This window comes from Amborella trichopoda, chromosome 3, assembly GCF_054954075.1.
Source record: "Amborella trichopoda isolate Santa Cruz 75 chromosome 3, AtrichopodaSantaCruz75HAP2 v2.0, whole genome shotgun sequence".
Taxonomy (NCBI): Eukaryota; Viridiplantae; Streptophyta; class Magnoliopsida; order Amborellales; family Amborellaceae; genus Amborella; species Amborella trichopoda.
In genome coordinates, this window is record NC_142338.1 from 35,663,314 (window position 1) to 35,807,492 (window position 144,179).

The window sequence follows — 144,179 nt, forward strand, 5'->3', positions numbered from 1 at the left end:
ATAAAATAAAAGACTTGATCTGCGTAGTCTTAGAATCAATAGTTGTCGACCATGACTTGAAGAATTGGTGGATCGACTCAAGCTCCATTTGACATATCTCGAGGACTAATGATGGATTCATGGAGTTGAAGGAGATCGCAAGCAGTAACCAGCGGATTTAAATATGGAATGACACCTACTGCAATGTACTTGGTATTGATACTTTTAAGCTATGTTTACCAGGAGAACTGAATCTCCTATTGACTGATACTTTGTATGCGCCCAATATAAGGCGCAACTTGATTTATGTTCCTAGGCTAGACAACAAGGGTTATAAAATAAGGTTAAGGTCTGGTCGGGTCACCATTGGGAAGCATTCTAGAGCATTGGTGTGTGTTACTAAAGTTGACAATTTGTACCGATTGAATAGTAATGAAAATTCAACTCTTTCTATTTATTTTAATACCTCTTTTGATGCTTTTGTATGGGTAGATGATTCATATTTATGGCACTTAAGATTATGACATCTAAATAAAGATAAAACTATTTAGTATTATTCAAAAAGGCTTGCTCTACAATTTAGGAGAAATTGTATTTAAAACATGCGAGCCATATATTTCTGGTAAATTAACTACGAAACATTTCTTTAAAGGGAAAAGGCCAAGTGAACTACTTAGTATTATTCACTCTGATATATGTGGCCCATTAAATATAAAAACACAAAGGTATGAAATATTTCATAACATTTATCAATGATTATTCACATTATGGATACGTATCCCTAATTAGTAGAAAGTCAGATGCATTAGAAACATTTAAAGAATATAAAGCTCAAGTAGAAAATTAGCTAGGTAGACATATTAAAATTATTTAAATAGATAAGGGAGTTGAATATTTCTTCACATTATTTATTGAATTTTGTAAGGAGCATGGTATAATTAACCAAACAACCAGGTCATATACACCATAACAAAATAGTGTAGCTGAAAGAAGAAATAGAACTCTAATGGACATGTTTAAGTCTATAATGAGCCATTCAAATTTAACACCTTATTTTTTGGGTGATGCTCTCAACATTGTAATGTATATATTATTAATCGTGTTCTAAGTAAATCTATAGAGTTGACCCCATATGAATTATAGACAGGTAGGAAACTTGACCTTACTATATTGAAAGTTTGATGTTCTTGGGCACATGTGCTTATACCACTACAAAATAGAGATAAACTATAAAGTAAAACTATAAAATATTCTCTTATAGGTTACTCAAAAAATTCCAAGGGCTATAGATTCTATAACCATGATATTAGATCATTATTAGAGATTCGTGATGCTCATTTCCTAGAAGATATAGATGAATAACATACTTTAAGTAAGCTTATTAACTTATATGAAATTGATTATGATAAGGGTCTCGAAGACCCTATTTCTCAAACTTCCTCAACATTTGGTGAGAATAATTCAAATGAACCTAATATACCAGATAGGCCTAAAAGAATTAGAGCCCCACCTACGACTTTAAAAGAATTTTATGTGTTTATGAATGAAGATAATTATTCTTCAATGAACAAGGATTCAATAGATAAACCTCAAAGTTATAATGAAACTATTAGCTCATATGACTCAGCTGAGTGGACTTAAGCCATGGATGATGAACTTCATTATATTAAAAGAAGGCAAGTTTAGGAGTTGGTTGAACCTCCCTAAAGATAGAAAAACCATTGGTTATAAATGGGTCCTAAAGAAAAAGCTTAATGTAAATGAATCTATTTATAAATATAAAGCTAGATTGGTAACTAGAGGATTTACCCAAAGGGAGGGTATATATTATGTAGAGACTTATTCTCCGGTAGTAAAATTTTCATATATTAGGATCAGCCTAGCATTAGTTGCATGTTATGATTTAGAATTATTTCAGATGAATGTTAAAACAACTTTCTTGAATAGAAAATTAAAAAAAAACATATATATGAAACAACCACAAGGATATGTAATGAAAGGCCAAGAAGATAAAGTATACAAACTTAAGAAATATTTATATAGTTTAAAACAGTCTTCTAAATAGTGGTATTTTACTTTTCATAATACAATCACTGAAATTGGTTATGTAGCCAATAGGTTAGACCATTGTGTATATGTCTGGAATAGTGTGAGCAATTTTGTTGTATTATCACTATATGCAGATGACATTTTGATAGCCGGTAACAGTGTTTTAAAAAACGTCGAGTCGAACCGGACGACTCGAAAATTGCAAAAAATGGATCGTATCGGCTAAAAAATCGGAAATCGTCCGATTCTAGAGAGAACAGGACGATTCTGTACAGTGACTCGCCGATTCACTGTATGGAATCGGCAAGTCCCGTAGGGAATTTTTTTTTTTTTTTTTCTGTAATCCGTGATAGATTTTTTTGTAATACTTGATCGATTTTTTTGTAATCCATGATCGAATGGTTTTTGTTTTTTTGTAATTCATGATCGAATTTTTTGTTTTTTTGTAACCCATGATAGAATTTTTTGTAATCCATGATCGAATTTTTTCTAATTCATGATCGAAATGTTTGTTTTTTTTTCTTGTAATCCATGATCGAATTTTTTGTTTTTTTTTTTTTTTTTGTAACCCATGATAGAATTTTTTGTAATCCATGATAGAATGTTTTATAATACATGATCGAAATGTTTGATTTTTTTTTTTTATAGAGTTTTTTGTAATCCATGATTGAATTTTTTGTAATCCATGATCGGATTGTTTTTTTCTCTTTTTGTAATCCACGATTGAATTTTTTGTTTTTTTTTGTAATCCATGATCGAATTTTATGTAATCCATGATCGAATTTTATGTAATCCATGATCGAATTTTATGTAATCCATGATCGAATTTTATGTAATCCATGATCGAATTTTATGTAATCCATGATCGAATTTTTTGTAATCCATGATTGAATTTTTTGAAAATTTGTGATTTTTTTTTTTTAATCCATGATCGGATTTTTTTTTGTAATCCATGATAGAATTTTTGGAAAATTTGTGATTTTTTTTTTTTTATCCATGATCAAATTTTTTTTTCTAATCCATGATAGAATTTTTTGAAAATTTGTGATTTTTTTTTTTAATCCATGATCGATTTTTTTGAAAATTTGTTATTTTTTTTTTAATCCATATTATTCAAAGAGAAAATGAGAGAGATGATGATTCTGAGGCCACCCTATCCCAGCCATTATTATTCACATATCGAGTCCCAACATCAACAGTGTAGGGATGAGCACGACAGTGCAAGTGAGCATGAAGGATGGACAATCTTCGGGATTTTAGATTGGTAACACAACAAAACACTAACACTCAGGGATTTGAGAATAGTCAGACGCCTGCTAATATCGATGATTTGTTTTTAGATCGAATCAATGAATTGTTAAACGAATTCAATCAATGGCACCAGCGTGACCAAGAAGAACAATAACGTCGTCTATCATTTTATTTTTAGATCATATGTTACTAATTTTATGCTTTATTGTAGTCCATGTATGTTGATATACTTATTCCATGATAATTATATGTTTATCCTTTTGTGTGATGTAAATTAAATGCTGAATGGCGGTTCAGGCAGGGAAAGAACATATCAATATTCGCATATTCATTCAAAAACATGAAAATTCTTAATGGAGTACCCTCATTTCTTATTGAATTCCTAAAAAAAAATATTTATAATGAATTTTAATAATTTTTTCGGATTTTTTTTAAGCTTTATTCTGACCGATTCACCCGATTCCCGATCCGGATCGCCGATTCGCCGATCCGGATCAATTTTTTGGAAGCCCGATCCGGGTCACCGATCCGTTTTTTAAACCATTGGCCGGTAATGATATTGGTATGATTAACCATACCAAATCGTGGCTAAGTTCCCATTTTGAGATGAAATATATGGGAGAAGCCGCATATGTACTAGGCATTAAGATATCAAGAGATAGAAGTTCAAAACTTCTATGTTTATCTCAAGAAAATTATTTTAGAAGTATTTTAAAGAGATTTAAGATGAAAAATTACAAGCCCATTGATACACTCGTTGTAAAGGCTTGAAATTATCAAAGAAAATGTACCCATTAAATGATAATGACATAGCTGAAATGGAAAGAATTCCATATACTCAAGCTGTAGGATGTATAAATCATGTCATGTTATGTATAATAACTGATTTGAGTCATGCATATAGTCTTGTGAGTAGATTTAAGAGTAATCTTGGGATGACTCATTGGCAAGCCATATGAAAGATACTCATATATATTTAGAAAACTAAAAATTACAAGTTGTGCTTCCAAGTTGATAATTTAGACGTTACTGGGTACTCTGATGTAGAGCTTGCAAGAGACCAAGATGATAGAAAATCAGCCTCAGGTTTTATATTCCTCATTGGAGGTGGATGTGTTTCTTGGTCTAACAAGAAACAAGGTTGTATAGCTCGGTATACTATGGAAGCCGAGTATACTGCTAGTAGAATTGCTACAACGCATGCCGTCAGGATTAAATGCTTCATAAATGATTTGAAGCTGGATATAGCTAACAGATTTGTTATATTTTTTTGTGGTAATCAAGCTATTATCTCATCAATTAGAAATAGAGCCTATAGTTCTAAGGGTAAACACATTAAAATTGATTATCATTACACTTTATGATATTATTGGAAAGAATAAAATAACAGTAAGTTATTTTTCATCTATATATATGATTGCAGACCCTTTAAGAAAGGGATTAAGTGCATAAATATTATCAAAGCATTTGATTTGATGGGATTTAGGAATATTTAAGTCAGGAACTCCCAAATGAGATATTTTTCTTTGATGTCTTGGTCATAAGAGGAAAATCCGCATTAACGTGAAAAACCCAATGACATGACTTTGAATATTTTTTGTGTCATGAGATGCATAACCCTACTAGCGTGAAAAACTTCATAACAAGTATATGCTCATAAATTTTAAACTCACAAAGTGGTAGAGACTTTATAATATTCAATGTATCTAGCCCTCATAGCCAAATGGGAGATGTTGGTACGTCTGGGTTGCCATGGGGCCTCAAATGTGCCATATTTCTCTCTCTTTATCTTAATAATATATTTTAATATTTATTACCAAAAAGGCTTCTTAGAGAGAGAATATGCCTTTATCCAATGGGTAGAAGATAACTACCCACTCCCCAAGAAAAGAAGGCCACCTTCTTAAAGATTCCAAGAAGAAAACCGAACGTTGAAGATCGACCTCCTCCCATCCCTTTATAACTAGGATTTCATGGCTATGAAGAGTATACAGAGAAAGCTTGAGTTTTGAATTATTCTCGTAAAACCATGATCTCTGCGATTCACAATTTTACGACATTGCTTTTGATTCCTGGAATTTTGCGGGTTCATCTCTTCTCCTCAAAAGTTCAGCATCTCTCACACCTCTCTCAACCACATTCTCTCACGCCTCTTAATTAGTATCTCTATATATCATGTAATCTCCACCTTGTCTACAAAAATATATTTACTTAACTTTTAATTGATTGTATTTCTCTGTAATTTTGGCTTTCCTTGTTACTATCTCTACACACATCTCTCTTCCCCCTCTCTCACTTTCCTTTCTTAAACATGTCAATTTCCTAAAAAGGGGTTTTCTACCTCCCTCCCTAAAAATGGAGAATGAAGATGGAAGCCAATCTATCTCATTGATTTTGTTTCCATATCTCTCTTTCTCTCAATTTCCTCTTTATGTGTTCTCTCTCTCAATCAATATCCTCTCCTAGTCTTTCTATCTTCCCTCAAAATATGTCTCTCTCTCCCCTATAGATGGGGAATGTGACCTATTAATAAATTAAATATCTTATAATCTCTAGGGTGTTAGGATCCCTTCTTATTCTGGCCTACATAATAAGTCGACCATCTTATAATCTTTAAAGTATTAGGGTATTTTCTTATTCTTATGACATGTGCGTACCCTATACATTATTCTGACCTATATAATAAATCAACTATCTTATAATCTCTAAAGCATTAGGGTTCTTTCTTATTCTTGTAGCATGTGTTAATCCCTATACATTCTTAATATAAATATAAGTTCTCCACCAGTTCCTTTCGAAAATAGTGGTCAATTCCATAGAGAAGCAGCAATATTTGTTTGGAATTCCATTGCTTTAATCACGATCTATATGGTTCTCAACAAAAACAAAGATAAAGTCCCTAAGTAAGAAAAAAAAGAAAGAAATAATACTGAGAAACAATAAATAATACATACTAACTTTTAAATATTTAAGAATAAATACATAAGAAATTTTAGATATCTAAGAATAAACCCATATAGCCCTTCAGATAGTGGGTATGTGTGTCTCATGCATTATCTCTCATGGGGACATACCTAAACACAAACACTCGCATGCAAGAATAAAGGCATTCAGACATACACGTCCATGCAAGCTGCCCTGGCGGGATCAAACGTATCTCGAGCTGCTTTTTCCTTTATTGCAGGTATCAATCTCAATTGCAAACTACTGCTTTTACTCAATCCATTGTAAATGGGAAAATCCCTTTATAAGATAACCTATCCCAACCTAGGTTTTTTTTTTCTTGGCTAACGGTGCGTATTATACACGTGCATGATCCTACCCATAGACACCAATGCTATCAGTCGAGGGCATCGTGGACATTATACATACAAATATATGTATGCATACATGCATAAACATGTGCAATATGCATACATGCTCATATTGCATTGATACATGCATCCATATGTGTGTGTAGCATGTATAAACCATGGCCACCATTCCGAAAAGTATTTCTATTTGAAGATTCGCTCCTATAAGTACGCTTTAGTGTCCTGGTGCGTGCTATTGATGACTCTAAATCATGGGAAAATGGTTTCTCAACAAGGACCCTTGTCTAGCAAATGATGCTTATTGGCTAGCACATCTATTGATATATTGGGTTGAATCGATAAACAAGACAAACGGTTTGAAAGCCTCAAAGACTGGGAATGAAGTCAATATCATAATTAGCGAGTCTCCGTTTAAGGAGATTTTTTGAAATCCGTTTAGATTTCCGAATTTTTCAAAAAATATTTAAAAAAATCACATTTTTTCAATGGAGCCGATATTTTTTTTTAAAAAAAAAACAACTACCTTGTAGCTTTATTTCTTCATTAATGTCTTATTATTGATTTTTGGTTTTAAGATACGTACATTAATATTGGGAGTAAATTAAAAAATTATTCAACAATGCAAACAATACAAGCAATATATTCCCCAATAAAAATCAAAACAATCTTATATCTCAAAATAATAGGAAGAATTAGAGGAAGAGCAATCCAATGAAAAGAAAAATTTTCCTTCTTTATACCCATGGTGTCCTTGTAAAGAGCAAGAAATATATTCAATAATAGTAAATATTTATATTCTTAGGAATTTAGTGCGATATTCGAATTTTCTTAAGCATTTTGTTATGTTTTTTATTCAAGGAAAATTTTGATTAATTTCATATTTTATTTTTATTTTTTATTTCATTGGTGTATAAAACATAGCATTTTGGATAGACCACTATTTTACATATTTGGGTCTTTGTGTTTTCTTTTAATTAACCCCAATCCTATATTGGGGACATTTTTTATTTTCTTTGAAAGGTAATCCTATACCTTGGATCACAATTCTTGTTATTTTCTAATTATTTCTTGTGTTTAGTATTTGTTGTTGTTTCATTTTATGCTCCCAATAAGATATGTTCGTTGTTGTAACAACAACGTAAGCATTGTTTTTAGATTTATTGACAGTTTCAACAAAAAAATTGCCAAGTATTACTCTAATGACAATAGTAAGGCTATAAAATTATTGTTTAATAGTTTTAATATATCTATATAATAGTTGCAAATCATAATCTTATATCGTGTCATCTTTATGTATCCAATTTTTTCAAAACGCTTTTTGGAACTAAATCCGAATTATTCATGAATCTATAACTTACCGTATTTTTTGGCTATCCATATTTTTAACCCGATTTTTTCCTCCAACTTTTTAAAATAAAACCAATTTATTACTGATATTTTAGTGGACGGATATTTTATTATTTCCCAACTTGCTATCTATCATCAATAGAGAAAGAAACCAATTAGAGTTGAGACAAACTCAAGCTGAGTCATATTTATATAGAACATGAAAGTGTCCTAATCAAATATAAATAAGAAGCTAACTACAGGTTCAACACCCAAGAGCACTCTCGGTGCGATAAATACATGACTGCATTTGTGATTTACTCAACCAAAAATTAGAAAGAAATAAAAGAATGGATTTCTTTCCGTGAAGACTCAAATAAATTATGGAGGGAGGTTACCCAAAAAAGGCACTTTATGTAGTAGTTTGACATGGGTTATATGAATCCAATATTCAAAAAAGCACCTCTGGTTCTACCCGAACACCAAGATTTTTATTGCCCACCATACGAGGTATTTGTGCGCATAGATTCCTAAAAAAATTCCAGGAAAGTGTGAGATCAAAAAAATAGATATGAAAAAATAAAAAAAATAAAATAAAATGGTTGACTTGCACCCACAAATTTTAAAAAAGTGATAAAAAAAAAAAATCTTATTTCTCAAATTAAAATACGGAAACAATCTCTCTCCCCTAAAATCTTATTTTGGGAGATTCTCTTTTGCTCTACCCTTCACGCACAAATTTTAAGAAGGGTAGTATAAAAAAACTGCTCCTATTTTTAAAAAATCCCTCTCTTCTCTTCCTAGAATCTTGTTTTAGGAGATTCTCTTTTTTAAGAAAGGGTGGGATAGAAAAAATTCTCATATTTCTTGAAGCTTTCATGAAAATTTCTCATATCTCTTTAAATATTTCTCTCTCTCTCTCTTTCTTGTGGCTGTTCTCTTTTTCTTATTAAAATAGTGAAACAATCTTGTGCATACTCTCTCTTTGGCATTAAAATATTGAAACAATTTCTCTCTCTCTCTCATTAAGATACAGAAACATTGTGGACTTATGGAAACAACATTGAGATCTCTCTCTTGAGTGTATTCATATTCTCTCTCTCTCAAATTAAGATATTGAAACAATGTGGAGATATATAGAAACAGTGTTAAGATCTCTCTCTTATTCATACTCATGTACTCTCTCTCTCTCACTCTTCCGCTATAATGAAAAATGTGTCCTATAATTTCTAGTAGAATTAGGCCTCTTTTTATTTTTACAATATGTGTCTACCTTTTAACTCTGGCTTAATAATATAGTAGATATATCCAATTTGGAAATCCACAAATTAATGATGTATATCATCATGTTGAAAATAATATACGTGGGATTAGTCGGTCCCATCAAACATGTCATCTGTTCAATTGCACATTCGACTCTCCCTTCATGGTGGTAACAAGCTATAGCCGATCTTAGCCCAAGGCAAGACATGTTCGAGCTTAGGTTGCAGTTTGCATGTGAAGATGAGTTGGTGTTTGATTAGAGCTTAAATTACGTCGACCTTGGCCTGATTATAGGGGCCAAGGGTCATATGTTTAAGTACAGGGATTGTATACATAAAACTATTAATCTTTGCGATAGGAGGTTACTACGAATGCTAGTCATCCAGTGTCAAATCAAACAGGTTAAAGTATGTCGTCAAAGTTAAAATGTTTTCTTTGAACTTTAAGATTGATCAATTATACACTCTCAGCCATTCTATTTCAAATCTAACAGTCAAAAGTCACTGTAACTTCTTTGTACAAAAAATTTTCCTAACCCATAAACAAGGCAAATAAAACTATAAACAAATTAATAATGAAAGCAAAAACAACCCAAAAGTTATTAGTCAATTCATAAATAAGCTAAGCATAAGTCAAACTTCAACGTCACAGATTTTGTTTTGGGATTGTATACCATAAGACTATTTAGCTTTAGTATAAAGAGGTCACAATCATTTTTAGCCATTGAATGTGAAATCCAATATACTGACAGGTGTCACAACATTCGAAAAAATTAATTTTGGACTTTGTGCCCAATTAATAACATACCTTCAATCACCCGATTTCACATCCAACGATCAATAATAACTGCGACCTTCTTGTATATAAAATAAATGGTCTCATTATATAAATTTCCTTTTACTTTTAAGAATTTATAAGTATAAATGTCATATTAACATATCTCATTTATTATTTTTTAGGTTTAAGGTTCTATTTATCTTTTATGGTTGTATAGATTTCAATGGTAGAATGGGAAGTTTATTTTAAGCATTAATGATAGGAATTACTATGGTTGTGTTGGTTAAGATATCTTAAAATTTTAAAAGATAGGGATTCTTACTTTAAAGAAATTTAAATTAGGGAGAATTACGTAAGAGAGAGAGAGAGCAATGTGGGAGATAGAGAGAGAGAGTTTTCCTTTGTAGTTTTTTTTAGTTTTTTTGTAGTTTTCTTAAGTATTATGGTCAACAACGCAGGCATTGCAGCTATCTATTGAAACAATGCTTTTCTTTTTCATCCAAATTTCACAACAGACAGAAGGGGGCCCGAGACACAGGCCTGCAACTGCCAAGAAGTCTTTCCAAGCAGAACCCCCGGGCAGCACAGTACGTGTATATTTTTATTAGTTTTATTTAAATTGAATTTAAAGAGTGTCTCCCTTTTATGCAACTAGGCTATTTGAGAATAAATAAAGTAGTTTGATTTTTTGAAAAGATATTTGGAGTGGACTCCTTGCAAACCAGAAAGAGTGTATATTCTTTCAACCTTTTAATTTATTTTTTATTTTTAATTATTTATTTTTTCCTGCATCAGTTGGTTTCAGAACAAAGAAGATCCAACCATCACAATGCTTTCACAAATCCATTTTATGGAACGTATCAAATTCGAGTGACTAGATCAAGCATCAATTGGTTTCAGAACAAAGAAGATCCAACCATCACAATGCTTTCACAAATCCATTTTATGGAACGTATCAAATTCGAGTGACTAGATCAAGAATTTGAGAAAAAAAAAAAAAAATCAAACAAGATCTGATAAAAGGCCTTGGCAAAATATTGCAAGGACTGCAAAATCAGCTTAGTACATTACAACAAAAGGAAGAAGAATGTTGAAAGATAGATTTCAATGCAAAAGATGTTGACGACAACACAAACATGCAAGAAATTTTGAAAATAATTTATGAGAAAGAAGTCATGCTCCTTGCAGTATGTGAAATCCAACCTTGTGAGCTTGAAAGAGAATTCAGGATTCAGTTTGGTAATTCAAAATTCCTCTACATCACCAACTTTTTATAATGCCTCTAAAACATTTGAGTTTAACAAACTCGAGATCGAGCTTTTTCCAATCTAGTGAAAATAATGCAATATTTTTTTTATTTTTTTATTTTTTATTATTTTATTTTTATTTTACTTTTATTAGATTTTTAAGTCTAGGTTTAGGTTTCTTTTTATCTTTTATTGTTGTTGAGATTTCAGACGTAGAATGAGAAATTTGTTTAAAAATCTAATGATAAGGATGAGCATGATTGGGTTGTTTAGCATACCTTAGAATTTAAAAAGATTCATGGTTTATGGGAACTTCTATTAGGGAGAGATTTGTGTGACATTGAGAAATAGAGAATAAGATTTATGGAAATTTTAAAAGATTCCTGGTTTATGGGTTTATGAGATTTTTTTATAAGTTTTTTTTAAATTGCATTTATAAAAAGTAGTGCATTCCTCTTATAGAATAAGGTTATTTGAAAATAAAGAAAGTGTTATGATCTTGTAAAAATATCTTTGGAATGAATTTGTATGCAGACCCAAAGAAAGTATATTCTCTCAACCATTTATTTTTATTTCTATTTTTTTATAAATTTATTTTTTCCGCACATCACAAGCCAAGCCGAGCAAGCTTGTCAGCTAGCTTAGCTTGTCCACATCACTAAACCAATGAATTGAAGAGTGGTAAACCTTATGGTCATGCTTTACTTAGAACATATGGATCAAATTGTATCCTTATATCAAATGGATTAAATATAATTTTGTGCATAGGTAATGATGTATATAAAAATCTACAGTGTTTGATGTAGAGGTGATTTTCCCTCATTATCCCTCCTTCTAAGAGGATGCGAAGGGATGTGAGGGAAAAGCACCTTTAAATGAAACATCTCAGATTTTACATATATAAAATAAATTTAATGAAAGGTGTTGGATGAGAATTTGCAGCGTATGGGTTTTGGGGATATGTGGAGGAAGTGGATCAATGAGTGTTTGTCATCAGACCACTTTTCTATACTGATGAATGGGAATCCAAAGGGTTTCTTTAATACATCAAAGGATATTAGGCAAGGAGATCCTCTATCTCCTTTCTTATTTACTCTTGCGGGGGAAGCTTTCAGTCTTATGTTAAAAAATGTGGAGGCCAGGTAATGGTTTTTTAGGTTTTCAAGTCTCCTTGGAGGTCCCAATTATTTTTCAATTTTAATATGTTGATGATATAATTATTTTATGTGGTGCGCATTCTGATCAAGTACTACATATCAACAGATTTTTTAGATGTTGTGAATTGGCTCTGGGCTTAAAAGTTAACTTTGGCAAAACTTCAATTATTGGGGTTCGTTGTGATGCATCTTTGGCTAATCAAATGGTTGGGATTATGAATTGTAGAGTGGAATCCTTTTCAATTATATATTTAGGTATGTCAATTTCAGATTCAAGATTACCAAATGAGGTGTTGGACCCAATTGTGAAGAGAGATAATGGGAAGATAGATTTATAGAAGGTAAATAATTTATCTCTGGGTGGAAGAATCACGCTTATTAGATCTTCTCTCTAATCTTCCCATACATCAAATGTCAGCCCTCAGATATTATCAAAAAAATCGAACAATTAATGCAGAACTTTCTATGCGGAACAGTTGGTGAAAAAAAGAAAAATATCATTTAGTGAGCTGGGCGAGGGGTACACTAAAAAGGGAGGGTGGTTTGGGCATTTGAAAGCTAGATTATGAACCATGTCTTAATTGCTAGTGGTGATCTTTAAATCAAGAGGATTATCTCTAGAAGCAGATATTGATTGCCAAATATGGAGGGAGGCCGTTCAATCAGTTTATTGCCAGGGGGAAGAAGTAGGTTGAGACAATCTCATGCTTGGACGTCGATCATCTCTGTGTGATCTTTTATGATGAGACATATTAGATGGTCTGTGGGTACAGGTGAGGATGTCCTTTTCTAGCATAAAAAATGGATCTCTGAGGTGGTGCTGACATTTTCCTGACTTGATTTATTTCAAAGATGCTCAAATCCGATGGCTAAGGTGAGGGAAATAGGTGAGTTGAATGGTGTTTCTGTCTGTTGAAATATTATTTGTCAACATAACTAGGTTCTTGCTTTGGTGTATAACCAACTATCTGAGTTGCTTAAGTTGGTAGCTAATGTGCATATTTCAAATGCGGCAAGAGATGAGGCAATATAGGAACTTGGACCTGATGCTATGTTCTCGAAAAAATCAGCTTATTCCTTGCCTTTTCATGATCACATTAGATGGAATCAACCAGAACTTAAGGACATTTGGAGATGGAGTATACCTCTTAAAGTGCAAGCATTCATATGGGTAATGATTCAGGGTAAGGCTCCTACAATTTGATAATCTAAGAAAGAAGAAGAAGGTTCTAGTCATTGTTTGTCTTTTTTGTAAAAATGGTGAAGAAAATTGTGCACGTATTTTCTTCTTGTGTCCCCTCTCTTATCACACATCGCAATGGGTGATGCAAAAAATTGGGGTGATGATAGTTATGCAGGGCCTTCGTCCAATTTATTGCAGCATCTTAAACCAGCAAGATTTTTAAAAGTAGGGTACGATTTTGGATATTTTCAGATGAGCTATTATATGGGAGCTATGGTTAGAAAGGAGCAGAAGAACGTTTGATGGTTTGTCGGAGAGATTGAAGAGATAAAAAATAAAATTTTGCATACCATCTGGAGTTGGTTCAGTGTGGAAGGCCACAGGATTTCGAAGATTGATATTTTGCTTTATTTGGAAAATCCTATTTCTTTTCACTATCAAAAGATTAGACCAAAATCTAGATGGATGCCACCTATAGAAGGATGTTTGAAGCTTAATTTTGCTGGTTCAAATCCAAGGAATGCGAGAGTGGGTGGAGTATGCAAAGATAGTTTGGGGTCAATTTTATTTTGTTATGGTGAACCGTATGGAGTTGTGTCGGTAAATCATGTTGAATTGGCTGCTCTATTGCAAGGAATCTTGATTTGGAAAGAAAGAGATTTGGGGAATAATTTGATTATTGAAGGAGAATCCCTTCATATTATCAATTGGCATTCTTATGTTTCAGAACCTCCTTGGCAACTTAGATCCATGTGGTTACAAGTGAGGGAATCATTTTCTTCGGTGGTAGTTACTTTTCATCATATATATAGGGAGGCAAATGAGATTGCAGATGGGTTGGCGAAGAAAGGGGTAATCTAAAATCATTAGTAATTTCGTCTGTTTTATTTTGATTGATGTATTATTTCCTTTCCATTATCAATAAAAAGCAAGTGCTCTTGTAAAATAGTATATATATATATATATATATATATATATATATAGGAAAAATCTCCCAACGCCTATAGGCGAAAATGAGCAGTGATTTTGTCTACCCTCATTACCATCTAAATTTCATCGCACGGTTACAGTTGTCTGATAGTGTTTCATATTTCATTTTTTTTTCTACAAATTCAAATTACTAGAAATTTGGAGCGTGCGTACATCTTCGTGAAACGCACTTAATAAAAATATGAAACAAATAATTCGTAAAATATAAATTGACTAAAATAGCCCAAAATTTTACAGGTGTATTTTAATCAATTTATATTATGAATTATTTTTTTCATATTTTTATTAAGTGTGTCTCACAAAGATGTATACATGACCCAAATATCAACTCATTCCAATTAGTAAAATAAAAATAAAAATTGAAATACTACCGGACAACTGTGACCGTGCGATGAAATTTGGATGCTAATGAGGGTAGGCAAAATCACTGTTCCCTTTTGCCTATAGTTTTTTGTAGTATCTTCCATATATATATATATATATATATATATATATATATATATATATATGGGTGCAGTTGGCATATGATGCATCCGTAGCTGTAGAGGTAAGGTGCACCTTCAAATTTTATCATGGTATATAGTTTTGAAGTAAAATGTTCTTAAGATTATCTCAAAATCTATTTTTTTATCTAATTATAAAATTTTAAATTTAAAAAATGGTTAAAATCAATTAGATCTATAAACATATGAAAATCTTGAAAATGGACGGTGTAGATAATATGTTGTAAAATGCACTATTTTTTAGACTTAAATTTTTTTTATTTTTCATAGTCATATATCTCGATGTCGAGATGATCAATCAAAGGGTTTTTCAACATTAAAACTACCTTTTTTGTGATGGATTTTTGAGGGGCATCCATAGTTCTACATTATAAGGTTACATCCTTTATTTATATATATATATATATATATATATATATATATATATATATATATATATATATATATATATATGGGTGCAGTTGGCATACAGGTGCATCCGTAACTGTAGAGGGTAAGGTGCACCTTCAAATTTTATCATGGTATATAATTTTGATGTAAAATGTTCTTAGAATTATCTCAAAATCTATTTTTATATCTAATTATAAAATTTTAAATTTTAAAAATGGTTAAAATCAAGTAGATCTATAAACTTATGAAAATCTTGAAAATGGACGGTGTAGATAATATGTTGCAAAATGCACTATTTTGTAGACTTAAAATTTTTTTATTTTTCATAGTCATACATCTCGATGTTGAGATGATCAATCAAAGGGTTTTTCAACATTAAAACTACCTTTTTTTGATGGATTTGTGAGGGCATCCGTAGTTCTATATTATAAGGTTGCACCCTTTATATATATATATATATATATATATATATATATATATATATATATATATATATATATATATATATATATATATATATATATGACAAACACTACGAACCGCCTATAGGCAAAAATGAACAGTGATTTCGGCTACCCCCATCACCGTCCAAAGTTCATCGTTCGATCATGATTGTTCGGTAGTGTTTCATTTTTTTCATTTTTTTCTATAAATCGGAATGATCTGAAATTTAGAGCGTGAACTCATCAAAAATAGGGGAATCTTTGCAAATTATAAAAAAAAATATATTACATGAAAACAATTGACCAAAATACCCCGAAAAGTTTAAAAGGTATTTTTGCCAATTTATTTACGGATAATTTTTTTTATATTTTTATTAGATGCATCTCAGTAAAATGTACATACCCTCCAAATTTCAAATTATTCCGATTCGTAGAAAAACAATGAAAAATAAAACACTACCAGACAATCGTGACCGCGCGATGAAATTTGGACGATGATGAGGGTAGGAATAATCACTATTTATTTTCGCCTATAGGTGCTGGAAAGACTTTATATATATATATATATATATGGAAAATGTTGAGATTAGCCCACTAGCTCATATGAACATATGTGTTCATATGAGCTAGTGGACTAATCTCAGCATAATGCTGAAAAGGAACGAGGAGTTCCTAGACTGGTTATCAATTATAAACCATTAAATAAAGTATTACAATGATACGATATCTTATTCCTAATAAAAAATATTTACTAGACCTAGTAGCTAATTCTTACATATTCTCCAACTTTGATATGAAGTCAAGATATTGGCAAATTCAAATTAAAGAAGAAGATAAATATAAAACAGCATTCAATGTTCCATTTGGTCAATATGAATGGAATGTTATGCCATTCGGATTAAAAAATGCTCCATCAGAATTCCAGAAAATAATGTACGAAGTTTTTACTGCTTACTATCAATTTATGATTGTTTATATTGATGATGTCCTTATCTTTTCAGAATCTATAGATGAACATGTAAAGCATGTTAATACCTTTATTCATGCAGTACAGTATGCTGGATTAGTTGTATCTGCAAAAAAGATTACTTTATTCAAAACTACTATTAGATTTTTAGGACACAATATCCATCAAGGCACAATTATCCCTATAAATAGATCAATACAATTTGCTGATAAATTTTCAGATCAAATGGTAGACAAAAAAGAACTCCAAAGGTTCTTAGGATGTCTTAATTATGTTATTGATTTTTATCAAGACTTTGCTATTGATGTCAAACATCTACATGATGGATTAAAAAAGAATCCTCCACCTTGGACGAATATTCATACCAAAGCAGTACAATTAATTAAACAGAAAGTCAAAACTCTCTCTTACCTTTCTCTTCCTGACCCTACTGCTTTCAAAATCATTGAATGTGATGCTTCAGAGTTGGGTTTAGGAGGAATCCTAAAACAACAAGTGGATGGTCATGAACAACTTCTCAAGTATACTTCTACGGCCTGGAATTCCACCTAACAAAATTATTCTACGGTCAAAAAGGAATTACTTGCCATTGTACATTGTGTCACCAAATTTCAAAGCGATATTCTCAATCAACATTTTCTCATTCACACTGATTGCAAAGCAGCTAAGGATATTCTGCAAAAAGATGTTCAAAATCTTGTTTCCAAACAAATTTTTGCTCGCTGGCAGGCGATTCTTTCTGCCTCTGATTTTAAGATTGAACACCTTCACGGTTCTACCAATTCCCTACTTGATTTTTTGACCGGTGAATTTTTGCAGGGGGGCCACATTGACGCCAACGACGAAGAAACACCTCTTTCACTTGCACTACAGCTCTTTGCAGCCAATAATAATAATACTTTGTCTAATCTCCCTACTATCATGGGTACTCGTAGCAATGAGAAACGCCCTCTTGAAATAATACCAGCTTTGAGTGAGAATCCACCCTTGGCCACTCTCTCACCTTCTATTTCACCCATTCACCAAATAACCTACCCAGAGGCTAATACATCCATTCCGTCTTTTACTCCTGCTCAATCAAGGTCATTTCAAAGGCCTAGTATTCCTCGCCCTTCATTCATAGAAAGAGCTTTTCTCATGGATATCACAATTGAAGATCACCATACCTATATGGACCCAACCAAACTCGCTCCTTTATACCTCATAAACCATCTCAATCCCACAAATGGAGTCAAAACCCGTGAATCTTATGAGGCTATACTAATGGAAACAGGATCCATTTCTGTAGTCCATTATTATCAGCAGAATACAAGAGTAATTGCATATTCAAAAATGCAAATCAAAAAATTGTTATCTTATGAAGAGTGGGGTTGCAATCCCACTCAAGGAAAAAAACTAAACAATCCCGATTTTTCTTATAAGTATTATAAATACGCTGAATACATAGAAGCATGGCACAAAGTATTTTCATACCAAAACCCCAATAATTCTCATCCATGGTCTCGCTTTGGTATCAGTGCCGCACAGTGAACCAACAGTAGAAACTAAGTTACAGTGTTACTGAAGAAACCTAGCTAAATTTACATCTAAGAAAGTTGGTCTGAGAATTAAGGCAAGAGACGAGAGAAGTCTAGGCAAAGTACCCGTCAAGGCCAAGATGAGCAGTTTAGGGAAATACGCTGGACCCTTGGTCGTCCAGGTTGTCATCATCCGCACCTACAGATAGCAAATTTAATTAGGAATCTTAAAGGTAACACAGTAACCCAACCTCAAACCTTAAGAGTCAAAAATAAGGAAGAGATAGTAATAAATGATGTTGAAAAACATATACAAAATTGGAATATTCCCAAAGTACCTATCAAAGATATTTATCAAAAGGGAACATTCAAATTCAAACTTGGATATGCTATTAAAATAGTAGAAGAAAGTCTATCAGTAACACAACATCAAGAAGACTTTCAACTATTATCCAGAAAAATGATAGAAAAACATAAAGAAAACAATTATAAGTATTTACTCATTGGATTAATACAAATAGTCATAAAACCTTTAACTCGTTTAGCATTAAACAATTCAGTGCTCGTATGCCTAAGAGATACGCGGGCACTATTAGTTTTCGGATTCAATCTTAGGTATGGTTGAATCCAGCCTTGATAGTAGACCCATTTACTTTAACTGCTTTCCAAATTTTTCTGTTTCATTAACCGACCCTAATATATTGGATATAATAACAATAAATCTTAAGACCCATGGATTCAATATGACTCCTGGATTTCAAAATCTAGCTATAATATATCTCATCTATTACAAAGTTATGAATATTCTTTGTTCGAATATTATGCAAACAGATAAGAATGATCAAACTATTTTATTTCAAACCAATATAGAAAAATCTAACACTATTATTCCAAAAACTATTACTTGGTCAGATATTATTCTACCTCAAACATAGTCAATCCAAAATGAAAACCAACCAAAAGAAATACCAAGGAATAATATTCCCAACCAAATAATAGAACATCAGGATGGAAATATTGAAATAAAATTTCAAAATACTAAACCAATAATACAGGATGATTTAGAAATCAATAAGAAAAGGATTAAAAAGCCATTAGTGCCAGCAAGAAAATCTTGTCATTTAACTCCAGAAGTTATCATCCTTCCTCCGCCATCAAAACCTACAGGATCTTCAGACTTACAAATCCAAGGAGTAAAAAGAACAGCTGATCATGTAGTAATACCTACTTATAAATCTGAACCCGACATCGCTGATTTCCAAATACTCACCCTGCAAGTCGAAGAATAAATAAACATAGAAGAATACCTAGCATATAAATTACAAAGAAAATCGAAAAAAGTAGATATTGAATATATAAAACAAGATTATTTAGCCCCAGAAAACCCAGGTATTCGAGAATGGTATCTTAAAATATTTCAACCTAGATTAGTAGAATTATTTCATAAAAAATACAATAAATTCCTGAAAAAAGACAGAGAAACACAAGGATTCTTTATCTGGTTACAAAAAATTTGTGCACAATATAACATTCAAATTCCTCAGTTTAATATTCAAACAATAGAAGAGGAAATTTATATAAGTACAGATAGAACTACTACTTCTAGTACGCATCCACCTGAGAAAAGTATTATCCTAAAAGGTGTAAAAACTCCACCAGTTAAAGGCGAACAACCACAATCCTTATATGAAATCATTGCAACACCTTATAAGGTTTTACCCAAGGACATGGGAAAAAAGCATGAATAAATCCCTCATATTGTTGAACAAAATAATTATACCAACCTATACATGCAATCCTTAGGAAAACAAGTTGAACGAATAGAAAGACTGGTCACTCCTCAACCTAAGAGAGTAACTCCTCCTATTCCTAAAGCTGTTTTGTTTAAACCCCCTCCAGAACTTAATAAACCTAAATTTCATTTAGGCGAGGATAACAAAACACTCATGGATCAATTAATATCTAAATTAGCTCATTAGATATCAAAGGAATCCCCTCTCCAAAACTAAGTATTCCCATCCCAATACCTAGTATTGCTGAACCTCTATCTAATATTCCCGAATCATCGGATAAAGGAAAAGTAAAGATTCCTGAGCATGAGACTCTAATGCTCCAAGAAGAGGAACCAATCATAGATGATACTCAACAAAATAGAGAATTAACCTTTATGGACACGGCCACCAATGATCTAAACAGAATAGCATATGGTAAAACATGGAAACCAATTACAGCTTTACCATATTATAAAAGACCCACACCTGTTGATGTTCAATTGGAAGAAGATGCCATACAACAGGCAGTATCATATTCAGGCAGATCAATTGTCAATTGGGCTATAGATGGTTTATCAGATTTAAAAATATTAGATGTCATGAGACATATGACTATGTTTGCCTCAGCTAATAAAATGGCTGGCAATCCTGATCAAGAGGTTGCCGAAGCAATAGTAAATGGATTTACTGGCTGGTTTAAAGGCTGGTGGGATTTCTATGTTGATGATGAAACAAAAAATAGAATTCTTACCAACACTAGACAATGGATAGCTACAAATGAACAAAATCAAGAAATAATCTATACAGAAAGTGATGCAGTAAACACTTTAATTTATACTATCACTCTACACTTTGTAGGTAGTACAGCTTTATTAGCAGCAAGATCAGAAGATTTGCTGTCAAACCTAAGATGTCCTACCATATCTCATTATAAGTGGTATAAAGACGTATTCTTTTCAAAATTATTAATAAGAGAAGATTGCCAATTGGACCATTGGAAAGAAAAATTTATAGCTGGTCTTCCTTACTTATTTGCATAAAAGGTCAAAAAAAGACTTAAAAAGAAACATAATGGAGTTATCATATATTCTGCATACACACTTGAAGAATTATCAGCAGAAATATGTGCTGAAGGATTAGCATTATGTACTGACCTAAAGCTTAAACGTCAACTTGATAAACAACAAATTACTAAGCGCAAAGAGCTTGGTGATTTTTGTGAACAATTCGGTTATCATATAGATAGAAAAAATAAACCTGAAAAACTATATAAGAAAAAGAAAAAATATAAGAAAGAAAAATATAGAATGGATAAAGTACATAAAAAGTATAAGAAGTATAAACAACAGAACTTGATAAAAAAGTTTTCTCCTAATATTAAAAATAAAAAAAAAATACCAGTATGTTATAAATGTGGAAAACTTGGTCACTATAAACACCAATGTAAATTAAAAAAGAATATAGATGCATTACAAATAGATGAGTCATTAAAATCAAAACTGTATCAATAAAAAACTTGTACCAACAAAATATTTTGATAAAACAACTCAAATCTTAAATATTGCAGTTAGCAGTAGACTTTTTATAAACTATAAATTATCTAATGCTTCTGTTTGTAATAATCACCAGTGTATCTAAACATCATTTGTCATGGTAAAAGGATTAAGCCAAGCAGTTATCCTCGGAGTCCCATTCCTTATATTATTATATCCATTATCCATAGACCATACAAGAATAACATCTATTTATCAAGATGTCCCCATACACTTTGAATTTATTCACAAACCAAAACTCAAAGAAATAAATAGTGTAAAAAGCCAATTACAAAACAAAGAAAAATTTCTCTGTACTTTAAAACAAGAAATTAAATATAAACATGTGGAAGAACAATTACAAAATCCGTTGATATTGCAAAAGATCCAACAACTGCAATAACAAATAGAAACTTTTATCTGCAGTGAACATCCCAATGCCTTTTGGGAAAGGAAAAAATATAGTATCAGTCTCCCATATGAACCTAGATTTGATGAAAGACAAATTCCTATGAAAGCAAGACAATTTCAAATGAATACTACTCCACTAGAAATGTGTAGAAAAGAAATTGCTGAACTTCAAACTAAAAAGCTTATCAGACCAAGCTCATCACCATGGAGTTGTGCAGCTTTCTATGTCAACAAAAATGCTGAAAAGGAACGAAGAATTCCTAGACTGGTTATCAATTATAAACTATTAAATAAAGTATTACAATGGATACGATATCCTATTCCTAATAAAAAAGATTTACTAGACTGAGTAGATAATGCTTGCATATTCTCCAAATTTGATATGAAGTCAGGATATTGGCAAATTCAAATTAAAGAAGAAGATAAATATAAAACAGCATTCAATGTTCCATTTGGTCAATATGAATGGAATGTTATGCCATTCGGATTAAAAAATACTCCATCAGAATTCCAGAAAATAATGAATGAAGTTTTTAATGCTTACTATCAATTTATGATTGTTTATATTGATGATGTCCTTGTCTTTTCAGAATCTATAGATGAACATGTAAAACATGTTAATACCTTTATTCATGCAGTACAGTATGCTGGATTAGTTGTATCTACAAAAAATATTACTTTATTCAAAACTTCTATTAGATTTTTAAGACACAATATCCATCAAGGCACAATTATCCCTATAGATAGATCAATACAATTTGCTGATAAATTTTCAGATCAAATTGTAGACAAAAAAGAACTCCAATGGTTCTTAAGATGTCTTAATTATGTTATTGATTTTTATCAAGACCTTGCTATTGTTGCCAAACCTCTACATGATAGATTAAAAAAGAATCCTCCACCTTGGACAAATATTCATACCAAAGCAGTACAATTAATTAAATAGAAAGTCAAAACTCTCCCTTGCCTTTCTCTTCCTCACCCTACTGCTTTCAAAATCATTGAATGTGATGCTTCAGAGTTGGGTTTAGGAGGAATCCTAAAACAACAAGTGGATGGTCATGAACAACTACTCAAATATACTTCTAAGGCTTGGAATTCCACTCAACAAAACTATTCTACGGTCAAAAAGGAATTACTTACCATTATACATTGTGTCACAAAATTTCAAAGCGATATTCTCAATCAACATTTTCTCATTCGCACTGATTGCAACGCGGCTAAGGATATTTTGCAAAAAGATGTTCAAAATATTGTTTCCAAACAAAATTTTACTCGCTGGCAGGCGATTCTTTCTGCCTTTGATTTTACGATTGAACACCTTCACGGTTCTACTGACCTAATTTTTTGACCCGTGAATTTTTGTAAGGGGGCCACACTGACGTCAACGACGAAGAAACACCTCTTTCACTTGCACTACAACTCTTTGCAACCAATAATAATAATACTTTATCTAATCTCCCTACTATCATGGGCACTCGTAGCAATGAGAAACGCCCTCTTGAAATAATACCAGCTTTAAGTGAGAATCCACCCTTGGCCACTCTCTCACCTTCTATTTCACCCATTCACCAAATAACCTACCCAGAGGCTAATACATCCACTCCGGCTTTTACTCCAGCTCAATCAAGGCCATTTCAAAGGCCTACTATTTCTCGCTCTTCATTCATAGAAAGAGCTTTTCTCACGGATATCACAATTGAAGATCACCATACCTATATGGACCCAACCAAACTCGCTCCTCTATACCTCATAAACCATCTCAATCCCATAAATGGAGTCAAAACCCGTGAATATTATGAGGCTATACTAATAGAAACATGATCCATTTCTGTAGTCCATTATTATCAACAGAATACAAGAGTAATTGCATACTCAAAATTGCAAATCAAAAAATTGTTATCTTATGAAGAGTGAGGTTGCAATCCCACTCAAGGAAAAAAACTAAACAATCCCGATTTTTCTTATAAGTATTATAAATATGCTGAATACATGGAACCATGGCACAAAGTATTTTCATACCAAAAGCCCAATACTTCGCATAGTTGGTACATCCAATTCAGGATGCCTATTTTTGAAAGATTCCCGGGTGGGTTTAAAAATTGGTTTTTTATATGGGGTTCTACCACTGATATTTTATCTCATGCTTTTCAAAAAGCCCAGGAGCAGTTTGCTATATTTAATAAGATTGATATTAATACAGATCCACACTTATACTTTGTCACCTTATACCAACTCCCATGGATCATGAAATGAGAATACTCTATCTTTGCAAATAATACAGCCGACCATACTTATATTCCATGTTTAGGCAAAACCATCTCTGTTAAATAGTGTGACATTTTCAATATGGACCCCACGACAATAGTACCCAAAAAGATACCTCCAGAAAAACCCATATATAATCCAAATCCAACCGAATATAATACTGCCAATACCTCATTTGATTTTCCTACCTATCTCCGAAACATGCTCCAAGCCAATCCCAATGCTACCAAAGAATTTCTCGAACAACAAATGAGAGAAATATTTACAGAAGCTGGACGTAAACCAGTATCATCAGAAGAAACAGTGCAATCCTCTCCAATGCGTGCAAATAAATATTTTTCATTAGAAGAAACAGATCCAGAAGAAGAAGAAGATGATGATCCTGACGAATGCAGCCAAAGACCCTGAAACCATACAAGATACTGTGACCACCAAAGCATACGACATAAAAGCTACTTTAGCCACTCACATAAACCGACAAGAATTCCATGTTGCCACCGACATATGAAGACAAAAAGTGACTGTTTCAGGATGCTGTTTTGTCTTTTTCCTTCGGACACCGATGGAAGAATCTTTTCTTTTTCTCTTTTGGTTTTTGTCTATTCACTTTAAGTCTCTTCTCTCTCCCCTTTATGTCCAATCAAGGTCATTCCTCTCCTTTGCCTTCGTCGCTAAGGTTCCTCCCTTTAGCTATATAAGACAGCTCCCTGCCTTCAAAACCTCAGGTCACCTGGAGTTTTCTACCTCCCTTCTCTCTCTCTTGCCCTGATCATCTCCTACTCTGCTCATTCTCTGTTCATACTCATACTCCGCTCATCTCTCTCTGAGAATCTTTCTCTGAATCACTACTGCTCCATTGCTTTACAGCCGCTATCTTGATCTCACAGTTTGAAACCCTCTCATGCTTTCCAGGTCTTTTCCTATTTTCTCACTACATCAAGATCAGGTTCTATCTTCTCTTTTTCTCTTATACTTTTCTTATACTGTAAGCATGTGTGACTGCAATTTTCATTCATTCCCTTCATACTGTCCTCAGCATTGGAAACTCTTTTCCAGTTACTGTATTTGTAAATTGTAAGTGTGTATTTGAAGTTTCTTTTGTCTGTAACATACAATATTATGCTTTGTATAATGTTATGATGGTTTGCTAAAATAATATGCAGTTCAAATATGTTTTTAGTATTAAAATCGGCAATCACACTCACACACAATGGTTTGTTATTGATATATCTGTTATTCCGTTTATTTGCATATTCCTCTTTTGTTTAAATTACTATCGTATTTTACAATAAATGTTAAAATATAATAACTTACTATTCACATACCTTCTATAGATATTTCACTGTAGGTTTGACAGCAAATCTTCTAATCTTGCTGCTAATAAAGCTGTACTACCTACAAAGTGTAGAGTGATAGTATAAATTAAAGTGTTTACTGCATCACTTTCTGTATAGATTATTTCTTGATTTTGTTCATTTCTAGCTATCCATTGTCTAGTGTTGGTAAGAATTCTATTTTTCGTTTCATCATCAACATAGAAATCCCACCAGCCTCTTAACCAGCCAGTAAATCCATTTACTATTGCTTCGGCAACCTCTTGATCAGGATTGCCAGCCATTTTATTAACTGAGGCAAACATAGTCATATGTCCCATGACATCTAATATTTTTAAATCTAATAAACCATATATAGCCCAATTGACAATTGATCTGCCTGAATATGATACTGCCTGTTGTATGGCATCTTCTTCCAATGGAACATCAACAGGTGTGGGTCTTTTATAATATGGTAAAGTTGTAATTGGTTTCCATGTTTTACCATATGCTATTATGTTTAGATCATTGGTGGCCGTCCATAAAGGCTAATTCTCTATTTTGCTAAGTATCATCTATGATTGGTTCCTCTTCTTGGAGCATTAGAGTCTCATGCTCAGGAATCTTTACTTTTCCTTTATCCAATGATTCGGGAATATTAGATAGAGGTTTAGCAATACTAGGTATTGGGATGGGAATACTTAGTTTTGGAGAGGGGATTCCTTTGATATCTAATTGGGCTAATTTAGATATTAATTGATCCATGAGTGTTTTGTTATCCTCGCCTAAATGAAATTTAGTTTTATTAAGTTCTGAAAGGGTGTTTAAACAAAACAGCTTTAGGAATAGGAGGAGTTACTCTCTTAGGATGAGGAGTGACCAATCTTTCTATTCGTTCAACTTGTTTTCCTAAGGATTGCATGTATAGGTTGGTATAATTATTTTGTTCAACAATATGAGGGATTAATTCATGCTTTTTCCCCATGTCCTTGGGTACAACCTTATAAGGTGTTGTAATGATTTCATATAAGGATTGTGGTGGTTCGCCTTTAACTGGTGGAGTTTTTGCACCATTTAGGATAATACTTTTCTCAAGTGGATGCGTACTATAAGTAGTAGTTCCATCTGTACTTATATAAATTTTCTCTTCTATTGTTTGAATATTAAACTGATGAACGTTTTAGCTAAATTTATAAATTTCATAATAACAGGTCTGTTTTCATTTGGATCTGTAATTTTCTCTATGAGATCTAAAATCAAATTATCTTCTTGTGCTAGAGTATGAAGATTGTGCGTGGGGATAAGACAAGCACAAGTAGATTCTTGCATTGGATGGGATGATTGTTCATCTCTAGAAGAATCTGAAGAATCAGATGACTCTGTCCATATGAAATCATCGTCTTGGATATTTCCGATTAAATATTCATTGGAATCTGTATTTGAGGAAGATGTATCATAATTGATAATAGTATACAGTTTTGATTTTAATGACTCATCTATTTGTAATGCATCTATTTTCTTTTTTAATTTACATTGGTGTTTAAGTGACCAAGTTTTCCACATTTATAACATACTGGTATTTTTTTTTTATTTTTAATATTGAGAGAAAACTTTTTTATCAACTTCTGTTGTTTAGACTTCTTATACTTTTTATGTACTTTATCCGTTCTATGAACATATGTGTTCATATGAGCTAGTGGACTAATCTCAGCATATATATATATATATATATATATATATATATATATATATATATATATATATATATATATCAAAGTTATTCTGTCCATTTTGATATATATATATATCAAAGTTATTCTGTCCATTTTGTTAGTGTACTATTTTCCAATGCTTAGAGCCCCTAAAGTGACTAGAGAAGATAACGATTTTTCTACCTCTCAAGAAATTGAGTGGCTTGGGAATTAGAAGCCTTAAACCATTCAATGGAGGCCTATGAACTAAATGATGGTGGAGCCTTGCAATGGGCTAACCATAGTTATGGAAATTGCATCCGCAAACCAAATATGGGCTAGAAAAAGAAGGAGACTTGGTTAAGACCTTGACTACAAAAATGGAGGCCTCTTCTGTAACCCACTATTCTTCAGCACGGAAGAATGTAGCTAGGAGAGGTATTAAAACATCATTTTGGTCAAGAGCATGGATTAGAAATGGCCCTTTAAAGAACTCGTTTCCTGATCTGAAAGAGAAGTTTCAAAAACCTAATATTATTCTAAAACAACTCATAACTGACAATGTTCGAAGTATGAACACCTGATGGGAAATCAAGCTTAAAAGTAAAAGGGTAGAATATACTATCGACGATCAGGTTTTGGGCCTCATGGACCTCCTTACGTCTTTTTACCATGTTTTACAAAAACTTGATGATATCATTTTTGAGTTGGAGGTTGAATTCTCAATTTAAGTCCCTGTATGAGTTGCAAAATCGAACCGAAACAATTAACCGGACAAAGGCCCGGAAGTGGTTTAACCGGCCAAACTGGTAAATCGGCCGATTCAACCGCTCTAACCGGATAAGTCCCGAACGGTCAAAAAAGTACTAAAAAAAATAAAAAATATACAAAAACAAAATGTACTAAAATATAAAAAGCATATAAAGAATGATTAAAACAAAAAACATTCAAATGAAGTTGAAAATTAGTTAAAAAACAAATTTTGACGAATCTATTTGTGCGTAGAGGTATTTTTAAAAAAAAAAATTAAAAAGATGAAAAATATAAAGGTGAGTATTAATGACCAAAATAATTTTTAATATTTACCATAATGTAAAGAATATTAAAAAATGCATTACAAATCAAATTCCTTAGTTTTTGAAATTTATATACATTTTTTTGAAAATTTTTTTTTAAATACCGGTTAATCGCCAAAACGCCCAAAATCGAAACTGGCCAGTGGATGGTTTCGATCTAACCACTGATTAGCCATGTATAGGTCTTTTCATTTTGTCCCGATGGCTAACAAAGCACAATTGATGCCAATCCCTCACAGAATTGAAGCGTTCAGATGGCCAGCGATAAGAAATAGGGGTGGACCAGGTCATGAAAAGAGGAATAACAATACTCGGTGTTTGTATGTAATATAAGGTGAATAAAGAAACCAATGAGCACTCGTTTATCCACTGCGATGGCATTGTGGAGTTGGCTCTTTGGGTTCTATAATTTCACTTGGTCATTCCATAATCAATCGACCAATCAATTTTTTGACCAAAAATAGGGAAACAGAAAGAAATGAATAGGAGGGTGTTTTTGTGGAAAAATCCATAACTAGTATGCAGTCACCATGTTAGTGGAGTACGCACTGGGTAGAAAAGAATTTAAAGAGGATTTCGTTTTGAACATGAAAGAGGTCGCTTAGACGAGAATGAAGAAATTCTATAAACCCTTGGAACCCACCTCCACAAGGTAGGCCAAGGTGAACCTCTAGGAGTAAAAGCTTTCATTGCAACTGGCCATAAGGCCAAGCTTGGTCTACTTCCCTACTCAAAAGAAATGGGTCTCTTTCTCTCTGATTAAGTCCTAAGAAAAGGGGCCTTCTCTGCTTATCAACAAAGCTTGCCAAAAAAATCCCGACGCGGCAAAAGGGAACTTGTTTTTCCCAATAGCTCCCACGCTTCTTGTTCACGCTAGTTTGGTAAGCATCAAGGAGATTTTTCTTTATAAAGTTGATCCAAAGAAGTTATAAATTCAACTATTTTTTATTAGATCTCTATTCTTACTTTTAATCGACAAAAATACACAAGTCTCACTTAATGGGCTCAAGGCTAGGTGGGCAAAGTAACAAGCTACCACAATATGACGTCTTAAATTTTTTTCTGTACCACGGGTAGGGGACCTCTTTCACGGAACCACCAAAAAAGAAAGAAATATGCAGGTTCATTAGTAAGCCTCTACGCCGCTCCTAAATTTATATGGCATATGAGCCAGGCCCTTAAAATTGTACGAAAAGGGTACTTGGATGGGTACAGAATGTGCAAAGGCCCTCAATAAGGACTCTTGTTTCTCTAGCCAGGCGAAGTTCAATTTAAGACTGAAGCCCGCTGCACCTGAGTGGGGCAGTCCCTCTCTCTCCAAGGCCCACTAGGCCTCCCCACCCCTCCCCTCCCCTTCCCTCTCTCTCTCTCTCTCTCTCTCTCTCTCTCTCTCTCTCTCTCTCTCACTCTCAGTGTGTTATGAGTGGGTGATAATACAACTTGGCTACCTGGTATCGTGGGCGTGGGAGGGGAGACAGATGTCGCGATGGGGTGGAGAATGGAGGTAAATGGGCCCAGTGAGGAGTGAGAATCCAAACAAGGTTAACAGAGTTCACAGGAAAAATTACTCGGATGGGGTCAGGCTTGGATCATTTAACAAACACCCTTGCACTCTGCTTGGCTCAAAACTGCAGCAAAATACTGCTCAAGCTAGGGTCCAGCTCATCTTGCAAGCTTGTTGACACCCCTGAGAGAGAGAGAGATCAAATACGCCTTAAGAGAGAGTGTGATCAAATAGGCCTTAAGAGAGAGAGATACAAATATGCCTTGAGAGAGAGAGAGGTGGGGAGTGGGGTTTTGCACCCGTACTTCCCAAAAATGCCAGGATCAGTATCCACTGGTTGAGAGAGAGAGAGAGAGAGAGAATTACTTTTTGACCAAGGGAGATACCACTTTGAAATGCAAGCATTCATCATGTCCACACCGAACACTTGTCACTCAGGAAGCATAGATGCGGGTGGAGGACACTTATCACTCAGGAAGCGAAGATGCGGGGGCTGCTCAGAGGAGACTCTTTAAAAAGCATAGCGCCACTATTCGTTGCCTTCATAATTCGTCAACTTTTCTTCCTTTTGCCTACCCGTAACTTTTCTTCACTCCTTCCTTTTTCCTCCAATTTTTCTTTTTTTTTCTTTTTCTTTTTTCTCCACCCTCTTTTTTTTTTCTTTTTTTTTTTTTTTTTTTTTTTTTTTTTTTGGTACTTCTTCCTTTTTTTTTTCTCTTTCTTTCCTCCAATTTTTTTTTCCTTTTTCTTTTTTTTTATAAATCCTAGCAAGTGATTGTTTTATCCACCGCCACCTTGACCACCAAAAAGAATAAGTTCATTTGTATCAAATGTGCTGCTCACAATCGTATGCTACCGAGCCGGTTCCACGAAAAAACCGAGAATCGCCTGTCCAGATAGACTCGGACGATTCTCAATAGTAAATCACAAGTCTAACCGAAAAAACCTGAGCATTCTAACAATTTTTGGGTTTACACGTGGCCGCTTCACGGAGCAACATGTGGCACCAAAAAATCCTCCACATTAGGTAACTCACCTCACATGTCTGCCCCCTCACTTTTCTACACGCGCAGTACAATATCTATTATACAGGAATTTATAAAAAACAAAGCGACCCTCATTCTTCGATGTGAGATAATTCCCACAAAAAATCATTAAAACAAGACAATTGAATATATATTATCATAGAAGATAATAAAATCACATTAGGCGACGTGGTGGTGTTTGTTGACAACTCCAATTTTCGGTGGACGTCTTGAGTTCGAACCTTAGCTCGTATCCTCGTTTATTTTTGTTGTCAAAAAAATAAACAAAGGCAAAAAATACTGCTGTAAAAAACTAGAAAAAATAAAAAATAAAAAGATTTTCAAAATAAAGATAAAAAAGTTAATACAACATTTTTTTATTTTTCTTATAAAAAAAATACAAGGTAATATAACAAATATTTCTTGCAAAAAAATAAAACAAAAGGCATAAAAAAATAAAATGTACTTTCGTAGCATCATTTTTTTATTTTTCTTGTAAAAAAAAATAAAAAGTAATACAACAAGCAAAAAAAAAATGTAGTACAACATCTTCTTCTTTTGTCAAAAAAAAACAAAACGATAATCAACAAGTATCATATTTTTCTCGTAAAAAAAAAAGAAAGATAACACAATAAGTATTTCTTGTCAAAAACATAAAAGGTATTTCTTAATACAACCTAAGAATAAATGGTCTAATTATATTTTTTATTTTTATAACATAATGGTCTTTAACATAAATTTAGTAACATTATTTAAATATAGGATTCATACAATGAGGTCATTTGAAATCTCTCTCTTTTGACTAACAATCTCTTCTACTAATTTATTCTAGAAACCTAAAAAATTAAAGAAAATTACTACGCATTTTAATAATTTCTACATTGATAACCAAATCTTTTATTTTATTTATTAATTTTTGTATTATAAATCATGTAGTGTACTATTTTCTTATAGTTGTCAATAATACATTTTAAATTAGATGATATTATAAAATATTTTGGATTTGTCATTATTTATATAATAAAATAATTATAAAATATTGATGGTATATAATATTACAGTTAGTTAGGTTGTAATAATTTGGGTTTTTTAACGGATTAGAGTTTCCGCCAATTCGAGATTTTAGTGACCAATTTTTCATCGATTTAGTCAACTCTTTATATGATTATATACTTAATCTATGATAATTCTATAATTTCTTTTGTGTGATGTAAATTTAATGGTCAACATAAATTCATACAGGGTAAGAACATCTCAATATTCATAAATTGATGAAAACAATGAAAGTTAATAATGTAGTACCCCCATTTCTTATTGGATTCCTAAAAAACATTTATAATGAATTTTAATAATTTTTTTAGATTTTTTAAAAGCTTAATCAGAGCGATTCGGCCCGATTCCCGATTCAGATCGCCGATTCGCTGGTCCGGATCGACTTTTGGGATGTCCGATTCGGGTCACCGATCCGTTTTTTAAACCACTGGTCATAACCATCCCACCAAAAAAGCCCAAAGAAAAAAAAATGAGAGAAACTAGAAAACCTTATCACAAAGAAGTAAGAACAAACCTTCGCCGCTAATGGAAGTCATGGCCTTTTCATTGGGCATTATACAACACCCTAACACCACGTCCTAGAACTATGGAGCTCACTTTTCGGAAGATTAGGAGTTTGGATCCAAACCGAATACATTCACAAGGGCAGGTTGCTGGCAGTCCAAGCTCATTATAAGCACCGAACCATAGATCACAAACAGCCAAAAATGATGAAGCAGACTATATCCACCAACCCAATGGAAACCCTTGCCATATCATTTGAGTTTTGACAGGTATTTGAGCTTGAGAACTGGATCCTAGTAATAGGGAACCATAACTAGTAAAACTATAATTTTGAGTTAAAACCATGAGCTTCCAAGTTCACTGAACTCCAAACCTTAGCTCCCAAACCCTAAGAACAAAAAAAAAAAGTATGAATAATCCAACAGACTATCACTGCTAAATGAATGAAAATTGTAGTATTTCGTCAATAGCTACAGGCTACTGCATTTGCTTCAAAAATTCAAATATTATCCTTCTTTTTCATAAGTACTGCCTATTGAGAAGCCAGCTTGGGCCATTCCTGCGCATCATCTTTCTTAACCTAAAATTCACCTTTTTTCCAGGGTCATGGGTCATGGTATGAGATGGCATCGACTGGACTGAATAAGATCATAATAGAAATGAATACCATCGACAGGACTGAATAAGATCATATTAGAAATGAATACCCCATATCTACTCAAGTAAGAAAGTAGGAAAGTACACTTGAGCAAAACACACTACAAAGATTTCCTGCTTTGTGGTGGGGTAAGTATGGACCCAAACCATGACAATTAGCCTACAAAACAGCCAAACCCATTCATTTTCAATGGTATTTACCTTGAGCACAGAAAGGATGTCGTAAAAATGATCATTAGCAGGGAACCTACTTTCTTGTGAGATCCTAGAGGAAGTTGCCACTCTTGAATAGAGGCCTCTCTCCCAATTATAGAAGAGAAACACCAGACATCCAACTCCAGTGATACATCTCACCATTGCAAACAAAATTGTCAAGGAACCAATTGCAAAAGGAGCAACAGCCAAGAAGATGATTCAATTGAAGATTTTCCCATGTAATAAAAAGGGAGTATTGATATTGGGTGCAGACCGCCACATGAGGTTCATGCAGGGGTTCAGAGGAAGGCATCACTATCAACTAGTTTCTGGTGAACATCCCCAGGATAATCCCAGATTTTCATTAAACATTCCTATTTATCAACAAAACAACCACCCAGAGCTCCCTCCAACCCTCATTTCATCTGGGTTCAAATGCTCTGTGCAGATGTTACACATTCGAATGCAAACAAGTGAAATTCTGTCTCTTTCCATAGAGTGTAAGAGGCAGGAAACATATTGAACACATCGATAACAATGTCTTCAAGCTTGAACCACTTACTCACACTTGGTTCTACATATTATCCTCACAAAACTTAGTATAATGGTGCACCCCATGTGCAAATCAGTGTTATATGAAAACATAATCATAACTTATAAAAGAATATTGCATGAATTACAGGATACATGAAATACAGTATCTCTGATTCTCCCCTTCATGATGTTGGCACATTTTTTTTCTTTAATCAGAAGATGTTGGCTACATTTGAAACAAAGAAAGCCCACAAATATATCACTATAAATTTAATAGCACGAGTAATACTGTTCTCAAGCCTGTAATTATTTCATCCATGCTTACTAGTCATAAGGATCATAGTATCATGCCATGTACATCAACATTTCATGCAAGTAGATTACATGACCACACTTTACGGAAAAATCAAGGAATATCTCACAGACTAAACAAAATACATAAAGCACTGTCTGTAATACTGCCCCTCAAGATGTTGGTTTCATAGATAGCCAACCAAAAAGGAACTCTCACATTCCCTAGATATAGCTGATGAAAAATATTAAACAACTTACCTAGCAGAAGATTCAAACTAGGTTGATCTTTTCACATATCTTTTCTTTGAAAGCAAGGCAATCCATCTTAAGTGTTTCATTCTTGCAAGAAACATGAGATTGGAATAAGTGTGTGGTACTTTCATCATTAACAGTGCAGCTCAGTTAGATATTCAACACACTTTAACTCACACCCATATGCATCAAAAATAAGAGTACCCTCCCCAAAGATAAACCTCATTTGGGCAACCACTGTTACTTTATTATGATAAATGCACCTTGGTTTCAATTTAACTCGAAAGATAAAACCGAAAAAAGGCCTGAATTGCTTCACACATTCCCAAATGATGCACGAGCAGTCCTTTGACTAGTCATGGGCCTATTCACCCAATCAATCCATCCTTTGATGACCCCCTTTTATAATGATCCAAATCCCAAGGTGGCAAGGAGGTCCCATTTTTTTTACAGTCTCTTAGTGATATCCAGTGTTTAATTAAAGATAGGGGTACTGTAGGAACCATTTATGTTTTAATTTGAGCGAATTGACTTATGGGGTATTTTTCTAATATTTTAACTTATGTGGGGGTAGTTTTGATCTTTTTTTATTATAATGTAGCAAAAGGGGGCATGGGTCGTTAGGGTTTGTACTACTTTTAGGGCATGAATAGTAAAAACAAGGTCTGAACAGTAACACCAGGACCTATCTAGGGTTTTGAAGTCTCGTTTTTGTGCAAAGAAAGCCAGGTCAACCCAAATCCAGCCCGTCCTTGGGGTCTCTGATACCTATTGATGCAGGCAAATAACGAAAAGAGGCAAAAGCAATACAATATTTTGGGGGTTTCGTTTTTCTCAAGGAAAGCCATATCCACCCAAATCTGACATGTTTTGATGGTTGATTGAACTATTTTTGCCTTTTTTTTCGATTTTGTTGTATCAAATGGTACCAAAGCCTACATTTTCTTCAACAACAAATCTGGGGATCTACAACGAAGTTCAAGCGTTGCTGATTTTAGTTTTGCCAAATCAAACTAAACTTGTTGGTTTAAGCTAGGTTTGGTTGGTTCTCCGCCCGAGGGTTTGTGATTTTGGTGTACCTATGGCAGCAAAAAGAGGTTGAAGCGGGTTTGGATCCACCTCGTGGTGAGCAGGATCAGTAGATAAAGAGGATCTTCAAGAACTTACAAGGCCACTTACAGGCATTGTCTGTGGCCAAGATGAAGTTGAGTATAAGAACTTCATCTTGTCCGTCCAAGACAATGTTGAGTATAACATTTTCCACGATCGTGCTCCATGGGATGAGTCGAGCGAAGAGGAAAATGATCAGAGGTATAGGCGTCTTTCAAAATCTATATATCTAAAAGTAGATATTCCTGATTTTGAAGGAAAGTTGCAGCTGATGACTTTATAGACTGGTTAAACACAGTAGAGAGCGTCTTTGATAACAAGGATGTGCCAGACCATAAAAAGGTTAAAATCATTGCCATTAAAATAAAGAAAAGTGCTTTGATATGGTGGGAACAACCGAGAGCAAGGCGAGAGAATTGGAAAGCCTAAAATTGTCTCATGGGAGAAGATGAGGAAAAAGATGAGAGTAAGATATCTCCCTGAAAATTATTTACAGTCTTTACCTAAATATATGTACGTGTAGTGCCAAGGAGATAGGTTGGAAGATGAATACACAGATGAGTTTCACCATTTGACTACCCACAGTGATTTGATTGAGTAGGAGCACTCCATTGCTAGGTATGTGAATGGATTACGCCAATCAATTCAAGATGTGGTAGTTTTGCAGTGATACTGGACCCTTGATGAGGTTTATACCCTTCTAAGAAGGTTGAAACCTTAGCAGAAACGATCCTCAAACAGGTGGGGAACAAGTACGAGCGATGGGGCAAATAGGGCAACAGCCCGTGGTGCTGATTTTGGAAGAAAACCAGCATGATGGGTGATAGTTCGACATCTCTCACTGCTGGAACAACCAGCCAGCAAGGTGCCTTGGACCAAAAAGGAGTTGTTTTGGGACTCGCGCGACCTAAAAGGGGTGCTGGCAATTTCAAGTGCTACAAGTGTTCAGGTATCGGGCAGTAGTTCCCAAGTCGCAAGTTTGTTAACCTTTCTTTAGAGTTTTCCGATGAGGACAAGCAGCACTCTTTTGAAGGTGATCCCATCTACGATGAACCGGTTAATGAACAGAGCCTGTACGTGACCTACAGTGATTATGGGGCGGCATAGGTGACCCAACCGCAAAATGATTATACCTCAAGTTGTGGAGGAAAATGACTGGTTACACATAAACATATTTCATACACATTGTATTGCATATAGTAAAATGTGTAATCTAATCATCAATGGAAAGAGCTGTGAAAATATAGTTTGTTAAGAGATGGTTGACAAACTTAAGCTCAAGATAGAAAACATACGAAGATGACACATAGGGAGATGTAGTGGCTATGACGCCTGCCATTTGTTGTTGGGGAGATCATGCCAAGATGACAGACATACTACTCATGATGGTTTCAGAAACACTTTTTCCTTTGTGAAGGATGGTAAAGTGATTATGGGACACTCTGAGATAGAAGGAGCTTCAAAATCTGCAGAGGAGGGCAACACTAAGTTTTTATCTTTGGTGGAGTTCGTAAGGGATTTAGGTGAGTTAGGTCTGCTGTATATGGTGCCAGTTGAAGAAAAAGCCCATTAATTCGATAGCTCCTAAGCTAGAGCCATTGATGGTGGAGTTCAATGATGTCATACCGTATGATCGTCTTGAGGAATTACCTCCTATGCAAGACATCCAACATCACAGCAACCTCATCCTTGGTTCTAGCCTCCCAAATAAAATGGCCTCAAAGTTGTTACATGAGGGCTTTATCAAGGAGAGTATGGGCCCATACGCAGTGCCAGTATTGTTGACGCCCAAGAAAGATGCTTCATGGCGTATGTGTATAGACAGCGTGGCGATTAATAAAATTACCATGAATACCGCTTTTCGATACCACCCATGGATGATACGTTGGACATATTAGTGGGGAGCTACGATTTCTCTAAAATAGACTTGAAAAGTGGTTAACATCAAATAAGAATCAGGCTGAGTGATGAATGGAAGAGAGTGTTTAAGATGCAAGAAAGGGATTGTATAAGTGGATGGTTATGTCATTCTAGTGATCAAATGCACTTTGCACCTTTATGAGGGTCATGAATCAAGTCTTTAAGCTATATATAGGAAAGATTGTGGTGGTATATTTTGATGATATCCTCATATACAGCACTAGTGAAGGATAGCATATGGACTATCTAAGGCTCGTGTTGGATGTTGTGGGGGGAGAACCTGTATGCAAATATAAAGAAGTGTTAGTTCATGACCAGCAACTTGATTTTCTCAGATTTCATGGTTTTCGCTGAGGGAATCAAGGTGGATGAGAGAAAGGTGGCAACAATAAGAGAATGCCCACCCCTACATCAGTCCATGTCGTGTGCATTTTCCATGGGTTGGCCACTTTTTATCAATGGTTAATTAGAGGATTCAGCACCATCATAGCTCCATTAACTAAACGTATGATGACGTGTTCTTTCAAATGGACTACTGAAGTAGAAAAAAGCTTTTAGAGGATTAAGAAAGCTATGACTAAGGCACCTGTGTTAGCATTACCAGACTTTGAAAAAGATGTTTGAGCTAAAGTGTCATGCCTTGCATATTGGTCTTGTGGTTGTTCGGAGCTAGGAATGCAAACCAATAGCATATTTCATCAAGAAGCTAGATCGATACACACCTACGATACTCAACATAGGTTGTGGGATTTTATGTGATGGTTCAGGCTTGAAGACATTGATGTCATTATCTTTTTCACCGGGAGTTTCTTTTATTTTTAGATCATGAGGTGCTAAAGTATATTAATGGGCAACATAAGCTGAATGGTAGGTAGTTGGCATATTTGCAAGAGTTTACCTTTGTGATTCGTCATCGCAGATGCCTTGAGTCGGAGAGCATCATTTTTTACCACTATGGCAGCTATGGTGACAGACTTTGAGTGTTTGTTTTACTTGCATGCTGATGATGATGATTTTGGAGGATTTTGGTACAGTACCATGGCAAAAGTGGCAGGAGAATATGGTACAGAATGGGTTTCTCTTCTAAGGGAATCAATTATGCATTCGTGCTAGATCTCTTAAAGAGGTCCTCATTTCAAAGCTACGTTTTCTTTTCATTTTTTTATGAGGGGGGAGGGGAACACTGTGGGTGAAACAAAACCATTGCACTAGTGACTCTTAAGTATTATTAGCCCAAACTTAGACAAGATGTGGTAGGCACATTGAGAGGTAGAGAGTCTATCAAGTTGTAAGGGTTTAGGGTTAGAACACAAGTTTATATTTTCCACTTACCCGTTCCCAGTGCATCAATGGAAGATGTTAGAATGGACCATAGTTACCAGGATCTCCCACTTTGGTAGGCGATCCCTTCTAAGATCTCGATTTTGTCACTCACGGAATGGATCTCTCAGGGATCTCGATTTTAAATTTTGGAATCCGAAGCCCACTCATAGGAAACCCAATTCCTGCTTTAGGGATCTCGATCCCAACCTTAAAAACCAAGACCACAATCAAATTGATGATTTTCTTTGTTTATAACCAACTAGCAATACAACTATTGCTTGCTTGCTATCAACAATAAGATCCTTGCTTTAAAGAGTACACATAATCCTAAATTATCATACAATTTAAGGTTGTTAACAAGATCCCCAAAAAGTTGGAATCAAGATCCCCAAACGTCGGGATTAAGATCCCCAAAAGGTTGGAATCTCAATCCTTAACATTTGGGAATCTCAATTCCTAACATGTGCATTGTACGGACAACGTTCCCAACCATAGGGGTCTTCTACCATTTCACAATCCCTCGCCCCCGATCCCGGTACCGTTCCTGCTTCTGATGCCAACTATGGCATGGACTTCGTACTAGGTATTTCGCGACTCAAAAAGGTATGGACTATGGACGCTATATTTGTTGTGGTTGACAGGTTTTCAAAGATGACCCACTTCATTGCTTGCAAGAAGACTCCAGATGTAACTCATGTGGGCAACTTATATTCCGTGAGGGGGTGAGACTTCATGAGAATCCCAAAATGAATGAATTGGACATGAATATCAAGTTTCTCAACCACTTTTGGGGAACTTTGTAGCACAAGATGGGTACCACGCTACAGTGGGATTGGAGATTGCCACTACCAAGTACAAAGAAGCAATAGATAAACGTAGGCAATTCAAGGAGTTGCAGCTGGACATGGCTCCTCTACCAGCTAATGGGAAAGGAACTTAGATGCTGACAGTATGATCGAACACATGAAGAATGGTTTTTTTCAATAAAGTTAACCTTAATGAAGGATGTTCATAACAAGGTTCGATCTAATTTGGAGATTACCAAGTACAAGGAAGCTACATATAAGCATAGGCAATTCAAGGAGTTGCAGGTGGGCAATATGGTGATATCTATGCAAAGATAGAGATCTTGTGGACAAATACAAGAAGCGAAATAATAGGAAGATCAGATTGTTTCAGGTGTGGAAAAAGATGGGGATTAAATACCTATAAGATCAACCTTCCAGCTAAGATTGAGACCTCCAATCTGTTTGATGTTGCTTTCGAGCACCATGAACCCAAAGTACCAATAGAAAAAGAGCCCAACTCGAGGTCAAGTTCTTTCCAATTGGGGGAGAATGATGTGCCTGACAGTCCTTCATCTAGTCATAAGCCTTTGACCCAATCAATCCATCATTTGATGATCCCTTTTATGATGATCCACATCCCAAGGTTGCAAGGAGATCTAAGAGGGGAAAACCTACTTTTTTGAACAGTTTATTTTTAGTTTGTTGTTGTCTTTACAACCTCCCAGTGAATTCTTATATTTTCATTGAAGTTAGGAGCATTTTAGGGGCCTTTTATGTTTTAATTGAGTGAAAGGACTTATGGGGTATTGTAATAATGTTTTACCTTAAGCAAGGATACTTTAGGTCTTTTTTATTATAATGGGATTTAAGTTAAGGGCTTGGAGTGTTAGGGTTTCTAACCTTTTTTGGGATGAGAACAGTAAAAAAAGGGTGTCAATGGTAACATAAGGCCCTGTCTAGGTTTTGGGGCTTTTTTTTCGTGCAAGGAGTGCTAGGTCCACTCAAATCTGGCAAGTTTTTTTTGTATGGTTTACTGAACTATTATTGCCACTTTTCTCTATTTTCTTGCCTCATTAAAATACCCTAAGACCCGTTTCGGCACATAGATTTTGGGGCATGGATTTTTAATATCTTGCCTATTACTAAAATCAACCGTTTGTTTTGCTCAATGGCTAGGATACTAAAATTCTGTGGAAATTTAATCTTGAGAAATCATCTAACTTTTTCACATTTTCATTTCCAGACCAAAACCTTTTTCTATATAATTTCCAAGGTCGGGGCATTCCACTCGTCGGCTCTGCGACACAAAACTTAGGGTACATTTTGTAGGTAGGAAAATATTTGCATGAAAATATTTTCATGTGAAAATTAAGTTACGCATGTTTGGTACATGACAAATAAAAAAATTATATCAAATTTTACGGAGAGAGGACTAAAAAAATTTTAAAGAGAGAACTATCTCAAAAAATTTAGAGGGTGAAACTATCTCAAATTTTAAGTTTTAGAGAGAGAATATAAAAATTTAAGAGAAAAACTATATCAAATATTAAAGAGAGAGTACTTAAATTTTTTTTGGGAGATAAACTATCTCAAAACTTTTAAAGAGAAACTATCTCAAATTTTAAGTTTTAGAGGGAAAACACAATAAAATTTTAAAGTGTATCAAATTTTAGAGAGAGAAAGTACCTGAAACTTTTAAAAGAAACTATCTCAAATTTTTAGAAAACTTTCACAAATTTAAGGTTTTAGAGAGAAAACATCTTCAAATTTTAGAGAAGAAAAACTACCTCAAATCTTATCTTTTAGAGAGAAAAATATCTAAAAATTTTGAAAAACATTATATTAAATTTTTGAGAGAAACTACCTTAAAACTTCTAGAGAGAAATATTTCAAATTTTTTAAAGAGAAACTATCTCAAATTTAAACTTTCAGAGAGACAAAGTACATTAATATTTCAGATACAAAAATTATATCAAATTCTACAAAGAGAAACTACCAGAAAACTTTTAGAGAGAAACTATCTCAAATTTTAAATTTTAGATAGAGAAAGTACTTTAAAATTTTAAAGAGAATAACTATATCAAATTTTAGATCGAGAAAGTACCTGAAATTTTGAAAGGGACTTTCAAAAATTTTAGAGAGAAACTATCTCAAATTTTAAATTTTAGAGAGAAAGTATAATTAAATTTTAGAGAAATTATATCAAATTTTAAGCTTTAGAGAGAAAGCATCTTAAAATTTTAAAGAGAGTAACAATATCAAATTTTAGAGAGAGAAAGTCCTAAAAAATTTTAGAGATTCAAATTTTTTAAAGAAACTATCTCAAATTTTAAGTTTTAGAGAGAGAAAGTATCTTAAAATTTTAGAGAGAGAAACTATATCAAATCATAGAGAGAAACTACCTGAAATGTTTTAGAGAGAGTGCCTAATTTTTTTAGAGAGAAACTATTTCAAAATTTTTAAAGAGACTTTCAAATTTTATGTTTTAGAGAGAAAAAGCATATTAAAATTTTAGTGAGAGAAACCATATCAAATTTTAGATCAGAAACTGTCTCAAAATTTATAGACTATCCCAAATTTTGAGTTTTAGAGAGAGAAAGTACATTAAAATTTTCGAGAGAAACTATAACAAATTTTGTTACCAAACAGTTGGTCATAGAAATGATTGTAAGGAATCTATAAATTTTGTATTGTATATTCAAACAAGAGATTTGAGGAATCCATAACAAGAATCCTTGATATTGGAAATTCATAGGTTTTCTTGGATTTCAAATATCCAAAATTCCTAATTTCCTCCTATCCAATCAGGCCCAATAAAAATACAGCATCCCTCTTACCTTCCACCATTTCTGAATGATCCTTCTTATCCTTGAAGTACACTGTCAATAGAAGGCTCCCCCCACCCAACCCCGTGCAGTCCTCTTGACTATGCTCTTTGAATTGGGCCCAAAGTAGACAATTTCCACATCAAGCTTTAAAAAAAATAAAATAAAATAACAAATATAATAACTGTTAGACAAGTAATGTTCTATGCTTGATGGGGTGAATTGCCGCTACGATTTTACCAAGGACAATTTCTTATATGTTGCTAACTAGTCTTTAATAGTCAACCAATTAAGAAAATGCATCGTGACTAATTCTGCAAACTAAAGGGGATTAGGGAATAAATACCACCTACTTCACTAGGTTATAAAGATATAGGGACCTGGGCTAGTTATGACATTAATCTAATGAACAACTACCTTATCCAAATGGATTTGGATATTGAGAAGTGGGAAGGGTTGCCAAAGGTATGGTTCAGATGCACGCAAAGGATAGCATCAACTTGGGTAATGAAAGATGTCAAGGAATGCAGAGTTTTCAAGGGCATATGGAACTTTATGAAGCACAGTCCCATGTCATGACTCGTGAGTAACATGATGGTATGGAAGGAATTTGAGCAGATGTCTTTATATTAGAAGCAAATGCAAATTTGGAGAGATAAATGGCTTAGGGATGCATCGAAGAATGGTTTTGCAAGATAAGGGCCCCAATTGACAGTACTGGGTGGAAACCAGAATGTTCAAAAAAACGGATTCGGCTACCTAGGCGTTTTGGGTGCCTGGCTGCGTAGGAGGGTGGCTAGAGACAGGGTGCCCTCACCAAAATTGCACCCCCCCCCCCCCCCCCCCCCTAGCAAAAAATAAATAAACAAAAACACAGGGAAGTTCTTAGGGTGTGATTTTAAGCCTTAGGGAGTTTTTTGGGGCAATTTTTGAGCCCCAAACTCGTGGAATAAACGAAATGTAATAGTACAATCACATAACAGATTTACGAATACAAGTCTCAAAGAGATTGTAACATGTAAGATATTAAAATGCTTGAAATCCCAAATGTCATTGTAGGAAACTAGAAGTCTAGACTAGAAACGATGCACAAAGTCAACAAGGCAAAATCGAAAAACAAATACATGAAGAACAAGTCATCAACCAATCAACTCTATGGCATCAACGGCATCCCAATTGGATCATGAGGAGCATCTGATGATGATGTTTCCATGCCGTCATCATCAAAGTCATAGCCCTCCTCAACTTATTGAGCATCATCCCTCATCTCCTTTGAATCTACTTCTTCCTCGTCTTCATCCTCTCTTGATGTCATCAGCCTCTTCCTCTTCTTCGCCACTACCTTCACTTGTCGGGCCTTATCCTTCCTTTGGCTTTGAGTTTGAGCCCGAGTGGTATGCACAGGGGGCATTGATGCCCCAGCAGCCTCACGAACCTAGCCTCAAGTCAAGCCCTCTCTAGGGAATACCTCATCATCACTAACATCGACCATCAACTTGCATGTGTGATCAATATCAAAAGCTTCAATAGCTTCCCTTTGATTGTGCTCCAGCTGATGATGGCTCTCTTGCAACTTTTGATTATACTGAACAAAGACTAGTTCATTCAGTCATTTTTGCTCTAGTTTGTTCCTCTTCTTTGTATGCACCTAATAAAAAAAAACTCACTTAGTTACTAAATACTAACTAGTCTACTACTAAGCATATATGACATTAACTTAATAATTAAATAAATAATATTACCATTTCAAAGGTGCTGAAGTTGCGCTCACATCCAAAAGAGCTGCAAGTCAGATTTACTATTTTCATGGCCATCTGCCTCAAATGAGGGGTGCTTCCATCATGCACCTATTTCATGTAAATATAAAATTGTGAATATAGTAATTTAGTAAATTAGGTATCTGGCTATCTAGTTAAACGAAATTAAATACTCAAATTATAAAATCATTGAAGAAGTTGTTATGGACATTATCATGGACTCAAGACTTTCTTTTCTTTTTCAATGGTTGTCATGAACATCTTCCCCTTACCAATGGCCTCAAGCATAAGGTCTATGCAGTGTGCTGCACAAGGGGACCAAAAAATACGCGACCTCTTCTTCATCACTAACTTGGCGGTCACCATATTACTTGAATACATGTTGATCACAACTTGGACTACTTGATCCTCCCCCATCTCTTCTATACACTAGCCAACCAACTTAAAAATGAACTCTTCATCATGGGACTTATCTAATGCATCAATAGACCTCTTGAACATTGTCCATAATGGACAATTCATCATTAAATTCATGATGCTTCTATGCCTCTTACTACTCCAGCCATCGGTCATTACTGTGCAACCATATACACTTGGGTCTTCAAATAGGTATTCTTTAGCTCCACCTTTTTCTTGAGTATTGGCCTTTTAAACTCATAAGTAGTTGGAGCCCTCAACCCTGGCCCAAACTAGCCCACTGCTTCAAACATAGCTTGGAAGCTACTCACGTTAGCGGCATTAAAAGAAATGCCTGCTTGGAATATCCACCTCCCCACATATTGGATGACCCTTTCTCTGTCATCCTTCTTGAAATGGGTCTCTAAGCATGTTTGACCCCTTTCTCGTGGTAGTACCTCCAGAAGAAGGTGGGGAAAGAAAGCATTTATAGGCCCTCTTGCTCTTGGTCTACTAGAAGAACCAACCTCAGTATACATGTCTTCTTCCTCTATTCGAACTCCAAGAACATCTATAGCCCTTACAAGTTCATCTCGTGGTATTCTCACCTCTTGTTTCTTGGCTTTCACCCCCTTCAAGTTCTCTAGCATCTCTCCCCTAACCTCAGCACTAGAATGCATGACGCCACATCCCCTTTAATGGCGGCTAAATGCTTCTTCAATCTGTTGGTGCCAACATTATAACATTACTTTCACTCGATCTTATTCTTGTCAAGAGGATTTGGACAAATTCAATACTTCCAACCTAGATCAGTTGGCCTACTTGATGCACTAGAAGTCATTACCCTCAATGAATAATAATTGATCTACTATCAATCAATGTGATTTAGAATCAATCACCTAATCAACAAACCTGTAAAATACATAAGATTAAAGAATTAAGTCACTACCTATTACTTTACAATAAGACTTAAATGAATAACTGAATATATAAGACATGAAGACATTAGTTTCACTTTCACATAAGACTTAACCGATTAAGATATCACATAATCAATTATTTATCAAATAAACTAAAACAAAAATAATAAAATATCAAAATATGACACATTATACAAAAAAGGAATAAACTATTCATAAAATAATACGATATATGCTCAATTTCATCGTCCAAATGAGAAAAAATGCAATTAAGGCTAAATCCAATACATATGGGCATCGGGGTCCCCCCTAATACCCCTTCTGCTTTCACCTCTAGATGGGGATGTGCAACAGACGACCTTTTGACGAAGCATCTTAGCGTCTCATTATGACATGGAAAATCTAGTAAAGCCTTGCAGGACCCTGCCATTGAGAATTTCCAAAAGTGTTTGGCTCATTCTAAAGGACATTTTATTTTTCTAGAGCCAGCATTACACTCATCAAAGCCACGCTATCCACCATCGCCGTCTATTTCATGCCCCTCTTCCTTATACCATCTAGTTTTTTCCAGGCTATAGAGCATCTGAAATCCTTTCTTTGATCAGATGAATCTCTAAAAAAAAAGAGTCATCTCGTTCCATGAGAGAAAGTGTGCCTACTTAAACACATTTGAGGGTTAGGTATTAGGAATCTTAGACATTCGCTGCAGGGGAAATGGTGGTGGCATTTTTCCAATTGCCATGACCTTCTGTGGACAGAGGAATGAACACTCTTAGCTGGTTTAATTTTAGGAGACCAAGTAATCACTCATCTAGTGTGTGTGTGTGTGTATAGGACTATTCTATGCATGCCGACAGTCGTTTTTTCCTTCATTGGTACAAGGTGAACCGACAATTGGTCTAGTCTCATACTTGGAATGGACAAAACCTCTTAAGCACTTGTGGCCAAACATTTTCTTAATCCTCATCCTTCCCAATGCTTGAATATTTTGCAGCACTCCCACCTTTAGAAGACCACTCTTGGATGACCAAAGACCTCAGCTCTTCATCGTCTATTGCTAACCTTTTTCCTCAACGACTCTTATTGATTAAATATTCTGGACACAACCCCCACCAGGGAGTGGGGGGGGGAGTTCAGGCATTTGTTTGGTTTGAGATCCGCAATTGTAAGGGCTGCCTACACCCCTCATTTCACCTTCTATATCTTCCTCAGAAGAAAGAGTGCTTGAGCACCCAACGTGAGGGTTGCCAGTCACTCAACTTTTTGTTAGCAGTGAGAACTTTTTGCATAGAGCACCCCGCTTGTGGGCTGCCCTACACTTGCTCCTCGTGAGGACATTTCTACATTATAAGTAATACACTCACAAATTTGAAAAGAAGTAAGATAAGAAATAAAGGAAGTTGGTACCATACAAAAGGATTCCATGATAAAGATATAAGCAAGATGGCATGGTAGTGGAGCCGTAGGTATTGGTACCATACAAAAGGATTCCAAGAATTGCTTAGTTTGTGGGGAGGACCAATATGATCCAGCTCAAGAGTTCGAAGGAAGAGGCTCTTCCTCGAGTTTTTCTCTTTTATTATGGACAGTTGAAAAGGAGAAATTCCTAGCAATTGACCATCTATAGCATATACAGCTGTACCAGTATATGCTCTTAAACAAGCAAAGGAAAAGTATGCTGGTCCAATGCAACTAAAGTCAGTTGGTGATGCAGGTCAAAGTCAGTCTTATTTTAAATGTAAACTATATTTCAAAGGATGTATATTTTAAATCATCTAAAAAAAAGGATGTATATTTTAATTTTGATTTTAGGTTTTTAGGGGTCTTTTTTTTTTTTTTTTTTGGATTTTTAGAGAAGTACTTGAGCATGACTATGGAATATTTTGCTTTCTCAAGGGAATTGTTATTACAGATTTTGTGATAAATTTAGGACGTTTGGGTATTCATTGCATGGACATTAAATATCCTAGGACAATTAAATGCACACTATTTAAGAGGTGTTGGGCCCTTAGTGGTCATTCATGAGACTTGTTTGGGAAAAAAGGAAGCTTTTGGTGTACCCTGGTGAGGGTTTTGTGTAGGAGAACCCTACGGTTTCTCCAAGAGATTGCTTGTGATTCACCTGAATCATTGTTGTTTTCTATTCTCTATCAATTTCGCTACATCAGTTGGTGAGGATATATGATAGTATTCTGTAAAGTTCTGGAAAGTTGATTGGAGTTCCACATTACATTTCATGGTTTACTGCAAAGCTCGAAACAAATAAGTGGGTTTAATGTCATAGGGTTTAGCCCTTTTTTCTTTTATTTAGTGCAATAGAATTCTGCAGGGAAGATTCCAACCCTTTACAGGTTGATTGACGCAACTTGACATGATGTAATCTCATGCAAAGTATATAAGGCTTTCAGATCCTCTTGGATGCAGGTCATTCATTCCTATCAATCAGACTACAGTTAAGAACTAAGGTAAATTCTGCTCCCAAAGAAACTTACCCAACCACACTGCCCCTCAAAACACACACACAAAAAAAAAGAGGAGGAAAGAGGAACAAAAGAAAGCAATGTTTGCTTAACTTTGAAGAGGAATTACAGAAAATCATGGCCTCATAAGCCTTGAAATGCGAGCAAGAAAGTAGATGGGGTGATCTTAAAGTGCTGCCTAGACCATTAGATCAAATTGGTACAGCAATAGGTATCATACTTTGGTTAAGGATGACACGAGTTCAGGTACTATTGAGGGAGATTCTCTTAATTTTAATCAATGGTTAGAGAAATTTTCCAATCCCGTGGAAACAAATGGTTGTCTGTGGAAGTCGATGATGAACTATAGAACTCTTATATTAACAAGCAGTTAATGTACCAGGGGAGGCAAATTTGGCAGCCTGTCATCCAACAAGGGTGTGTAAAAGAATTACTTTTTATTTCCATCCAGAGAAAAATTTATATGAACTTAGAAGGCGTACATTTGGCTTCATAGTGTTTTATAACTTCTCTGTTCGAAGATGTAATTAAGACCCAACCAAACCTGCTAGTTCGGTTGGGTACTGGTGAACTGGTGCCGCATCCAGTTGGTTCAAGGGGTCCTGAACTGCAGGGACCACGTTGAAAAATCTGGTCCAAATCGAACGGCTTAGACATGTCGAACTGATTGAACAAAAGTGACCAGCTGGTTCAGACCAGTTTTGACCAATTTTTTTTATTTTTCTGTTACTTTTTAATTTTTGTTTACAGATCAGTCTAATCAGTGAACCATTTAGTCCAACCAGTTTGGAGTTAGACTGGTGCCCTTACCAGTTTGATGACTAGTCCAGTCCCAACCGATTGAGGACGGTTTCTTTAAAAGTGCTAGTAAGACGGATCAAGTTCATCTGAAGCAAGTAATGTCTTAAGAGGAGATTCTGGAGATCGAAACAACTATAAATCTCATTCAGTGTGTAAATAAATAAGCAAAACAAAGCATGCAATTTGCCAGCCGCGAGGCATTTCTAGAGTGGTCTCGAGTGTGCCGAGTTCTCTATCCACGTTCTTTCATCTTTGTTGAGACATATCCACCACTTTTACCAATAGAAGTTATTAGCTGTAAATAAAAAACACCCCTTTTATATGCTTTAAGAAAATCCACAAGAAAAAGGCATCCTACAACGTGACTTCTACAGTTCAAATCTCAACTGAAAATCTCATCCCTCTTAGTCACACAAAACACCCACATAGCAAAATAAATAGTAATCAGTCCCAAATGACGCATGAACTCCAAAAATCATTTCCTATGTCATTCAATCACAATTTTAAATATCCAATGAAATTCTGATCTAAATTGATCTCCAACCCTGTAAACAACCCATAACTCCTCAGGTTCCCAACATCCCTATAAAGCATAGAGCAATAATTCACAATGGCAACTGTTTCCAATAAACATACTAGCTGGCCCACTTGCCATCCGGCCCAATTGCAATTCAAACCTACCCGAGACACATGAATCTCAACAACTTGACCTTCCACTTTGTAAAGAGCTCTTAACTCTGGAAATCTGGTCCCAAACATCCTATACGGCATGAGAAATCATTCACAGCACATGGCTCAGAACAATCAATCTCAAATGTTGTTTCCCCTAGCAGAATCAATCCCATAAGAGCCTTCACTTATTAATAGCTGAGAACCAAGATCTCCAAATATCTAACACCTCAAGCCTCTCTTGACACACAGTCCTAAATACTGCTTTGCTATCACTTACTACTTCAAGCTCCCTAATTGCATGCATTCCAAAAGCAAGCATCTTCCTTTGGAAGGCCACTGTTTTCCCGTGGTAGAATCTTTTTTTTTCCCCCTATTCCTGGGGGGGTTAGGAAGGGAAGGGGGGGGGGGGGGGGGGGGGAGGGGAGAGGATGGTGCAGGGAAGACACTCAAGGATTTCTAGAGGACAACAGAACACATGATCCGATATGGCACTTCATTCTTGAAATCTTGCCTACAAACTGCCAAACTCCTCAAACACTTCTCCAAGTGTGACTTTCTTTCTCATTAGGGTGGCATCATCACTTAGATATCTCAAACCCAAATGAAACCGAAATGGTCAACTTTGTGGACATCTCCAAGTTAAAGCTCAACTTTGATGCATGCTCCCTAGGGAACCCGGGTCCTTGTGGTTTCAGGGGTATCTGCAGGGACTCCAAAAGGCGCGACATCTCATCTTCTTTTTGTAGCTCCTTTGGCACAAGCGACTGCACCTTGAATGAGACCAATGCTCTGCTTGAAGGTCTAAAAAAGGTTTATGCCAAATTCGCCTGAAAATCTAATTGTTGAAGGTGGTTCCAAGAATATCATACCTTGGGCTCAAAGGAAGAATCAGCAAGCTCAGAATCTTTCTCACATTTTTTACCAGGTTCTCTATCTATGCAGGCCTCTTCAAGTCGTCCTCCATCATATTAGGTGGGTAGCGAATGCAGCAGCAGAGGCTCCGGCTAAAGAGTGTGTTGCTGCCAGTGTTTGCCCACCAACAACCTGAAGTCTTTTGAAAGTGTACCCCCTCCCCCTTCTTTTCTTTTCTCTCTCCCATCCATCTTTCTTTTCACTTTCCCCTTCCCTCTCTCTACTTCTTTCGAAAGGGTTAACTTTGTTGAAGGGAAAGAGTGTAAATTGTACCAAAATTAGGCAGCTGAGGGGGTACTATACAAAAAGTCGACAAAAGAAGCTTTACAATCGTATGCAGCACAAATACAAGGCAGCCATGTGCTCAAAAAGGTACCAAAAAGTTCCTTTAGAGGTGAGTTGGGTCACTCCTACTTTAGCTAGGGCGTCGGCTATCGTGTTGGCCTCTCGCCAGATATGTCTCCATGAGATAAGCAAAGGCATGGAAATGTGAAAAATCTCGTCAAAGATGTGTGCAAGTCTCCAACGGCATGCTGAAGAACAAGAAGCCCATGCAATAACATCCTTAAGAGTACCCCTCTATAAGCAAAATGGGACTCTAAGAAGGATTGAAGTTCCTTAGGCCTCGCCAGTGGTGGAATCAGCTATGCCGATAGGTTTGGAAAGACGAGTTTGACCATTCTTATCTCTTATGACGCCCCCTATTCCTATTAGCCCCGGCTTGCCCAAAGAGCAACCATTAAAGTTGAGCTTGGATTGGCCAAGTTTGGGGGGACTCCAGAGGGAAGCACAAGGAATAGGACCAGAGCTAAGGAAGAGTATGGTTCACCAATTTTGTAGCCAATCTACGCAGCCAATGTGCTTGAAGCAACTTGGGTTCCTGGCCCACAATATGACCAGCGAGGTCATGCATTCAAGTAAAGCTTCCTCTGTAGACTTCTTTCCCCGGGAAATTCTATTGTTGCGCTCCGTCCATAGAGAGGCCTGACATAGGAAGATGCTGGATTTTGACCATGTAAAGGAATGAAGCTCACTGGAGAGATGGGGAACCGATCTTGGAGTTACCCAATACCAATTGAAGGGAAGCAGAATGTGCCCCCATAGGGTTCTAGCTACTTCGAAATGAAGGAAGAGATGGGCATTGGATTCAGCATCCTGTGTGAAAATCGCACATCTATTACCATGAGGACTTTATGGTAGAAAGAAGAGAACGAGAAAAGGTCCGAACTTTCAAGAGCCCATAGAATCTAGTCCTCGCCATTGGGGGGAGAAAATCAATGTGAAGAAGGGCATAGAGTGCCAAGAAATCAGGTAGATCATGATCAACGATAGACCTACGGAAGTTGGGGGTCTAAGGCCTAGCATTTCCTTGAGCCTCGAAAAGCTCAACTACCATGGCTTTGCTATTTCTAGTTAGGAGGAACAGATTGGGGAAGATTTCTTTCAGAGGGGTGTTCCCTAACCACAGGTCATGCCAAAATAAGACCCTATTCCTAGCTCGTGGGTGGCAGTGAACGTTGTTCAAGAAGAGGTTGAAGCAACGCACAAGGGTTCACCAAATACCGGACAATATACTATTAGCCCGGCAGCTTAGGGCCGAGGAAGGGGCATAATAGTGGTATTTGTGGCATCACACCTCAAGCTAGAGATGGTTCTCTTAGGTGAGTACGCAACACCACCACTTACCGAATGTTGTTAGTTTTGATATGGTGAATGCCCAAGCCTCCAAGCTCTTTTAACTAGCAGACTTTTTTCCAAGAGATGAGATGGAACTTCCAGGAGATCCCCTCCCCGAACACAGGAAGTTCCTCATGAGCTTTCCAAGTCAGGGTACCACTGATGAGGTCATGGGGAACAAGGACCTCTAGAAAATAAGGATGTTAACCAGGGTCCCCTTGACAAGGGTGATTCTATGGGCTGAGGAAAGAAACCATCACTTCCACCCAGCCAGCTTACAGTCCAAATTTGTCAATCCAATGATCCCATTGTCTCTTTTTGCGGTTGTCTATGCACAAAAGCCAAACGAAATAGGTGGAAGGAAGATTGTTGACTTTGCATCCCCATCAGTCAACAAGCATATTGATGTGTTGAGCTTCAGTGTAACCCTTGTCATCTTGGATTATTCCATGTTTAACCTAAAGCTGTGGCCATTTCAAAGAGCTTCAAGAAGAGGATGGAATCAACCTGCTCAGATGTTATCACAAAGAAGAGGAGAGTGTCGTCAGTATATTGCAGATGGGTAATGGTAGGGCCCCTGCTCGCACAGAAGAGGAGAGTGTTGTCGGCATACTGCAAATGGGTAATGATGGGGCCCTTGCTCCCAATTTTGAACCCTTATGGGAAGCCATACTGGTACATTCTATTAATGGATCTACTGAAGACCTCAGCTACGATCACGAACTAGAATGGGGAGAGAGGATCTCTTTGTCTCTAACCTCAAGAGACCGGGAAGAAGCCCTTGGGTGAACCATGGATAAGGATGGAGAAGAATGGATTTGATATACAACTTCGGATCCAAGTAATCCAGCGGGGTCAAAAACCCATCATCCGTAGAGTTTTGTCTAAGATCATCTGATTCACATGGTCATAGGCGTTCTTCCAATTTATTTTGAAGACCACGCCTGGGATTTTGGAGTGATGTTTTGAGTGGATGCATTCATGGGCTGTGAGGACCCCATCAAGGATCTGGCAGTCATTAACAAAGGCCCCGTGGGTGGCAAGGACCATGAAGAGTTATGTAGGAGCTGTTAATAAACCTAATGGGCCTAAAATCTTTGAGTTTGGCAGCCCCCTCAAGTTTTGGGACTAAGGAAATGAATGTGGCATTCATGGCCTTGTGAATGACTCCTCTAGAATGGAGTTTTGTGAAAAAGGAGAGGCAGTCAAGGCGCATGATATTCCAAAAGGTCTTGAAAAAGCACCACTCGAAGACCGTCAGGCCCAGGGGCTCGATCTTGGCCGAGATCTTTGATGGCCATGACGATTTCCTTTTTAGAGAAAGGGAGCTCTAACTGAGCGGCTTTTTAAGGGGGGATGAAATGGAAAGAAAGATCAGCCATCCTGGGGGGGATGGAATGGAAAGAAAGATCAGCCATCTTGCGGCGCAGGCTAGAAGGGGCCCGGAAAAGATGCTTGAAGATGTCGATAATGGCTTTTTCCACCGGGGGGTTAGTCTAAGAGTTGATCTCCTATTTGTATTTAGGTAATGGTGTTATCCCGCCATCTGCAATTGGCAAATGCTGTGTTGAGGTCACCGAATTTAAGCCATTTGACCCTAGAGCGTTGATACCAGAAAACCTCCTCCTTACAAAGGAGCTATTATGGTTCATTTTTTGCTAAAACTCTAAGGTCTCCTTTGGCATGGATCAATGGGCGATTCTCTTCAATGAGATCCCTCTTTGGATGCGATAGATCTAGGTCACTTCCTGGGATCAAAAATTACCCGAAAGTTGTCAGCTCTAAATGCCAAGAGAACTATTGAGAAGTTGAAGCTTTTCTTGTTGACAGAAACCAGCTCAACCAATGGTCTAGGGAGAGAGAGGTCCAGCAACAAGGGATGAGGGATCGAATATTTAGCTCTTCAAGCCAAGATAGTTCAAAATTGAAGGGTTTGGGCCCTTGGTGTCAAGAAGAAGAATGACTTCACGATCAGAAATGAGTCTAATAAGGGAAGAAGCATGGGAGGTTGGAAAACTATCATCCCATTAAAGGCTGGTACGGTATCTGTCTATATTTGAGAGGGACGGGTTGGAGGAGTTGTTTAACCAGGTAAAGTTTGCTCCTTGAAGAGGTAGATCGATGAGATTAGTCCATGAACAAAATTAGAGAAGTCAAGTATGGACAGAGTAACTCTAGGGTTAACATTCTGCACAAAGGACCATCATGTGACATTGGAGTCGCTACGATGCACAAGGGCAAAGGAGGAAGAGGAGGAGGGCAAGGGGCGGGTTTGGCATATCAGCCAAATGGTGGTCGCATCAATGCCATAGACAGCCACAAATTTCCAGGTAGGCCATCGGATTGCCTAGTAAGGGCCACTGAAACTGAGAAAGTCATGACAAAAAAAAGAGAGACAAGTCCCAGACCACCCATATGCCACCAGAAGCTCTATTTTCCTCCAAGGAATCCCATTGGCAAGGTTTGAGGCCAAATTTGGCATATCAGCCAGATGGCGGGGGTAAGGCATTTTGGTTTCAACTAGGGCAAGAATGTATGGCCAAAGTTGGACGAAGAAAGCTCAGACAAACTTCTGCTTGTCGGGATTTCTACTTCACTTTTCCACTTTTTTTATTACATAGGTTTTACATTTACCTTTCGAGCATAACCAGGTCGCTTTGTGCTAGGTGTGTGAGCAATTGGGTTTTTGAAATACCGGCATCACAGTAACCACCCCACCCCAACCCCCCACCCAAAAAAAAAAACCCTCTATATTTCACTATGACAACTCTATAATCCCTTTATTCCTCTCTAGAACAATCCTTTGTCCTATCTACTCAGTCTCTTCTTGCTTTCCTCTTTACAATTTTCTTCTCTCCCCCACCCTCCCAATCCCCAGCACAAAACTTACTTAAAATACTCCATCTCTATCTCCAACTACCTCTCCTTTAACTACTCACTCTGGTCTCAATTACCTTTTCCCCATAAGTAACTTCTTTTCTATCGTTACTTATCCTCTCCTATTCTCTCTTCATTATCTCCTTCTCTAGCCCCTGCACCTTCTTTGTTCCGCTTCTTCCTCGCTGCTTAATTTAACATCTCCCTCTCTACTCACAGGCATCAGGACCAGTGCTTGAACGCTGGATTTGTGGGCTGCCAATCACTTATTTTATGTTAATACCAAAGCATTTTTTATATGGAGCACCCGGCTTGTGGGTTGTCTTAAACTCACTTCTCATGGGGCTTGTGTACTCTATCACCAAGACTATCAAAAAAACATTGTATCATATTGACATCAAGGGCCAGAAGCTCACTTTCCAAACCTGCAGACATATCCAACCTCCTTGTACTCTACATCTGCCACCTATTAAAGTTTCATATTTAGTCTTAAATACATCTAAGGACTGGATATCCTAACCTATTTACTCACCCTACTAAGTTGAAGCAATAAGTGACTAAAGAGCAATGCTTAAATAAAGAACCCAAGCCACCAACCACACACAGATAAATACCACTTATGTATTTCATCACATGTTTCTTGTTCTTTAGTACTTCTCCATGCCAAATCATTTTTTTTTGTTTAATGTAGAGTCAAATTGATAATGAGAATGAATGAAACCAATCAATGCTAATTCATAACACTACTGTAGTTGTCGGAGGAGGGATCGGGTTCGGGGAGTGGGATTGGTTCGGGGAACACCGAATCGCCATAGGGTGGAAGCTCTTGGGGTTAGGATCCGCATCCATAGATTCAACAAGTTATCATCATACACCTTAGTTTAATACCAAGGCCATAGTTCTACTAATCCAATTTAAAACATTAACACAATTTAATAACAACATAAATTGGCTTACTATAATATTAAATTGTGGTTTTTAAATACCATAATTCTACTATACCACGATGCGATATGCACCCCAGTTTAACATATTCTAAAGAAATAAATCTATAATACAAAGGAGAAGACCACTAGTTCAATTAATAGTGTAGCTTCTCTCCTTGGAGGGATCCTGCAAACATGTACATACCCTAAGATCCCATTTTATAGGGAGCAAGATCCTTATTTCTCTAACCCAGCTGCAGCATAGAGTTCCTAAGTTGGGACCATAACCTTACCCCCAAGGTTTCCGAAATTATGATCAGTACCATTCTAATCTATGTAAAATCTAGATAGCATCCAATAAGGTCATCTTGAATTTGGCCATTCTATAGATATTTTATTAGTTCACTTAGCAACCTTGAATTGGCAACTAACTAGGAGATCAAAAGTGCTAAAAACTCAAAGCCCACGTTACAGCTTAAATCCAGAACCTCCTGAGAATCAATCCAATCTTATGCTTCCAAATTAAGGACATGGAAGAATTATGTAGTTTTTCAAAAAGGAAATGATAACAGAAAAACACTTCATGAAATTACAACACATGAGGTAAGTGAACAAAACGAAATGATGAAATCATTCAATAAAATAAAAAAGAAGCTACATCACACCCATAAAATGGCAATGATAAATATAATCATGTGGACATCGCAAAGAAGATTTTGCATAATTATAACAATCAAGAACCATATAAGAAACGAGGCCTTGACAGTAAATGAAGTTCTGCCACCACCCTAAATCAAAGTTACTATAAGGAATATCCAGACCAATTATCAAAAGAATAATACAACACCAACAACAAGTCATCCATACGAATTATCAAAACAAAACAGCAGCAGAAGCAACAATAATAATGCTAAAACCACGAATACTATAACCTTACATTCATCACATGCATTACATGATGAAAAAGCCACATGCATGGAACCAAAATCATTAAACAAGATCAAGGAAGCATAGAAATATGGACATCTAGAAAACTAAAATTACAGTGATGTGATACTCCCTAAGCTATCAGAAACTAATCAAGGAAGCATAGAAATATGGATATCTAGAAAACTAAAATTACAGTGATGTGATACTCCCTAAGCTATCAGAAACTTCAAGAGTATTCTATGATCATAACAGCAATCTAGTAAGCCTACACGGTCAGGAATCTCAAAACAGCAAATGGATTTTTGCATATGGAAACCCTATTACAAACAGAGGTCAGCCCCCAGCTGCATCAGCTGAAAGGACCTGAAGGCAAGGAGAATCACATGGGCCTCGATCACCTGAGAACATTGATTACAACACTACAGGTCGTCAGAAAGGCGTCCTAGATTAAAAAATGCACCTCCCATGCAACATAATTACGAAAAGTGCCCTAGTTACTGTTCTGCCTCTTTTTTATTTTCTTTTATTTTTCTTTCTTTCTTCTCACTGTAAATCCTGACTGTAGGGCAAATCTTATATGGGACGGCTGTATTTTTTACTGATCACCACCCTGTGAAGGTGCTTTCAGTCCTACACTTTTTGTAATCTCGGACTCTCTTTAGTAATACAATGTTAACAATTCTTAAAAAACAGAAAAAAAGAAAAGGCATATTTCACAGCCAAGTTATATACAACCATGCTTAGTTGAGTGGAAGAAAATGAATTTCAAAACCATAGTTGAAAAGTAACAGTAAGTATTACAACCTTGTTCTGAAATCTTGGAAGTCTCAACAGCCAGGAAACTTTCGCAAGCAAAAGGCATCGCTGCTCCATGCGATCAACGAGTTCGACATGGTGGAGGAGGCAGGGCCTCTGCTACCTTCTAAACTTGAGTCTCAGGCCAAGGCTAAGTCCAACTACCAGTCCACTCTTCGTAAAGAAGAGACATACTGGTCCCAGAGAGTTCAGGTTAAGTGGCTGAAGTTGGGGACCTTAACACCGGCTATTTTCACAAGATAGCGAATTGTAGAAGATGGCAGAATTCGATCACCGATCTCAAAATTGGGGATTTCAGTCATTGATCGTCCAACCCTCAACGGGCAGGCTGCTGTTGCTTTCTTCTCTAATCTCTTCACCTCTTCCTCTGGTCCTATACCCATAATTGATGACCTTGTCTTTCGCACCTTGCTGCCGGAGATAGAAGGTTAGAACGGCCTTTTTCAGAAGTGGAAATCATCGAGACTCTAAATGACATAAGCTATCACCGAGCCCCAGGCCCGTATGGATATCCCATGGCTTTTTTCAAAAACTTTTGGGAGGTAATTCGTCTAGATGTTATTGAATTCTTTGCTGAATTCGACTCTCGTGGGGTAGTTTGCAAAGCTATGAATGCAACCTTCATAGCTCTTATTCAAAAAATTGACGGGGCAGAAGAACTGAAAGACTTTAGGCCCATAAGTTTGGTCAATTGATCTTACAAATTATTGTCCAAAGTTCTGTCTTCCAGATTAAAAGTAGTCCTACCCTCTGTCATTTCTCCAACCCAAAGGCCTTATGTGAAGGACCGTCAGATTTTGGATGGGGCTCTCATTGCCCATGAATGTATACATTCCCACTCCTTAACTAAGTCCCCAGGTTTAGTCATTAAATTAGACTGGGAGAAAGCTTATGACCATGTTGACTGGTTAATCCTTGATGAAACCCTTTGAAGGATGGCATTCGGGGTCAAGTGGAGAAGCTGGATCCCTGGGTGCATATCCAACCCTATTTTCTCAATCCTCATCAATGGCTCGCCTAAGGGTTTCTTCCTAGCTAGTAGAGGTCTTCGCCAAGGTGACCCGCTGTGGCCTTTCTTGTTTGCAATAACGGCTGAGGTCTTCAGTAACTCAATATCGAGAGTTTATCTAGCTGGTCTCTTGAGTGGGTTTTGCTCGAGTAACCATGGCCCATTTGTCTCTCATCTGCAGTACACGGATAACACCCTCGTCTTCTACAACTCCTCTATATCCCATGCTGATACTCTTCGGGTGTTCCCAAAATGCCTCGTGATGGCTACTGGGTTCACGGCCAACCAAGCCAAATCTAAAATGAAGGAAGTGTGCACTGACCCGTTGTTGGTCCAGTTTCTTACCAATAGATGGGGTTGTTCTATAGAGCAATTACCGTCCACTTACCTCAGATTTCCACTATGCCTTGGCCTGCCTCAACTTTCTCAATGGAATCATAATCTCGATAAGTTTGATAGGAGGTTCGAGGGTTGGACAAGCAGATTCCTATCTAAGGAGGGAAGGCTCACTCTAATCAAAGCCACCCTTGTCAATACTCCAGTGTTTCAGATGTCTCTCTTTCTCATCCTGGCCTTGATGGCTAATGGATGGGAGAATTCAATGAGGAATATCTCTTGGTCGGGGGAGCATGGACATAAGTTTCATCTCATCTCTTGGAATAAACTATGTCTTCCAAAATCCCAAGGGGATTTGGATATTCGAAGCCTCAGAAACCATAACAATGCCCTCTTGGGCCAATGGTGGTGGAGGTTCACCACCCAACCTGGCTACCTATGGACGGAGGTCATAAGATCAGTCATTGGAATGCAAAACCAGTGCGCAGATCTCGGGATTCTAGAGGTATGCCCTTCGAACTCGTGATATTTTCCTTAATCATATCCGCTTTCGCCCTAGGGAGGGGACTAGGGTGAAGTTTTGGACCTACACCTGAACTGGCCATTCCCCTCTTAAAAGATCAGCCCCCCAACCTCTTTCACTTAGCTCAAGACAGCCAGTCCTTGGTGGCCGACAACTTCAGTATCACAGGATCCCTCAGAACTTGGAAGCCTAATTTTAAGAGATCTAGAAGACCTTTGTTCTTTCAATCGGTCTTCCTTCATCCTTCCGAAAGGACAGGATTATTTGGACCCCCTCGGCCTCGGGTTTATTTTTGGTAGCCTCGTTCTTTGATACTCTCTTTGCTCTCTCCATCCCCTCTGGCCCCAATCCTGCCATGGTCTCCAAGGTATGGAATCCCTTTATTCCACCTAGCATCCAGGTGTTCTACTGGATTGCGTTGTATGAGAGATTATTGACTGTGAATCAGCTCCAAAGGATAGGCTTGCAACTTCCAAAGAGGTGCAACCTGTGTCTGATGGATGAGGAGTCGAATGCTCACCTTTTTCTCCACTGTGACTCTCTAGAGCAGTGTGGAGATCCACTCTGAGTTTGTTCGACTGGGTATGGGTCATGGGAGTAATATTACCCATTTGTTTCAAGCCTCTCTTTCCACACCATGGCCCAAAGCAGGTAGACTTCCTTGGAAACCTGAACTCTCAGCCCCCATTTGGGTACTGGGGAGCGAAAGACGCCATAGAATCTTCCAGGGCGTGAGATCATCGGTCGAACAGTTGGCAGAGAAAGTAAGGAACCTCATGGCTTCCTGGGCCACCAATCACAATCTATTCAAGTTTTCTTCTTTTATTGATTTTCACAGCAAATGGTCCGACTTACTGCTCCTAGCCAATCCTAGAATCTCGAGGGCCTCGTTGTGGAGACCACCCGAATCGGGAAAATTCAAGCCTAACTTTGATGTTTGCTATCTTGGCAACCCTAGACCCTCTGGAATAGGGGGGCTATTTCATCCTAGCGATGGTAGTATCCTGCTGTCATACATGAGGCCCATTGGAATTGCAGACTCCAATCTTGCTGAGGCCCTTGCCTTTTTGGCGGGCCTTCGCAAGTTTGATCATACCTGGAGTCACAACCTTGTGGGGGTAGGTGACGCCAAGAATATCATCTGCTGGGCATCTAATCCCTCATCATGGCCATGGCATCTCGACAACATTTTTGACAAGTTCCTACATTTATCTAGTAGCTACAGTATTTCCCAGCGCCACGCCTACAGAGAAGCTAACTCAAAAGCTGACAGACTGGCTAAAGAAAGGGCCTCCCTCAAAACCCTTTCAGACACCTAGGCTTCCGTGCCAATCGTCTGTCTTCTCCCTTTCCCTCCCATTCTTGGTTCTTGTCTAGTAGATTTTAGACCCTTCCGGGCTTGTACAACATGACCACTTTGGTCACCTCCATTTTGTACATTTTACAATTAAATAATAAAATTATAGTGAATTTCTCTCAAAAAAAAAAGAAAAACAAGCAGTACAAATTGAATAAGAAGAGTTAGCAGATAACATTTCTGCATAATTTCTATCACCAAAAGTGAGCAATAAAAAGAACATAAAATTCACACTTTAAGCAGTGAGGAACTGACTGATCTGCTAACAGAAGTCACATTCCTAAAAGAAGGAAACCTGCAGAGGCTATAACATATTCCAATGAAGGATAAAACTAATCTAGACAAAATTATCATTCAACTACACAATGACAAAGAAACCAGTTTAGCTCATTAGATACTTCCGAAAAAGAAATAATTTCAACTCAACAGATATACATCATGCCATCCCTTGAACATCTCCCATCATGAATGACGAAATACAAAATCTGAATGCCAGAAGCTTCGAGCTTAGCAGCACATATTAACAAGAGAATTCCATCAGCAACTCGGGCAAAGAAACGTGGGCATTAGGAGTTGAACTTCATTGAGGAACACTAGTATGCACATATAAATTGTTGCTATATGGTTTGAAGCATGTGATTCATGAAGTGAAAATATATCCTGTCAAATAAACAGATTCAGCGTAATCCTTGCAACTGTAAAAGACACAAGAAATAGTAAATAGAGACCCCCCCAAAAGAAAAATAAAGATACAGGTCATTTTCTAATTGCCAAAAGAACCAATGATATAAGAAACATATGAAAAAGCAGCTCTGCTCATTTTAATCTATAATTATTCCTGTAGAAATAAATGAAAAAAAATACCTTTGTTTTGTAAACCCATTCAAGCTGTTCTTGAGTCACAAGCCTCAACTATGAGGAATTGAATCACCAACGTCACCACTAACACTGAAATTCATAATTTCATCCTTTCCAAGCTGTTTCTTTTTGCACAACTTTGGAGAGCTAAACTGCCTTTCGGCCTCTCCTTTACCACTTCTATTACACTGCCCATCGTCTGCTAGTCCATTTCCAGCAGCAACAGATTCCTGACGGGGAACTGAACTTCCAGCTGCAATTAAAGTATCAGCAGGTGCTTTTGATGCTGAACTAGAACAGTCTCCAGACAAATGCTTAGCATTAGCACTAGCACTATTGGAAGGTATGATCCATGCGAACTGTAAATTTTGCCCCTGCCAGCATTTACCACCTAGGAATGCTCTTTCAGCGGAATGCCGTGTAGTGAATGTTATATGGACAGAACAGTCTTTCGCCAACTTTGAGGCATCATTGTCAATTTGATCATCTTGCTCATCTAGATCAACAAAAGAGAGGTCCCCAAATGCTGCAAAGTGCTCCTTGAGCACAGTAGCCTAGAAAACACATGCATGCTAAATTCAGTGCACATGAACACTCCATTATTCATATAATAATTAGATTGGACAGTCAAGGATAATAAGACACCACCCATTTTCAGGAAACATTCAAAAAGAACAATCCTAAGAATGTCAAAAATTACCATTACTTTATAAACAACATTAAGTCGTCAGTGTTTCAAAAAGCGCTAGGCGGAACCTAGGTGGTTGGGGGGCCCCAGGCCGCCTAGCGCCTAGGCGAGTGCCTAGAACTCGGGCAGCCTAGTAGAAAAAAAAAAATAATTGGGTTTTCTCTCTCTAAAATAGCCTCTAATGGGTTTTAGGTTTCAAATGAACCACTTACCCAAAATAAAAAAGGTTTCAAATGAACTTAAAGCTCACAATTTTACCCCTTCAGTATTAAAAAAAAGACCCAAACATACCCTCAGGAAGCCACATTTCTGCCCCTGGGTAGGGCGCAGGCCCTGGGCGGCTGCCTAGGCGGGTTCAAGCGGACGCCCAAGGATATCTGCCTAGGTGTCCGCCCAAGCGCTGGGCGGTCCGCTTTTTGAAACTATGTAGGTCGTTATCTAGAAAGAGAAGAGGAAAATAATTCTTTCCCATAAAATGATTTATCGGTTGCCTATTGCCCTGAGTGTGAATCCATTACTGTAGGCAATGAAGCATGGCAAGAGATAGTTCAATATTCCATAAAGTGATGATGTAGTTCAATATTCCAAAAAGTCATGATGGTAAGGCAGGTCTATATGGAGATTGTTGAGAAGAAAAGCACAAGATGACATGAAAATTGAAGGAGAGGAGAGAAATTGAGTGAAGATAGAAGCTGAAGATGGCATGGAGATGAGACTGTAGCTACAGTCTAGAAAGCTAATTCTTTTGACCACATATCATGTACAAACTTATTATATTTTTCAATCTAATTAGAAGTAGACGAATATATACTCATGTTCTAACATGGAATATTTGCTTTATTTGATGTGCTCTAGCAATTAGATTACTCCAAGGCAAGATCCAGATCGACCCACAAGTCGAGGGCAAAGGAAGATGAAATACATGGTCAATGAGACAACCAAATGTTGAAGCACCCAATTGTCCTTGTGAAAAGCACAAAATGAATGAAAAGAGTTTAAAGTGGAAACCAATGTTACGGGACTCAGTTCAGCCAAAGTAACTCGCCTGAGTCCAACCCTAGTTAAAAAAATAAAAATAAAGACCAAAATATTAATATATACTAAATAACTTCCCATACTTTTACGTCAAACAGTTTATGGCCTATTGGTTATCTGAGCTGCCACTAGGCTGCCTCTCTACACGAAAGGTCTCGGGTTTGATCATTAAAGGTGCCCTTTTTTTAACTGTTTTTTTAACTCGTAAAAAAAAGTGCTAAGTTTAGAACAAGTTGAAGTGCTCGTGAGGGGAATCGAACCCTAAACATGATGACAAGGGAACATACATGGTACCTAACAAGCAGTTTGAAAGCACTTGAGTTAAAATAAACAAATTCATATGCATACCTTATACATACATGATGTACAAAAGACTCGGGAAAAAATCACGTCCAAAAACACTTGGTGAATACAATTCAAGGGTGGTGTCAAGCATTGTTTCAAAAACTGGCCCTCCTAACCCCTAGGAGGCTGCTCCACCCAGCCTAAGGGGCCAGAGTGCCATACCTAGGGAGCGCTGGGTGTCATGTCCCTGGGAAGGTCCCAAGGAAACCCTAACAGCGCGTAGGCAGGCTCTGAGCACTAACCTAGGTCACCCATGTCCAAGGGGTAAAATTGCCCACAGAAGAGGGTCATTTAGGTCATTTCTTTGGCTCTTTAAGGGAGAAAATAATGAGCGTGTGCTTTTCTCTCTCTCTCTCTCTCTCTCAAGCCCTACTAGGTATAAGTTCAACAGGGACCCGGGTCAGGTTGGGTCAAGAAATTAAAAAAAAAAAAAAATATACATATATTATAATTTGTAGTTAACGTACATTTATGTCTTATATATATCAAGTCGGGTGGGGATTGGGTTCACCCTAAACCAACCATATAGGGTCCAAGCTGGACCCAAACACGACTCAAGTCGTGCGAGGGTCAACTAGACCCAATCCCGACCTGTCAAGTCCATTGTTTGAGTCAAGACGCAAGCCCAATTCGATTGACCCATCAGGTCCACGACCCGACCTATTTCCCACCCCTGGTGGGTGGGGGGGAGGGTATTCTAACGTTCAAGGTTGATTCTAGGGATTCTAAAGGAAAAATAAACAAATAAAAAATTAGATTTGCCAAATTCTTTTGATCCATAAAAATTCAAGAAGTTTGAGATAAGTGAATGGACTTGTGGTCTTCCTGTATTTTAGCATTTGAGTACATTATGGTATTGGACCTTTATCTTTTTCTCTTTGTGATTATTAGTAAGTTTAATCTTAGATTTACTGATATATTACACTCGTGAATAATGTTTCGCAAAGCGGACCGCCCAGCGCCAGGGCAGCCGCTTATGGCATACCTTGGGCGCTCGCCTATGCGCCCAGGAACCCGCCTAGGCGGCCGCCCAGGGACTGCGCCTGCCCAGAGGCGGAAAACACACTCAGTAGGAGCTTTTTTTGTCATTTTCTTTTATATTAAGGGGCCAAAAATGATGTTTTTTGTTCATTTGAAACCTAAAACTCATTAGAGCCCATTTTAGACAGAGAGCCCCCAAAAAAGTAGTTTTTGATGATTTCTTTAGGATCGAAGGGTTTCTCAAAGTTATGAGTAATTGATCAAAACATCACCCATTTATATTAAATTTAATTTTTGATGTTTCATAAATCTATTGGGGGGTTTTTTAGAAGATTTTGACTCCTTTGAAGCATCTATAAGGTGGAAGTTTATTTTTTTTATTGCTTGTATAAGTTGTATTATTTTAAGATGTCTTCTTCGGGATCTAATAGGAGTGGCGATCCTGGCTGGAAATATACCTACAACCCAAATCCTAATGATAAAAATTGCATAAGATGCAAGTTTTGTGAGAATGATATAAAAGGGGTTATAAACAGGTTCAAGAAACATCTTGCCGGTATCAGGGGGACAGTGCCCCATGTAAAAAGACTTTTGATGCTTTTAAAGAGGAAACAACCAATTTTTTGACTTGTTTAAAATGAAAAAAGACGAGAGATTTGCCTCCATAGCAAAGATTAGGTTTGGGCTTCGAGTCAGTTATGATGATGATGATAGACATGAAGATGGGGAGGGATGTCAAGAGGTAGAACAATCCATTATTAGGGGAAAGGGAAAGGGAATTATAATTGCTTATGGTTTTGGTTCTACGAGTAAGAAGCCTCGGGTTAGAAGCCCTATGGATAGTTTTTTGCCTCGGCCTGACCCTGAGGTTGCAGGAGAGAAAACAAAGAAGCAAACCACCATTGAAAATAGAATGAAGAAGGAAGAGAGAGATAGAGCTGCTTTTTATATCGCAACATGGTTTTATGAGGCGAACATTCGTTTCAATATCGCTCACCTAAGCAGCTTCTATGTCTTGGTAGAGGCAATTGGCCAATTTGGGCCTAGGATGAAACCCTCAACCCCATATGAGCTTTTGAAAAAAGCGATGAGTGTCACAAAGGATGTTGTAGAAGTTAAGAAGGATGCATGAGCCCAGTGTGGAGTTTCTATTATGACTGATGCTTGGAGTGATAGGAAGAAAAGTTAGTTGAATTTGCTTGTGAATTGTCCTTTAGGGACTATTTTTTTGAGGTCTATTGATATGCCTCTAATCATATCCATAGTGCCCATTACATATTCCAAGTTATAAAGAAGGGAATCAAGGAGGTTGGGGAGCATCTTGTTGTATAGGTTGTCACAGACAACGCTGCTCCTAATGTTGTTGCAGCTAATTTGTTGCGCATAGCTTATCCTAGAATCTTTTGGACACCATGTGCAGCACATTGTATATACCTCATGCTTGAGGTTCTTAGCGGTTTAACCGAGATATCAGGTGCAGTGAAGAAGGCAAAGTCAGTTACAAATTTCATTAATAGCCACCATCTCACCCTCAGCATGATGCGTAGATTTACAAAGAAGAAAGAGAATGTGAGGCCTCGGGTCACGAGATTTGCGACCTGGTACTTATGCCTAAATAGCATAAATTCGAGGAGAGTACAGTTGAGGTAAATGTTTACCTCAGATGACTGGAGAGCATGCAATTGGTCCAAGGATCAGGTTGGGAAGAAGGTGAGAGATATTATCCTTTCTAAAGTTTTTTGGCGAGGGGTGAAAGGCACTCTTAAGGTATTTTTTCCTCTTGTCAAAATCCTTCGCATGGTTGATAGTAACAAGGCTTCTATAGGCTATATATATGAGGCTATGGAGAAATGCAAAAGAGAGATAGCCCAAAATTTTGAAGATGTGAGAACCGCTACAAGCAATTTGGGAGATTATTGATGAGAAGTGAGATAAGCAACTACATTGGCCATTGCATGCAGCTGGTTATTATTTAGACCTAGCTTTTTTTTATGTTGACAAGGATATACACACAAATGACACAATTATGACTGGATTTAAGAAGTGAGTAGTGACAGTCCATGATCTTGATATCCAGGTTATTATATGTGTTGATGAGTAAATAAATTACAAGTGCTCATTAAAGCCTTTTGGGAGTACAATGGCGATGAAGCAAAGGACCAAAATTGATCTAGGTAGTAATAATATTCTTAAGATCATTAAGTTCAAGTAATCAAGTTTCATTTTTACAATTCTATTATTTATTTATGACTTTATTCTATATCTTTGCAACCAATTGGTGGAGCCAACATAGGTGTAGTTCTCCAAATCTACAAAAATTGGCCATTCGGATCTTAATCCTAAACACTTCCTCATCCGGTTGTGAACGCAATTGGAGTACTTTTGAAAGGGTAAGGTTGTAAGGGTAATTTGTATAATTGTATTAATAACATATGAATCATAGATATTAATTAGTTTCATTTGATTTTGTTAGATTCATACAAAGAAAATGTATAGGCTTGAATCAAAGAGACTCAATGACCTAGTCTATATCAAGTATAATCGATTCTTGAAGGACAGGTTTGCTAAGAGAGATAAGAGAAACCCCATCAGATCAAAAAATATGGACAATGCTCTGAAGTGGTTAGTTGATGATGATGAAGTTGAGAGGCATGAAGAATTGACATGGGACATGGGACATGGTCATGGATGTTTCAGGGACATCAGCCAACCCTCCTAGGGCCACTAGATCTTCTGCACAGAGGACGAGGGTAGAGGAAGAGGAGGAAAAAGAGGCAGATTCAGAAGAGATAGAGGAGGACGACTCCAATGAATATGATGCAAATGCGGCTGACCCTACTTTTTATGATGATGAATGATGAATAATGATTAAACTTTGAACATTGATTGAAGATTCTTTTGAGTCTTCAAGTATTACTTTCATTTTTATTTTCTTCCTCATGGTTGTGTATTGTGGATAGTGGATTTGTAGTTTCACTGGTTTGGTATTTGGTAACTTTGGTTTGGTAATTTGTTGGTAAATTTTAAGTTTTAATTGGATATAGACCGACTTATGGTTATGCTTATGGAGTGTGTGCTAATGTGTACTATACTTTGAATTCTGAGGTGCCCTAAATACATAATTTTTATATTTTATACAATATATACATTGTTAGAGACTATAGAATCCTTTTTGGATTCAATTGGGCCCCCCCAGTTCTGGGCGCCCGCCTAGGCATTGGGCGGCCTGGACCCCCAAGCCGCCTAAGACCCGCCTAGCGCTTTGTGAAACACTGATTGTGAAATGTCATTCATTAATTTCAAAATGTTTTGGGAGCATATAGACATACACATATAATATGTATGTATAATTATATATGTTTAGAATACATACATACATATCCATATGTATGCAAATGTATGCAAAAGCTATTCATATACATGAATAAACTTGTGTTTGGAGTGCACCTATATGCATACGTATGTATCTAGGGCACCTTGAAACCACGGAACCCGCCTAGGTAGCCAAATAACCCCCAGCTAATAGGTTAACTGGGTTTTGTTTATGTTTATCAGATGGAAACTCAATGTTTTCAAATTTGTGAACATAAACGGCTTTAGTAGCATAAGAGTTGTCATAGAGAATTCTGTATGATGTGGGACTTCCACAAAATGCTCTTTAAATATCTGTAAAAATAAAATAAAATTGAAAATCGGAGGGGACATCTTTGAAGCTACAATGTCTTTCAAAATTTACGAGGTATATATTCTGGTAAGTCAATTCTAATGCTTACTATTTATCCTACAAGAACAGTAGAGTAAATTAATATGCTAAAAGGAAATGGACATAAAGTAAACATCAAGAAAGTAACTTACATTGGCAAGACCAGTGGGTAGAGGAGGAAGTATTTTGAATGCAGTAGGGCGGTTGTCCAATTTATACCGATTAATGAGAAATGGAGAACTGACTGAAGGTGCCAGGCGAGATGGCTGTTTTGAACCTTTTGGAGAAGCTTGTGGCCCCATATGTTCTTTCAAGCTTTTTGCGGAAACACTATCCCCAGAATTGCCCTTTGCCACTACTGATTCAGTACCTGGACTATGGTTAGATACCTGGGTAGGATTAGAAGTACAAGATACTGCAGATACAGTCTCTGTTTTCTGTCTTTTACCAACATGATCAGTAGCTGTTTCTCCCTTAACAGCTAGCCCCTGAAAGAAAACCGATGTCCAGAGAATCAAAAAGGAGATATAAAACTCTCAATTGTTAAAAGATCTAAAAGACCACCAAAACTAGAAACACAATCTAATTTGATTAGCACTTTAACACAAACCATGAAAAAATAAGGGGGCAAAAAAAGATAATTCACTTTGTAAACACGGGCCCCAATTTCTATTTACAAAATCATTCCACCATTTTTCACAAGAAAATACTTTAACCACTTTTGAAGTGGACATAACATTACTGACTGACAATAGCAGAAAAGCCACATTCTTTTGATTGCCATTAAAACCTTTGAATCAACCAAAGTTTAATTTATCATTTAAAGAAAAGAAAAGTACACCAGTTCTTACTTGTTTTTCAAGTTTATCCAGCTGTTTACGAAAGTCACTACGCTTTTGGGCCAACATTTCCTGCTTTATTCTCAGCTCTTCCTTCAAGTGCTCCAGGGTCTCCAGCTTCTTCTGTGATGGAGGTAAGGGTTTGGAGTCTTTCACCACGAAGTTTTTCAGGGGAACAGCACTGGTAGAGGATGTATCAGAAGGTGGTGCACTACTGATCTTTGTAACCACAGATGTAATCTTTTCCTTTCCCTTCTCAGAAAACAATCGCTGAGATGGAACACTGGCAGCCACAATATTAGGTGGTGCAGCAGCAAAACTACTACCTCCTTCCACAGGAACAATATCCCAGTTAGCCCACCATAGCTTGATAAAGCGGTTACCCATCACCGCATCAGGAGCCTTAAGGGCAGTCTCCGCATCTTCCCTTTTTGAGAACTGGATAAAGGCCCTCTCGCCATTAGGTGGGATATAGATGTCAATGACCTCACCAAATTTCTTAAAATGGGAAAGAAGAGCCTCTTTCTTGTTGCTATTCTGGGGTATACAATTCACAAACAAAGTACGCTGAGCTTTTTCAGACCCTTTCCCATGTGATGGGAGAGGGCGCCCATTGATAGATCGTCGCACCGAGCTACCCATCAAATTTGTGGATTTGTGTTCACTATCCTCAGCAACAGTTCCAAAATTCCGCTTGACATGATGGAAAGGCCTTTGGACATCCATCATATGGACCTCTGGTTCCCCATTTGCTTCGGTGGCATGATAAGCTCGGTCATTCGATGTGGTGTCACTCTTACTCAACCCATCTGGTTTGTGACTAATCCGACCCCATACAGATGAAACCGAGTTGTGAGCCCCAACTGCCATGCTTCTACCTGACTTCTCAATGTCAATATCATCAGATAACCTCGAAGTAGGACGATCAGAGAATTCGGAATCCCATGGAGGCTCAGTATGATGCACCTTAGGTGAAGAAAGCTTCAGAAGCCCACTTGAAGTTTCCGGATGGTCATTATTCCACAATGGCTGGTCAGGATCATATAAGTCAGCTTCATTATGAGCTGAAGATGACAGGACCCCATTTAATCTCAACCCTTCATCACTCGGACTGTATTTGCTGCTTTTGTTAAGAAAGCCTTTGCCATTCATCGCCACGGTAGAAGAGGCAGTGACTGTAGGTAGAGTACTTGCTGTAGCACTCATCCCGACAAATCTTGCACTTGAAATTGAAACAGGAAGATTGAACTGCGAAAGGCTCTGGCATTTAAAAGATTTCTGAAAAATAAGCAAAAATTTCTGAAAACAACACTTACTCCTAGAAATCAATAAAAGTAAAAATCCTCACTCATTTACACTAAAGGATATGGTAGGCACCTAAAAAATCATATTTTTGCAGAATGCTTCGCAACTAAAACAATAAGGCAGTAGGACACAGCCGAAACAAAGTGCATCAAGCATAATTACATAAGCAAGCAATTATATGAAAGGCGCATGTACAAAAGCCAACCCCAAATAATTGGGATGAGGCTTCGATGATGATAATGATGATGATGATGATGATGTACAAAAAAGCACATCCCAGTTATAATTTGGACTTGGACGAGACTCCCATAAGAACCCCAATGCTCAATGACCAAAAATCATTAAAAAGAAAACTGATCCTTGTTGACTTAAAAGCTTCTTTTTTTTTAATTTGTCATCAATTTACATCATTGACACTGCCTGACGGTCATTGAGCATTGTGGCATTGCCCATATTTACAAGCTAGAATTGTGCCATCCATCAAAGGAAGTATGTAACAATAAAGTTATACCACGAACTATGAAGAATCACGAACAAACCTGAACATCTTCAACGACAATACGATTTACACCATGCTCCATTGGGCACATGTCCCCCCGCAGACAAAAACCACGTTCCTCAAAATCCCTACAACGAGGCCTAGCAATGCCAATACTTAATGAAGAATTCAAGGGTGGTTGTATTGCTCCTTGCAAACCCGAATGCATATTATGGAGTGCGTCTAGACCCCCTGCAGGCATTCCATGCATCAAGCCGAACGCACCCCAAGACGGGCTTGTTGTGTTGGCAGCATTAGATAGTCCCCTTCCAGCAAATAGAGATGTGGGTTTTGGTACTTGAGGAACTAATGGTGATGCAAAATCAAGAGCATCCACAGGATTGAATCTAGATTCATGTGGAGCCCAGGACCCTATACCCCTTCCTCTTCCTCTGCCAATTGGTGAGTGACCCAACGAAGTTGACAAATCAAAGTATGTTTGGCTACCTCTTGCCCTCTGACATACATCCAAAGGAGGCCGAGGAAATGGGATGGGCCCAAGACGTCGTTTTCCAGAGAGGTCCCTCTCTGAATTTGTAAATTCCTTTCGAGTTGCACCGGACAGAGGTTCAGACTCCAGCAAGGGTGGTCCATTTTCAAATGGCTTGCCCCGATTCTTGTTCAGTCTCCTTAGGAAAGGTTCATGAGCTTCTCTCTCAAAGGACTGGGATCGTGTCTCCCTCCTCCGATGCTTATGGTTGCGATCGTCATCTTCATCATCACTGATCTCTTTCTCTTCAGAATCACTATCATGGGCAGCAGAACTGGAGACTCGATCAGGCTTTGGTGATGAGCTTCTCAGTTCACCAGGATCTGCACTAATAACAGCAGGGGATAATTCCACTTGGCTGATAGTATTCACACTCTCAGCTGGCATTAAGATGGTACCATCCTCTAGAGCTTGAAACAATTTGGAAATAAAGGGCATTGTATCTGCATGTAAACGTATCAAAAGGAATCAGAAGGTAGAAAATTTAAAATCAGAAAAAGCACTACTGACAACAGAATACAAGATACTTAAGACCAGAAGCAGCACAACTCAGATCCAGAATCTAAGATTATCCAGAAGATTATCCAGATCTAGTACCACACAAAACTAGATTACTGTTTACAACCAACAATTGTTAGAGACATAGAATTAGCCTTTAATGCAAATTAATTATCAAAATAGAATAGCCTTTGCTGTACTGGACAGTCATTCATCCAGACATTCTTACGATCAGGAAAACAACAATCACACACACAAACAACAACTACAGGAACTGAGTAAAGCACCTTTCTTGACTTCAAGTGAGTAGCATATCCCTTCACCACCTAATGATGAAAGTATCTCAACTTTTAGCAAGAAATAATAACTCTCTCGGCAGATCTTTCAGAAAATATTTAAACTCCAATCCTCAGAAGGGCACATTAATATTGTGAACATTTTAATATCTTGAAAATAACATTCTAATTTTGATGGGGTTTCTATGAATCAGCCGACTCATACTGTACATATGAGGGCCGGGCTCCCACTTAAACCCATCTTAAACATGGATTTTTAATCCAAAATTTTTGGGATTCATGATCAGGGTTAAGATCATCATGAATATGGAAAAAATAAAATAAATTTTTCAAAACTGAAAATGTGATTTTTTAAGGAAAATTTGTACACAGACTAAATTCATTTTAGCCCCATGGGTTTTTTACAAAGTCTGTCCTAGAGATGGACATCAGTGAGTCAGCGGGCTCTTGCACCCGCTGACTCACGAATAACTTTTCCTTCTACTATTAATGATCCAAGTACAATTTAGTTTGTTCTTAGAAATACAAAGTTCAAACTGTTAACTACAAATAGGGAAGACATTCCCGCCCTTGAAACTCCAAACCTGAAGTCAGTGTCACTAGTACTTTCTTCATGGACGAGGCACATCCAAGAAAGCAGAGGGAGGCCCCTTAAGGGCCAGAGGACAACAGAAATCCACCCCACAAAAGCCTCGTCAGCACTCCCTGGCCCTTTACGGACCCCAAGGTGTAAATAGTTCCTTGGTAGAAGGCATTATGGGCAAGAAACATCAGACCTCATATCCAATTCCACTTGGGGATACTTTTCAGGAAAAAGTAATTGAAAATTTTCAGTTTCGAAATATCATAGGTACAAAGATCCAGTGAATTCTGTGAGTCCCAAGGCTATGCTGCAATCCACATTTTTGGCAATCCAACTTACATGCAAAATGGGACTCACTCACAATGTTACTCCTACAGTCACACTTCAGTAGTATAATAATCAAGTACAGCCATTCATTTCTATCACTAAATTAACATATATCCAGTAGCATTTACATAAAATGCTTTTCATTGTTCAACATGTATTATAATAAACATGTATAAACAATATTATTACCCTTTCTCCAAAATGCTACAAAATATACTTACTCTTTTTTGTTTTCATCTCACCTTGAACTTCAAGCTATCATCAGGAATATCGAATGGCTTACGCACACAGGGCCCCCCACTGCCAAGGCACCACAGGATACTTTTCAATACACTATGTCCAAGGAACAAGAAATACATGGAACCTCCTCAAGCACTTCTTTCCATCTACAAGTTGTAGGGGTAGGCCAACACAGCCATGAAATCATGTATTATAAGTCACCTAGCCACAAGATATATTCAATCCAATCACAAGACACCTACCTGTAGTCTTCATGGAATATGTGGCCCCCTTCAAAACTACACCAAGATCATCTATAGCTAAATCCTATACTCAAGTTCAGGTTTTCCATTGAACACAATTCAAAATTAAGTCTCGGACTCCTGATCACACCTCTAGAACATAGGAGGAGCTTTGTTGCCTATACATTCATCACCGACTTACCATATGGATCCTCAACTCCTTTCTTTTCCTTTTCTTTAAATAAGTAATTAAGTTGTATTGATGTTGTAAAAATGTACAATTTGATAGGCCAACACAGCCATGAAATCATGTATTATAAGTCACCTAGCCACAAGATATATTCAATCCAATCACAAGACACTTACCTGTACGCTTCATGGAATATGTGGCCCCCTCCAAAACTACACCAAGATCATCTCTAGCTAAATCCTATACTCAAGTTCAGGTTTTCCATTGAACACAAATCAAAATTAAGTCTCGGACTCCTGATCACACCCTCTAGAACATAGGAGGAGCTTTGTTGCCTATACATTCATCACCGACATTACCATATGGATCCTCAACTCCTTTCTTTTCCTTTTCTTTAAATAAGTAATTAAGTTGTATTGACGTTGTAAAAATGTACAATTTGATTGGTGTGAAAAAAAACACTACTGATAATAGGTAACCGCAAAATGGATACAAAAATGGTTACTAACAGTAACTAGGGTGGGACTAAGGCCATACAAAACTTGGCGAGTTATTTAAACAGATGACGGCTTTTGCAGTGTCAATGGTAGAGGGGAGAGAAGCCCTTGCACAGCCCAGGGAATCTGCCTCGTAATTTGCTTCATGTCAAGTGTGTTGAAATGACAACAGTATTCCTTCGCAATGATGGAAAATTTGCTTGAAGATGCCAAATATCCTGAGGCACGGGGCACCTTTACAGGCCCATTCAAGGACATTGAGGGAGTCTACCTCAATGAGCATCGAAGACCCCTGTTCTCTGTTATACAGCGATAGGCCGTGAAGAAGTGTCAAAGACTAAGCAAGTAAAGCATCCTCACTGGGGATGGGACCTGAGAAAGACAAAAGAGAATCCTGCATTATAGGCTTGAAATAGGCCACAATGCCAGCAGGGCCAGGAATCCCACGGGCACTGCCATCGAAATTTAATTTAATGACTCCAATAGACGGGGGAAACATGCCGATGACCTGGAAATGGTAAAAGATGTCACGAGGATGACATTGCACCAATTGGCAAGGAATTTGAGCTTCACTAGCAGTTCAAGAGTTCGTTTGATGACCCCAACATATAACAGTTGATAGGATCCTTTGGATGATGGTAGATAGGAGATGTTCGGCGCTTGAAGATCCTACAGTTCCTTTTAAGCTATGTGAACCAAATGATCACCTGGACAGCGAGCTGCCAAAAAAGTCTACTGAAAGCTAGCAGGGGGAAAGCATTGTACTGTTTGTAAAGGTCTTCCACCGAATGGGGATGGTAGGGGTGGAGGCCAGGAGTGGTAATAATGTGACAAATAATGGCTGATTGGGGGAACGGCAGAAAGAGGTGGGGGGTTTGATTCCCCTTCGGTACTACACATGGCACATCTATTGGCTAGAGGGAAGTCTCATTTCTTAATCTTGTCTGCCAATAGAAATCCGTCAAAATGGCAAGCCAAGAGAAAGCTTGCAACTTGGGTGGGGCCAGGCGGGGGCCAAGGGGAGCCACGCTCTGTTTGCAATCACTGGATTGGAGGTGCAGTTGTGAGGGTCTTGAAAAAAGAAGAGACTGAGAAAGAGTCATTAAAGGATGCGCCCAAACTAGTCTATCGGCACCTGAAACAAGTAAGAACAAAACCTCTATCTAGCTGGGAGGCCTCAGTCTCCATAAGGTATCGGCATAGGAGAGGTCTTCAAGTTCAGACCGTATTCCTTCCACTTAAGAACCATGGTTGGCTATTGAAGCGTCACTGTCTACAACAGTATTGTAGAGGGTGTTAGGGCAGAGACTGGACACTTGATGTACACAACTTCAAAATGTTACACAATGGACTCAACTACACCCTTTCAAATACCACATTATAGTAAAAGTACAGCAGACAACCCACAACTTTTCTGATAACTCAAAATGAAGACCATAACACCTCTATGAAGCCCAACCATCAATTTCCATTGAATTAGACAATGAGAGATTAATTGGCTACAACTCAATACACACTTATACAAAATTGAGCAATATAGTACATTGAATCAATAACATCAAACACTTAGATACTTGAACAAAACCATTCCAGTCCAATCTCTTCAACTCATAAACATACATGGAACAAAAAATCATGACCTATAGGGAAGCCAATTTTACCTCAATTTGCCCGGGATCACCTCCATGGGACTTCATAAACCCCAAACCGCATCTCCTCCTAGATAGAGTGGGTGACAAAAGCCCAGCATAGCCTATCTCCAAGTGGGAAGCCAAGAAGAACCTACCCAAATCTCACTTAGGCCACCAAAGGGGGCTGAAATTAAGTTGATCTGGGCAGCGTACGGTTCACACATGGGGTGTGGAAGAATTGATGCAAAACAGTGCCCAATAACACTATGTGGGAGATTATATCAGTGCAAAGTGAAGGCTTGGGGAAATGAATAAAATGGGCATGAGACAGAGCTATTACCTTGCTCTAATTTGTTTGAGATGATAGGTTTCAGTCAACTTTGAAATGCCATGGAGTTCCTTAAATGGCGGCAGGCGTAGGGAGAAAGTGTGGTGCATTGTATGGTGAAGAAGCAAGAAGATGGACTAGGCTTACACACCAAGGACCGTGGAAGGATCTCTCTCTTTCTCTCTCTAGGTGGGGCATGGAAGGCTATAGGGCTCTTGCTCTCACTCAATTCGGGCAGCATAACATTGCATTAAGAAGTGTCCAAAAAGGGAGATGAGAACCCCTATTTTATAGCGTGAGATTAGGATTTCATGTGCGGGTAGAAGGTTCTTCTCAATAAGGTGCAATATGGGCCCTTGATTTAGGAAATCTATAGAGTGAGAAAGGCATCAATCCAAGCCAATCATCCTTAACAAGCTATCATAGATTAAGGGATGAGATTTGATCACCACTATTCCCTTGGCCAATCCATACCTAAATTCTCTGTAATGTATTTGGTTCATATCACATCTAGGTTAACTAATCCATAAATTTAACATAAATTAAATCCAATCAATTGCCAAGATCACTCATGAGATATTTGGTTGATTTAGGAGAGGGATGGACTCATTAGGTAGGGTGTACCATATAGATAAAATATTTTTTTTTTAGTGTGACCCTTTAGGCCAATAATTCTCTCTCCTTTCACATGAAAGGAGAGATACATAGAGATTCCTTTTCTCTCTCAAGATAACCAATATTATATTGGATTCACATGGGTAAAATAAGAATGTGACAAGTGTCCACCCATGGGAAGCATGGATAAAGGCCAAAAAAAGGTTCATTAACTCACAAGTCAAGTGCTCAAACCTTAGGAGATAAAAAAATATGGGTGTGGCAACCCATAGACTGGGTGCTCAAAACACAAAAGACACCTTGAAGGGTAGCAACCTACAACGCATGTCCTCACACCTCTCCCAAAAATGTTTGGTGATAAGTGGTCAAGTGACTGAGAGTGAGAAACATAAAGGTAAGATGATGAAAGCCAAGCAAGCATAAAAGAGAGGAAGAAAGAGCAAGGGTAGAGAGGAGTGAGAGAAAATGGATGAAATGAGAGTTTGTTCAGATAGAGAAACAAAAAAGATCGAGGAGAGAGAGAGACCATGAGGGAGAGAGAACAAATGTGTGTTGAGTGCAAAGGCGTGTTCTGTGGCAATAAGAAGTACAGAAGAACATGGATAAAGAGTTATAGAGATAGAAGAGGAAGTGATAAATACAAGTCATTATATCATCATAGCCTCATTCTAATTAACTGGGGTCGGCTACACGAATCCCAGTCCACCATTCTGCTCTATTAAGAACGATACTCTCAATGAAGCCATAAGTTCGCATATCTTTTCTCACTACTTCCAACCATGTTCTTTTGGGCCTCCCTTGTCTTTTTTTATCCTTCCACTTTAACGAACTTGTACCTCCTAACAGGTGTTTTACTGGGCGCCACACATGGCCATCCCACCTAAGTCTAATCTCTCTCATCTTATCGCCTATTGATGCCACACCTAAATTTTCCCAAATAGATTCATTTTGAATTTTATCCCTTCTTGTCTTGCCACGCATCCATCTCAACATTCTTATCTTCGCTACACTCATTCTATGGTATATTCTTTTTGTCCACCCAACATTCCGCGCCATAGAGCAAAGTTGGTCTCAAAGTTGTCCCATAGAACTTACCCTTCAGCTTCATTGGTATGCGGCTTTAATTTTGCGTACGACATCTTCCTCAATCTCTCTATTTTCCTAGATTATCGACCCAAGATATTGAAAGCAGTGTTTTAAAATGCGGGATGCGACCCTGATGCGGTGGGAGGCCGATGCGGCGATGGGGCTCGATGCGGCCTGGATGCGGGTGCATCACAATGATGTGGTCAATAAATGTAAACAAATTCTAAAAAATCTTAAAAAAGAAGTTAATGCATAGAAAAAAATATGAAGGTGATATATGTGATAGTAGGCATTTTAGTTTAATGATTAACTTCAAAACTATTAGCTATTGGAAATTCTATATCCAGTTATCCACTATCCCCTGATAGAAACTAGAAACTTGAAACCAGCTTCATAAAGCATTCAACAATCAACAACCATCAGCACAAATTTGCACCACAAGCACAACTAATTTTAAACACAACCATCAACAACCATAAGTACAACCATAAGCACAAAATAATGATATTACAAAATACAAATCAAAAGTCAAGCTCAAGAAGAGTTAAGAGTTAATAAATAATAACTTAATACAATCAACCATTTTGAGAGTCAATTTTGAAATTTGAACTTCATTTTTTCAAATATCAATCAGACAAGTCATCTTGAAATCAATATCATCCTCGACGACCTCCATGTATTCTTCTTCATCGGTCTCCTCTGAGGCAGCTTCCTCCTCGACCTCTGAAGCTAATGTGCGAGTGCGACTAGACCCAGCAGCTCCTCTACTGCTTTGTGCTCTAGTGTTAAGTCGATCTTCTTCATTAGCCCCTGTTGCTTGCTCAATATCAAGCCATGTAAGATCCTCACCCTCAAACACACGCTCTTGTCTTGGATCCATGGTCCACGCACTTATGGAATCACCATCAGCTTCATATAATTGAATAGGGTTGAGCTTCGTGCAATTTTCATACCTCTCCCTAAGCCGCTCGTTATACCGCACATAAACCAAATCATTCAACTTTTTCTGCTCCAACCTTTTTTTTATTTTTTTGTATGGAGCTGTGGTAGAAATTTGAATCCGATAAATTAGATTTTAGATTAGAAAATTGAAATTCAAGAAATAAAGATTAAAGAATAAGGAGTAAAGGACTTACATGCTCAAATGCACTCCAATTGCGCTCACAACCAAATGAGCTACATGTGAGATTCAGCACTTGAATAGCGAGACGTTGTAGATTTGGTGTCTAGCTTCCATATAATGCCCACCATGCAGCTGTATAATATTTTATAATTTAGAATATAGTTAAAAATTAAGGGTATAAAATAAACAATAGAACTATATATAAAATAAGAGAAGTAAGATTATTTTTGGGCTTTTGGCCTTTACCTGGATCTGTAGTGTCCCAATTTCGAGTGGCAATATCTCTCCCAAAGTTTCCCAAGGCTAACTTGAACTTAATCAATTCATGGCTCTGGATCTCATCCTGGATATCTTTGTCTGACACCAACCTCTCCAACACATCTAAGAACCCACTATTTATTACACGATCTGACTCAATGGATGGGTGCTTGTAGTGAAGAGATGGGTTTAGAAAATAACTGGCAGAATGGAGGTGCCTGTGAAGCTGGGTATCCCATCTCCTATCAATAATTTCAAATATAGCTTTGCGCATATTTTCATCATCCTTTAAAAGATTTTGTATTTCAGTTCTTGCCCTAGTCATTGCCTCATGTATGTAGCCCATGGCGGGTTTCACATCACCATCAACCAGTTGAAGCACTCTCACTAAAAGGCAAACCACCTCCAACGCAATAATTATTTGACTCCAAAAAGATGTATTCAAAATAATTTTTTCAGCCTTTCTCCCATCCTTATGCTTTGACCATTTGCTTTGACTCCATTGCTCTAAGAAAAAATGGTCCCCAAGGCACTTTTTTGCTTGGCTAGGCTTCGAAGAGTGAGAAATGACGTGGCAAATCTAGTGATACCCGGCCTCACTAATTCTCTCTTCTTTGTACAAGACCTCATCATGCTTAGGACTATGGTGTGATTGTAAATAAATCCAACAACAAACATAGCTCTTGAAATCACCCCACTAAATAAAGATGTTATACCCATTTTCTTAAGCATAAGATTAACACAGTGAGCTGCACAAAGAGTCCAAAACAGATGCTTCCTCTTCAAAGTCAAGAAATGCCCAACTGCAACATAGTTGGCACCATTGTCAGTGATAATTTGTACCACATTTTGCTCCCCAACAAAATCAACAATCTCATCCATCAAGCCAGATAAGTATGTACCATCATGTGACTTGTCTGATGCATCAATAGACTTAAAAAAAAATGTACTTGTTGGGCAGTTAACCAAAAAATAAATGAACGGCCTTGATTTCCCATCGAACCAACCATCACACATAATAGTGGCCCCATATTTCTCCCACCCTTTTCTCTGAGAAATCAAAATTTTATTCACATCAAATACAGCATCCTTCAACAAGAGCTCCCTAACCTCATGTAGTGAAGGAGGAATAAATCTTGGGCCATATTGCCCATTTGCCTAGACCATGCATGCCAAACTATCCAAAGTTATAGTATTAAAAGGAATGCCAGCCATGTAAATCCACTTTGCAATCCACTTACATACCGACTTCCTTTGTTCTTTCTTATATTTATTGTCAATTGTGGTTTGTTTTGTTTTTTTCTTTCTCTCTAGAACCACAATTTCGGGGCTAGGGGTGAAAAAAGAATCTATTGGCCCCTTAGAGAGAGGTGTTCTTCTCTCAGCACTACCACCAATATTTATAACCCTCTCTCTTGAGGTTGGAGTATGAGTACCCCTTTGCCTCATAACAACTTCAGACATATCATCATCATCATCATCATCATCATCATCAACATCATCAAATAATTGCATATCATCAAGTAATTCCTTTCTTTTCTTTTCTTTTTTCTCTTTATCTTGTTTCAATCTATCCAAATATTCTCTAATCTCCTTTTTTATATCATTTGTAGCTTGTGGGCATGCTCTTATATTCCCAGAAATTCCGGCTAAATGCTCTTTTTGTCGAAAAATACCACCCATATAAGTATTTCCACAGAGCAAGCATATCACACAATTTCTATCTTTCAGATTTTTTAGTTTAGCATATTTGTAAGCTCGATCCTTGTTACTAGAAAAGTGGGAAGAAGACATTGCCCCAAAATAAGTATAACAATATTATTGTACAAGAAGGAATAAAAAGTTACCGACTCTGTGAATTAGTGCTCGACTTCTTCACGGCCTCTGAAATCCCCAATTTCTTATCACAAATTCACCTTAACATCCCCAAATCAACAATCAAAGGCATCAAATGAACATCCAAGTATCAAACAACCGCCAAATCGAAGATTTCGATGGAAAAAAAAATTTAGCCAAATTTGTTTTTCCTTTGTTTAGGGGGTATAGTAACCCCCCAAACAGTTTCCCTAAACTTTGGAACTACAGAAGACCATTTTGCCCGTCCCCGAGAGGCAAAATCGAAAAAACTTTCCGCGGTAACGATGCGGTGCGATGCCGTCTGATGCGGTGCGATGCGAGATGCGGCCTAATGCGGCGCATATGCAGCTGCATCTGTCAAAAGCGCATATGCGCCAGTTCGCAATTCGGATGAGAGCGCATCCCGCATTATGCGGCCGCATTTTAAAACACTGATCGAAAGTGCAGTCTTTTTGGTACTTCTTTGCCGTCAATCATAACTAGTTCCTCGTCTACTTCTGTTATTACAAAACTTGCATTCCATATACGCTGTCTTAATCCAGCTAATTTCAAAACCTTTAGATTCTAGAGCATCCCTACAAAGTTCTAACTTTGTGTTGACGTCATTTCAGGTCTCATCGATCAAAAACTATGTCATCTGCGAACAACAAACATCACAGTACCTCATCCTGTAGATGCTTAGTTAAGTCATCTATAACTAAGACAAAGAGGTACGGGCTCAATGCTAACCCTTGATGTAGACCTATTGTCACTGAAAACTCACTCTTCTCTCCACTGGCTAGCACTCCATCGTATATATCTCTTACCAAGTCGATGTAATGCATGGAGAATCATTTCTTTTTTAACACCCACCAAATCAAGTCTCAAGGTACTCCATCATAAGCTTTCTCTAGATCAACAAAAACCATGTGGAGGTCTTTTCCCTTAGCCCTAAACTTCTCAATTAGTTGTCTGAGTAGGAAAATAACCTCGATTCTTGACCTCCCTGGCATAAAACCAAATTAGATTTCAGATACACTCGTTTCATGCCTTAATCGTTGCTCAATCACTCTCTCTCAAAGCTTCATAGTATGGCTCATAAGCTTGATCCCTTGATAGTTCGCACAATTCTGTATGTCTCATATATTATTGTAAATAAGCACCACAATACGTTTCTTCCATTTGTCTGGCATTTTCTTTGTTCTCAAAACCTTGCTGAATAGCTTCGACAGCCAATCAATGCCAATCACCCCCATGCACTTCCAAACCTCTATTTGGATACCATCTGGTCCTAAAGCCTTTCCTACCTTCATCATTTTCAACACTCCTTTCACTTCCAATATCCTAATCCTACAAATGTATCTATAACCTCCGCCCTCATTTATACCAACAGATCCTTCTACCACTATGTTCCCATTGTATTCGTCATTTAATAATTTTTAAAAATAAACTATCCACCTTTCGTTGACCTCTTCAGCCTTCACCGAGACCCTTTGATCCTCACTCTTAGTGCATTTAATATGGTCTAGATCCCTACACTTTTTCTCTCTCATTTTTGTTAATTTGAAGACATATGTTTCACCTTTTCTTGTTCTCAGTTTACTGTATAGATTATCATATGCCTTAAGTTAGCATTTTTATATTCTTCCAAGTTTTGATCATGTTTATTATACTACCAAGTGTTATAACATGATCGTTTTTCACTAATGGCTTTCTGAACCTCATCACTCCACCACAAAGTTTCTTTATCGAAATGTATTTTCCCTCTAGATTCTTCTAAAACTTCTTTTGCCACTTTCTTAGTTTAGCTTGCCATCTCACTCTACATAACATTGACCTCATGTTCAGAGTTTCATTCTCCTTCTTTAATTAATTTATCCCTAAATAAGTCTATTTTCTCATTTTTTAAATTCCACCACCTAGTTCTTGGACACCCATTACTTTTACCCCTTCTCTTCCATGTTTTTATGCAGAAGTCCGTAACCACGAGCCTATGTTGGGTTAGTCAAACTCTCTCTCGGGATAACCTTGCAGTCTTTATATGATAGTCAATCTACCTTTTTAACTAGGAAAAAGTCTATCTGGCTTTTATGTGATCCACTTTTATTGGTTATTAAATGTTCATCTCGCTTTTTAAAGCACGTGTTTTTTATTGCTAGGTTGTAAGTTAGAGCAAAATCTGGAATAGCCTCACCCATCTCATTTCTTTCCTCAAACCCATATCCCCGTGTACCCCTTCATATTCTCTACTATCCTACACTGGAAAAAAACACTACAGGGACCTGCCTTCTTGAAGTGGTGGAACAACACTAGCAGCAAAACACCCCCCAGATATGATGAAAGACAACTCCAAGAGACCAGGAAATATGGAATACCATGTCAAAATTGTGAAGAACATGCGAAGGGTGTTGGGACATCCTTTAGGCCCATAAAATGATGTTCTTTGAATCCCCTTCCACGACACGGTAACAACCCTAAAAGGGGTCAAACCTAAAGAGATCCTTCCAAAAATGTCTGCTCTCAACTCAAGTGGAGTTGTCATTACCAGGAGGACCACAAAAGAATAATTAAATGTTGGCCTCTTCATCCCTAAAAATAACCCCAAAACCATCAGGTTCGGGCTTACTTAAGGAACAGCCATCAAAGTTAAATTCAACAAGCCATGATCCGAGGGAAACCACAAAGAGGATCAAGGTTGTCTGGTCAGTTTGTTGGGAAACGAAGACCTTCCAATTGGTTAGGGAATCTGATCAAGAGAAATGCTTGAGGAGCATATGTCTAGATGCCCAAAAAATGGTAAGGTTAAGGAGCTCGTCCAAAACATATTGAATAGACTTCTGAATGCCTTGAAATATCCTTGAATCTCTCTCCTTCCAAATTATCCAGAGAATAGCTAGGACCCTAGCCCTCCATAGGAAGAGGCTGACGTCGGGGTAAGATGCGATGAAGAAGGCCAAAAAAGGCCACCCCCTGGAAATGGGTGTAACCCACTGACAATTAAACTCCTTCAGATTAACTCCCAAAAGGCCGCAGCAAAATGAAAGTACAAAGAACAGATTGCAAGAGGAAAGCCTCAACTTTGGAGATGATCAATTGCGACTTCCTGATTACGGATTGTATGCCAAACCAACTCATGGATTCGAGGGAGCAAGGGGTAATCCAAACTATGTTGGGGGGGGTGGGTGATGGATGGTGTGGCTGAGAGAGCTTTATAGAAGGAGCAAATAGCGAAGGTCTTAGTATGAGATGGGGTCCAAATAAGCTTGTCTGGGACAGAGGTATTTTTTGAAAAAACCTAATAAAAGGTTGAGAAGAGCGAGTAGGTCAGTGATTTTGGAATCTATGAGGCCTTCTAAAGATTAGGTTCCACATGAAGGGTTGGTAGGAAGGTCTGAAATACTCAGCAATAAAAGCCGAAGGCAAGTCTAAAACTAAGAAAAGGTTGGGTTATTGATTTCTAAGGGGACACCCCCCAATCCAGAGATTAGGCCAAAAGGAGACCCCATTTCCACAGTTTACCTTGAACCTAACAAGAGAGTGAAAAGATTGGCAAGAGGTGAACATGCTTGGAGTGCCATTGTGCAAAGATTGGTTTACACAGGACATGCAAGATCTCTCTCCATCAACTATGTAAAGTGCCATTATGATCTCTTCAACCTATTCAGTGATGACATTGGAGTAAAAAACATGTAACATGTAATAGATGACAATGCTGCAAGCACTACATTGAATAGAGTCATACACTTCATAGATTAGACGTAGCAGCCATCTGAGGAGAGCCAACCCCCTAGCAAACCTCAAACTACTAAGCCCTAAAGCAACTTTCACGGCTTGTCAATACACAAAGGGAAGCCTAAATAATAGCACAAAGGAATTCCTACAATGCAGCCCAATCTACAACTGTGAGTTTCAAGCAACACTGACACCTCAAGTGATGAGAAGTGTAAGACCTTAGCTGTAGGTGTTGACACGCATAATTGAAACCCCCATAGAAGTGCCAGACACTCGAGGGGAAATGTAAAGATGAGTAAACAAAAATTCGACCAAAGGGAAAAACATTTCAATACAACTATCTAAAAGTGCATGGGCACGGTACCCAAAGTCAGCATTACTTGGATAGATGTGCCAAACACACCTGAAATGAGTCACGTGTAGGCACCAGTAATGGTGTCCCAGAGACACTGGCCTTACAATCACAAGAGTCTCTAGCACACACAAACTAATGTATGTAAAAACAAAGAATTCAACTTTCCCAGGACAATACAGGGAAAAGGATAGAAATTAATTACCTTGAAAAACAGAGAAAAGTATAGAAGTGATATTTTTTGTATTTCTGTTTTTTGGCTGTGTGACAACCCATAGATAGAAGTACAGGTACAGCAACAAAAAATGTGTAGATCTTAGTAAAAAGTCACTTTGTGTCATAAACCTAACACAATAGAAATGGGTTTAAAAGACAAATGAGACAATTTGAGAAGAAAAGCATACCTTGGCCCAGAAATTCAACCAGGTTCTCATTGCAAAGTTTTTGTAGTTCCTTTATAGGTTTGTCTTTTTTTAATAATGCCGTGACATACTTGGCAAGAATCACTGGGTCAGCTTCCGTCCTACAAACCATGATAACACATATTGTGCCATTAAAAAAATTTTAAGCACATTAAAGATGAATGACAAATACTCATAAATTCTAAATTAAAGGAAAGATTATTAAATATAAAAAGCAATTACAATTTGAAATAAAACCAAGTCATGCCAAAAGTGTTGTTAGCCACTATTATTTTTGTTTAGATCATATACATGTTCTTTGTTCTACTACACATGCGCATGCGAATGGTTTGTGTGGGAACCCTACCTGCATTAATTTGTTTTTAAGCTTTAGAAGAGTTTAAGAACTAGGTCCTTGTTTGTACAATATTTACAATGTATCCTCACTACAATCCGCCTTGTTTCTCAAGTACATAAGAACCTTTCTGCATATGCTGTTCCTCACTATAGGGTCCATTGGGAATTTCTATTCGCCATCTTTCATTCATTGTCTCTCTTTAATTTCTAGAGTGGGGGAAGGGGGGAAGGGGAGCGTTTCCTTACTTCCATAACACAATTTCATTTTTTCTAAGTCATCTCCTTTGGCACCACTAGATTGGGATGATGGAGGTCATTCCTTGCCTGTCAATTTCTCTCTAGCCATATAGCACAAATCATAGAAGTGGGAGTCGGGTAGGGAGGTTGGCACTTCCCCCATCTTCCCTGGGAAGCTCACTCTAACGATTCCAAAATTAAAGTCCAAGCCAAGCTTGTCTCCTAATCAAGGGATCGTCATCCCCATCTTTCAAGGATTGTTGTCCTTGATAAAATGGATCTTCATCCCTAAGTGAACAAAATTCGAATCCCCATGGGAGACCACTAAATATGTGAGTATGATCCTAGTGTGAGGGATCTCGATGCTAAAGAGAGATTCAAAAGTTTTTTATTTTTGAACCATAGTACCAAATCTTCCAACCAAGGGGTCAGTTCTGCTCTGGAATCTCACTCATGTGCTCCAGGGATGGGAATCTCGCTCCTCTACAATATTTGAACCTCATAATATCAATCTTTCATATTAAGGACCGAGATCCTGAGTTACAAGGTGTCCAGAATTCATGGTATTGTAGTATAGAAATACAGTATAATATAGTACAGCATTGTATTATAGTATATATTAGTATAATATAGTAGCATATACAAGAAAGCATAACATATGCTAGATATACTAGATATTTGTATTAGTAAATTCAAATATAGTAGCCTATAGCATGCTATAGGAACATGTAGTACAAAGCATAGCATTACAGTATATTATAGCAATATATTATAGTATAGCAGTGTTGTACAGTATAGTATAATCCTTGAGTAACGCAACGTATTGTAGCATACTACAGTAATATATTATTGTATAACAATAAGGTTTAGAATTGCATTATATATTAGAATCTAGTTCACTAGAATTTAGGGTGTACGGAACGCAGTCCCTACTAATTGGAGCTTCATAGTAATTATGATCTTGACGAAATCTTGATTTTGGATTTGATGCGGTGCCAATCCTGGTAACTATGTTTTGAAGTCAGAGTCTTAGATTTCAAGCTAATTTGTTGCTATCTAACGATTTTCTAGTTAACGACCACTTATTAAAAAGTTTTGCATTCCATTTTCATGGTCATTTTTTACATTAGCAGTTGTGAAACCAACGAGCTGACTAGGACGTGCTTGAGCCGACTCAAACATGGCAGTTCCCAGGTTCTATATTATCACAAACCACTGAACGGCTAGGGTTTTCTAAAACTGTGTTAATGAATCACCTAGTTCACTGTGGGTTCTTTTTTCATATTCTTTTCCTTTTTCTCATCATTTAGGCCGACCTGCCTCAAATCAGTGAGCCGAATCAAATTAGCAAATGCCCAACTTCGTACTCAATTCCTTTTCCTTAAACACCATCGAGAACTCATTGCTCCTTCATGGGAGCTATATTGAATAGCGTAGTTCCCTGTAGAGACTCGGGTGATTCCTGATATTCGCGTTGATGTTTCTCCTTCTTCATATTTATTTCACTTTTTTCCATTGTTCAAGCCAACCCACCAAGAATTGGCAAGGCAACTTGGAAATTGTCAAGGAACTGGTGAGCCAACCTGGAAATCGACTATCCGATTCGAATTATTGAGTGGTGAGTCAGCACCTAATTATTGCTTTCTAAACACTAACAAGAACTCAATTGTCCTCTATGGGAGATGCAGTTAATCACCCAATTCATTGTATGGACTTAGGCGATTACTGAGTCTGGGGATTATTTTCCATTATTCTTTCAATGTGTTTCTCATTTTCTCTTAATGATTTGATTTGTGGAATGTATACATGGGAGTGAGTTGTTCGGAGGTCACTCCTTGGAGTGAGTTGTTCTCTTCATAGGTAATTTGGGTTTCACACTATGGGATATTGAATTTGAGGGACACGGGTTGCACTCTAGTAGACGATTGTTGTAGAAACAAGTGGTATCATGGATTATAATCTCCTTGGTCATGGTAATGGAGCCATCTTGCTTTTTGAGTTCATTGATGGTAGCACGGTAGCTTTTAGTCATGGAATTAGAAAAGTAAAAACAAAGTCTAAGAGTTGCATTAGGTTATCCAAATTTGCGTCGATGCTTTTTTGACAAAGAGATTACTCATTATCAAGTTGTATAAAGAGAGCTCCCAATGGAGTTCCTTATCCTCATTATAAGGTTCAAAGTTGTTTGGAATAAACTCAAGTTGCTCTTGTAGCATCTCGAGTTTTTCCTCGACCTATTTAACTTCGACACCAATCTGAAGGTCTCTAAGTTCCATTTCCCAAGGCAACTTTGCTTTTTAGCTTGTGCACACCCAAATCATGCAACATTCCCTTATTCTTTCTTCTTTATACAGGATTCAATTTCGTGTTGCTCCTCATGCATTGCATTTACCTTGAGGTTGATCTGGCAATTATGCAATTGGTGAGGTGAGATTTTGCTTCTCTTATGATGAGCTCATGATTTAATCTAATAGATAAGTCATGTTCTTATCATGACCATACGAATCTATATTTTTCCTTTTCAATTTTCCATGCCTACCTATGATAATTTTCTGCTTCATGTAATACAAGAGTATAATGAAAGCAATACAGATAGAAATGGTAGCGAGCATGACCAACTCATTAGACTTCCAATCTCATTTATTCTTAATTTCAAATGACTTCTATACTCACTAAATTATTTTAAATACCATTGATGGAATAATAAACGTCTCTTGACTCAATCTCAATTGAAAGTGGGAGTGAATGAGAGAACTCTATAAAGTGCATGAGAGAAACTTTCATCATTTTGCACATCTAGTGTATGCATAGAGAACTGATGGTTGGACAAAGTGATCTAGCACGTTGTATATAGTTTTTAATTTTTCTTCTTTTCACCGACTAGATCACTTACAATGGTCCAAATACAATTAAATCAACTCAAATAAATCAAATAAACAACCAAAAGAGGTTCTCACTTGTTGCCACATAATTACAACTTCTTTTATTTAATAAACAAAAATAGCATAATGTATATGGGAATAAGAAAGGACAAGACATAATAAGACTGCAAAGCACAAAACAAGATGCTGGAAGATTACCTCATCCGGACTTAGTACACCCTACACCAGGTCTCCTCCAATGGCAAACGGGATCAATGGTCTATCTTAGATCTACAAAGTATGGAAAAGCCTTGGCTACTACCCTTACCAATAGGAGAGAAATGGAATTACTATGCTAACCTAAGCCTCAATGCGTAGAGAGAGTGTGTGTGCGGGGGGGGGGTCTAAGGGCAAGATGAGAGAAGGTGGCATGCCACCCTAGGTGAGAGAGAGAAATATGAAGAGAGAGGTGTGCGAGAATGAGATGGGAGAGCCCCTGTTTATAGAGTTTTCCAAGGGTTAGGATTTCTTAGGATTAGCCACCCTTATGGAGACTAAATCCCTACCATTGATTATAAGAGACATGTGGAGTGAGAAATTTGAGCCATCCAATCCTAAAATCAGCTATCACAATTCAAAGGAATGTGCTAGAACCTTATACTTCGGCTTCCTAAACCTAATTCCCATCAAATAATAAACCACAGAGAATAATATCGTACTTTCTTTTATTTTCCCAAATCTTCTTACACACAATATATGATTGAAATCAATACTCTGTAATTTCAAAACTTTCTAATTTCATGCAACTTGATTGAGTGCCTTAGATGGCACATCCATAAAATAGATCAAAGTCTCCAAGAAGAGGTGTGCCACTGATGGGGCCCCTAAGTGGGCCACACATACTTCTCAACGTGTGCATGGTGGGGCCCCCATAAATATAAATGAATTATAAATTACAATATTGAAAATAAACATTATTTCTCTTTGAATATTTAAATAATGAAAAATCAATATCTCTCAATTTATAAATCCATGTTGCAAAACTAAAATATATATAGACTTCTAAAAATCAAATAATCAATCTAAAAATTATTTAACATCAAAATAATTAATTCCAAATAATGTTGATGGAAATCAGATCTGAGTCATCTGACTATGTCTAGAAATTATAAAATTGCTGAAGCACTCCATCTTCTACTGTGGACTATAATCCTCACTTGCTTTCTCAAACTGACCCAACAGTTCCCATGACCTACAAACCACTGCAAGGGTTCATGATTGGGCTACCAAAGTCAGCCAATAGGCAAGGAGAACAAAACAATCTCATTTTATGAATTATAGGTTCTCTCCTAGAGACGAGTCCAAGGTCACACAAATTTGATGCAACCAAAACTCTATGATGTACAGGGGTATCTCTCGCACATGTACATGTTTCACCATCAATGGTGACTCGCTTTCCCGATACGGCTCCCATATGTACTGTCGTGTGATGGTTCAATGATGAGGCTTTGACCCTCTTCTCTAGAGGTCTACCATCACACACAAGGGTTACACAGTCCCTTGGCTCACTATACTGGGCAACTCCGACCTCATCAAGGGATGACCCTGCTAACCCTCATCGGTTTTTATGCCCATGTAACAAGGGATATCCAACTCAACTAGCCTAACACGTCAAGCCAAGTCTGAGTATTGGCAAATAGCATTTGCCTATCTCGATCCACAAAGACCATACTCCCACTGAGTTTATGTTCCACTATATCAAAATATTGAATACAACCTCTCATAAGGCCTTTGATGACCACGGACACCCAATAAGAACATGGTTGATGTTGTTTTTGATAAAGCTTCCACAATGGATTCTGGTATTGAGATGGTGTTGGCGGTCGCCACTAGGGACACCCAAACTGTTTCACACAGTCGTGCTAAATGCTACTACTAAGCGGCATTCTATTTGAAAAGGGGTCTTGAGTAGGGGGTGGCAATAGGATTGGGTCGGGTCCAGGTCTGGGCACGAATGTTGGACCTGGCATGTTAGTTCAAGATTCATTTGACCTAGACCCAGTCCCGATCAAATAAGGGTCAAGGTCGACCTAGCCCCCCCCCCCCCAAATATACACATAACTATATATACTGATTTATTTAGACCCGAGCAAGGTCCAACAAAGATTTAGTCAGGTTAGAGTCAGATCAGGTTAGGTCTAGGTCTAATGACCTAGTCACCATCCAGGTCCATGCCCTAGTAATATTTAGTTGGTTCAGGTCGGATTTGGTCGGCTAGGACCCAATCAGACCCAATCCCCTTACATGCTTAGACTTGTACTCCTTTTATCTCAATCATATGGTGCACAACCAAACATTTTTGCAAAACCATTATAGACCCAAATGAACCATTATCTTTCACTCCAAGAATTTTTGACAATTTTTCACAATTATTGTGTCCAAACCACGTATTAAAGAATCAGAATAGTTTTCGAACCCAATCTTAAGGTGGATCAATTTGTGGCCCGATGGGGTTCTAGGTAATCGGGGTACTTAAGAATCAAGGAAGGAATGGTTTGAAATCCATACTCTATCTAGTTCATGATTTTCATTTTCCAAAATTGATAACTCAATAACAAACTACTAATTCAAAACTACAAAACCTATGCTTTAGTGCTACTACCAACAAGCAAAAAGGGCATAGACCTCCCTAATAAATTTGTGCTCCATACAGACCTCGGGTCTATGTAAACCTCATGAACCTCCTGCAACCTTTAAATATTGGAGCAATAACCCTTCCCCACCTTTTTGCCTATAAAATTTACCCAAATATCCTTATTCTTTTCAAAAACATCAAAATCATCCCAATTCAAAAAACCACGACAAGCTTGAATTTGGTTGGAAGTTGCAAGGAAGGTGAAATGGGTTTTATAGGGTTTGGAAGAAAGAACTGGTAAAATAGGATCTACGTGTTTAGACTAGAGAATTCCAACAAGGTGCCTGTAAGGGGAAACCACATAGGCCTTGGTTGTTTAAGAATGTAGATGGGTTGTAGTTAGTTAATGAGTCGATTCGTGGTATTGGTCCAACCAAATTATTTGATCTCAAGCCTAAGCACACTGCGATGGGTAGCTGACCAAGATTCCCCAAAAGATTGATTTTCTGATAGGCTCAATGTGCCAGAAAGTGAGCCTACATCATCAAGATCAGTTGGAAAGGATTCATTAAAGTGGTTTGAAGAGTAATCAAGCCGGACAAGATTCTTTAGGCTCGGTGTATCAGAATCTCTCTAGAAAATCGATTTCCAACAACAGTCAAACATTGAAGTTGCTTGCATTTAAAAAGTCCCAGAGGTTTTGGAGATGAGGGTTCAACAATAAATCGGGAGGAAAAGCTCCTTGTTAATTTTTTATCATAGAGAATGAGGCTATGTGGATAAGAAGCGCTTGAGTATATCCTCTCTCTCTCTCACCCCTACTTCTATGGGAGTGGATATGATCCAATTTCGATTGGAATCTAAGAAATGAAGAGTTATCTGAATATTCCCCATTTTTGGCAAAATTCGGGTCGGTTGAGGTTTTTTTTTTTTTTGACTAACCTAGACAATTGTGAGTTTTTTGAAAAGAATATGGGTACTTTGGTAATTACATGGAAAAAGAGGATAAGGGGCGTACTGGTCCGATTTTTTAATGTTAGAGGAGGTTTATCGGTTTTCATAGACACAAGAGTGTTTGTGGACCACAAATTTGTGAGAGGGGGTACATGTCCATTTCTGTATCAAAAAGTTCGTCCCTTGTTTACCAAGGAAAAAGTATAGAAGAGTTTTATGCCTATGGTCGAGAAGATGAATGTATTTCCATCCCAAGTAGGGCATCTTAAATCAATAAGAGTTTAGCATTCTTTAAAATGGAAAGAAATACATTAAACTAGGTATATTTACAAACAATGAAGAAACTCTAGGACATGAGGGTTCTCATGTACTTTAAAACCTAATTCAACAAAGTATTTATTAAAAATGTACATCAAATGTAAGACCAAAGCATAACATAAAACAGCAGCAGCAAGGACACCATTTAAAGATAAGGGTCGTAGAATTCTATGCTACCTATGACAAGAATACCAAGTGACTGTTTTTTCTTTGCTCTTTTTTTTTGGGGGGGTGTTAATATTAACTATTTTTCATTGGATTGAAATATTGATGCCCAAGTATATCTATCAATCTCCAAAATTGAATCTATTTACATCAGCCTCTACAAATATTTTTAAATTATTTATGAATATTTATAAAGCCCAACTAAGGCATCAAGGCCTCAGCTGCATAGCAGCAAATGAAACTAACAGGACAAACAGCCGTCGGGTCAAGGGTATTTTACCCACCAAGAGGAAGGGTGGGAATTTTCTCATCTCCTCAAGTAATATTGAAGTCATGATTTTGTTACAAGAACTTGGATCAGCAATCTACGATGGAACTACAGTCAACTCCATGTTATGGTACCACCCCTTTTAAATTTTGTGTTCCAAGGCATAAATTTATATCACATTATTATGTGATTGGCATTTGAGACTACTGACAATTGGATATTTGATTTTCGATTTTCTTTTACAAATGTAACAAAACGTATTAACGAACGAAGCAAACATCATTTGCACTAGGTGCAGAAGAACAGGGACGTATACAAAATATTAAAAGGTGAACAAAGGATAGAAGTTACAAGGTGGAGAAAGAGAGAGGAACTTGAATATTCTAGAGACTACAGCTAGGATGAGTAGTATGGTTAGTTTCTCAATCACTCATTCCTACCAACAGGGATGAGTGATCACTAGAATATAAGGATCTAGCACCTTGATAGATGACAATCGATTAATGTAATGTGCGAAACTCACTAAGTGAAATACAGATTTGTATAGTAACTTTCAAGCTATACATAGAGATTTATACATTTATGAAGATAGAATTTTAAAAAATAAAAAAAAAGATATAGTCATGCTTGTTTATGATTTCCGTAGCAATTGAACTCTAGGCGCTGCAAAAACTCCAAGCAAGTGCTTAGGGTACCTATGTCCTTGCACCTCAGATAACACTGGCAAAAACCCAATTATATCAGACTGTTGAATCAAGGTTTGAAACATATCACAGAAGTCATAATGAACCATCAACCTATGGTTCACTGATTTTCTCACTAAAAACACATAGTAACCTAAAGCACAGGGTTCCTTGATTCTTTTACTGAAAAGACATTTCTAACCATTGAACCCTAGGGTTCACAAACAGCAGAACTTCTCATATTCCTAAGCGAAAATACCGCCAAAATCTCATAAGAACCACAATATAAATACCATCATCACCAGCTTACACAGCCGAATGATTCAATCACAAAGAAAACAAAAATTGAAATAGGGAAATGCACTCACAGAGGTTCGAGATTCTTCACAAGGTAACTAGTCAAGGATGTCTCTTCAAATTTCATATCTCCGACCTTCAATCGTCATGTGTTACCACCCAACAGGAGAAAACCCTAGAATGACTTCCGTGCACATAATTGCAGAGAATAAGGTCAAAAGATGCGAGAAAAAAAAAAAAATTCGGAGGAAACAAATGATAGTGTCGGTACTTACAGAGAGACCATAGGGTTGTTCATTGAGCCTCGCTAACTCCCTAACTCTTCGAGGAAACAGATTAGGATTCTGTCTCTAACTCTCTGAGAGGGTCTCTCTCTATAGATTCTCTCTCTCTTGTTGGGGGATTGTAGGGCTTTAGCGAATGAATTTGTTTTTGGTGAACAAAAGCTTCTCTGCAAAACAGAAAAATCAAAGAGGATTTTATTTATTTAGAAACTGAGGGACCAAAATGCCTTTAACAAGTTTAATGACAGGAGCCGATTTTACACCATGGTATTTAGTAAACCACCCTTCCCTGTCATGCGGGTAAGAGAGAAAAGTTGTTACTGCCAAGTTTATTTGATAAATTTAAATGTGTTATTATTTAACGGCCCCACCCACATTTCCCAAATGCTAAAGCACAGCCACATACGGTTAAAGGAAAAAGTTCATGTATGGTTGCAACTTAAACATATAGAATTAAAGATCCACTTCAAAAAGTCTATTGGAAAAAGTTGTTTTAATGTTGAAAAACTCTCTAATTAATCATTTCAACATCATGATTTATGAATATGGAAAAAAAATTAAGTCTCAAAAATCGTTCATCTTGCAACATATTATCTAGACCTTCCATTTTCAAGATTTTTGTATGTTTTTAGATATATTTGATTTTAACTATTTTTGAGGTTTAAAATTTTACACCAAAATTTCATGTTATTATAAAATTTGTAGGTTGCAAACCTTGTAGAAACCACACCCATAGTTAAAATCAATTAAAATTTTTCTGACTAATATCCTTGCAGGGGTGACACTATTGACAAAGCATACAACCCAGTGTTCTAGATCGGTGGGGTGGATTGTTCATCTACATGTCGGATTGTTGGTTTAAAATAATTAAATAAGCTTAAAAGAAAAGGAGAAAAATGTGTAGGGGATTTTAAGGAGAAATCGAATCGGGATTCATACTATCCTGAATTTGGTTCGGTCACAACCAGCGTTTTAAAAATCGCCGAGTCGAACCGGACTCGCCCTGTTCGACTCGGAATTCACGAAAATGGACCGGATCGGTTTAAAAATCGGGAATCGTCCGGTTCTAGAGAGAACCGGACGATTCCGCACAGTGACTCGCTGATTCACTGTGCGGAATCGGCGAGTCCGTGAAGAACACGGGTTGCACAGTGTTCTTCACGGGATTCTTTCAAATTTGTCATTTTTTTATCATTTATTTTGTTTTTTTTGGCATGTGATCTGATTTTCAGGCTGTAAACAGCTTTATTCAGCTTTTTCAAGGATTAAATGGTGGAAAAATTGGTTGTTTTTGGATCACGAAAAAATCGGGGTTTAGGGTTTCCGCCTTTTCTGAAATTTCATGCCAAATAGGGCATGAATCTTTCAAAATTTGTAGGCATTTTGATCTTAAAGCTGTGAATCAAAACCTTTTGTTACTAATTTGTGATAATCGTTGAGAAAAACAGAGTTTTTTGGAGATTGAAGGCTTCGGTTCACAAAAACAGGTAAGAACTTTGGGTTTTTTTTTTTTTTCCTCCATTTGATTTATTTCACGGCATATTTTGAACAAAATGAGTTCAATAATTAGGGTTTTTAATCTTTATTGTGTCTAGTATGATTTAAAATTTTCAATTTTACGTAATCTGGTCAATTACAGCAAGAAATTTGATATGAACAGTGAGATGTCTGCGGAACCAAATTCCGCTGTTTTTATTTTTTTTTCCGCCTTTTGATTTTGTTTTCATGATATATTAGAAATAATGTGTTAAAAATTTAGGTTTTTGATTCCTTATATTGTTGTTTATCAGAAAATATACTCAATTGGATGTAATTTATTCACTTAGAGGTGAATTTTTGAGTTAAAATCGCTTTTGTAAAACGACTCTGTGAAGAACAATTTTTTTTTTTTTTTTTTTTTTTTGTAGCCCATAATAGAATTTTTTGTAATCCATGATCGAATTTTTTGTAATTCATGATCGAAATGTTTGTTTTTTTTTCTTGTAATCCATGATCGAATTTTATTTTTTATTTTTTATTTTTGTAACCCATGATAGAATTTTTTGTAATCCATGGTCGAATGTTTTGTAATCCATGATCGAAATGTTTGTTTTTTTTTGTAATCCATGATCGAATTTTTTGTTTTTTGTTTTTTATGTAACCCGTGATAGAGTTTTTTGTAATCTATGATTGAATTTTTTGTTATCCATGATGTAAATGTTTTTTCCTTTTTTTGTAATCCACGATCGAATTTTTTGTTTTTGTTTTTTTTTTTTTTTTTGTAATCCATGATCGAATTTTATGTAATCCATGATCGAATTTTTTGTAATCCATGATAGAATTTTCTGTAATCCATGATCGACTTTTTTGTAATCCATGATCGAAATGTTTGTTTTTTTTACTTGTAATCCATGATCGAATTTTTTGTTTTTTTTTTTTTTTTGTAACCCATGATTGAATTTTTTGTAATCCATGATCGAATTGTTTTTTTCTGTTCTTGTAATCCACGATCGAATTTTTTGTTTTTTTATGTTTTTTTTTTTTTTTTTGTAATCCATGATCGAATTTTATGTAATCCATGATCGAATTTTATGTAATCCATGATCGAATTTTATGTAATCCATGATCGAATTTTTTGTAATCCATGATCGAATTTTTTGTAATCCATGATTGAATTTTTTGTAATCCATGATCGAATTTTTTGTAATCCATGATCGAATTTTTTGTAATCCATGATCGATTTTTTAGAAAATTTATGATTTTTTTTTTTTAATCCATGATCGAACTTTTTGAAAATTTGTTAATTTTTATTTTTTAATCCATGATCGAATTTTTTGAAAATTTGCTGTACTTTTTTTTTTTTATTTCTTTTTATCCATGATCGAATTTTTTAAAAAATGATGATTTTTCGAAAAGATGTGAAAATCGTGATGAAGTTTTGATTATCATGATGTATTAAACATTTAAACCTAATTTTTAATTTTTATTGTTTGAGTTTGCTTGAACGGCGGTTCATGCAGGGGAAGAACATATCAATATTCGCATATTCATTCAAAAACATGAAAATTCTTAATGGAGTACCCTCATTTTTTATTGAATTCCTAAAAAACAATATTTATAATGAATTTTAATAATTTTTTCGGATTTTTTTGAAGCTTTATTCTGACCGATTCACCCGATTCCGATCTGGATCGCCGATTCGCCTATCCGGATCGTCGATTCGCCGATCCGGATCGGTTTTTGGAAAGCCCGATCCGGGTCACCGATCCGGTTTTTAAACCATTGGTCACAACTGATTCCCATCTAGATCAATAATCAAAATTAGAAATTTAAGGATTTTAGAACACTAGTTCACTCAATCAAGTAATAAACTATCTCAATTAGCTCTAAGGATGTTTTGGATGGACCGCTTGTTCTTGAGTAAATACTCTTCCTGAGTATAACAGCTATGGTAAAGCAATTTCTTTATTTTTATTGTCTTTTTTATTTTACCAATTCTTTTTCTTCTTCTTCTTTCTTTCTTTTTTTATTTATTATCGTACCAAGCCACAATTTTAAATAAATGACGCTCCTTACATGTGGATAGTCTAGAGCTGAGAGTTTTCAGCCCAAAGATGGGCCTCACACAATAAGGAGTCATCATAAGGTAATTGCAAGCTTTAACAAGACCATTGATCATTAAAGGCCATAAATTTGGCAGATTATTTTTATTGGAAAAATTGTTTCGTGCGTTTTGGTCCTAAGTTATAAAGCATCCATCTTAAAAATAGATGCAAATAGGTGGTCCATCTAAATACAATTGAAAGTAATGATTGAAATATTTTCTTAATAGAATTATTATTTTTTATTTTAAAAATTTATTTATTTTTCGTATTCATGATCTCCATGTTAGAGATTACACGTCCTTAAAAATTAAGTCCAAAAATCCATCTCAAAAATTGATTTTTAAGAAGTGACTCATTTCTACATGAACTCATAGAAACCGTATCCTTTTTATTGTGAGTCATTTACTTCACTTGGTTATTTTTCCTTCTTTGTTAATAGAAATCGGCTTTTTAGGTCTAATTTCTTGATGAGACAATCATGATCAGGACATCCACATTTTGAGTGTTTTCTTGCTTCTTCTAAAAGACAATATGCCCAAGTGTTTGGGATGTTTATCCACGAAAATATTAATTGTTCCTATGGTTACGTTTTATTGCATAAAGCTTCTACGATGTTTAATGTTCTCCATTCTGATTTTTGGGCGATATATAGTCTTGCTTCTAGATTTGCTATCGCCATTATATTTGTTTTATTGATGATACACATGAATTAATTTCTTTAAAACACCATAATATGAATATATTTTAAGGACTACTTTTTAAATAGTAACCACTCAATATGTTATAAAACTAATTATTCTTCATTTGGATACAAAGGAAGTATTTGAGTATAGTAGTTGGTTTCAATAATGTTACATCTCAAATTTGATTCCTACAACTGATTTACCAAAAAAAAATTTGCGCAGTCATTTTAAACATCCAAAAAGCATTTTCCCCTTGATGTTCCGCCTCCACCTTCTATTCAAAATTCACAAGAAAATGCTTGTTCTCGAGAGAATACATCTCCTCCATGTATTACTTCACTTTTATAGTAATACGATGTTCACACTATAAAATCACTTATGAAAAGACTAAAAAACAAGTGGCCTCAATATCCCCCATAATGAAAAAGATTTAAAAACAAGTGGTACATATCGTACTCCCAATGTCATCTTAACATAATGCGATATGATGTTCGTACTAATTAAATGCTTGTTTTTAAGAAATAAATTGTGGTTTGATGTTTACAATAGCGAACCACATGCATTTAAAAGAAAAGAAAAATTTAAAAGTAGAAATTTCCCATTTTTAATGGTAAAATTATAGAATGTGACCAAGTTCATACTAATTCATGCTATAGAAAATATGATAAGAGTTTCCACTCATCCCATCAAATAGCAGTAAGAATCACAAATGAGTATATAGCCAAGCCCTAGCCTCCTAGGCCATTTGCACCGAGGACAAACATGATCTCTTTGTAAAACATATTGCAACCAGCATGATGTTACAAGAAGGAAAAGCCAATTTGAGCGAGCCAACTACTGCAATGGATTAATGAATCTACCCTCCCACCATCCCCAGGTTCTTTATAGTCCTTCTATTGTGGCCCTTGTCCTCACATTGCTTGCAGTAGTAAGCCCTATTTTTATTTTTATTTTGGGAAAAACAGTGGGGGAGAAGCCCCCTACCCATTTTCATTAATAATAAGAAAGACAATACAACTCACAATGTTACAATCCTACAATAGAGAAATTGTGCCCCAATCATAAGGTAAAGAAAGGGAAATAAAATCCAGTAGTGTAGAGTGCTAAATCGTATCATCAGAGAAGGAAGTAGCCATCTTGAAAAGAGTACCCACCACCATATTGGCCGCATGAAAGATATGGGAAATGGACCATATACAGTCCAAAAGTTTATGTTGGCAGTTGGCTGCTACCGTTTGAAGCATCTGTGGAGGTCTACATCGGCCTCTAATGACATTGACAAGCAAGGTTGAGTTGCTTTCAATCTCCAGTGGGAAATAGTCGAGCTAATGGCCAAATCAATACCCTATTGAAAGAGAGAAGTGTGACATTAGAAACAAAATCACCCAAGTTCATCTTTTGAATCCCTACAAGAGCACTCTTTTTGTCCCAACATTTTCTGCCACATAGTTACCAGCATCGTCATGCCCCTTAAAGATGTTGGGTCATGCCTAGCCTGCCACTGGAGGGGTAACTAGTAGTATTTCTTTTGATTCCAACAATTGAGGGCCATGCTTAAGGACTTGTAACCCAGTCTTATCAGAGTTTGAATTTGTTTGGCAGTCAAGGACCTTGCTTAAGGGCTTCTTTCCCAATCCGTTAGGATTTCAAGAGCGGTTGGTGATCGAGGAACTTGATTAAGGGATTTCTTCCCAATTTCATCAAGCCTTTAATTTTTGGTCTACTGGTAGGGGACCTTCACAGGGCTTCCTTCCCACTTCAGTAGGCATTGCTTTGGTAAGATAGTCGGGGGCCCTGAATGGGCGTACGAGCTGCTACACCGAGATTCAAACCGATTGACCAGAGGAGGCCTCTTTAGGGCTTGAACCCCAATCTGTCGAGCTTAGTCAAGGGCTTTTTGTTGGCCATCTTGAAATTCTAAGCCATTGGCAACTGAGAACTTTATTAAGATGATAACCTCAATATCGAGGTTTTGATCGAAGCTAGGAAGTCAGTAGCCTTTTGGGAGCATTTATCATGATTTATCTTCATAACATCCTTTAGGAAAGTAGCCGATCCAATTTGCCATCTTTTTTATATTTCTAAAATTCTGGAAACCCTTAGTGGTGGACCCGAGTTGTTGGAGCGTTTATTGCAATGTTTTTGGTTTTGACAATTGATTACCCTTTTAAACAGGGCACAATCTCCCAAGTTGCTAAGCTTTTGCATAAAGGGTCGGTGGAAGCCACTTATGAGGGAAAACGCTGCATCAACCTATTTATTAGTCCAAGCACCCTTTCGGGTTTTCACTTGAACTGGATGGAAGTGGTGCTATAAAGCGGTTTTCACCAACTCTCTTTTTATTATGCTCTTGTACTTGTGACTTCGTGGTCACATCTGCATTTTTACTCATGATGATCCTTTTTGGACTTCCATCATGCATGGTTTCTATTTTTTATGTTTTTACTCGTAGCTTTGTGGCCACGCCTGTCTTTATTTCCAGTTTTACTCGTGGCACCCTCTCGAGTTTCTTACCACGCTTGGTTTCTTTTCTTTTGGTGCTATTTTACCCGTAGCTTCATGGCGTGGCCTCTACTTTTCTTTCATTTTTTTGATGATATGGTGATGAAATGGATGACGAGGAGGTCCCCTTATTGATGATAGGGATGGAAGAGTGGATTGAAGTTGAGTGCGAGAATCACATGGGGAGATGAATACCTTGGGTGAGACTTATCATGACCCCGCCCCTTGACCCCTACCGTATCTTACCGAAGGGCGACAGAGTGCAGGATCGTGACCGGAGGTCCCGAACGTCACTCAGGTGGGAGTGGCTCAACGCGTGTCATAAGTGCGAAATCAAAGCAAACCACGAAAATTAAATAAAACTTACACATCATGCACCAGAAACTGAGTAAATTAAAACCATTAAGTATTCATTCAAACTCCAAGATTCTTTACAATATTGTTCAAGGTTTACAGGCCTAACTTTATAATACATCAATCAAAACAACACGGTGGCATTGCCACCAGACACCTACTATGTAGAAGGAATCCCTGATAAGTCTGAAGCTTCAAATGTTTGCCCCCACCACTCTGCTGCTCGATTCCCATAGTCAGGTACTATCACTCTACACATATGAAAATAAGTGGAGTGAGCTATAAGCCCAGTAAGTAGATCACTACCCTTGTATTCCCACCTACATGCACATACATAATCACATAGTCTACGGTTCATCAGAAATCATACTAGCATCACGTAGTAGGATCGTGCGTCAAAATATATATTTGCCATCTCAAGAACAATTGATACTCTAATATCTGAATGTTACTCTCTTTGTACGGCAAATATATATTCTAATGCATGTTCCTACTCTGTGATGCCAATATGATTTCTGATGAACCGTAGACCATGTTAATATGTATATGCATGTAGGTGGGAATACAAGGGTAGTGACCTACTTATTGGGCTTATAGCTTCCTCCACTTATTTTCATCTATATAGAGTGATAGTACATGACTGTGGGAATCGAGCAGCAGAGTGGTGGTGGCAGACATTTGAAGCTTCAGATCTGTCAGGGATTCGTTCTGCATAGTAGGTGTCTAGTGGCGATGCCACCGTGTTGTTTTGATTGATGTATTGTAAATTCAAGCTTGTAAGCCTTAAATAATATTGTAAAGAAACTTGGAGTTTGAATGAATACTTAATGGTTTTAATATATTCAATTTCTGGTACATGATGTATAAGTTTTATTTAATTTTTGTGGCTTGCTTTGATTCCGCACTTCTGACACGTGTTGAGCCACTCCCATCTGAGTGACGTTCGCGACCTCCATTCGTGATCCCGCACTTTGTCGCCCTCCGGTAAGGTACGGTAGGGGTCAGGGGGTGGGGTCGTGACAAGACTCCACTGGGGAATGGAGCTAGTTTGGATGAGAGCGCTCAGTTATGGTTTTAAATGATGCTCAATGGTGAGGGTGTCAAGTAGATATGTGGTGAAGTGCTCCAACTGGGCAACTGTTAAAGGATTTGAAAAGTGCATGGATAAGGACTCACTGGGGATAGACTTGGTTTGGATGGGAGCGCTCATTCATGTCTTGAATAATGCTCAATAAGTGACAAAAATGGATTGGTCAAATGGGAGCAAACATTCAAGAATGGTGCCCATGGTGAGGTGAAGATGTGACTTGACTGGGGAATGGGAGTTTGTTTTATGAGGTGTATGAGATAGGGACTCACTGGTAGTTGTGAGGGATGCAAGTCATTGGAGGAGTGGTAGACCTCACGAGAGTTGTGACTCAAGTGGGCAGTGGGGGCTTGATGGAGGTACCGATACTCTTGTGGTTGGTGATAGTTGGGCCTAGATTTCCGTCACTCAGGGACCCAATGGGATCCTGCTCGAGAACCCTCTCTCAAATAACCACATGGCCACATGTGTGTGTATGTGTGCGTTTACGTGATATGTGGATAGGAACCAACAGTAGAGAGAAATTTGGATGACGAGAAGGGGCTCAAGCACCTACCTCATCGGTTGGGTTCGGGGACACGTCCGAGCTTTATGCCCTCTTAGATCACGAGTGGAATGACCCTCAGCTTTTGGGGCTAGGTTTGAATTTGGCTCCCTCAAGTCACCACATAGCCTTGTTTCCACTTATCAATGATCTTAGGGGTGTACCTCTTGGATTACCTCCTAATGGGAATTTATAGGGAATAGGGGGTTAAATCTAGGAGTTAAAGGGGTTGAGTAGGGTTCAAAGTGATATAGAGAGAAGAGATGAGAAAATAGAAGTGAGAGAGAAGAGGATTGACTAAAAAATTGGCAGCCTTTCAGCGTCACCTCTCCTACGCAAATGTTCAATGGAAGGATTGTTTTCCACATAAGTCAAGTCCTCAACCTCTAAGACCCCCCTCGCCTGTTGGGCTAGTCTTTCCACTTCCCTCTTGAGTGACTCAGTGCTTAGAACTCCAAAATCTATGAGATTCTTCGTCATCTTCCTAAAAAAGAATGGGAGCATTGTTAACTCATGAAAGGGAGCATGACCTAAAAGGCAATGAGCGGCTTTGAATACATCATGCCCGGTCTTCATGACTCGAATGTCAAAGCTGAGGGAATTAAATGGCCTGATCTATCCTGGGAAGGGCGAGCGCATCTGTTCAGGGACGAGTCCTCTACAGAAGGATGCCTGAACTATAAGAGATGACAAGAGTAATACTCACCTTTGGCTCCCCCTGACATGAGTAATACTCCCCTCTAGCCCCCCCTAAACCGCTAAGGGCAATGGCTCTTCAGTGGGTGTCATTAGCAGTCGGATTACCCTTATGAAAGTACTTGAAACCTTTAGCAACATGATGGGTCATCATTCTGTGATGTGTCTTACTTTTAAATTGCAAGGAAAAGAGATAAAAATAAGTCCATGTCATACTATGAGCTTCATGAAGAAAGAAAGGCTTCCCTAAGCTAGCAAAATTTTGCCAGCATCTCCCCTAATAGAGATTTGCTGACATAATAGGTGTTTGGCTAGCCCAAATCACCCCAGAGGATTCACATACCACTATACTATGGGTCAGGCCCAAGCAAGATGCGACCTGAAAGAGCCCCTTTCTATCAAAATAGCAAAAAGAAGCAAGAAAGAAAGCATATAAAACATAGACAAGGCATGTAAAACACATGCAAAAGTAGACCAAAATGCTACTTGAAATGAAGAAAAGCAACATGGCTAAGCTTACTACATTCAGAAGCACCAAAAGTGCCCTCCATCAAGCCCGGATGCCTCAAATCCTTCAGTAATTCCTCAAGCCATACCCTTTCTCTCTCTCTAAGGAGGTCTCCCTCACTTTCTCTCTCTAAAAAGTGAAAAATGAGAGTGAATGGTGAAAAATGAGTTCCCTATCCTTTTTTTATACTTGTGTGGTGGGGTGAAAATACCCATTTCCCCCCATAACTCCTCACAAACCATCAATGTCCATGTGGCCCACTCTATGGAAATGGTTATTTTAAAGAAGATGGAGGGCTTTCAAGTAAGAAGGATAAGGCAAAACGACTTTTCTACCCTTGAGGCAAGCCCTTGAGCCAGAATTCCCCCTAGGGACAAAACTATCAAAAAGGGGTAAATGATGTCGGAATAATGCAAACCAACGCTAACGTGAAGATCGAGCCCGGTCAAGTGTTAAAGGGCCTATGTGGTGCCCAAATGGGCCCTATGGACTGGGCCTCTAGGTACATGAAGGGGGAGACGGACCCCCCCTCCTATCTCTTTCTTTTCTCTCTCATCCTCTCATGGCCACCGCCTCAGACCTCTCTCTTTTCGCTCCCACTCTCTTCTCACCCCTCTTCTCTCACCCCTCACACTCACGTGGCCCAACCATGCTACCAACCCGGGCCCCTTTACCCTGTCATGGGAAGGGAAAGTTTAAGGCCATTACCCTTCTTAAACCAACTTATTTTGTCCTTATCCTTAATTAATGAAGATAATTACTATCAAATAAGTATGGTGCACTATTCAATAGAAAATGTGTGCATTAAGGAGGGGTGACTTAAATTAATTATTATAAAATAAATTAAATATAGACCAATAACATCGAGTGTATGAAGAAGTATTTGCATGGAGAAAATAATTGTAAATGTTATAAATTAAAGAGAAAATTATGTATGAACACTATTGGAGCTTATAAAATGGGCACTCATTTGTTCAAAATTACAGCACCACCCCCCTCAGCGACTATATTTTCCCCTAAGTTGCCCTAAGTCCAGCAATGCAAATATCGCAAAGGAGGAGGATCAATTCTTTTCAAAGTAAAAGAGTTGCCTAGTATTCTAAGTACCACGCAGCTCTCTCTCTCTCTCTCTCTCTCTCTCTCTCTCTCTCTCTCTCTCTCTCTCTCTCTCTCTCTCTCTCTCTCTCTCTCTCTCTCTCTCTCTCTCTCTCTTGCTTGGTGATTTTGTGCTCCCTTTGAAACGTCGTTAGGGTTTTGGCTCGTGTTTGCGGCTTCCTCTACAAATCCATTAGGTTTTCTATTAGGGTTCCATCCAACTTTGAGGGGGAAGTTGAGGTTGGTGCGACTCCCTTTGAGCCTAAAAGATGCCTGGTCATAAGCTCGAGCTAATTTGGATGATGATCATGACAAAGGGATACGAGTCCATGGTGTTTTCCGACTAGTTTTGGATGGAAAATTTGCTAGAAAATTTTGGAGAGAGGATTGGGAAGAAACTAGAATTAATGGATGGTTTTCTACTAGTTGGGGAAAAGAATGGGGTTAGTGATAATAGGGTTTTCTTCAATAGAAAGTATTGCAGAGGCTTAGTAAGAACCTAGTATTTACTTATTGCAGAGGCCAAATAAGTTGAAGGGGAAAATAAACAAAGCCTTCTTATAGGGTTCTTTTCATGGAAAAGGTTGCAGACGCCATGGAGACTTATTGCAAACAGTATCCCCATCTTCCACCGCTTTCTCTCTTTCGTGCTGCTTCTTGCTTGCATCACGAAAAATACAACAAATTTTGGAGAGAACAAGCAAGGAAAAACTAAGCCATGGCATCCAGTTAGTTGAGGCGAGCATGGAAATGTCGATCACACTGGCAAAAGCAAGCGCAAAATAGAAAGGTTGTAGAGGAGGTTAATTTTTGATAAATACACGCTGGAAGGTTTGTGGTAGCGTAGGGCTTATGAGGACCAGAAAGCTGTCTGATAATTGAAATGCCAGACAACACTTTTACTTTAAAAATTAGCCCTCCCCCTGTTCGGCATTTGAATTGCAGGAGGGCAACTTAAAAAAAAAATGCCAAGAGGAGGTGGTGCTCTTAATTTTGAGCAAATGACAACCCATTTGGTAATTGAACCAGCAAAAAAGTATCAATATGTAATTTTCTCTAAATTAAATGGTCTCATTCAAAGTTGTTTGAAAACATTTGTCACACCTTGGGTCCTCGATGTGGAATAAAGACGAAGCCAGTCAGTAAAGTCCTGGTTTACAATGGAATTCTCAACAGTCTCAGAATTTCTCCAAAATGGGTGAAAATATTACTAAGTACTTCAAAAGGCCACCTGCCAAGTTTCGTTGTAATTCGACATGTTTAAGGTAGTGCAGACAAAGAAACAGTTTCAGAAAAACCAGCCTCTGACACCCTGAAATGGACCCTGTAACTAGAACTCTTTTTTTGGTATGTCAAATAACTATGAGACCACCGCCGTTGGATCCGGCATGGTCGAAAATCCTTGCGGGTCAAGTTTTGGCTCACACGGATACTGCAGGATAAAGTTATGGGCTAATTATTGAAAAAGGCTAGGTTGCACACTATTCCCGTACGGCCTCCCTGCACCAAGTCACCATTAATGGTGACTATTTTCACAGTCACGAGTAGCAACTTCAAAGACCTGTAACTCACTCGTTTTGAGTCGGATCACGCTCAAACTTTTTGGAGTGTGTTCGTCTTGTTAAGACGAGCATTTCAATATGTGGTACATCCTGTGATGACACACGAGCAGGGAGAAAAGCGAGAGAGAAATTGGTAATTCGCGGCAAAAGTTGCAGAAAATTCAGCAGTACCACGACTCACTCTCGTGGCCATATCAGGATGCTCACACATCGGATCGATGCGAGACCAGTTCCATCGCGTGTGTAAGATCTAGAGCTATCTCTGGTCCGAATCCCACATGTGATGAACGGTCGAATTCGACACATGAAAGCATCGAAGTTGCTGTAAATTTCAGACCAAAAACCAAAGGTTGCGAAATCTTCGTTCGGGCACGAAATCGAGCTGCGTTTATTGTAACACGATCGTGACGGTATGCTCAGTGCGATTCAACGAAGAAATTAAAGAAAACTATCAAGAAACGAGCAAACTATGGATCCAAAGTTTCCATGATCCATGCAAATTTCGAGTTGCATGATCGTGGCCTAAAAATGCGAGCCGTGGTTCAAAGTTGGTATCAAATCGATCGTCACGCCGAGCCCAACGAGAAAATAATCATCGTTCGGCAAAACGGGTGCCGGAGCAACTATGAATCATCCATGGAAGATCACGCATGTTCTTGGGCAGCAACAGGGATTGTTTTAGAATTTCGTGAATTGTTAAGCAGGGGTAAAAACATCATTTTGTACCATATTTTTATATTTTTCTTTAATTCAAATATTGTAGTTATCATCAATTGGGGTAGATTTTGGGCATCCACCCATGTTTGGGCCCAATTCTATAAATATTCGCTAAACCTAATTGTAAAAGGCTTCCCCTCACGTTCCACGCTGATGAATAAAATTTGAGAATTTTGCATTGAGATTGTGGGCACGTCTTAGAGAGAGAGAGGAAAGTGAAGAAAAAGGCTGGTACCCTTCGGTAAGGTAATTTCCTCTCTCTTCATCTTGTCTCTCTCCTCCTCTCGTCTCTCTCTTTCTCTCCTCTTGTCTCTCTCTTTCTCTCTCTTCCCTTTTCTCTCTTTCTCTCTCCTTCTATTTTCTCTATCTTTATTTTCTCTCTCTTCTATGTTTCTCTCTCTCCTTCTTTCTTTCTCTATTCTCTTTCTTCCTCTATATTTCCTCTCTAATATTTCCTTTCTCTCTCCTCCTTAGTCATGCACGACGGTATCTATCGTCCCGCGTGACATTCTCTTTCCCTTTCTTGTTTCTTGGAACATTGACAGTGAGTCGGGCCCTAACTTGAGTGGCGGGCCAGGTCATTGTCCAGATCTCTTGCCCCCTATCATGGACGGCGGAGGCCTATCGCTATCCACATTTTTCTCTCTCATCTTTCTCCCCTGTCATGGACGGTGGAAGCCATCGTCGTCTATGTTCTCCTTTATATCTCTCTCATGTCATAGGCGGCGGAAGCCCATCGTCATCGATGCATCTTTGCTCTTCTCTCTTTCATGTCATGAACAACGGAAGCCCATCATCGTCCATGCATCTTCTTTCTACTCTCTCTTCATCATGGATGCCAGAAGCTCATTGCCATCCATGCATCTTCTCTCTCCTCTCTCTTGTTATGGACGGCAGAAGCTCATCGCCGTATGTGTTTCCCTTCCTCTTCTCTATTTCATGTCATGGACGGCGGAAGCCATCATCGTCTATGTTCTCTCTTGTCTCTCTCTCCTGTCATGGACGACGGAAGCCCATCGTCATTCATGTCTTCCTTCTCTCTCTATCTTTCTATCTCTCTTGTCTTGGACAGCGAAAGCTCATTGCCATCTGTGTTTTCCCTTCCTCTTCTCTCTTTCATGTCATGGACAGTGGAAGCCATCGTCGTTCATGTTCTCTCTTATCTCTCTCTCATGTCATGGATGACGGAAGCCCATCGTTGTCCTGTCTTCCTTCTCTCTCTTCCTTCTTCCTTCTTTCCCCACCTTTCTCTCTCTTCCTTCTTCTTTTTCTCTCTATTTTTCTCCCTCTTCCTTCTTCCTTTTCTCTCTTCTTTTCCCTCTCTCTCTTCTTTCTTTCTCTTCATCTCCTCTTCTTCTCTCTTCTCCCTTATTTTGCTCTGTTTTTCTCTTCTTCTTCTCTCTTCACTCTCTCTTTCTTTTCTTCTCTTCTTACTCTTCCTTCTCCTTTCTTCCCCTTCTTTCTTCTCCTATTTTCCCTTTACCCTCTCTTTCTTTTATCTATTCTTTCTTCTTCCTCTTTTGTTTAACTAAAGGAGGTTAAGATTAGCACTATCACGGTAGTCTTATTATCTAGCAGTAACGTCACTGCACCGGTCTAATTACCCTGCCCATCTTACTATCACAATAGGCTAGCCATCATGTCAGGCTGGTCGGTATTGGTTCTGTCGTCTCGTAGTAATGTCGTTGTGCCGATTTAAGTCATTGTGCCAGTCTTGCTACCACGACAGGTTAATCACCTACTGGTCTAGCCACTGTGTCAGTCTAACTGCATGGTAAATTCTTCTCTCCCCTTTCTTCTATTCTATCTCTTCCTTTTTTTCCTCTCACCCCAATCTCTATTCCCTCATTCTCCCTTTCTTCTTTTGGATGTGCACGCCTGTGTACATTTGCCCAAAGACAAGGTGGGGTCCCTTGGCCCACTTGCCTTGTAATATTAAACATGTGTGTGTGATTGTAAAAACAGGAGAATACAGGCCAAGGGAGGTGATTTCGAACTAGTTGAAAGACTTGGGGGCTTTCTTCGTGATCTAAGAGGGCGCACACACGAGCCAACCCGAGTAAGTATTGAACCCACCATTAATTCCTCTCTCATCGGTTGCTATACCTGCCCTTGTTTCCAAACAAGCTTCTCGAGAGAGCGATCTCAAGTTCGGGGTTCCCCTGAAACTCGAGACATGTGCCGCCATGTCATCCCGACCCGAAGGGCGAGATCGAGGCACCTAACTAAAAGTATTCTATATTAACTAATACAAGCGTAGGTAAAATAGCTTGCACACACTCTCTCTCACTCTCTCTCTCTCTCTTAATTTACTCCCCCTCTGCCTTCTAACATTTAAAACATACATGCTTCTTTTCATTTTTTATTTGTACCTCCCATTTATATTCTCTCTATCTCCTTATTTAAAATACACAAATTTTTTTCTCTTTTATTAATACTTTATACACGCCCCATATCTCTTTCTTTCTCATGTTTAAAACCAAAACATACCCCATTTCTCTCTTTCTCATGTTTAAAACCACAACATACCTCTTTTCCATTTATTCTCTCTCTGTCTCTCCCATCATTTAAAATACACATGAATGGTTCTCTCTCTCCGAATGTTGTTAACTTAGTGTTGTTCTAATTAATTAATTGTGACAATTACAAAAGGGAAAGCTTTCTTTGTGACCCAGCAACATATAAGTCAAATGTGATCCCACTTCTTAGCTGTTTAATTCAAAACCAACGACCATGATTGTTCATGCCACAATGTCATGCCAAACACTGGTTTATTTTTTATTTGTTTCATAGAAAACATTTTTGGATGAAATTTTGGGCATTCCATCATAAACCTAGGGTGATAACAAAACAAATATTTCCCATAAATATAATGATCAAAATGCCCCTGGAATTTTCAGGGGCATTTTAATAATTGTTTATCATAAATAATATTTGTCTATTATATTTATCATGTGCACCCTTTCTCTCTCTCTCTCTCTCTCTCTCCTCACTACCCCTCTTACACCCACGTTCTCCTTCTCCTCCCTTAAGTCTCTTAAACCTCCCCAAGCTTTAATCTCTTAAGCTTTGACCCAATTCATTGGAGCTTGGCATTCAAGGTGAAGTTGGTGGAACACTTTGGAATTTCAATTGGAGTAGGTAAGTGGATCTAGTTTTCATAGCTTCATGATTATGTTAGTTCATGTTTCTTTACCTAATCATAATGTGAAACTCGAGTATGTGTATGGGTGTGAGTGTGAGTGCGGGTGCATGTTACTAAAATCCTTTTAAAGTGTGTTCTGATTTCCATAATTGTGACCCTTATTTGAGAGACTGTTTGGGTACCTTAAACCTCACTTTAGGCCATGAATTTCGGTGGATCAGTAGTGCATTGAATCTATTTCTGCATGGAAAATACCCTTATTAATATCTCATTTGATTTGAAAGTTATTTACCATTTTCTGAAGCATGCCAGATTTGTGGACTAAAATTCTAGGGATTTAACATGTTTTTATGTGAAGATTTTTACTGAACAAAATCTACTAGAATGAGATCAAACCACTTTGAAATGATAGATAGATGAATCTATTTTGAAATTGATTTTGGAATCATAATAAAAGCCTCTGTGGTTTGAAAGTTATGGTCATTTTTCTATTTGGGTGTCACTCTGGATTTTCTGTAGTGTAAAACAGAAACTTTACCCAAGAACATCAAACAGTTTGACAAACTTTAAACCAATATTTGAGGGTACTTCCTATATCAAAGTTGTCTTTTTATAGGTCTACTTTTTCATAAATTTGGTTGCAGGGTTAAATGATCGTTAAATTTAATGATATTCCCTTAAAGGTGGACAATGTTCATCTGGGAAAACCAAAAATATGACATGATGATGTTTATTGCATTGATATATAGCATGATATTGACATGATAATATCTCTTGAGCTGATAAGCATGATAACATAACATGGTGATGCTTTTTACACTAATATATAACATGATATTGACATGATAATGTCTCTTGAGCTGATAAGTATGACAATATGACATGGTGATGTCTATTGCATTGATATGTAACATGATATTGACATGATAATGTCTCTTGAGCTGAAAAGCATGATACTATGATATAGTGATGGTTTGTGATTATATGTATATCATATTATTGATGAGATATATGTGCATGGTAACATACTATTGATGAGATATGTGTGCATGACAACATGCTACTGATGAGATATATGTGCATTACAACATGCTACTGATGAGATATGTGTGCATGGTAACATTCTTGTGATAATCTATGGGCACATGGAGACATGCCTTTGCTATGATAAGATAAGATATATATGTCGAAAGTTGTGATCTTTCCCTAATTCTCTATGATAGGATGAGAGTTAGGAGTGTGTGTATTTGGGAGGGTCACACCCCCCAAAATCTATGTGAGGCACTACTCATTGGGACCCCTTTGGTAGTGTAACACTCTCTCGTCATAAGGGCACACGAGAGGGTTGTGTCTTGCAAGGCCATTGCATATCCAAAGCCCCAAAGCACATTGGGAATGTGTGTGTGAGAGGCACTACGCAACGGAGTGACCTGTTGGTGGTGCTTCCTTCCTGATGGGATAATAGAGGCTCTAGGCATCGGGATTTGATTGCCTGATGGGTGGGGCTTCAACTTCGGGAGTTAAGGAGTTAGTTAGTTAGTTAGTTAGGGAGTTAGTTAGTGGGTTAATTAGTTAGTTAGTTGATTAATATCTCTTGATAATGATTATGCGTGACATACACTTGTCTAATTATGTTGATCTATTAAGATGCTCATGTTTTAATGATTTGATCGACTTCTGGTTCATATCATATTTGATTAATCTGATTTGTCGATGCTCCACCATGAAACAAATCATGCACGACACATTGTTATATATGATTTTTGACGCATGGTTCCATGTTTTGTAAGACTTGCATAAGCCCCTGTGTATTGTTGTGATATAATATGTGTAAGTAGGAAAGCATGGAACCTTGATCTATTTACTGGGATTTACAACTCACTCTTTTAACTTTCCTCTATGTAGAGCAATTACCAGCGGGTTTTGAAAGGGCATTCTGGTGATCACAGTTGGAGCCCGTACTCCCTTCTTATGGAATCTTCTTTTTACTTATATGTTTTAGTTGGCAGATTGGCCTTATGGTCCACTTTGTATTAGAATTGTCTTATTGAATGGGCCTTTTGTGCCTTGGACCCAATTGTACTCACTATTTAGGAACTATCATATGCCTTTTTGGGACTTGTTTGTCCATCAATTCATGGTTGTGATTTGTGCTTGTTTTTTTTCTTTTCTTTCGTGGTTGGCTTTGATCCCTTCGTTATAAAAGCGTTGAGCACACTACAACCCGAGAGGCTTTTGCTACCTATGGTCGTGATCCCACACCCTATTGTCCTCCGGTGGGGCAGGGATAGCCCTTTGTGGGTCCGACAAGGACAGTAGGGGGCGGGGTTGTGACAAGTTAAGGTATCAGAGCTGTCAGGATAGGATTCTTGGCTTAGAGAGTCTTAGAGGGATCTTTAGGGTGGTATGGATAGGCCAGTAACTAGCGTCTGAGTGTTCTTGTTTTAGGTCACGATGCCGAGGACTCTTGCCTACAATTCAAGCACGATTAATGGGAACTCGAAGGCCTTTGGGGAATTCTTTAGGACGCTCAGGGCCATGACTAAAGTCATGAAGAATTGTATACCGGCCCCGGCTGCCCCTGCCCTAGACCAGGCAGATAGTGGGATGATTGAAAGATTTAGGAGATTTGCACCTCCAGCATTCTTGGGGCATGGAGGGGTGGAAAAGGCTGAATGATGGAAGAGGCAAGTAGAGAAGATCTTTGAAGTTTTACATTGTTCTGAAGAGCAAAAAGTAAGATTGGGGGCCTTCATGCTAGAACGGGACGCCGAGCACTGGTGGAGTTCAACGAAACAGTCTTGGGTGGAGATAGGGACTGCGGTCACCGGGGAGAACTTCCTAATGTTGTTCAATGAGAAGTATTTCCCCGACTTCATCTGAGAGAGGAAAGAAGTTGAATTCATTGAGCAGCAGCAAAGGAAGCTGTTGATAGAACAATATGCAGTGAAGTTTGCGGAGTTATCCTGGTATGCACCATATATCATCAACACGGAGGCACGTAAGGATAGCAAATTGAGAGGGGCCTCAGGCTAGATATTCGAGGGAGATTGATGTTGGCCAATCTTAAGGTGTTCTCCCCATTGATGGACTTAGCTATGAAGATCGAGAAGGATTGTAAGGCGTACCGGCTGAGGGAGAGTAAGGTCTCCACCATTTAGCAATTTTGGGAGGAAGGCTCAACCACCGTCTAGGAGAGACTTTAGGGGAAGGACTCAACAGGGCAACGTGAGGACTCATAAGGCTTTTCCGGGTGATGTGAGGGAGAACCAGTGCCCGGCATGCTCGTACTGTGAGATAAGCCCCCACTTTGTAGGTGAGGGCTACTAGAAGACGAGATTGTTGTAGATGTAGCAAGCATGGCCACCTGATCAAGAACTGCCCTATGGTGAAGCTGGAGAATAGATCGACGACTCAAGGTCGGCTGTTCACACTCACCGCGCAGGAGGCTAAGGCCTCTAGCTCAGTAATCCAAGGTATGCTCTTTGTTTGTGGTAAAGATGCTAGAATTTTGATAGACCCTAGTTCTTCTCATTCTTTTGTTGCACCTAATTTTGCATGTCATCTAAATATTGAACCTTCACCTCTTGACTATACTTTAGTAGTCTGCACGCATATGGTGGACTCTATGGAGACTGATACGGCGTACAAATGTGTGGAGTTTTGCTTGAGGGGTGTGTCCTGCCTATAGACTTAATACTCTTAGATATTCAGGATTTTTATGTTATTTGGGCATGGACTGGTTGTCCACACACCATGCCACTATTGACTGTTATGAGAAAAATGTGATCTTTAGACCCCCTACATAGCCTAAGGTGCACTTTATTAGTATTAAAGATGCTTCCCCTCTACACTTTATTTTAGCCCTTCTGTGTCATCATCTTCTAGCTAGAAAATGCATCAGGTACGTAGCCTATGTGGTAGAAAATCGAGACGTCCACTCCAAGCTGGATGAGGTCCCAATAGTAAGGAAGTACCCTGAGGTTTTTTTCGAGGAATTGTCCTCTTTGCCCTTAGTAAGGGGGATAGAGTTTGAGATAGACTTGGCCCCTAGCACTGCTCCCATCTTCAAGTCCTCATATCGGATGGCACCAATAGAATTGAAGGAATTGAAAGTGCAATTGCAAGAGTTGGTAGAGAAGGGTTTCATCCAACCCAGTGTGTCTCCTTGGGGTGCACCGGTCCTTTTTGTGAAGAAGAACGACGGGTCCATGAGGCTTTTCATCGATTATAGGCCGTTGAATCAAGTAACAGTGAAAAACAAGTACCCTCTGTTTAGGATTGATGACCTCTTTGACCAGCTTCAAGGGGCTCAAATGTTCTGTAAGATTGATCTCCGAACGGGTTATCATCAACTTAGTGTCAAGGACGGATGAGCACGACTCCAATACTAACCTTGTGAATAGGATATTCATACTAACCAATGCCCCGACTATTTTCATGGATCTAATGACTAGGATATTCAAACCTTTCTTGGATAGATTTGTAGTGGTCATCATTAATGATCTTTTGTTATATTCATAGAGCCAAGAGGAGCATGAGCAACACCAAAGAGTGGTCCTTCAGACTCTAAGGTCGGAAAAGTTGTATGCCAAGTTGAGCAATTGTGAGTTCTGACTTCTTAGTGTGGCCTTTCTTGGGCACATTGTTATTATGGATGGAGTCGCAGTTGAGCCTTCAAAGATTGAAGCTGTGATCAAATGGGGGAGACCGACAAACGTTACAGAGGAGCGTAGTTTTCTAGGTTTAGCAGGGTATTACAAGTGTTTTATAAAAGGATTTTGAAAAATAGCACTCCCTCTAACTCGACTGACCCAGAAGGATGTGAAGTTTGTGTGGTTTGATGACTGTGAGAAGAGCATCCAACAACTAAAGGAGAGGCTGACCACGGCTCCGATACTAACCTTACCCAAAGGAAATGAGGACTTTGAAAGTTACACCGATGCCTCTCACAAAGGGCTTGGATGTGTACTGATGCATTGAGGGAAGGTCATTGCATATGCCTCCAGACAACTGAAGCCGTATGAGTAGAATTATCCAACCCATGATTTGGAGTTTGCAGCTATTGTATTTACCCTAAAAATCTGGAGATACTATATCTATGGAGCCAAATTTAAGGTGTTAATGGACCATAAGAGCCTCAAGTACTTGTTCTCTCAGACGGAGTTGAACATAATGCAAAGGAGATGGATGGACCTATTGAACAATTACGATTGTACCATCCAATATCACCAGGGCAAGTCAAATGTGGTAGTAGATGCTCTGAGTAGGAAGCCCATGGCATCAGTGGCTCATCTAATGATCTAAGAGATGAAGTTGTCAGAAAATATAGTGGTTTGGCATCCAGATTCGCCCCTTATTAATGTAGTGGATATGACTGCGTGCATAAGGGTGGAACCCCAACTTATTCAACAGGTTCGGCTGACACAAATGAAGGACCCTTAACTCATGAAGATTGTGGAGGAGATGAAGTTGGGAAAGAAAGAACATTTCTCTATGAGCTGTGACGACTTATTACGATTTAGAGATCGGGTTTGCGTCAAGAATGATAAGAGTGTGAAGAAAGCTTTCTTGGAAGAGGCACATCACTCCTGTTATACTATACATCCCAGAAATACTACGATGTACCAAGACCTGAAGAAAACCTTTTGGTGGAATGACATGAAAAGGGAGGCGGCACTATTTGTGTTTCAGTGCTTAACATGCCAGCAAGTGAAAGGTGAGCACCAGAAGCCCTCTTGGTTTTTATAGCCCTTACCCATGCTGGAATGAAAATGGGAGCACATTTCTATGGATTTTATCTCTGGCTTACCTAGAACGAGTTCAGGGCATGACAACATTTGGGTCATTGTGGATCGGCTGGCCAAAGCTGCCCACTTCTTGTAAATCCGCACGACCTACACCTTGGGCCGACTGACCCAAATGTAGATCAAGGAGATAGTGATGTTGCATGGAGTTCCAATCAACATTGTGTCTGACAGGGACACTCGTTTTACCTCTACATTTTGGGCTAGTCAGTAGTCAGCCTTGGGGACGAGACTTGCCTTTAAAACTACCTTTCAACCCTTGACTGATGGGCAATTGGAGAAGATCATCCAAACCTTGGAAGATATGTTAAGGGCATGTGTCACTTACTTTATGGGAAGCTGGAATGACCATTTACCGTTGATTGAGTTTACTTATAATAACAACTTCCAAACTAGTATTTAGATGACACCATTTGGAGCCCTATATGGAAGGAAGTTCAGGTCACCCATTTGTTGAGACGAGAGAAGACTTTTGGGGCCAGAAATCATCTAGTTGACCTCAAATAAGATAGCATTGATTTGAGAGAGGCTCAGGACAGCTCAGAGTTGGCAGAAGAGTTACGTCAATAACCCAATGAGAGACCTCGAGTTTGAGGTGAGTAATCGGGTCTTCCTAAAGGTATCACCAACCAAGTGCATCATGAGGTTTGGCAAGAAAGGGAAGCTGAGCCCGTGCTATATCAAACCCTTTGAGATCTTAATGAGAGTCGGAAGTGTGGCACATCGACTTGCCTTACCGCCCGAGTTGGCAAACATCCATAATGCCTTTCATGTATTTTTATTGCGAAAGTATCAGCCCGACCCATCCCATGTTCTGAGATATAAACCCTTACCGATCAGAGAGGACCTGACCTTCATTGAGCGGTCAGTTCAGATACTGGCTAGAAGGGTGCAGGTATTACGTAATTAGGAGATCCCTTTAGTCTGTGTTTTGTGGTAGTACCATTCATGAGAGGAGTCGACCTGGTAACGGGAAGATGAGATCCGAGAAAAGTACCCCTGTTTATTTGAATAGCAAATATATGATTTAGTGGATTAAATCATTTTTAAAGAGGGGATGATGTAAGGACCGAGACTTTTCTGGGGAAATTGTGGTACACTGGCGAGCACGGGCGGATAAGCGCACTGCTGCGAGCGTGAGCGGATGAGTGCATTGTTGAGCGTGGGTAGATAAGTGCATGGGTGGATGGACGCATGTTGAGAGAGTGGATGGTTGAGTACGCTGCTGAGCACAGGTGGTGTATGGTGGTCTATGGGTGCTTCTTTTTTCCCATGCTTGCTCTCTCTCTCTCTTCATGCATGAGTGCCATGTGGCACATTCATGCTTCCACCCCATCATCGTGTTTTCCATGCTTGCTCTCTCTCTCTCTTCATGCATGAGTGCCTTGTGGTACATGCATGCTTCCACCCCATCATTGTGTTTCCTATGATTTCTCTCTCTCTCTCTCTTCATGCATGAGTGTCACATGCATGCTTCTACCATTATACTCCCACCCACTCATGAATTTAGGTTTTCTCCCTCTCTACTCACTAACCCTATTTCACCGACATTCTCCTTCTCCTCCCATAAGCCTTTTAAACCTCCCCAAGCCTTAATCCCTTAATCTTGAACCCAATCCATTGGAGCTTGGCATTCAAGGTGAAGTTGGTGGAACACTTTGGAATTTTGATTGGAGTAGGTAAGTGGATCTAGTTTCCATGGCTTCATGATTATGTTAATGCATGTTTCCTTACCTAATCAAAATATGAAACTCGAGTATGAGTATGGGTGTAAGTGCGCGTGCGAGTGCGGGTGCATGCTACTAAAATCCTTTTAAAGAGTGTTCTGATTTCCAAAGTTGTGGCCTTTGTTTGATAGATTGTTTGAGTACCTTAAACCTCTTCTTAGACCGTGAATTTTGAGGGATCAGTAGCCCATTGAATCTATTTCAGCATGGAGAAACCCATTGTTAATATCTCATTTGATTTGAAAGTTATTAACCATTTTCTGAAGCATGTCAGATTTGTGAAGTAAAATTCCAATGATTGAATGTGTTTTTGTGTGAAACTTTTCACTAATCAAAATATGTTAGAATGAAGTCAAACCACTTTAAAATTATAGATATATGAATCTATTTTGAAATTAATTTTGGAATCATGATCAAATTCCATGTGGTTTGAAAGATATGATCATGTTTCTATTAGGTTGTCACCCTGGATTTTCTGTAGTGTAAAACAAAAACTTCACCCAAGAACATCAAACAGTTTTATAAACTTTAGACTAATATTTGGGGTTACTTCCTCTATGAAAGTTATCTTTTTATGAGTCTATTTTTTCATAAAATTAGTTGCAAGGTTAAATGATTGTTAAATTTAATGATATGCTCTTAGAGGTGGACAATGTTCATTTTGAAAAACCAGAAATATAACATGGTGATGTCTATTGCATTGATATATAACATGATATTGACATGATAATGTCTCTTGAGCTGATAAGCATGATAATATGATACGATGATGTTTATTGCATTGATATATAGCATGATATTGACATGGTAATAGCTCTTGAGCTGATAAACATAATAATATGACATGGTGATGTCTATTGCATTGATATATAACATGATATTGACATAATAATGTCTCTTGAGCTGATAAGCATGATAATATGACATGGTGATGGCTATTGTATTGATATATAGCCTGATATTGGCATGATAATGTCTCTTGAGTTGACAAGCATTATAATATGACATGGTGATGTCTTTTGCTTTGATATGTAGCATGATATTGATATGATAATATTCTTGAGATGTTTTTGTGATTATATATATCATGCTACTAATGAGATATGTGTGCATGGCAACATGCTACTGATGAGATATATGTGCATGGAAACATGCTACTAATGAGATATGTGTGCAGGGCAACATGCTACTGATGAGATATGTGTGCATGGCAACATGCTACTAATGAGATATGTGTGCATGGCAACATGCTCGTGATAAGCTATGGGTGCATGGAATGATGAGATTGGTTAGGTGCCTCTATCTTGCCCTCCAGATATAGATGATCTGATGGCACGTATCTTGGGTTTCTTGTGAACCCAGGATTTGAGATTGCTCTCTTGGAACCTCGCTCAAGAGCAATGGCTGGTATACCAACCGATAAGAGAGGAATTTAAGGTGCGTTTGAGACTTACTCGGGCTGGCTCGCGTGTGTGCCCTTTAGATCACATCAGAAAGCCCCTCAGCAGCTTTAGCTGGTTCAAAACCGCCTTCCTTGACCTATAATCTCCTTGTTTTTCTGTATAATACTACTATGGTTAATTTGTAAGACAAGTGGGCCAAAGGGCCCCACCCTTGTCTTAGGGAAATGCACATTCATGTGGCTAAGAATGTGAGAGGTTAGGATGATGGAGTAGAAGGTTCGAACAAGGGTTGAATAGAGAAGAAAACTTGATGAAGGAACGAGACTAGCTTGATAACCGGACAGTGACCGACTCAGAGTGGTAGCAAGATGGGCATGGTACTCAAGACCAACACGGTGGTAAGACTACTCGAAACTGAGGCCTATTTGGCGGTGCTAGGCTAGGTCAACCCTCAATCAAGTGAGAAGAGGAGAGAATGGAAAGAAGGCACGAGATGGTGGAGAGATAGGGTCCCGACGATGCTAAGCATCTCCACCCACGACCATGGAGTAGCAGTGTCACGACCCTTGGATGGAGCTAGGCACTACTGCTCGCGGCATGAGGGGGAACAAAGAACTACCGACGATGCTAGGCATTGTCGTTGGCAATACAAGAAGGCAGCGCACCCCTGCGCGGGCTGCGATAGCCTCTCGTGAAGTATGCGACGATAGCCATTTATGAAGCATGCAACGATTGTTCTCATGAGGTGCACGGCGGTAAGCGTGGGACGCAAGAGGAACGACAATGAGCACCAAACACACAATGGAGGCTCGCGGACGGCGATAGGCACCGTGCACATGAGGAAAGCTCACGGGCGGCGATAGACACCGTGCACACGAAGGAAGGTTGCGGACATCGATAAACATTGTCGAGACCTCTCGCAGGCGACGATAGGCATCGCCTTCTGCGATAAGCGCACAACAAAGAAAGACCCCTGCGGGAGTTTCACCGACTGCAAGCCTCGCTGGGAGAAAGAGATGGACGAACAGAAGGAGAAGGAGGCTCTAGCATGATGAGTTCAGCGCCATGCTTGACCTGTGAGACTATAAGAGAGGCATGCACGACACTTTCACTGTCGTGCATGGCCTCTGAGGGGAGCTCAGACGAAGAAGAGGAAGAAGGAGAGGAAGAGAGAGAAGAAGAAAAGAAAAAGAAGAGATAGAAGGTTTACCTTAAACCTAGGGGTACTGGTTCAAAATTTTCTCTCACCTTACTCTCTCTCTGTCAAATGTGACCCAACAATGAGAAGCAAGAGAAACTTTATTAAGTAAAAACTCTCTCTTTGTAAAGGGTTGAGTCCTCTTGTGTGTCTGTCATGTACAATGATGATACGTGTATATATAGAATTTGCCCTTTGCCCCCAGCATAGGTGGATGATCAATATTAACCCTAATTCTTGGAAATTAAAGAAATTAGAAAATAGGGTGCAAAATGACAGATTTGTCCTTCCTAGCAATTCGTGGAATTCTAGAACAGCCCCTGTGTTGCTTAAGAACTTACGTGATCATGCATGTATGATTCGGGATCATTCTGATGTCCGGTTGATCGAAAGATGATTGTTTTCTTATAGGGCTCGACATGGCGATCGATTTGACACCAACTTTGAGCCATGGATCGTGTTTTTGGGATACGATCACGTGACTTGAATTTTGGATGACTATTGAAACTTCGGATCGATAGTGTGCTCGTTCCTTGATGTTTTTCTGTGATTTCTTCGCTGGATCACACTGAGCACGCCGTTACGATCGTGGGGCAAAAAACATAGCTCGATTCCATGCTCGGATGAAGATTTTGTAACTTTGGAATTTTCATCGGAATCTAGAATCCTGATGACGGAATCTGGAATTCCATCGACGGAATTTGTAGTCACTACGTTGGCTTCATGTGTGGAATCCAACCGTTCATCATGTATGCGGTTCAGGTTAAAGATAGGTCGAGACCTTACGCATGCGATGGAATTGGTTTTGACTCGATCAGGCTCATGATCGACGTGATTTGGCCGTGATTTGGCCGCTCACGCGAGGCATGATGCTGCTGAATTTCTTACACTTTCTTCACGGATCAGCAACTTCTCTTTAGCTTTTCTCCGCGCACGGGTGTCATCGGGGGGCATGCCACATATCGAAACGTCTTGACGTGACGAATATGCTCACCAAATTTGAGTGTGATCCGACTCAAGATAGGTGAGATATGAGAGTTGAAAGCCACTATTCGTGATTGTTCCTTTAATGGTGTGGAGTTGCAGGATGGTTGCACGGGTAGCTCCTCTTGTTCCGCTCGTTTGCTTACAACTTCTTCATGTAGTGTCCGTTTATGCTGAAATTTGACCCTTGAGGGTTTTCAACCATGCCAGATCCAATAGCGGTGGTCCCACAACAAATTGAAGCACTGAAAATATAGCTCTAGTTATAATGTCCATTTCAGGGTGTGAGAGGCTGATTCTGCTAAAACTGTCTCTCAGTCTGCACTGCCTTAGATATGTTGGAATGCAACAAAAATTGGCAGGAGAATTTTGAGAGTCCTCATGAAGATATTGGCATGTTCTGGGATTATTCTGAGACTGTCAGAATTTCCACTGTTTCCTAGGCTTTTATTGAGCGGGGGCCCCATGATGAAAAATATCTTCCAACAGCATGCCTTGCCGAATGTTGTGCTTCAAGATAATTGAGAAGTGCAATCATTTGGGAAATTTGAGGGATCCTATCGAATGTCTCACCCTCGAGGGACTATTCGCAATTATGACAACTTGAGGATTTTGCAGGGACCTCATTGGCCAAAATCAAGCATATGTGGAGGCCAAGTGCTATGAACCTTTGGTCAGCATTGTTTGCTGCTACACTAGGTTTGCTTTTGATGATCAGGGTATCTCTGTAGGTCCCATCTAGCGGGGTCCAGTTGGGGGTTCTGACCTGCCCAAAAGTCTGGGCTTGTCAACTAGGGGGATTTTGGCGAGGCGGCCTCGTGGGCCCCATCCTACTAGGTCAAGTCGGGGGCATGTCCTGAAGCTCTAGGCCTATCAGCTAAGGAAGGTTTTAGGCGAGACAATCTCATGGCGGGAATAACCCTGAAGTCTTTGGCATGTTTGGGCCTGGCTTCATCAGTTTCTTGCCTTCGTGATGGTCTTTAGCATTTTGGAGGGATCTTTTGCTCATCGTCCTCACCCTCAAGGACTCTTGTGTCGATGAAGTATGGGATATTGTCTGCGGCTCTCACTCCCTGACGAGCCATTTTGTGTTGTTGATGTGTGGGAGATCTTTTGCGGCTCTCACTCCCTGGCGAGCCATTTGGTGTTGTGATTAGATGTTGACATTGAGGATTTTGGGCAGATCTCATTAGCTAGGACTTTGACTGTTTGGAAATTGAGTGTCAGCTGTGGCCGTGGTAGTGCGTTAACTTGTTTTGTCGATCCAAGCACCCTTTTGTGGGTTTTCACTTGAACAAGAGAAGTGGTGCCGTACAGACGGTTTTCACCAACTTCTGTTATTTCTGGGCTCTTTTACCCATGACATTGCGGTCATGTCCACCCTTTTCATCCGTTTTTTGCTCACGATGCCCTTTTGATGTTTTCACCGTGCCTGGGTTTTGTTTTCTACGGAACTCTTTTACTCATAGTTTCGTGACCATGCCCATCCGTCAATTTTACTCATGGATTTCCCTTGTCCAGGTGTACACCATGCCCATTTTTGGTGAAGGCGTGTTTAGGGTCGTTCCTTCAAGACCTGTGCGAAGCATTTTAACATCATGCAACTAGGACGTGTACTATAGTTTAGGGTTATACAGGTGAACCGTAATGGTGATGAATGGCAATCTGTGCAAGCTATGGTGTGAGTATGGTGATGGTTTCAGCTCACTTTAGGGAGATGGCATGAGGCTACCTATGAAAGATGGATGGTGTATGAATGGTGGGTGAAAAGTGGTGACGCACTAGCTGATGACGAATATGGATTGTAGAATGATTTGCCATTTTGTGAGCATGGGTAGGACTCACTGGGGAGGCAATGGAGGTGGTGTGCGCACAAGAATGGGTCGGTTAGGGAAGACGTGCGTGAAGATGCACGTAAAAGGCGTGTGTTGCGTATGTGGGAGCATTTATAAGGTCATGCCTCCAGGACCTGTGTAAAGCAGTTTAACGGCATGCGGTCAGGGCGTGCACTATGGTTTAACGTCATATAGCTTGGACTGTGGTTATGCAGTTTAGAGTCATGCAACTAGGACCATGCAATTTAAGGTCGTGCAACTAGACCTCCTCTACAGTTTAAGGTCATATAGTTTGGACCATGGCTGTGTAGTTTAAAGTCATGCAGTTAGGATTAGAGCTGTTTAGTTTAAAGTCATGCAGCATGGACCAGAGCTATGCAGTTTAAGGTCATGCAGCATGGACCAGGGTGTGGGTCACCATGTAGGTGAAGCTGCATGAGGGATAGGTATGTGGACAACAATCTGACTCTCCGGGAATAAAAATAGTTAAGGCTATACACATGCAGAGAGATTTAGATGAAGATGGTGGCCTTACAAGGAGTGATAAGCGGAAGAGACTTCACTGAGGATTAGGAGGGCCAATGTTACTCCACGAGGATAATGAGTAATGGTATGGATGTAACTATGCTGAGAATGACAGGCTAGAGCATAAATGAACCTTACCTAAGGTTGAAGGGATAAGAATGGCCCTAACTCCCTGGGGATAGTAGGTCACAATAGGATGTGACTCCGACCAAGGATGTTGGTGCGAAACAAACCCATTGGGGATTAAAGGGTAAGGTGCTACCCTTGCATACATCTAACTCCACTAGGGTTGTTGATGAAATACACCCATAACGAAGAGGTGGTCCATCTCTCAATTAAAGTTATACATATGTGTGGTCATTTATCACACCGTGCATTACAGTTTTAGGGTCTTGTAGCTCGGACCATGGCTATGCAGTTTTAAGTCATGCAACTAGGACCATTTAGTTTAAGGTCGTGCAACTAGACCTTCCCAACAGTTTAAGGTCATGTAGTTTGGACCATGTTGTTAAGTCGTTTTACGTCATTCGGCCAGGACGTGCACTATGGTTTAAGGTCACACAGCTGGACCATGGTCATACAATTTTGAGTCATACGACGCGGACTAAGCAGTTTAAGGTCGTGCAACTAGACCTTCGCTACAGTTTAAGGTCGTGTAGTTTGGACCATGACTGTGCATTTTAAGGTCATACAACACGGACCGTGGCTGTGCAGTTTAAGGTCATGCAGTGCGGGCCATGGTTGTGCAGTTTAAGGTCATGCAGTGCCGACCATGACTATGTAGTTTAAGGTCATGCAGTGCGGACCATGGCTGTACAATTTAAGGTCATGCAGTGCGGACCATGGTTGTGTAGTTTAAGGTCATGCAGTGCGGACCATGGCAGTGCAGTTTAAGGTCACGCAGTGCGGACCATGGCTTTGCAGTTTAAGGTCATGTAGCACAGACCCTGGCTGTGCTGTTTAAGGTCATACAGTGCAGACCATTGTGGGGTGAAGGAATGCAACTCCATGGGGAACCGAGCTATCACCTAAAACTGGACTCCTTGAGGAGTGAGACTGTGATGCAGGGAATGAACTTCCTGAGGACGTAGGAGAATGGTCTAGATGGGAGTGCCATGGCATGCGCGTGGCATTAAGTGTTGGATGGCGCACACAGCATTAGGGCTAGATGATGCGCACACGGCGTTAGGTACTTATTGAGGTGCAAGACGTTAAATCCTTGACGAAGGGCACGACGATAGCTTCTGGGCGAAGGGGCGTGACAATGGCCAGTGACGAAGGCGTGCGGCGATGGCCCTTGAAAAAGGCGTGCGGCGATAGCTTCTTATGCGGCTCGCGGTGATAGCCCTTTCGGGTTTCAAGCTAGACCTGTTCCGGCCTAATCTTATTGTCGTCCGAAGATGAGGACTCCATCGTCTTTTCAGATTTGTCAAGGGCAGTTTGTGGCACTGCTGAGTATAAAAAGGGGAGAAACCCCATTTTACTATTTTACTGAAGGGTGAAACAATTTAGAGCAAGACAGAGAGAGAGAGAGCCTGAGCCTTTAGCAAGAGACTTTCGACCAAAGTTTGTGACAAATAGGCTTTCAAGAGCTTTTCTGGTGAGTTTTAGAAGGTCGTGGGTCCTTGCAACATGCTAGCGAACATTTTCGGAGAGTGCCGAGGCTCTCTGAGTAAGGACCAGGGTTTCTCGATGCCTTAGCAAGATTCACAGAGGTGCTCTGCCGGAGTTCGAATGCTTCTTCGGTAGTCTCGTGGCTGAAGGGAAAGTCGCAGAGAAGGTAGAGGAGTTTAAAGATCTTCTGATTATCGTAGGATAAGAAGGAGCAGCAATGACCGGCTCACCAGGAACTCAGTGGAATTCTAGTGAGTTTGTGATGAACTATTGAAGCGCGAAAACATGGAGAAGGGAGACTCGCAGCATCATAGGGAAGTTTTATGGGGATTCCGATGGTTTACCACTAACTTTAATTAGTAATGGAAAGGTTTCCCGACGAGCAAGAGTGAACTCTCGGCGAAGAGGAGAAACATCGATGGGATCCCGAGGCTGTAACTGTCGAAGAGACGAAGGGTTGTGGGATGGCAAACAGTCTCCCTACGCACGCATGATGACAAGCCACACCATGAGTGTTAGGTGGCGTGCTGGGATTTTAAGGGATGTGGTGTGCTGCACGTGTAGCATGCGCGAATAGCTGGAGTACAGGCGTTTATGATAGTCCCTTGGTCGTGAGATGTCAATAAGGAATCCTTAGCCGTGATATGGTGATAGCCCTTCGCAAGAAGGCGATACCATATCGATAGGTAGGCGGCGGTAGCTCCCTAGCCACGAGATGGTAATAACCCTGCCTTGGTTGCGAGACGGCGATAGTCCCGCCTTCTGTGCACGACGATACCATCCCAGCGTGCAGACAACGATAGTCTCGCCCTTGACTGTGAGATAGCGATATCTTTCCAACATTACGCCTTGAGTGGCCAGTCGGCAATACGCCTTCATGAGCGCAGTTATTCTTAGCTACTTAGCGTCATTTGGCGGTAAAGCTTTTGATCTGATGGCCCAATCTTCAGGTACTATTCCAGAAGTGAAGAACCTCATGCAAGCAAAGGAGCTTGGCACTGATGTCTTACCAACGAAAGCTTGGTGAGAGGCGAGCCCATCTAGCTCGCGGAAATCTTAACCGAGGTGGCCCTTGAGCGTCACCTTTGTGAGCGACCTTGTCCTGTTGGTGATGAGGGAAGATAACAACATCAATGTGAGTGTAGAGGAAGGGGTAGGCTTTCTGCATTGCCTGCATCGAAACAGCCTCTAACGTGAACTTGCCGACTCTAGGCAAGAGGATGGTAGAAACCTTGGGCATGAAATGGTCTTCTGCTGGCCTGTGGGTATAAGGGGAACACCAGAACTTGAAGGGGTACTCCTCATAGACCATGAAAGTGTTGAGGCATTTTCGAAATACTTTGAGACGGGCTTCCTTACCAGCCTCCATCCAGTGCTCGACGGGCTACTATGACCATTGCTCAAACACAATCAAAGTGTTGTTGGAAACTTGGAGCCATGTTAGCAACACATGGCTGCTTGGTCATGGGGAGGCAGGGATGTTGCTGATGGACCTGCACTTCGGTGGTGGGCTGCCGCTTCTTGGTGCTATGTATGACGAGTTTATTCCCCCGAACTCAGTCATTTTTTGAGGGGAAAAGGTAGGCAAAGAAGCACCACCGGCTAGGCTTCGAGAATTGTTCGAGATCTACCAACAACTCTATGATGAGACCAAAAAGGGCGAGTTACCTTCGCCAAGTGGATAACGTTCTTTTGCGGCGACCATACAATGAAGCTGGTCAATTGCTGAGAAAAAAGGGGAAGGAACACCAGTTTTCAAGCTGCGGAAGGAGAATGAGCATATCTTCTTGACAGCTTACTTGGTACTCTTCTTATGTAAATTTGCCCTGCTAAGAGTGGCAGACGTCATTCGTCCCAGCACTTTCTATGTAGCCTGTGACATGGTGCGGGGAAGGAGTATGCACTCGCACAACCCATTTTGTGTAGTATTTATCATGGCCAGGGGCAATTTCCAGGGGAAGACAGTATCAAGGGGATGAAGGAGGGAATTGCATAGTAGAGGGTAAGGCCTTCCAATGGGACTTCAAGACTCCTTTCCTAGTCCATTATGTGTATGGTTGGCTTGGGGCTTATTTTTCGGACACATATCTTAGAACCAAAGAGTTGGAGGACTCCGTGTGCCCATTTTTACTGAAGATTGCTAAGAAGAAGGCAATTTTCCATCCCCTAGGCCATGCATACAACTTGTTTTACAATTGCCACCTCCACATGACCCGGGTGGCATTCTCGGTTGGAGGCCTCACAGAGCGTGCATTTGTTGATGAGCTAGGCCATCACTTAGACAATGACTTCACCAGGCCAAAAGGGTTGATGTTTATGCTAAGTGTGGCAGGCGGAGTTCTGGCCTATCACACTGTCCATAGCGCGAAGCTTGAGGGCTACTTTCCTCATCGGTTTGCCTGGCAGTATGGGCTAGATCAAGGCTATCCATTTTCCGTATTCTTCAAGAAACGGCATGGCAGTTCTCTGGAAGAAAGACCAATTGGGAACCCTCCGGGAGATTTGGCTCCTGAGGCACATTCGCACTGCTTGGACTACATGCTTGGAGGCCACCAAGGTCAGTAAGTATGTGCTTCCCCATTTTGGGGGGACGGTCTGGGCAATCGAGGCTCATGAGCTCTAGTGGATAATCAAGAACAAGGGGTACTGGGATGTGGACCACCCTTGGAAAGGGAGAGCAACTACGAGAACCAAGATACAAAGCAGCAAAAAATGGCAATGATGCCTCCTCTAGGTGAAATATTTACCTTAGGCTTTCCTCATGACTTGCGCACGATCGGGCGGCCTCGCCAAACTACCGTGGATTAGTCTTTGCCGCGGTTTTTCAATATGGAGACGAAGACAAAGAGCATTTCTGACAACCTCTCTGACATCTTCAAATGGAAGGAAGGCCGCAAGGTCCCGGGGCATGAAGGGCGTCCGATCCAGGATTTGAATGAGTTGATAGGGAGTGGCTCTCATAGCAAGTTAGCGGTCTGCTCATCCAAATCAGGCACCTCGAAGACTGCTGCACCTGAGCAGGCAAAAGGAAAGAAGAGAAAGCGGGCTACCTCAGCGGCTCCTCGTGCTCCGGCCAAGAAGGAAACCAAGGCTTCAAGGCACAAAGGGCGTAAAGTTTCAGTCGTTCGTGAGTCAAAGGATGACTCTTCACCCTCGGCCTCTTCGGAGGGTTGTGTGTCTCCTACTATTTGCGCGTCGCCTTCTGCTCTCGAGGATTCGCCCTCTCCTTCACCTGAACCTTCTCTTGCCCCTTTAGAGGCTCACGTCAGCGCTTTACAGCCTATTGCCCGGATCAAGATTGCTTCGGATTAGGAACTGATGTTCGTGGCAGAAGGGGAGGGCCCAGTCCTGATGGAGATGAACGGGGCTGAGGAGGATGGCCTTGATGAGGCGACGGATGCAGAGAGGGCCTCAGGAAATCTGAAGGTGTGCCTACTGAGGAAAGGGAAACCCCGGTAGAGGTTGTAGTTATATAAGAGGATGGAGCCCTAGGGACTGAAGAGGGATCACTCCAGCGGCAGGAGGTTGCTGCCTCGAGTGATGCAGCAGCAGGGGACGTAAAGGCAGAAAACCCTCAGGGATCAGGCTTAGAGGGCCCGGAGGTCGCACCCACGGTTGTAAAGGAACCCTGCGGGCAGCAATAACTTTCACCGTCTGTGTTCTTCACTGAGGCGTCGTGGAGACATCTGCGGACGGCGATGAACAACGCCGTCTGCAAGCCTCACTAAGAGATAGAGATGAACTAACATAAGGGGGAAAGGAGCTCATGTATGGCGCTGCCATCGCCATGCTCGACCTGTGAAACCACAGATAGGGAAGAAGAAAAGAAAGAGGCATGCACGACATTGCCACTGCCGTGCATGGCCTCTAAGGGAGGCTCAGACGAAGAAAAAGAAGAAAAAAGAAAATAAGAGAGAGAAGATTTACCTTGAGCCTAGGGGTACCGATCAAAATTTTTATCTTTCCATACTATCTCTCTCCAAACGTGACCCAACAATGAGAAGGAAAGGGAATTCTATTAAGTAAAAACCTACACATCTTGCTTTTACTGCTATAGAATTGCACCCAAACATGGGTGGATTGAACAAAATTAAACATAATCGCTGAAAATTAAGATTTAACTGAATTAAAAGAAATTAGAAAATAGGATGCAAAATGATAGATTTTCCCCTTCCTAACAATTTGTGGAATTTCAAAACAGTCCCTATGTTTCCCTATAACGTGCATGATATTTCATGGATGATCCGAGGTTGTTCTGATGCCCGTTTGATCTAAAGATGGTTGTTTTCTTGTAGGGCTCGGCATGGTGATCGATTTGATACCAATTTCGAGCCATGGATCATGTTTTTAAGCACGATCATGTAACTTGAAATTTGGATGAATCTGGAAACTTCGGATTAATAGTGTGCTCGTTCCTTGATTTTTTTCTATGATTTTTTTGCTGGATCACACTGAGCATGTCATCACGATTGCGGGGCAACAAACGTAGCTCGATTTTGTGCTCGGACGAAGATTTTACGACTTTGGAGTTTTGACAAGAATCTGGCATTCCAGCGATGGAATTTACAGTCACTTCGTCGACTTCATGTGTAGAATTCGACTGTTATCATGTACGGGGTTTGGACTAGAGATGGCCCTAGACCTTACCCACACGACAGAACTGGTTTCACATTGATCGGGCTCATGAGCGGAGTGATTTGGACACTCAAGCGATGCCCAATGCTGCTGATTTTCCTACACTTTCTTCACGGATCAGCAACTTCTCTCTAGATTTTCTTCACGCTCGGGCTTCATCGTGGGGCAAGCCACATATCGAAACGCTTATCTTGACGAGATGAACACGCTCCATCATGTTTCAGCACAATTCGATCTCGGATGAGGGAGATATAAGAGTTGAAAGTCACTATTCGTGACTATCCCTTTAATGGAGTTGAGTTGCAAGGTGGCCGCATGGGAATAGCGTGCGGCTACTCCAGTTTCGCTTTTTTGCTTATAACGTCTTCACGGAGTGTCCGTTTAAGCTGAAATTTGATCCGTATTTTCAACCGTGCCAGATCTAATGGATGTGATTCCACAATAAATTTAGATACTGAAAATATAGCTCTAGTTATAGGGTCCGTTTCAGGGTGCAAGAGGTTATTATTCCAAAATTGTTTCTTAGTCTGCACTGCTTTAGATATGTTGGAATGCGATGAAACTTGGCATGAGACTTTTGAGAGTCCTTATGAAGATCTTGGCCAGTTATAGGCCTATTATGAGACTGTCGAAATTTCCACTGTTTGTTAAGCTTTATTGACCGGTGACCCATGATGATGAAAAATGTCTTCCAACACTCATCTCTCTTTTCACTCTTCTTTCTCATCTCTCTTATCTCTTTCTTTATTTTCTCTTATCTATCCTTACTTCCTCTTTCTTGTATGCTCTATCTTCCCTCACTTTCTTCTCTCTCTTCTTTCTTCCTCTCTCGTTTGATCAAAGGACGTTAAGATTAACATTGTCATGATAGTCACATCATCTAGCAGTAATGTCGTTGTGCCCGTTTAAGTTACCATTCTCATCTTACTGTCACGACAGGCTAGCCATTGTGCCATGCTGGTCAGTGTTGGTTCTGCTGTCTAGTAATAATGTCGTTGTGCCGATCTGTGTTACCGTGTCCGACTTGCTACCATGTCAGGTCAATCACATACTAGTTTAGCCACTTTGTCAGTCTAGCTGCTTTGTCAAATGCTTATTTCCCCTTTCCTCTATTCAATCACTTTCCTTTCCTTCTCCTCACCCCAATCTCTATCCTCTTATTCTTTCCTTCTTCTTTTGGATGCACATGTCCGTGTGCATTAGCTCAAAGACAAGGTGCGATCACTTGACCCACTTGTCTTATAAAATTAACTATGTGTGTGTGATTGCAGAAGCAGAAAAGTACAGGTCAAGGGAGGCGATTTCGAACCAGTTGTAGGATTAGGGAGCTTTCTTCATGATCTAAGAGGGCGCCCACGTGAGTCAGCCCAAGTAAGTCCCGAACCTAGGTGAGGTGTGTCCGCCTCACGTTAAATTCCTCTCTCACCGGTTGGTGTACCTGCCCTTGTTTTTTAACAAGGTTCTCGAGAGAGCGATCCCAAGTCCCTAGTTTTCCTCGAAACCCAAGACACATGCCACCAGGTCATCCCGACCTGGAGGGCGAGATCAATGAATCTAACAAGCTTGGCGTCTCCACTAGGGACTTACTACCCCTTTGTCCGATCGTCCTTGTTTGGTTAGTCTCACCTTTTGTTTTCTACACTACATGTACATGATTGCTGGGTTTTCTTAACCCATTTATTCGGATCGGGGATTTACTCATCCCCGCATTCGTGAGCTTCCCCCAAAATCAAGTTCCTCGAACTTTGTTCCCAACTTTCCTTCTAAGCAAAGACCCAGTGTCTAGCTCCCAAGTCTTAACCTGGATTGGCGTGAGAAGGGACTTAAAGGTCCTTAACTCCCCATCTCCTTGCTTTGGTGGAACCCCCAACAAAAACTCTGCATCGTTGGCATCTCTTCTACCACTCACAGCATGCAACCTGTCACTGGCAAGTCAATTGTCAGTCATATTGTCGACGTACGTCGAAAGGCTGCCCAATCCCTTTCTGCAAAAGGCAAAGTTGTCATTGCTCCTGTGGGTCACCGTAAGGCCACCCCCTACATTCCTGCACCACCTTGGGTCTCTATGCTTAGAGGCTCGACACATCGAGGTGGAGACCATGGCGCTGCCACCTCATGCACACACCCTAAGGCTCATGGGTCATCAACATGAGCCACTCCTCAAGGAAAACTTTGTGTTACCTCGAGTAAGTGTCCAGGATTAGGCCTCCCGGGGCCAAAACCTGTGCACATGAATGTGCATCCCATCACTAAGGGTAGTGTCGTCGCTATGCCAACTCGAGTACACGGAAGACAAACCACTCATCTTCCCTCTAGGCAGACCTTGTAAGGGGCAGGCTCCCACCTATTCTCTTTCAGACACGTGCTTGCAGCTCTCAGCCTCCTAAGGCCGCAGCACTTGTTCGAGCTCGGGCTGACTCCCAAGTCACCCGTGATCCTTCTTCAAGGGGCGCACACGCGCCGCTTCCTAAATTGTTGCTCCTCACTCCTGACTCAGGTGACATCATGAGTTGATCCTTCCCTACCCTGCCCCTTTTCTTTCGGGCAAGCACCTTAAGCCTTGGTACTCGAAGACCTTCCCTAAGAGTATCATCTTGAACCAACCATGTCATCTCGGTCATGCCTCTAGAGCCCATAAGAGAGCTCGGGGCAAAAACCTGATGGGTGATCAAGTCCTTTGACATCCCCGGCTCAGGTTGACCCCAGTTCCTGTCCCGCACCCATTGCTTCACCTAATGGAGACGACTTTCTCTTGTGAAAGAAGGGCCGATCAACCGCAGTCCCTATCGCAGTTTTGATACGAGGTCCATCAAAGCCTCAAAGTCAAGTGCAACAGGGTTCTGCAAATCTTGACTAGGGAAGCCACTAAAATAGTCGGGGCATTTAGCTTCGATGACCTTCTTCATCAAGACCCATTCTAACCTCAAAGTCAAGCGCAACAGGGGTCTGCAAATCTTAACTAGGGAAGCCACTAAAACAGTTGGGACATCTAGCTCCGATGACCTTCTTCATCAAGACCCATTCTAACCTCTTTAGATGACAAAGCTCGAAGAAGAGGCGCAAGAATCTTGCACAGTGGTTAGTGTCGTAGAAGATGACCCAACCACTCAGCAGCCACTGTCCCAAGATAGTCAAGAACTGGTTCTCACGCGGTCGGCATATAAAACTCTAATTAAGTCGGGGCATGCTGAGCCCCTGCTGACCGATCTGCCGTGTGCAACCCGCCAAGCTCAGAAGCCCTCAACTGCACCTACGGCTGACCTCCCTAGATAAATGGTCAGCATTATGGTGGTCAACAAACCTAGCGACTCTCATGAAGAGCGCATGAACAGGTTCAAAGACATGGTGCGTGCAATGATGGAGAAGATTGATCGCAAGGAAACCGCGTGACACTCGGCTAACCATGAGGCTTACTCCCATCACACAGACGATGCAGCTCTAAGGCAGCCTCCTCCTACCTCACAGGACAATTCCGTCCCTCACCCCATCTCAGAGGTAGACATCGATGCTATGGTGACTTATAGTTTGAAGAACAGACAAATCCCAGGTATACAGGGTACAACACTTTACTAGAAATCATACCCCTGTTACATTGATCAGGTCCCATTTCCCTCATACTACAAGAAAGGAAAATTTCCCCTGTTTAATGGTACGACGTCCCCAGACCAGTATATCGCACATTTTCAGGTGGCATGTCGAGATATAACGGCTGATGGGAGCCTTCTTCTCCGTCAGTTCATTGAAACCCTTGATGGATCAGCCTTTCAGTGGTATGCTTGGCTTCCCCCAATCAGTACATACTTGAGAGGAAATGGAGAAGCTGGTCCACCAATGCTTCTCTGAGGTCGAGAGAGAAGTCCAAACCATCAAACTTCTCACCCTGACCCAAAAGCCTGATGAACCGTGGACCAATTCATAGCAAGGTGTAGAGATTTGGCTGCTTGCCATCCTAATCCCATGCATGAGAAGGAAGCAGTCCAGACTTGTGTGTGAAACATGAGACCTGAGATCACTCTACATGTTGAGGCCTTCAATCCAACATCCATGTCAAAGCTTATCTCTAAGTAAATTCGGATAGATAGTTTGTCACGCCACAATAGCAGGTCACGACAACAATCTTCTAGCTCAGGAAATAACCTGAGAAATGGCAGTTCTCGAACCAACGCCCAGGGCTATCAGAAAAAAGGCATAATTAGTGCGATCATCACCATGAGTGATACAAAAAAGGCTGCCTTTCAAACTTTGGACCTCTCCAAGGGGGTAGGCATAGCAAACACAACACCTTAGGCAGACAAGAAGCAGCAATCATATAACCGAGTACCCCCACATGCGAACCTTAATCAAGGTGATTGTTGGGCCAGGCATAAAAATAAAGTCTACCCTTTTGAAAAAGAATGGCTTCCCCCAACTACTTCGATTATTACTAGAGCAAAACATGATTGAGCTGCCTGAGACTAGGTTCCCTAATCAAGCTGGGCACGCAAATTACTGTGCCTATCATCGGAGGACAAACCACCCCACTAAGGAATGCTACACACTTAAAGACCTCATCGAAGCCCTGATATAGAAGAGTCAAATAAAGCTCAAAGAGCTAAAAAAGGCATTCGGGGCAACATAAGCCTCCTACGCACTGACAGTCAATGAGGAAGATGAAGCGTTCCAAAAGAAGATCCCTAAATCACTGCTCCTCCGTTGCAAGAGGGCCTCCCCAGACAAGACCCGGGTATTGATGATTCAGGTTCTGTTAAACCCTCAACTTCCCAACCATGGAGAGTCTACCACAGGCGAAACCGACTCAAGTCCTTAAAGCAAGAGGCAGTTTGTCAAGCTAGGGCTATTTACAAACCTAGCGAGACGGATCAAGCACCTCTGATGGAAACCAAAGGGAGACAAACGCCAAGAGCTGCTCGACGAAGGAACAAGCTTCCTCAACTACCTGTTGAGCAAGAATTTCTCAGGCCTCTTCCTCCCTTACCGACCTTACAAGTTTTCATCCTCGGAGTGATCACTCTTCCTCCCTCACCTCACCAAAAGGACATCCCTGGGTCGTCTTCTACTCGGGGCATGTCCAATGAGGGTGACGACAATAAAATCGCCCAACGGTCTAAGCAGGGGAAAGACCTAAAAAACTCCCTGTACACGTCCAACTCTGGTGATGACGTAAAAAACTGCCCAGATCGGTCTGAGGAGGGTGTAAAAAGCTGCCCAGATCGGTCTGAGGAGGGGAATGACCTTCAAGGTCCCTCAACTACTAACCCTCCTTCTTCTTCTTCTTCTTTTCCCCCTTCCTCTTCTATGTCTTCTGCAGCTATAATCTTAAATTGTCCAGCCTTCGAGGCTCTTGACAGAGAACTTGAAGGAACCAATATAAGTAGGATGCGTCGGAGGCGACTGAGAAAGACATTAGCCCAGGCGGCTGGATTCTTGACAGTCACAGACGCCTTGGTGGCTCGAGCTAAGGCATAGCCATCTTCTTTCACAAAGAAGTGCAAGAAGTCAAAGCCGAAGAAACCCCAATGGCCTCCTGAGCCCTAACCTTGAGTAGAGGCCGAGAGAATCAAGAGGGTAGACCTTCTATTCTCAGGAAGCTTTCTACATGGTATAGGTCTATGAAATATCAGCTAGCACAGGGCAAACACTGCGAGCACCCATGCAAAGACCAAGTGACTCCTATGAGGGTGCCTCTGGCCCCACAATTGCTGAAACTCAACCTTCTTGTAACTTTCAAATCAATCTCCTGCAGCCTGATATGATGTTCATGTTTGAAGTTGATCCTTATGTTCCTCAATTTGAGAAAAGTGCAAAAATCGTGCCTTACACTAGAGCTCTATTGGAAGTACAGATGTCAGGATCATGGGCCTCTACATTTGAGGTTAATGAGAAGACCTCTGAAGCCAATGATGAGAATTTGCAAGAGGCCCCATAAGAATGGGAAGAAGGAGATCAAGCCACAGCTGATGAACTTCAAGAGATAGATAGGGGATGAAGTAGAACCCAGACATACTTTCATCTCGACAGAGGAGAAAGAGAATTTTATTGCCTTCTTACGAGCAAACTGGGACGTCTCTGCTTGACATTACCATGAGATGCCCGGTTTAGACCCTCAAGTCACATTCCACCGCCTCGGCCTAGATCCATCCATCAAGCCTGTCAAACAAAAATCAAGAAGGTTCAGGCCTGATCTTGAAATGCAGATAGATGCTGAGGTGACCAACTCAGGCAAACAGGCTTCATTTGTAAAGTCAAGTGCCCAAAATAGTTTGCGAACATTGTATAGTTAAGAAGAAAAAAGGCCAAATCAGGGTCTGGATTGACTTCTGCGACCTGAATGCCGCTTGCCCGAAGGATGACTTCCCGTTACCATTTACGGAGATGCTCATTGACTCCACAGCTCACTCCCAAATCTTCTCCTTCATGGATGGATACTCCGGGTACAATCAGATACGGATGGCACTGGAAGATAAAGAGGCCACCGCCTTCTTAACTCCAAAAGGGGTCTTCTACTACACGATGATGCCTTTCGGGTTGAAGAATGTCGGTACCATGTATCAGAGAGCAATGACGACCATCTTTAAAGACATGATGCACAAGGAGGTTGAATGTTATGTGGATGATTTGGTGGTGAAATCTGAATAGAAAGAAGCTCATATGTGAGACCTTGAAAAGGTGTTCGAACGATTATGCATTCAATAGATCAAGATGAACCCACTGAAATGCGCTTTTAGCGTGCGTTTAGGGAATTTATTGGGGTTCATTGTTAGACACCGAGGGCTGGAAGTTGAGTTAGTTAAGATCAAGGTGATCCAGGAAATGCCGCCACTAACTTAATTGCAAGAGTTGCACTCCCTTCAAGGGCAGTTGGCTTATATTCGCAAGTTCATCTTGAACCTCTCAGGTCGTTGTAAACCCTTTACTCACATGTTAAAGAGAGATACCCCATTCGTGTGGGATGAAGCATGTCAAGCAATGCTTGATGACATCAAGCGATACTTACTCAACCCTCTAGTTCTCTCTAAACCAGTGTTAGGAAAACAACTCATCAAGTACCTCACCACTCTAGATGAGTCTCCCGGGAAACTATTGGCACAAAACAGCGACGAGGGGAAAGAGACCGCACTATACTATCTCAACCGCAGGATGTAAGGGGTTGAGAAGAATTATCCCCCTATTGAGAAAATGTGACTGGCCCTAATCTTCGCAGTACAAAAGCTCCACCACTACTTGGTCGGTCATGAAGTGAAGCTTATATCAAAAGTAGACCCTGTAAAGTTTCCCATGACACGCCCATGCTTGTCAGGATGCCTTGCTAAGTGGGCATTATTGTTGGTGGAATTCAACATCACATACGTACCACAACAGGCTATCAAGGGTCAAGCCTTGGTTGATTTTCTCACAGCACATCTGGTACCGGCAAAGTCTCCTTTATCAGGTGACCTCCCTGATTAAGAAGTATTATGTGCAGAACTTACTTGTGCATGGGAGATGTACTTTGATGGAGCCTTCTAATCTGATTGCGGAGGTGTTGTAGTGGTATTCATGAATCCGAAAGGATGGATACTTCCTCTATCCTTCTGTCTCATTGAAGCCGGTTCCCATAACGAGGTCGAATATCAGGCCCTTATAATTGGGTTGGAAATAGCCTTTGCTTTAGACTTGGAGCAGCTCAATGTCTATGGCGATTCTGAGTTGGTTATTCAACAACTTAAGGGGATCTATGACGTGAGAAAAGAAACTCTCAAGCGTTATCACGTTACTGCAAAGTTGTATATGGCCCAGTTTGATGATGTATCTTTGAGTCATATCCCCTGGAGGTTAAAGCTTAGAGCTACAATTCAATTGTCCTCACCAAGGCCCACGCTTGTCTAGTTGGCAGAGTGGAGACACATTGAACTGAGAACTGAAGTTGATGCAGATGATGAAAGAGTCCTCTTTCCCGACTACCTGCCTTACCCATTCGAGGCACTCTTATCAGCCAAAGAGGTTATTAAAGCTGAACAGGAAATGGCGCAAAAGTTAAGGAGCAGATATTCAAAAACAGGAACCAGAGTTCTTCGACCCAATATGTGTGGAAGTCGAGCAGGTGGAAGATTGGAGAGAGCCCATTGTTAACTTCATAAAGCATCGTAGACTGCCTGACGGTCGTGCTGAGTGCAATAATGTGTGTCATATGTCTATTAAGTACACCGTTCTTGAAGGAGACGTTCTCTTCAGATGTTCTTTTGACGATATCCTCCTTAGATGTGTAGAAGTACAGGAAGCAAATAAGGTGCTAGAAGAGTTACACTCGGGCATCTGTGGACTACATCAGTATGGCCCTAAGCTCTACGAACGAATACGCAGATTGGGATACTATTGGCCTTCGATGACTGTCGACTCCTTAAACTATGCCAAGATGTGCTAGGTGTGCCAAATGCACTCGAGCCTCATTCATCAGCTTCCAGAACCCTTACAACCTACAGTAGCATCATGGCCCTTTTCTTAATGGGGTATGGACATTGTAGGGCCTATTGACCCTCCTTCTACAATGGATCATGTCTTTATTCTGACAGCAACAGATTATTTCTCAAAATGGGCTGAAGCGGTCCCACTCAAGCAAGTTCATGGGGCTACGACGACCAACTTCATGCGATATAACATCATATACTGGTTTGGGATGCCTAACCAGATTATATCTGACAGCGGCCCTCAATTCAGAAATCATCATATTGATCGCTTAGTTAGCCAGTTTGGTTTCGAGTGGAAGTATTCAACTATGTACTACCCTCGGGAGAATGTCTTAGCCGAGGCTTTCAATAAGACTCTATGCAGTGTTCTAAGGAAGCCAGTATCAAAGATGAAAAAGAACTGGCATGAGAAGCTTCCTAAAACGCTGTGGGCTTATCGCACTACCACGTGAAATGCCACTGATTTCACTCCTTATTCATTGGTCTATGGGGGTGAAGCAGTTTTGCCCCTTGAGATTCAACTTCCTTCGCTACGTGTCGCCATACATCAAGGATTGACCAAAGATGAGAGAGTCAAGCTTTATCATCAAGAATTACATGCACTCGATGAAAATAGGCTCGAAGCTCAGCAGAATCTCGAGCTCAACCAGGGGAGGATGATTTTGACAAATCAGTCAAGGTCTGTTCAGTTACCCATGGGGATCTTGTTCTGACAGTCAAGAGGCCGATTATTATGCATGAGCGGCGTAAAGGGAAGTTTGAACATAATGGGAAGGCCCCTTTATAGTCAATAAAGTCTCACCAAATGGGGCTTACATTCTGGCACATACTGATGGAGAGGAGGCGATGCCCCCCATCAATGGGCGATACCTAAGGAAGGACTATCCTAGATACGCTCTCAAAAGACTCAATAAAAAGAAGAAAAAAAGAGTAATAGTTCAAACAAAATTTTAACTCTTTTATTGCATTAGAAGAGGTTACAAGTCAAAAAGCCCATTATTAGGGAGGTTACAAATCTATTATGCAATATTGCTCTTGCATCTGAGGAAAAGAGGATGGTTACAGGCAAAAAATTCCTCTCGCATCAGAAGAAAAGAGGAAAACTGACCATAGCGTTGCTCTTGCATCTGAGGAGAGGAGGACGGTTACACGCCAAAAGTGGCTCTCACAATATGAGAAGATGGAAGCGCTTTGATTGAGTATATTCGACGTACAAAGCAGATTTCTCTGGCAAGGAACTAGCCTATGATGGAGACCATACCCTGTTCACAGTGAGGGCCCTTCCATAGAACAACATGGAGTCCACATTTGTGCTTAAGGACTTGGCCTTCAACATATTATATAGGCCAGGCCTTACCATTGGTCACCACCTTTTGCCTGCACCAGTCATTGCAATGCACGATCAACGCCGGGTGCAACTTATCGCCGCGTCTGACTACTGCTGGGTATAACTTAGCTGGTCACAACTTGCTATCGTTAACAGCCGTCGTGCGCGTCATGTTGCTGGCCATGTGCGACTAAGGCACAATATTAGCATCGGCTGTATCTTCAAAAGAATAATGCCGGTTGTGTTTGCCAAGGCCTAATGCCGACTATGTTTCTACGACCTAGCGCCGACTGTGTTTCCCAAACGTTAACGCCGACTGTGTATTCAAGGACTAATGTCGGTTATGGCTTCAAGGGTAACGCCGACTGTGTTTGATGAGAGGCTAACGCCGCCTATGGCTAACGCAGGCTCTGTCCTCTATCGCTGTGTGTGTTCACTCGTGATGCTTCGATTGCCAGCGACGGTGACTCTCCATCTTCTTCAAGACCCATCGACTTCCCGCGACTGTTCACCTTCTGGTGATCGTTCGCTGCAAGTGACCTTTCAACTCCTCAGGACCCTTCAACTCCCTACAGCTGTTGACCGTCCGGTGGCCGTTCATTGCTGGTGGTCATTGCCTTCCTGAGACCTTTCGTCTACAGCCGGCGCCGGTTCGCCTGCCTGTGACCTCTCGGCTTCTTGTTGAGAAACCTCACCACTCACCAAAAATTCACTACTGCACCTTCTCCTAGTCTTCCCACACCATCGAAAAATCCCCGGAGGCTAGTGGAAGTCCACCGACAGTACTCTGCTACAACTTCGGTCCCTTTTCCCCTTCTCCGATACTCTAAGACTACTGTTGGAATCTCTGTAGGCCCCAGTAAAACTCCCTGCTTCCAAACTCCGACAAATAGCAACCCTCACGGGAAGTACCCTACGTTCGCGCAAGAGTTCTCATAGGAAATCTCTGCGCCTTCGTTGCACTCCCAACAACCCTCGCCTGTAAGCTCTGCGTTCTTGCTGGAATTTTCGTCAGAAGCTCTTGCTCTCACACTACTAAGAATGCCTTAGCCGTTTTACCTTCAGTAAAATAGTGAAATGGGGATTTACCCCTTTTATATAGGTGAACCTTCCCGAAGTGCCCCTAACAAATCAGGAATGCCAGTCAGGTCCTTGAAGACCAAACGGTGATGGGCCGGATCGGGTCGGGCTCAGGCCTGAGGACTAAATGAATTTTACCGCTACCCATGAAACCTCATGCATCAGAGGCCAAGACCGAGTCGGGCTCAAGACCGAGTTGGGCTCAGGCCCGTGGCCCGAACATAGGTCACTATCGTTTATATAACTTATGACCAACTCCGTCTGTGTAACTTGTGATCAGCGTCATCTGTGTAATCGCTGCCCAGCGCCGACTATGCTCTCAAAGGCTTAGCGCTGACTGTGCTCTCAAAAGCTAGCACAAGCTGTGTTCTTGACTCTACCGCTGCGTGTGTTGCCACTGCGCACGGTACCGTCGCATGTGTTACCTCCACCCGTGCTGGCACCGTACGTGTCAATGTTATTACCGTTCAAGTCCGCCGTTGTGTGTGTTACGCTCCCCATGCTAGCGTCGTGCATGTGCTAGCACCTGGTTACCACCGTGTGTGTCCTACCACTATCTCTAGTGGAGTTGCACCTAGGCCATGTCGTCCCCAATGGAGTCAAGAGCAGGTTACTGTCCCATATCCCCAGTAGGAGTCACACCTATACTGCAGCCCATTATCCCGAATGAAGTTAGGGTCATTCTTACCTCTTCAATCTTTAGTGGGTATGTTTCACACCAAGTCATCATTCCTTTGATATCTTATCCCTAGTGAGTCAAGTTACCTATTCTCCATGGGGTCTCATTTTTCATCCCTTGGGAGTCATACTTGCCCCTAGTCCCCGTTGAAGTTCGCTTCCATTTTCCATCTCCATCTAAGAGCTTTCTTGTTATGGTCCCAACCATTTTATCCTCAGGGAGTTGGATTGTCATTCACAAACCCATTCCCCATGGAGCTTCACCTACATGGCAACCCACACAACGGTCTAGGTGCACGACCCTAAACTGCATGGTCCAAACTATATGACCTTAAACTGTAAAAGAGGTCTAGTTGTATGACCTTATACCATCGTGGTTGCATGAGGTTTAAAGGCTTAGCATCACGATCCGAACTATATGACCATAAACTGTAGAGGAGGTCTAGTTGCATGACTTTAAACTGTATGGTCCTAGTTGCATGACTTTAAACTGCATAGCCACGGTCCAAGCTATATGACCTTAAACTAGAGTGCACGTCCTGGCCACATGATGTTAAACTGCTTTGCACAAGTCCAGAAGGCATGACCTTAAACACCCCCACACACGCGGACACACTCATTACGTGAGTCCTCACGCACATCTTTCCTAACCAACCCGATCGTGTGCACACACCATCTTCATCAAAACCCCATTAAATCCATCTTTCTGCATTACCATCATCTATCACTCCCCAGTGAGTTTCACCCATGCTCACAAAACGAAGAGTCATCCCACATCCCATACTTGTCGTCAGCTAGTGGGTCTCCACTTTTCACCTTCCGTCCATACATCATCCATCTTTCATAGGCAGCCTCGTGCCATCTCCCCAAAGTGTGTCAAACCACCACCATTCTCACTCCTTGGTCTCCACAAACTGCCATCCATATCCATCACGGTCTAGTTGTGTGGCGGTGAAAACCCGAAAAGGGCATCGTGAGTAAAAATGAAAGAAAAGGGTGAACATGGCAGAAAGGTCATGGGTAAAAGAACCCCAAATAAAGGAGGTTGGTGCAAGCATCTCTACGGCACCACTTCCCAAGTCTAAGTGGAAACCTGCAAAGGGCGCTTGGATTAAGAAAGCAAGTTGATGTAACACTCTCTTCCACAGGTGTCTTCAGCCAGCACTCCCTTCATCATCACAAGCATCTTCCAAAAGGGTGTAGAAGTTAAAATCATCCCTTAATATCCACAGCAGGCAAGAAACTATCATACCAGGTACCGTACAAACAAGGTTTCACTGCCAACAATGCCGCCAAGATGTCCAACAGGGTGTAGACATTAAAATCATCCCTCAACATAATTTTCTTTCCTCTTCTCTCTCTTGACATGCGTGATAGTGGCAGTGTCGTACATGCCCTTCTTTCTCTCTCTCTCTTTTTCTTCTCACATGCACGACATCGATAGTACTGTGCATGCTTCTCTTTCTTTCTTCTTCTCTTTTCTCTCTCCTAACATGTGTGAAGGTGACAACACCCTACGTGTCCCTCCCTCTCTCTTGCCTTTCTTATCTTCTTCTCTCTCTTTACATGCACAACATTGATTCAATGAATGTAGCTTG

General features: G+C 39.3%; 2 protein-coding genes across 27 annotated transcripts; one reads left to right on the forward strand and one right to left on the reverse strand.

Annotated features, from left to right (window-relative positions):
* Positions 1 to 16,912: 16,912 nt before the first annotated feature.
* LOC18422490 (zinc finger (CCCH-type) family protein / RNA recognition motif (RRM)-containing protein) lies at positions 16,913 to 95,094 on the reverse strand. 26 transcript variants are annotated; one of them, XM_088862485.1, is made up of 10 exons: positions 94,839 to 95,016; positions 94,635 to 94,747; positions 85,792 to 85,910; positions 85,593 to 85,647; positions 79,223 to 79,341; positions 71,086 to 72,017; positions 69,254 to 70,501; positions 68,555 to 68,890; positions 61,657 to 62,204; positions 60,957 to 61,452 (listed from the first exon to the last, which is right to left on the reverse strand). In XM_088862485.1, the coding sequence occupies exons 6-9, from the start codon at positions 72,010 to 72,012 to the stop codon at positions 61,701 to 61,703; spliced, it is 3,015 nt and encodes a 1,004-aa protein (XP_088718611.1). In that variant the 5' UTR covers positions 72,013 to 72,017; positions 79,223 to 79,341; positions 85,593 to 85,647; positions 85,792 to 85,910; positions 94,635 to 94,747; positions 94,839 to 95,016; the 3' UTR covers positions 60,957 to 61,452; positions 61,657 to 61,700. The 26 variants fall into 26 exon arrangements, 23 of the variants coding, with proteins under 23 accessions (XP_088718600.1, XP_088718596.1, XP_088718602.1 ...); XM_088862482.1 differs by having other exon boundaries at positions 69,254 to 70,519; XR_016052448.1 differs by lacking the exons at positions 60,957 to 61,452; positions 79,223 to 79,341; positions 85,593 to 85,647 and adding exons at positions 16,913 to 16,945; positions 18,483 to 18,555 and having other exon boundaries at positions 94,839 to 95,094.
* On the forward strand, positions 58,503 to 59,438 carry LOC105420779 (uncharacterized). Its single transcript, XM_011625828.1, has one exon. The coding sequence runs from the start codon at positions 58,503 to 58,505 to the stop codon at positions 59,436 to 59,438; it is 936 nt and encodes a 311-aa protein (XP_011624130.1).
* Positions 95,095 to 144,179: the final 49,085 nt, after the last annotated feature.

What these genes read in the sequence shown, in the direction of transcription:
- LOC18422490 (XM_088862470.1), bottom strand. Translation starts at nt 94,690, where the DNA reads ATGAAATTTGAAGAGACATCCTTGACTAGTTACCTTGTGAAGAATCTC. An exon ending in GGTTGAATTTCTGGGCCAAG is followed by an intron (nt 72,018 to 85,791) that starts GTATGCTTTTCT and finishes GTTTACATGCAG; the next exon opens with ATACAATGCCCTTTATTTCC. An exon ending in TTGTCGTTGAAGATGTTCAG is followed by an intron (nt 70,520 to 71,085) that starts GTTTGTTCGTGA and finishes CTTATTTTTCAG; the next exon opens with AAATCTTTTAAATGCCAGAG.
- LOC105420779 (XM_011625828.1), top strand. Translation starts at nt 58,503, where the DNA reads ATGGCATTCGGGGTCAAGTGGAGAAGCTGGATCCCTGGGTGCATATCC.